The sequence below is a fragment of the Oncorhynchus clarkii genome, chromosome 4 (genome assembly GCF_045791955.1).
Source record: "Oncorhynchus clarkii lewisi isolate Uvic-CL-2024 chromosome 4, UVic_Ocla_1.0, whole genome shotgun sequence".
In the NCBI taxonomy this organism is placed as follows: domain Eukaryota; kingdom Metazoa; phylum Chordata; class Actinopteri; order Salmoniformes; family Salmonidae; genus Oncorhynchus; species Oncorhynchus clarkii.
The window spans coordinates 40037691-40181869 of record NC_092150.1 but is presented as its reverse complement, the minus strand read 5'-3'; the positions used below and the strand labels follow the sequence as shown (position 1 = coordinate 40181869).

The following is a 144179-nucleotide window of genomic DNA, read 5'->3' as shown; positions in this document are numbered from 1 at the left end:
TTCACTTCGATAAAGACGGATTTGTAAGCCTTGAGACAATTGAGACGTGGATTGTGGACGTGCGCCATTCGGAGGCTGAATGGGCAAGACACAAAATGTAGGTTCCTTTTGAACGGGGTACGGTAGCAGGTGCCAGGCGCGCCGGTATGTGTCAAGAACTGCAACGCTGCAGTGTTTTTCACGCTCAACAGTTTCAACAGTGTGTGTCGAGAATAATCCACCACCCACAGGACACCAGCTAATTTGACACGATTGTGGGAAGCGTTGGAGTCAACTTGGGCAGGTATCCCTGTGGAACGCTTTTCGACATCTTGTAGAGTCCACGCCCCAACGAATTGAGGCTATTCTGAGGGCAAAAGGGGAGTTGTGCAACTCAATATTAGGAAGGTGGTCCTAATGTGTGGTATACTCAGTGTATACACTCACATACAGACACACAGACAACCTGCAGTAGGAGTTACAGTATTAACGTTGTAGTATTTTGGGGGGATAGAGCACTGGAGCAAAACTGTCTGTGTTAAAATGGGTCAAGTGTCAAAAGTAGATGTCCTAACCGACTTGCCAAAACTACAGTGTGTTAACAAGAAACTTGTGGAGGGGTTGAGAAACGAGTTTTAAATGACTCCGACCTAAGTGCATGTAGACTTCCGAACTTCAACTGCATATGTCTGTCTGCTTGTGTGTTACACTGGGAAATGTGTATGCCTCCTTTCGTGGTGTGTGTGTGAGCGCGTGCGTGCAAGCATGTGCGGTGCACGCCCGTGTGTGTGTGTGTGTGTGTGTGTGTGTGTGTGTGTGTGCGTGCACAAGTGTGTGAGCGTTGTGTTTTGAGCCTTTGTTTTCCCCTTCTCATTCAGTGCATGCCAGTCGTGTCTCAGTGCCAGTAGAGTGGAGCTAATTAAAGTCTCTCGTTATTAAATAAAGAGCTCTACTAATAAAATATAAGTCAAAGAATGAAGCATACCAGGTCCTGAAGCTGAAAACAAAACAACTGGGTCTAAAATGAGGAAATATATGAATGAACTACTGCTGTGCTGCCTGCTGCAGAGTTAGCCGGCGTCCCAAATGGCACCCCGTTCCCTACATATTGGTCAAAAGTAGTGCACGACATGGGGAACAGGGTGCAATTTGAGACTCAGCTTTAGTTCCTCATGTACAGTATCTCCAAGGTGAAATATTTATCATAGTGCCACCTCTGCAGAATTGGTTTCAGGAAGATTTCGCTACCCTATTCTCTGTCTTGCTTTGACTCCTCTCTCTCTCTCTCTCTCTCTCTCTCTCTCTCTCTCTCGCACTCTGTCTCTCTCTCACTCGCTCTCTCTCTCTCTCTCTCTCTCGCACTCTGCCTCTCTCTCTCTCTCTCTCTCTCGCACTCTGTCTCTCTCTCTCTCTCTCTCTCTCTCTCTCTCTCTCTCTCTCTCTCTCTCTCTCTCTCGCACTCTCTCTCTTGCACTCTTTTCATAACCCAAAATGAAAGATCATTCAATACACCTACACTTCATTTTAAATGGTTATATTTTCATATCCTGTGAAAAGATCACGTTAATTTCTCAGGCATTTTTAAATGTACACATTTCAGAAAATACTTTTTATGCTGAACAAAAATATAAATGCAACATGTAAAGTGTTGGTCCCATGTTTCATGAACTGAAATAAAAGATCCCAGAAATGTTCCATACGCACAGAAATCTTATTTCTCTCAAATATTCAAATGCACAATTTTGTTTATATCCCTGTTAGGATATACATTTGGAAAAGATAATGCATCCACCTGACAGGTGTGGCGTATCAAGAATCGGATTAAACAGCATGATCATTACACAGGTGCACCTTGTGCTGGGGCACAATCAAAGGCCACTCTAAAAGGTGCAGTTTTGTCACACAACAAAATGCAACAGAAGTTTTGAGGGAGTGTGCAATTGGCATGAAGACTGCAGGAATGTCCACCAGAACTGGTAATTTCATGTTAATTTCTCTACCATAAGCTGCCAACCGCCCTCTCAACCGCAGACCACGTGTAAACACGTCAGCTCTGGACCTCCACATCCGGGCTTCTTCACCTGCGGGATCGTCTGAGACCAGCTACCTGAGACAGCTGATGAAACTGAGGAGTGTTACTGTCTGTAATAACACCCTTTTGTGGGGGAAAACTCATTCGGATTGGCCCGACCAATTTCCTTATATGAACTGTAACCCAATAAAATTGTTGGAATTGTTGCATGTTGCGTTTCATTTTTTTAGTTCAGTATATTTCCCCCTCAGCTTTTCTTTTTTTGTGTGAAACTGAACTTTGGAAGCTAGTTGAGTTTCTGTGAGAGCAAAGTATTGCGAGTTCTCTGCAGGGTTTGCAGCGTCCTCCTGTATAACAGCACACGTCCCATCGCTTATTATTGTCATCCTCTCCCATCTCCTCTTCAGAGTTGTATAATATAGGGAACACGAAAGCTCTTTCTCCAGTCCCTGGAAGCCCAGTTCAAAGAATGTCAAAGATGCTCAGTTTTAGACCTAGTGAGGTGTGTGTGCAGCCTTATAGGATGCGAAGGGGGTTGTTTTGTAACGTCGCTTTATAATATTCTAAAAAACGTTTTGCCGTGCTGCCACCTCCCGGTGTTCTTGAACTTGGGATTCTATTTGAAGTCATTGTTGTATAATGCGGGCGAGAGAGCCGCACCTGTTACCCACTTCACAATAATAAACATGTCTCGGGTGTTTCTTCTCCCTAGCTCCAGACAGCTGTAACATGGGCAGTCTACCTAACGGGGGCTGCCAGTACCTGTGTCTCAAAGCCCCACAGATCACAGACCACTCCCCCAAGTACACCTGCGCCTGCCCCGATGACATGGAGCTAGGGCCCGACATGAGGCGCTGTGTCACAGGTAAACTGTTTAAACCCTGTCGCACAACTTTTTCCTCCCCCACTTTACAGCTCTCCCGCATGCCAAACAGACGAAGATTCCATCTGCCAATCAAACTGTCCTCCTCTGGGAACACTGTTTATTTTCCTGTCCCCTTCTCTGAAGACTCTCTACGTCGAGAGAGAGAGAGAGAGAGAGAGAATACACACACACACACAGGCCACTGGGCAGCATAACTGTACTGCAGATACTCTCTCTGTACCAGAGAGAAACTAAATAAATACAAAATGGTGTATTCCCTATAATGTGTACTCGACAAGCATTTTCTGAGTTGTAAGTGCAGAGAAGGCAGTTTTGAGTAGTTCAGACCCATTTTTGTTGGTGTCTGTTCATGTAAACTGTACAGCTGTCTGTGTCTGTTTACGGTGAAACGCTTGTCTGTGCTATCAGCCGAGCTGCCAGCCTGATAACTCTCGGGTCTCTGTTTAATGTGCTCTTCCCCCCTGCAGTCAAACCCAAGACAACCACAGCAGCTCCTACCACAACCACCACTACTTCCACCCCAGCTCCGACTACAAGCACTACTACAACCACAGCTACTTCTACAACCACGACTCCAACCAGTACAACCACAGCTGCTCCTACAACCACCTCCACAACTGCGCGACCACATACGGCCAAAACCACACATCAGCCCAGCACCACGCGGTCGACCACAGCTTCTACAACGTCCCCCCCTCCTCCTCCCCCCAGGACCACAGCTTCATGGAGGACACCCCCCTCCACCTCCTCATCCACCACCACGTTGCCTGCAACCTCCACCCCTGGTCCCCGCTCCACCTCCACACACAGCCCCCCTCTACCCCCGAACAACATTCAGAGAGAGAACGCTAACCTCTCCCACCGCTGTAAGTGGCTTTCAGAAGTGTGTGTGTGTGTGTGTGTTTCCGTGCGGGCTTGTGTATACATGTATGAACAGATACAGATGTGTATCAACAACTACGTACTCTTGTCACAACGACGGAGCGGCTACTCTCCCACTAAATATTCCTCCCGAGCGCTCTTCCCTCTGTTCTCCACCTCTCTTCTCTTTACCTGTTACAGACAGTTTGAGTGTGTAATGACAGACTAGGCCACTCTCTACAGTGTATGAGAGAATCACTCAGTGCATCACGTCTGTCCACCCTGCCTCTCCTCTCCTCATCAGAGGGGTGTGGTTTACCTGTCAATCAATCAATCACATTGATTTTTCAAGCCCTTTTTTTACACCAGCAGTTGTCACGAAGTGCTCATGCAGAAAGCCAGCGCTAACTTACGCTTGCAGACCCGTTGTCCCTTCCCATTGTCCCTTCCCATTGTCCCCTTCCCTCATCTGTCATCTTGAGTCCTGCAAACCTGGGATCCCTTTCTTTTTCTTTCTTTCTCTCGCTCTGCCTGTCTCTCTCTCCCTCTCTCCAGGACTCATTCCCTTTTCCTTTTGTCGTCCTCCTTTCAATCAAGCTTTATTGGCAACGACAGCTTGAGAGCAACATACTGCATATGGAAAACAACGATGAAATGACAATGAAAATGACTTAAATTGCTTAAAATGTGTTTCCTATGCAATCTTTTTTAAGACAACAAAGTCCGTGATTATAGTTGTAACAACGGGAAACACATCCGCGGTGAGCTTGGTTAAAACTGTGTGCTGAACAGACAAATAGAAAATCAATGATTCAACTTACACCACTCTCATCGGGCTCTTTCAGCTTGCACTAGATGAAGACACTCAGCAAAACACACTGGATGACTCACCCGTACATACAGTTGAAGTCGGACGTTTACGTACACCTCAGCCAAATGCATTTAAACTCAGTTTTTCACCATTCCTGACCTTTAATCTGAATAAAAATGCCCTGTCTTAGGTCAGTTAGGATCACCACTTTTATTTTAAGAATGTGAAATGTCAGAATAATATTAGAGAGAATGATTTATTTCAGCTTTTATTTCTTTCATCACATTCTCAGTGGTTCAGAAGTTTACATACACTCAATTAGTATTTGGTATTATTGCCTTTAAATTGTTCAACTTGTTGACAAATGTTTTGGGTAGCCTTCCACAAGCTTCTCACAATAAGTTGAGTGAATTCTGGCCCATTCCTCTTGACAGAGCTGGTGTAACTGAGTCAGGTTGTAGGCCTGCTTGCTCGCACAGGCTTTTTCAGTTCTGCCCACAAAATGTCTATAGGATTGAGGTCGGGGCTTTGTGATGGCCACTCCAATACCTTGACTTTTTTGTCCTTAAGCCATTTTGCCACAACTTTGTAAGTATGCTTTGGGTCATTGTCCATTTGGAAGACCCATTTGCGACCTATTTTATTTATTTATTTATTTTATTTCACCTTTATTTAACCAGGTAGGCTAGTTGAGAACAAGTTCTCATTTGCAATTGCGACCTGGCCAAGATAAAGCGAAGCAATTTGACACATACAACAACACAGAGTTAAACATGGAATAAACAAAACATACAGTCAATAATACAGTAGAACAAAAGAAAACAAAAAGTCTATATACAGTGAGTGCAAATGAGGTAAGTTACGGAAATAAATAGGCCATGGTGGCTAAGTAATTACAATATAGCAATTAAACACTGGAATTTTAGATCGACAGAAGATGAATGTGCAGGTAGAGATACTGGGGTGCAAAGGAGCAAAATAAATAAATACTAGTATGGGGATGAGGTAGGTAGATAGATGGGCTGTTTACGGATAGGCTAAGTACAGGTGCAGCGATCTGTAAACTGCTCTGACAGCTGGTGCTTAAAGCTAGTGAGGGAGATGTGAGTCTTCAGCTTCAGAGATTGTTGCAATTTGTTCCAGTCATGGGCAGCAGAGAACTGGAAGGAAAGACGACCAAAGGAGGAATTGGCTTTGGGGGTGACCAGTGAAATATACCTGCTGGAGCGCGTGCTACGAGTGGGTGCTGCTATGGTGACCAGTGAGCTGAGATAAGGCGGGGCTTTACCTCGATAACCTGTAGCCAGTGGGTTTGGCGACGAGTATGAAGCGAGGGCCAACCAACGAGAGCGTACAGGTCATAATGGTGGGTAGTGTATGGGGCTTTGGTGACAAAACGGATGGCACTGTGATAGACTGCATCCAGTTTGTTGAGTAGAGTGTTGGAGGCTATTTTATAGATGACATCACCGAAGTCGAGGATCGGTAGGATGGTCAGTTTTACGAGGGTATGTTTGGCAGCATGAGTGAAGGATGCTTTTTTGCGATATAGGAAGCCGATTCTAGATTTAATTTTGGATTGGAGATGCTTAATGTGAGTCTGGAAGGAGAGTTTACAGTCTAACCAGACACCCAGGTATTTGTAGTTGTCCACGTATTCTAAGTCAGAGCCGTCCAGAGTAGTGATGCTGGACGGACGAGCAGGTGCGGGCAGCGATCGATTGAAAAGCATGCATTTAGTTTTACTTGCGTTTGGAGGCCACGGAAGGAGAGTTGTATGGCATTGAAGCTCGTCTGGAGGTTAGTTAACACAGTGTCCAAGGAGGGGCCAGAAGTATACAGAATGGTGTCGTCTGCGTAGAGGTGGATCAGAGAATCACCAGCAGCAAGAGCAACATCATTGATGTATACAGAAAAGAGAGTCGGCCCGAGAATTGAACCCTGTGGCACACCCATAGAGACTGTCAGAGGTCCAGACAACAGGCCCTCCGATTTGACACACTGAACTCTATCAGAGAAGTAGTTGGTAAACCAGGTGAGGAAATCATTTTAGAAACCAAGGCTGTCGAGTCTGCCAATAATAATGTTGTGATTGACAGAGTCGAAAGCCTTGGCCAGGTCGATGAATACGGCTGCACAGTAATGTCTCTTATCGATGGCGGTTATGATGTCATTTAGAACCTGGCTGAGGTGCACCCATCACCAGCTCTGAAACCAGATTGCATAGCGGAGAAGGTATGGTGGGATTCAAAATGGTCAGTAATCTGTTTGTTAACTTGGCTTTCGAAGACCTTAGAAAGACAGGGTAGGATAGATATAGGTCTGTAGCAGTTTGGGTCTAGAGTGTCACCCCCTTTGAAGAGGGGGATGACCGCGGCAGCTTTCCAATCTTTGGGAATCTCAGACGATACGAAAGAGAGGTTGAACAGGCTAGTAATAGGGGTTACAACAATTTCGGCAGATAATTTTAGAAAGAAAGGGTCCAGATTGTCTAGCCCGGCTGATTTGTAGGGGTCCAGATTTTGCAGCTCTTTCAGAACATCGGCTATCTGGATTTTGGTAAAGGAGAAATGGTGGGGGCTTTGACGGGTTGCTGTGGAGGATGCCGGGCAGTTGACCGGGGTAGGGGTAGCCATGCTGGCCAGCCGTAGGGAAATGCTTATTGAAATTCTCAATTATAGTGGATTTATCGGTGGTGACAGTGTTTCCTAGCCTCAGAGCAGTGGGCAGCTGGGAGGAGGTGCTCTTATTCTCCATGGACTTTACAGTGTTCCAGAACTTTTTTGAGTTAGTACTACAGGATGCAAATTTCTATTTGAAAAAGCTTGCCTTAGCTTTTCTAACTGCCTGTGTATATTTGTTCCTAACTTCCCTGAAAAGTTGCATATCACGGGAGCTATTTGATGCTAATACAGAACGCCACAGGATGTTTTTGTGCTGGTCAAGGGCAGACAGGTCTGGCGTGAACCAAGGACTATATCTATTCCTAGTTCTACATTTTTTGAGGGGGGCATGCTTATTTTAAGATGGTGAGGAAGGCACTTTTAAAGAATAGCCAAGCTTTAACTTCCTGACTGATGTCTTGAGATGTTGCTTCAATATATCCACATAATTTTCCTCCTCATGCTGCCATCTATTTTGTGATGTGCACCAGTCCCTCCTGCAGCAAAGCACCCCCGCAACATGATGCTGCCACCCCCGTACTTCACGGTTGGGATGGTGTTCTTTGGCTTGCAAGCCTCCCCCTTTTTCCTCCAAACAGTTTTCCTCATTATGACCAAACAGTTCTAGTTTTGTTTCATCAGACCTGAGGACATTTCTCCAAAGAGTAGGATCTTTGTCTCCATGTGCAGTTGCAAACTGTAGTCTGTCTTTTTTATGGCGGATTTGGAGCAGTGGCTTCTTCTTTGCTGAGGGGCCTTTCAGGTTGTGTCAATATCGACTTGTTTTACTGTGGATATAGATACTTTTGTATCTGTTTCCTCCAGCATCTTCACAAGGTCCTTTGATGTTGTTCTGGGATTGATTTGCACTTTTCGCACCAAAGTACGTTTATCTCTAGGAGACAGAACGTGTCTCCTTCCTGAGCGGTGTGACGGCTGCGTGGTCCCATGGTGTTTATACTTGCGTACTATTGTTTGTACAGATGTTCATGGTAACTTCAGGTGTTTGGAAATTGCTCCCAAAGATGAACCAGACTTGTGGAGGTCTACAATTATTTTTCTGAGGTCTTGGCTGATGTCTTTTGATTTTTCCATGATGTCAAGCAAAGAGGCACTGAGTTTGAGGTAGGCCTTGAAATACATCCACAGGTACACCTCCAATTGACTCAAATTATGTCAATTAGCCTATCAGAAGCTTCTAAAGCCATGACATAATTTTCTGGAATTTTCCAAGCTGTTTAAAGGCAGTCAACTTAGTGTATGTAAACTTCTGACGCACAGGAATTGTGATACAGTGAATTATAAGTGAAATAATCTGTCTGTAAACAAATATTGGAAAAATGACTTGTTACATGCACAAAGTAGATGTCCTAACTGACTTGCCAAAACTGTAGTTTGTTAACAAGAAATTTGTGGAGTGGTTGAAAAACGAGTTTTAATGACTCCAACCTAAGTGTATGTAAACTTCCGACTTCAACTGTGTATGTATATGTGTATACTTTCCCATATAACCCAGATGATAGAGCGCCACCGTCAGGCCAGAGTTTGTTACGACAGTCTCTGGGAAGTGTTCATATTGATTAGTGTGTGTAGTAGTTATTTATGAGGAGGAGCACAGCGAGAGTCGCTGGGTTTGTATTCATAAAAAGTAAGCAGCAGAACCACGCTAGGCTAAACTATGAATGTGGTGAGCCTGCTCTGGAGTCTGGACTATATAGGTTGAACTATTGCTGATCACTCTACAGACACGGTATAGTGAGATAGAGGGAGAGAGGCTGGGGGGCAGAGAGTTGAATAGAGAAGAGGGAGAGAGTAAGGAGATGGTTGGGATTTGGCAATGTGGTACAGAGAGGAGGGGGAAAGAAGGGATGAGAAAGGTATAGTTTAAAGTGATGGAGAGAGAGAGAGCCTAAGGGTGAGAGGAAGAGTTAGAGAGTAGAGGGCGGAGAGAACAGATGGGAGTTAAGAGGAGAGTTTAGTGAGCTGACAGAAAATGATGTATAGAGGAAGAAGAGGGAATGGGAGACAGAGGTTTAGGAAGATTTAGGAGGGGATGTTCCAGTAAGCAGTCTCTCTGTGGTCCCCTAACAAACCAGACTTCAGAAGCAAAATCATGTTCCAATGTTCTAAGAAGGAAACATGCTCCTACTACTGCACCGCAAACAGTCGTAGGGAGGGGGGCGGAGATGGACGGGGGAAAATGGGACACGACGAGCTGTTTTCCCGATTTCCCCAACCCACAGGTCGCGTGTGTTATTCCGAGTTGGTGCACAATGCACATCGGAGGGTTTTGCCGACATCAGCTGTTACACGTGCGTTGCATTACGCTGTTTGCGGCAGAGCGGAAAAGGCGCAGGCGCTGCAACTAAAAGATGAAAGCGAAACAGTGGATAGTGGGGTAGCAACAAAACACTAGTACAGCTCCCACGCACACCCACAGACACAGACACAGAGAGAGAGAGAGAGAGAGAGAGAGAGAGAGAGAGAGTAACCCTGCAGGTCAAAGTTCAGAGACAGTCAAAATGGATCACTTGTATGTTCTGTGCACTACTGTAAAATCCCTCCCCGATAATAATACTCCATAATGAAATTCACTCTTTTCAGCAACTTCAGTCCCCTCATTCCACAGTTCCCACCCTCCAGAGCCTCAGGGCCAGTTCTTTCATAACACATTTTAATATGATTTGATTAATCCCCTTTTGGAGTCTTAGAGCCTATTGGACGTCACTCATGCTTTGGGAACCACGTGACATTTCCTCCACTTTCGCTTAGTCAGAAACTACTGTACAATACCTCCAGTTTAGAGTATTAGACTCACTCACGCGTGTGTGTGTGTGTGTGTGTGTGTGTGTGTGTGTGTGTGTGTGTGTGTGTGTGTGTTTGTGTGTGATAGATTCATTCACTATCTGATTGTGTGGAGGCTATCATTATGCGGCTGTAGTCGTTATGATCTGCCCTGTTAATCTCCCAGGCTAGGCTCCATTATAGCTGGATAATTAGAGTGTTGCTAATGGCCCAACAGCCCTAATGGGGAGATGAGGCTGGATTTATTTCCTCGAGAAGGCCTGAGATCCACACAAACCTGGGTTAGAGGTGAAGGGGAGAGATGGGGGAGAGGGGGAGATGAGATGGTGGGACAAGGGACCATTAGACAAAACATGAGAGGTGTAGGGAAGAAGGGAGGGCACTGCCTCTATTTTATTAATTAATTTTTTATTTGACCTTTATTTAACCAGGTAGGCCAGTTGAGAACAAGTTCTCATTTACAACTGCGACCTGGCCAAGATAAAGCAAAGCAGTGTGACAAAAACAACAACACAGAGTTACACATAAACAAACGTACAGTCAATAACACAAAAGAAAAGAAAAATTGAAAAATCTATGTACAGTGTGTATAAATGCAGAAGAGTAGGGAGGTAGACAATAAATAGGCCATAGAGGCGAAAATAAATACAATTTAGCATTAATACTGGAGTTATAGATGTACAGATGATGATGTGCAAGTAGAGTTGCTGGGGTGCAAAAGAGCAAGAGGGTCAGTAATAATATGGGGATGAGGTAGTTGGGTGTGCTATTTACAGATTGGCTGTGTGCAGGTTGAGTGATCGGTAAGCTGCTCTGACAGCTGATGCTTAAAGTTATAGAGGGAGATATAAGACTCCAGCTTTGCAATTAGTTCCAATCATTGGCAGCAGAGAACTGGAAGGAACGGTGGCCAAAGGAAGTGTTGGCTTTGGGGATGACCAGTGCAATATACCTGCTGGAGTGCGTGCTATGGGCAGGTGTTGCTATGGTGACCAGTGAGCTGAGATAAGGCAGGGCTTTACCTAGCAAAGACTTATAGATGACCTGGAGCCAGTGGGTTTGGCGAAGGATATGTAGTGAGGGCCAGCCAACGAGAGCGTACAGGTCACAGTGTTGGGTAGTATATGGGGCTTTGGTGATAAAACGGATGGCAATGTGATAGACTACATCCAGTTTGCTGAGTAGAGTGTTGGGGGTTATTTTGTAAATGACATCGCCGAAGTCAAGGATTGGTAGAATAGTCAGTTTTACGAAGGAATGTTTGGCGGCATGAGGGAAGGAGGCTTTGTTGCCAAATAGGAAGCCAATTCCAGATTTAATTTTGGATTGGAGATGCTTAACTTCTTGGCGCACCCATCCCGTTAGCGGGATCATTTTCGTCAACATCCGCTGAATTGCAGAGCGCCAAATTCAAATGAAATTACAAAAAAAATATTTCATTTTCATGAAATCACAAGTGCAATATAGCAAAACACAGCGTAGCTTGTTGTTAATCCACCTGGCGTGTCAGATTTCAAAAAAGCTATCCAAGCGTTTATGTTAGGACATCTCTCTCAGCAGACAAAACATTACAAACAGCTAGCAGCAAAGTAGATTGGTCACGAAAGTCAGAAAAGCAATCAAATGATTTGCTTACCTTTGATGATATTCGGATGTTTGCACTCACGAGACTCCCAGTTACACAATAAATGTTCCTTTTGTTCGATAAATATTATTTTTATATCCAAAAACCTCCATTTGGTTGGCTCGTTTTGTTCAGAAATCCAGATTCTCGTGCAGGTCATGACGGGCAGACGAAAATTCCAAATAGTATCCGTAAAGTTTGTAGAAACATGTCAAACGTTTTTTATAATCAATCCTCAGGTTGTTTTTACAATAAATAATCGATAATATTTCAATCGGACCATAGCTTTTTCAATAGGAGAGAGAGAAAAAATGTCTGCTCCAAGCTGTTGCGCATGCAAAACTCTGCTGGCACCCAGCCATCCACTGACGCGATGTGATCATTCTCGCTCATTTTTCAGAATAAAAGCCTGAAACTATGTCTAAAGACTGTTCACACCATGTGGAAGCCATAGGGAAAGGAATCTGGTTGATATCCCTTTTAAATGGAGGGAAGGCATGCAATGGAACAGAGAGATTTGTTTCTCTTTGGCACTTCCTGTTTGGTCAGTTCTGTTATACTCACAGACAATATTTTGACAGTTTTGGAAACTTTAGAGTGGTTTCTATCCTAATCTGACAATTATATGCATATTCTAGATTTTGGGCCTGAGAAATAGGCGGTTTCATTTGGGTACGTTTTTTATCCAAACATCAAAATACTGCCCCCTACACTCAACAGGTTAATGTGAGTCTGGAAGGAGAGTTTACAGTCTAACCAGACACCCAGGTATTTATAGTTGTCCACATATTCCAGGTCAGAACCGTCCAGAGTAGTGATGCTAGTCGGGCGGGAGGGTGAGGGTGCTAGTTTTACTAGCATTTAAAAGCAGTTGGAGGCCACAGTAGGGGTGTTGTATGGCATTGAAGCTCATTTGGAGGTTTGTTAGCACAGTGGCCAAAGAAGGTGCAGATGTATACAGAATGGTGTCGTCTGCGTAGAGGTGGATCAGAGAATCACCAGCAGCAAGAGCGACATCATTGATATATACAGAGAAAAGAGTCGGCCTGAGAATTGAACCTTGTGGCACCCCCATAGAGACTGCCAGAGGTCCGGACAACAGGCCCTCCGATTTGACACACTGACCTCTATTTGAGAAGTCGTTGGTGAACCAGGCGAGGCAGTCATTTGAGAAGCCAAAGCCTGCCGATAAGAATGCGGTGATTGACAAGAGTCAAAAGCCTTGGCCAGGTCGATGAAGACGGCTGCACAGTACTGTCTTTTATCAATGGTGGTTATGATATCGTTTAGGACCTTGAACGTGGCTGAGGTGCACCCATGACCAGCTCGGAAAACAGATTGCATAGCGGAGAAGGTACGGCGGGATTCGAAATGGTCGGTGATCTGTTTATTAACTTCGAACTTTCAAATATTTTAGAAAGGAAGGGCAGGATGGATATAGGTCTATAACAGTTTGGGTCTAGACTGTCTCCCACTTTGAAAAGGGGGATGGATGACCACGGCAGATTTCCAATCTTTGGGGATCTCAGACGATACAAAAGAGAGGGTAGTAATAGGGGTTGCAACAATTTCTGCTGATAATTTTAGGAAGAGCGGGTCCAGATTGTCTAGCCCAGCTGATTTGTAGGGTTCCAGATTTTGCAGCTCTTTCAGAACATCAGCTGTCTGGATATGGATGAATGAGAAGCGGGGGGGGGGGGCAAAGTTGCTGCAGGGGGTGCTGAGATGTTGGCCCTGCTAGGGGTAGCCAGGTGGAAAGCATGGCCAGACGTGTTATTGATAAATAATAAATGCTTATTGAAATTTTCGATTATTGTAGATTTATCGGTGGTGACAGCGTTTCTTATCCTCAGTGCAGTGGGCAGCTGGGAGGAGGTGCTCTTATTCTCCATGGACTTTACAGTGTCCCAAAACTTTTTAGAATTAATGCTACAGGAAATTTCTGTTTGAAAAAGCTAGCCTTAGCTTTCCTAACTGACTTAGTATATTGGTTCCTGACTTCCCTGAAAAGTTGCATATCACGGGGGCTATTCGATGCTAATGCAAAACGCCACATTTTTTGAATGGGGCATACTTATTTAAGATGGAGAGGAAAGCATTTTTGAAGAGCAACCAGGCATCCTCTATATCCTTCTAGGATACCCGGGCCAGGCCGAAGCTGGAATTGTTTGAGCACAGACCTGGATAGTATGACAGAACTCTGCAGTAGATTGCAGCTCCGCCCCCTTTGGCAGTTCTATCTTGTCAGGAAATGTTATAGTTAAGGATGGAATTTCAAGAATTTTGGTGGCCTTCCTAAGCCAGGATTCAGACACGGCTAGGACATCCGGTTTGGCGGAGTGTGCTAAAGCAGTGAAAATAACAAACTTAGGGAGGAGGCTTCTAATGTTAACATGCATGAAACCAATGCTTTTACGGTTACAGAAGTCAACAAATAAGAGCACCCGGGGAATGGGAGTGATGCTGGGGGCTGCAGGGTCTGGGTTAACCTCTACATCACCAGAGGAACAAAGGAGGAGTAGGATTAGAGTACGGCTAAAGGCTAAAAGTTCTGGTCTTCTAGTGCGTTCGGAACAGAAAGTAAAAGGAGCAGGTTTCTGGGCGCAGAATAATAGATTCAAGGCATAATATACAGTATGGTAGGATGTGAGTACAGTTGAGGTAAGCCTAGGCGATGAGAGAGGTTTTGTCTCTAGAGCACCATTTAAGCCAGGTGCGGTCGCCGCATGTGTGGGGGGTGGAACAAAAAGGCATATTAAGTAGGGCTGGAGGCTCTACAGTGAAATAAGACAAAAATGACTTACCAGCAATAGACAAGGCATATTGACATTAGGGAGAGGCATGTGTAGCCGAGTGATATTAGGGTCCATTGAGTAGCTAGGCGAGCTGAAGGCACTGCGTTTCAGACAGCTAGCAGGCTTGGGCTAGCAGGCTAGCAGATGGGCCTCGGGGGATGTCGCAACGGGAGAGCCTGTTGAAACGTCGGCAGACCAGTCGTGATGGATCGGCGGGGCTCCGTGTCGGCAGACAAAGGGTCCAGGCCAATTGACAAAAGAGGTAATTGAAGCCCAGGAATTGCTTGATGTATCTCTTCGGCTAGCCGGGAGATGGGCCTAGCTCCAGGCTAGCTCCAGGCTAACTGGTGCTTGCTTCGGGACAGAGACGTTAGCCAGGAGTAGCCACTCGGATAGCAGCTAGCTAGCTGCGATGATCCGGAGTAAAGGTTCAGAGCTTGCGGCAGGAATCCGGAGATGTGGTAGAGAAAAAGAAGTCCGATGTGCTCTGGGTTGATATTGCGCTGTGCAGGCTGGCAGGAGTTGACTCTATCTATCTAGAGAGGATAGAAGGAGGAAGGAGAGGTGTTTTACTGTGCTTATCACTTGTTCTTCTAAACATTGTTCTTCTCTTTATGTTCCCTTTTATCATTCTTCTCTCTCTCCCTCTCTCTCTCTCTCTCTCTCTCTCTCTCTCTCTCTCTCTCTCTCTCTCTCTCTCTCTCTCTCTCTCTCTCCCTCTCTCTCTCTCTCTCTCTCTCTCTCTCTCTCTCTCTCGCGCTCTCGCTCTCTCTCAGCTGGGAATGAACACTACCTTCTGGGTAACAACATAACAGTGGCGATCCTGGGTATAGTGATCCCTGTAGGTGAGTACAAGTCTACTGTACCATGTGATGTTTGTCTGCTTCTCCCTGCTTCGTCCGTCCGTCTCCGCGTCTGCCTTGGTCACCCCTACAAATGACTTTGCCTGGCTGAAGAATGGGTGTGTATGTGTGTGAGCGTGTTTATTTTATTTTATCAGGAGCCCGTTTAGCTGTTGCACATGCAGCAGATATACTCTTCCTGGAGTCCCCAGAAAACATAAAATACATGACAGAGTACAGAACTGTTATGGACAAGAACAACACAAGATATTATTACAATACAATTACAATTCAAAGCAATATATTGTCAAGGCATCAAGAGGCAAAAAATACCTGAAAATACTATTTAGACACTATTCATATATACATATTCATATACTTATATAGAGTACAGTTCAATTAGACATTTAGAAAGAGGAGAGACGTGAGTGTGGTGTGAACGTATGTGTGAGTAAATCATGGCCACGTGTGAGTGTTTGTATGTGTGTGTTGACATGATATTTACTGGAGGTTATGAAATACAAAGCGATCTATCTATCCTTCATTGAGCCCATGTGGAAACGTAGAGCTCATCCAAATAACACCGTGCCTGAAGACCATAGGGCATCAGGGCTTAACCCCTCTTAAGTCAGATGTACATATTGCCCATGTTATCACATACTACAATATATAGCCCTTTGGCTTAAGATGGCCAGTACGGATACTCCAGGATGAACCTCTATTATGTCTGAAATGACTGGTGATCAGCTTAGTGTATAAATGACCTTGCTCTAGCATACATTATGTCTATAATTGACTCTTCAAAATGAGATATCCCAAACCCCGGCCCGTTAAAGACATCCGACTGTGTCTCTCACCCTCTCCTTCCTTCCCTCACTTCGTTCCCCCTCTCATATCTCTCAATGGTAAATGAAACGATTAATTCTCCCTCCATGTTTCTGGAGAGCTTCAGAGCTGAGCTATTGGGAGACAATAGGAATGTTTACATGAGAACAAAGGGGTTTCTTAGAATTCATGCTCAATCATGGAAGAGTCTCTAGTGCCCCCCACCCCCAACAATAGACCAATTAGACTGGGCCTTCCATGGGAATAATGCCATGCTCCTCCGCCTGATAAGGAAATTAGGACTGGGAACAGCAGCCAGACATGGCTTAGTCTTTTTCCCTATTCCCATTCCAACCACTACACCCCCTATTCCCTGTTCCTGGAATAACACTATACCCAGCCATGGATTAAATGGAATGCTATGTGTGTGGTCATATGTGTGTAGAATAGCCATGTGGGATTGTGCACGTGCAATGCTCCTTGCTAAGTGTGTTTGTGGTTGGGTTTGGGTGTGAATGCACGTTCATGTGTCTGTTCAAGGGTGTATTTGTTTCGTATTTGAACAGGTGTGTTTTCGAGAGACTGTGTGTGCATAGATTGATTGCTGTGTGTGTAAGAGCACATGTACCATATGTGGGTATGCAAAAGCTCCGCTCTGCCTCCCCTGGCTGTGTTAACGTGCCCGCCATGTGTGTGTCGCTGTGTGTGTGTGTGTCACACACGCAGTTCCTATCCTTGCCACAGTGGTCATCGGCCTGCTCTGCACCGCCGGCTTCCTGGTCTGGCGTAACTGGCGCCGGAAGAACACCAAGAGTATGAACTTCGACAACCCTGTCTACCGCAAGACCACGGAGGACGACGATGACGAGATTCACATCGGCCGTACGGGAGAGTCCATCGGTCACGTCTACCCCGCTGTGAGTGGCAGCGCCCACCAGCCATTCATAGCCCTGCCCCTGGGGGGCGGGATCACAGACAGCAACTCCCATTGGTACTCTGGGGCACCCGTGCACCCTGCTGGCAAATGAGTTGAGAGTGGGTGGGACTTGGAAGCAGATAGAGGGTTTTGGGTGTGTGGGTCGGCGAAAGTCTCCTTAGGTCTGTGGAAGAAAGGGAGAGGCTTACATCCTCACACACACATACACAGACACTTAAGTCACAAAATCATTCCAAACCCACCCTTGGTCAAAAACACTCACATTGACGTTGAGCCCTTCATCACCAGTCTACCACCACATTATCACTCCCTCCATTCACCACTTGACAGTGTGTGTTAGTGTGCTATCGTTGTGCGTTAGGGAAGCACAGCGCTCGGTGTTTTGAGCTTTATCTTCTCACCTCGGAAGACTTAGGCTGTATCCCAAGTGACACCCCATTCCCTATATAGTGCACTGCATTTGATCAGAGCCCTATGGGCCTATATAGGGAATAGGGTGCCATTTGAGATTCAGACTTAGTGAAGGGAGAATCCATTCCCTGGTTTTGTTCCTTTGGAGTGTAAATTAGGCACGAGGGGAACAAAAACCAGGACAGAAATTGCACCTTAGACGATGGGACAATCTTTAATCATATTAATTTATTCCAGATTATTCCGGTTTTATATGTATTTCTCTATGTAAATAAGTGTTTTGTTTTTCTAGCAATGTATTTGTAAGGTATCTTAGATACAGACGAGCTGGTAAACATGAACATGGACCAGAGCAGACAAAGACAAAGAGGTGGGATGGGTTAGCGCTAGGACCAGTTGGCATGGTGACACGTGTGGCTGTGGTGGCGCCGCGTGGTAGAGACAGCGGGAGATGGGCGTAGGTGACAGGTTATACACGCAGACACACACACACACAGTTGGTATGCTACAGTGTTGTGCTGAGAGGCCATGCTGAAAACCTGGTCCCCTTCAGAGTGCGTAGTGGGGAACAAGCTTCCACCTGTGCTTTTGCTCTTCTCCTCCACTGCTCCTCTCCTTTACCGTACTGTATGTTAGCTGGATGGTGTGTCAGTCAAATAGAGACGTCAAAGTGGCCTGAGGTGGATCAGGCGTCCTTCTCTGTAAGCGCATGCAGCTCTCCTCACGTCACGGCCAAATCAGTGTGCGGGGGATCGAGAGACGAGGAGGAAAAGGAGTGTGGGATCTGCAAGGAGAGCTTCTCTTCTCTCTCCTGCTCTGTCGCTCCTCAGATTTCTCTTTCCTCTGTTGCTCTTTTTTTCACCAACAAAAAAATTCCACTGCCTTTTCTTCTATTTAGCCTTCTGGCCTCTCACTCCTTTCTCTGTCTCTCTCTCTCTCTCTCTCCCTTTTTAGCTGACCTTTTCACACTCGCACCCCCAGACACACCCCCAGAAACACACCCAGACAGTGTGGTAACATTGTTTTATCTGCTCTCTGCAGCGCGTGGCGCTCAGTCTGGAGGATGACGGATTCCCCTGAGGGGCGCGCCATGTCCCCATCCACGTCCTCCCCCCTCCGTATCCCGGGGCGACCACACTGCAGAGGAGAGGGGCACAGAGAGAGAGAGAGAAAGAGAGTCTGCTCGTACCGTACCGTAGACCCCCCCATGGACAGGGGGGGGGGGTTATCTTTTACTTATACGTGTACCCCTCAACCCGTGTCACTAAAACACGTCCCTCTCTCTCTCTCTCTTACTCCTAACTAAAAATGAACTACTACATTACTACTACTACTACTAGCTACTACTGTGCTGTCCTCTGCCCTTCTCTCAGCCCCCATTAGTTAGTACGTTACTGTAGTTACCAGTAGTGGTGAATGCTGCTGTCTGTCTTAATGATGATTAACATCGTTGCCCATCAGAGCACATAAATAGATGCTGGCTGGACCTCCCTGAGCACCTTGCTGTAGTCTACTTTGCCAGGAACAGAGGAAAGGCCAGCTGTGTTTTAATTATTATTTTGTGTTTGAATTTTATTTATTGTTTGTGTTTTGCTGGTGTAAATATGATAAGCCGGACCAGGCCTGTGCCACTGAGGATAGGCTACGCGTGGGCAGAGCCAAGTTGGATGGTGGTGAGGGGGGGGGGGTTAAGGGAGTGGGATTTGTAGGGAGGGGCTGTTGTGCCAGAGGGCAGCGCCACAAGAAGAAGCAGCAGCAGGGCATAACTCGGGGGAGGGAGGATTATGGGTAATCCGCTCTGCTGGCATCAGAGACACACAAAAGTAACTAGATAATGAACAGGTGTACAGGGGACGGGTTGGGATGGGGGTTGGGGGCGGGAGACGAGAGAGGAGGGGGTATTTTTTGAAACTAGGAACTGTACAAGCCCTGCTGTTGTTGGACTCTGTCTGGGAGTAGGTAAGACTTTGGAAGAATCGTTGTGAGTGAGTCATTGTTCCAACGTCAAGCACTGGATTTAAATATAAGGGAAAATGGTCACATAATAATGCTAAAATTCTGAATATGAGGGACCAATGGAGATGCAGAACATGGCTGTCTGAGTTCTCCTGTGTTAGTCATTGCACTGTTGATGAGAAAAATGAGAACCTGCTCATTGAAGGTACTGAATTCAACTACTCCATCTGTTTTCTGCAAGAAAGCACATAGGCTTGAGCTGGTACACTAGACACATTCTAGTACATGCACACACAGACATAAAGAAAACACATTTCAGGCAACCCGATTCTGTAATTCTTTTCCCCCCACTAATTGGTCTTTTGACCAATCAGATCACTTCTGAAAAAGATCTGATATGATTGGTCAAAAGAAAAATTTGTGTGTGTGTGGGGGGGGGGGGGGGGGGGGGGTCTGAATTGGGCTACATGTCTAAACGCAGCCAAAGAAGCACACACATACAAACATAATTTGGCAGGGTGCATTTGTAGCGCTCACAGCACAGCTCACTGGTTGATTGGTTGATTAATGATAGCTATACATCATGGCTCCCTTTCTTCCAATAGAAATGTCTGCTTCCAGGGTCCCTACGGGGGGTGGGGGGGATGGGAGAAATACTGACAGGAACAGGAAGGGTCTTCCAGGATTAGATCTGCCCTCCCCTCCAGAATGGACCGCTCTGCTCCGGAACTCTGCTGAAGATGAATGGAAGTGATTTATCTCTGTAGAACGCTGCTGACATGGTGTCCTGTTAATCTGACACACACTTCCAACACAGCCTTCAGTAGGCAGTTACTATAGCATCGTTACACTAGCTGCTGTCTGCGGGTTTCAATAGGAAGTTAGTCTCTTTCCACTACTGTTGTGTGCCCATATACAGATCCATGCCATGTGTTACTCTACACATAAAAGTGGATTTGTGGTTATTGGAATTTATTTATATTGAGTGAACTGACCAACTTATGTGGAACCCAGAGCTTCCGGAACCCACAGTTGTCTCTGTGCTGCAGTGTTCAGAGGACTGTATTCTTCTCACGTTTTACTGAAGGAGACATTTTACTGAAGGACAGTCTAAAAATTGTACTATGTTCTTCTATCCTTCACGCCTCTCGCTATTCATCACACAAGGTTGTAGTTTGTGGACTCCATCAATTCTCAAAGGCAATACAAAGTAACAGTGCAGCGTTTACAGTGCACAGTGCCCTCTTGACTGAGCTTGGTTTATTTAATACATCTATACATAGACAGTTTGTTTATGGGTATCATTTAAGAGCAGCCGCTGGCGATCTGTATATTTACGGACGTGACGATTTAATCAATGGTTTTGCTCTCAGGCAAACCAGGTGATCTAGATACAAGAAAGTATTCACACCCCTTGACATTTTCCACATTTTTTTTTTATGTTACAGCCTGAGATTAAAATGGATTTAAATTTAGATTTTGTGTCACTGATCTACACACAATACCCCATAATGTCAAAGTGGAATTGTTTTTACAAATGTTTACAAATTTAAAAGAAAAAGCTGAAATTTCTTGAGAATAATTATTCAACTCCTTTGTTATGGCAAGCCTAAATAAATTCAGGAGTAAAAATGTGCTGACCAAGTCCCATAATAAGTTGCATGGACTGACTCTGTGTGCAATAATAGTGTTTAACATGACTTTTAAATGACTACCCCATCTCTGTACCCCACACCTACAGTTATCTGTAAGATTCCTCAGTCAAGCAGTGAATATCAAGCACAGATTCAACCACAAAGACCAGGGAGGCTTTCCAATGATTCGCAAAGGGCACCTATTGGTAGATCGTAATTTTGTTTTTAAAAAGCTGACAGTGAATATCCCTTTGAGCATGGTGAAGTTATTAATTACACTTTGGCTGGTGTATCAATACAGCCAGTTACTACAAACATACAGGTGTCCTTCCTAACTCAGTTGACGGAGAGTGAAAAGAAGGAAGCCTGTACAGAATAAAAATATTGCATCTTGTTTGCAATAAGGCACTAAAGTAATACTTCAAAAATATGTCAAAGCAATTTACTTTATATCCTGAATACAAAGTGTTATGTTTGGGGCAAATCCAATACAACACATTACTGAGTACCACTTTTCATATTTTCATTCATGATGTTGGCTGCATCAGGTTATGGGTTTGCTTGTCATCGGCAAGAAAGGATCAAAAGAAACGGAACTGAGCTAAGCACAGGCAATCTTAGAGGAAAACCTGGTTCAGTCTGCTTTCCAACAGACACTGGGAGACAAATTTACTTTTCTTCAGGACAATTACCTAAAACACAAGGCTAAATATACATTGGAGTTGCTTACCAAGATGACATTGAACATTCCTGAGTGGCCTAGTTACAGTTTTGACTTAAATTGGCTTGAAAATGTATGGCATGACTTGGAAATGGCTGTCTAGGAATGATCAATAACCAACTTGACAGAGTTTGAAGAATTTTTTAAAGAATAATGGGCAAATATTGTACAATCCAGATGTGCAAAGCTCTTAGAGAATTACCCAGAAATACTCACAGCTGTAATTGCTGCTAACATGTATTGACTCTGGTTGTTGAATACTTATCTAATAAAAATATATTAGTGTTTTATTTTTTACTTCAAATTTTTTTTTCCACTCTATTATAGACATTATAGTATTCTGTGTAGATCGTTGACAAAGAAAATGACAATTAAATCCATTTTAATTCCACTTTGTAACACAACAAAATGTGGGAAAAAGTTGGTGTGAATACTTTCTGAAGGCACTGTGTCCTGCACATGGTGCTCTGCCTGTCCGTTAACTGGCACCTTGTGTGTTTTGATTCTTCTTTCATTTCTGTGTGTATGTACTTTAGGATAACTCTCTTTGTTAGGATCTGGAACTCTACGCTACTTCGGCTGAGATGTATACATTACATTAGGAGCATTATATAGAGCATTGGTCTTTCTATGGATGTTTTAGTGTCTTTAACCCTAGTGGCCAGTATCCTTGGCAACCATGGCGTGTGTCCAGAGCCTTGAGGTGATCAACTCAACATGTAAGCATTCAGAAAACTCTTGATGCTTCAACATCTCTCCACTACTATATGCCGTTGAAGCACAGAGATATTTTTAAACACTGAAGGAGTCGCTCTTCGTTTCTGATGGACACTAACGGAACAGTGATTTCACGAGGCTCTGGATTCGTCACGGCTCCTAGGTCCACAAGTGGCACAAACCCTCAGTAGATGTGTTTGTTCTAGTTCTTTTTTTTAACCATCCTATCCTCTCCCATCCTTTTCTCTATGCATGTTCTAATGGCGGATCCTCACTCAAGGGAGCCAGGCCCATGCGGCTCCGTCATCAGACTGTATTGTGACTAACACCACTCGCATCATATCACCTCTCAATGCAACTCTCGCTCAATCTCTCTCGCCTCCTCTTGGCCATTAACACTTTTGTTTTCACAAGGGCTTATCTTTCTGGAAGGGTAGACTAAACACACTGGAAGAACAGGAGAAAAGGGAAACACTATGGACTGGAACACACCCACGAGCTCAAGAACCCTCGCCAACACTCCGGAAGTGGAACCCAGAGATGACCCCCAGTACAGTGTTTGTCTGTTGAAAGAAACATGATTCTGGAACCCTTAGTGATTCTCCTCCATGCGCCGTATGTTGTTATAGTTAATATAACCTAGTGACTCTCCTGCTTGGTTGGTTTCTCTCTGTGTGAATAAGACATGGTCATTGTCCCTCCTCAGTCCTCACAACAACACTAGTTGATGTTTTACTTCATGTGTAATACTTGAAGGATCATGCCTAGTTCAGAATCCTTCTTTTTTTTACCTGTTAGTGTTGTAAAATGGGTGCGGTGGCTTATGAGGAGGCTTTTGGGGGTTTCAGAGGGCAGTGTTTGGGAAGGAAAGGGAGGGAGAGAGGTGTTCATAAGGAAATGTAAAATGTTCTCGGTCAAACCTTCATTCCACAGCCATATCATACCGGATACATTTTGTACGTTGTTTGTTGCACAAACTTTTCAAGAAGCCTTCTGCACTGTGTAAAGGGCACATAGGAGGGGAGGGGTGATCGTTACAGTTCGGTACAGTTTTGAATCATAACTTGTAAATACGTTTTTATACAACAAAACTTTTGATAATGTTTTAAACATACAGTGCCTTGTAAAAATATTCAGACCTCTTGGATTTCTTCACATTTTGCTGTGTTTACAAAGTGGGTTTAAAATGGATTTAATAGGCATTTTTTGTCAACAATCTACATAAAATACTCTGTAACGTCAAAGTGGAACAAAAATTCTAACCTATTTTTTAAGATGAATAAGAAAGAAATAACTAAAATATAGTCCTTACATACATATTCAGCTCCCTGAGTCAGTACATGTTAGAAACATATTTGGCATTGATTACAGCCAGGCACATGCACAGATACGGCTCTACCTGTGCAGAGCACATGCCACTTTGCCCTTCCAGTCTCCAAAGTGCCGTTTTCGGCGGTAGCAGATTTTTTTGGGGGGGGGATACATTTTGTGTCCATTTGGTGTCCGTTCTGAATATACTGGCAGCAAGTCATCGTCAAAAAGAGAGTAGGGCAGGCCTACGTTTATATTATCCATATAAAATAGTTTTGAAATCAACTACGGAGGCATCTTTGCCAGAACAATAATAGGCTACCTGGTGATTTGGTTGATCATTTTCCCGTCTGTTAGTTTCGGTGGCTACTGGCTATACAGTATGTATAAAGATAAGCAGCTGTAACATCGTACTTACTTCAATATTATGGGATGAAGATGTAACATATTCTGGCAAATTTATGACGATATTTAATTATTAGATTATAAAAATATAATATTTTGGAAAATCTTCTATTTTGAGTGGAACATGTATTACAGTTGTAAGTACTTTTACCCAAAACTTTACTGATCAGATTGTGCAACTTTCCCCTCTTGTAATAATAGGAGTCTGTGACCAGGGATGCGGAAAATATTTGCCCGTTATTCTTTGCTAAATTCTTCAAGCTCTGTCAAGATGTTGGAGGTCATGGCTAGACAGCAAATGTCAAGTCTTGCCATAGATTTTCAAGCACATTTATGTCAAATCTGTAACTTGGTCACTCAGGGACATTTACTGTTTTCTTGGGAAGAAACTCCAGTGTAAATGTGGCCTTGTGTTGTAGGTTATTGTCCTTCTGAAAGGTAAATTCCTCTCCCAGTATCTGGTGTAAAACAGACTGAAGCAAGTTTCCTCTAGAATTTTTCACGTGTGCTAAGCTCCGTCCTGTTTTTTTTTTATCCAGTATTTGCTGATGTCAAGCATACCCATAACATGATGCAGCCACCACCATGCTTGAAAATAAGGAGGCAGTAACTGAGTGATGTGTTGTGTTGGATTTGCAGCAAACATAAGGCTTTGCATTTAGGCCAAAAATGTCTTTGCTGTATTACTTTAGTGCCTTGTTGCATACAATATGCATGTTTTGGAATATTTGTATTCTGTATATTTGTATTCTTCTTTTCACTGTCATTTAGGTCATTATTGTGGAGTCTCTACAATGTTATGACTCAACCTCAGTTTTCTCCCATCACAGCCATTGAACTCAGTAGCTGTTTTAAAATCACCAATGGCCTTATCGTAACATCACTGAGCAGTTTCATTCCTGTCCTGCAGCTCAGTTCAGAAGGACGACTGTATCTTTGATGTGTCTGGGTGATTTAATACATCATCCACAGCATAATTATTAACTTGACCATGCTTTAAGAGATAGTCAATGTCTGATTTGTTTTTGTTACCCATCTACCAATCCAGGCTGTATCATAACTGGCCGTGATTGGGAGTCCCATAGGGTGGCGCACAATTGGCCCAGAGTCGTGCGGGTTTGGCCGGTGTAGGCCGTCATTGTAGAATTTGTTCTTAACTGACTTGCCTAGTTAAATAAATAAATAAAATACCAATACACTGCCCTTCTTTGAGGCTTTCGAAAAGCTCTCTGGTTCTGTAGTTGAATCTGTGCTTGATATTCAATACTTGACTGAGGGACCATACAGATGTTGTATGTTTGGGGGACTGAGGAAGGGTTAGTCATAAAAATCATGTAACTTATTATGTGATGTGTTACGCCAAATGGTTACTACTGAACTAATTTAGGCTGGCCTCTACAAAGTGGCTGAAAACGTATATTTTATTTGTGACGTTTTTTATCTTCAAAGATATTGCATTTTTCCTCCACTTTGACAGTACGGAGTATTTTCGGTAGATTGTTGACAAAAAAATGTCAAATCTATTTTAATCCCACTTTGTAACACAATACAATGTGATGAAATCCAAGGGGTCTGTATACTTTCGCAAGGCACCGTATCTGTACAAAAAAAAAAGTATAAACATCAGGCTCCAGGTTTAAAAAGGAGTGTAGACCATATGAATTTATTTGTACACAAGAGCACTGGGTTTCTTTACTACTTGATTGTAACTAAAAATTAATAATCTGCCAAAGTGTTTACTCTTTTTTCCCTCTCTGTTTTTAATTTTGTTTTGCTTTTTAACAGTAAAGCATTGCAGAATTTAGGTTGTTTACACTGTATTTAATTCTGTTAGACAGGTTTTGTTGTTTCGTATTTTTAAATGAGGGGTTATCATTTAATTTATTGGTGCCTTGTTTTGTGCTCCTGTATATTTTACTTGGTTCTTTCTGTTTTGGTGTTTTGTGTCTGTGGGAGGGGAAGGGGGTTGTGGGGGAGGGGGAGTTAAACTTAGAAACTTCTGTACTTACATGGAATATCTGTACTGTATGCCAAAATGGTCTCACTCACGTTTCTATGAAATCAAGCTGTTGATAAATATCTCTATATATTGATATATTAAATTTATAAAAATCGCCCAACTCTTGTTTGTGTTGCGTCGTTATTAGTACTTTGGTACCTTGGTTCTCTCTGATTTCCCAGGTAACCATAAAGCCTCTATCAGTTGTCAAGGTTGATGGTAGGAACTGAGGTAAAGTATCTCTTTGTTGGTTAATGGCTGATAAAGATGAGTTACCCCCGTGCAAACTGTCAGCCGGTGTTTTCCCTGCTTCTATATTGAGTGGTGTTCTCTGGAAATAGAGAAGGAGAGAGAAGCGAGTTGAGGGAAAGAGAGAGGCGAGTGGAGCGGGGAATAGAATAAGGTACCCCAGTGGAAGGAGAATGACAGCTCGCTGGGGGTTTAATGGATGTGAGAGCGGAGAGATGGCAGTGGATATCACGGCTCAGAGGGTGGGATGGCCGTTGTTGCAGGGTTCCTCTTCACTGAACATGCTTCCTCATGCCCTCTTCTGTCATATATGTCTCCTAGATACCAGAAGGCCACTAAATCTATTGCAAATTTTAATCATTTCATTGGAGATTAACGACAGACACAAAGCCACACTCTCCCCTCCATGTCACCTCAGATGCTCCCTACAGCCATGCCCAAGAAAGACAGCTGGTGAGGGTTAGGAACAAGGTGGTTCCCCTCTGCATTGCTACATGGCATTTCCACAGCAGTTTTCAGCAGTCAGGGATAGGGTTGAGACTGGGGTTAGGGTTGAAACTAGGGTCAGGTTCGAGGGTTATGGTTGAGACTAGGGTTATGGTTAAGGTTAGGGTTAAGACTAGAGTTCAGGTTGAACCCCATCTATCAGCCTCATTTATTATCCTGTATCCCAATGGCCAGAGGCGCTCACTGCCATCGTAAAAATAAATGGGAGCAGAGCAGTAGGAAACCTCAAACACCATATTAATCTGACTGGCACCCTCTTCCATGAAACATTAATCCACTGTTTGTTTCCAAGGACCAATCCTCCCAAGCCTCGCTGTCACTGGCGATGGGAATGGGAACTGGAAAGGGATTGTGGGCTGGATGTGAGTACAGCCATGGGGGTTTCTCTCTTCTCTCTGTTTTCCTCATTCCTCAGCAGCGAAATGGATGACATTTTCTATTATTTCCTAGAGTGTTAAAAATCAGGGGAGTGGGGAGAGTGGGGGGGAGTTGACGGACTGAAAGTAATTACGAGTTATTTACTCTTGAAAGTCTTCACGGTAACAAGCCTGCCTCATCATGCTGTCAGATGGAGCGCCACATACAGGGCAGTGAAGGAATCTTTAATTCAGATTAGGAGTGTGTGTGTGTGTATGGGGGGGGGGGGGATGAGAAGTAGGGGGATTTATATCAAAATGTAGTGTCTTAGCATTTTGCATATTACGTGTGTGCGCGTGCACATTTTTAGTTCAGCTGGAGGCCATACTGTTTCCTTCTTTCCTCTGCTGGGTTTATATCCTTCCTAGCTGCTGTATATGGAACTATAACTTTTAGAGAGAGAGAGCGACTACCCCTCTGTCTGTCTGCTGTGCCTCTCTTCTCTGGAAGTCCTTGTTAGGAGTAGGGTTGATGCTGTTATGGCACTGTAGGTGGCGGAGAGCCTATCGTTCGCTCATTATCCTACTGCAGGGGTATGCTCTGTGTGTAGTGTGGTGTTTGTGTGGAAGACCAATAGAGAAAAGCAATTTTTAGCACACAGTATGAAAAGGTTGGGTGTGCAAGACTGCCTTAGTATTCAGACCCCTTGACTTTTTCCACATTTTGTTACCTTACAGCCTTATTTAAAACTTCTTGACGCACCCATCCCGTTAGCGGGATCATTTTCGTCAACATCCGCTGAATTGCAGAGCGCCAAATTCAAATTAAATTACTAAAAATATTACATTTTCATGAAATCACAAGTGCAACATAGCAAAACACAGCTTAGCTTAATCCACCTGGCGTGTCAGATTTCAAAAAAGCTTTTCGGCGAAAGCATACCAAGCGTTTATGTAAGGACATCGCTCTCAGCAGACAAAACATTACAGCTAGCAGCCAAGTAGATTGGTTACGAAAGTCAGAAAAGCAACAAAATGAATCGCTCACCTTTGATGATCTTCGGATGTTTGCACTCATGAGACTCCCAATTATACAATAAATGTTCCTTTTGTTCCATAAAGATTATTTTTATATCCAAAATACCTCCATTTGGTTGGCGCGTTATGTTCAGAAATCCACAGGCTCGAGCGGTCACGACGGGGCAGACAAAAATTCGTAGAAACATGTCAAACGTTTTTTATAATCAATCCTTAGGTTGTTTTTACAATATATAATCGATAATATTTCAACCGGACTGCTTCTTCAATAGGAGAGAGAGAGAGAAAATGTCTGCTCCACTCTGTTGGCGCATGCAAAACGCTGCTGGCACCCAGCCATCCAATGTGATCTTTCTCGCTCATTTTTTCAAAATCAAATCCTGAAACTATATCTAAAGACTGTTCACACCATGTGGAAGCCGTAGGGAAAGGAATCTGGTTGATATCCCTTTAAATGGAGGGACTGCATGCAATGGAACAGAGAGCTGTCAGGAAAAACAGCACCTCCGGGTTGGATTTTCCTCAGGTTTTCGCCTGCAATATCAGTTCTGTTTTACTCACAGACACTATTTTGACAGTTTTGGAAACTTTAGAGTGTTTTCTATCCTAATCTGACAATTACATGCATATTCTAGATTCTGGGCCTGAGAAATAGGCAGTTTCCTTTGGGTACGTTTTTCATCCGAACATCAAAATATTGCCCCCTACACTCAAGAGGTTAAAAATGGATTAAATACATTGTTTTCCCTCATCAATCTACACACAATACCCCATAATTACAAAACAAAAACAGGTTTTTAGAAATGTTTGCACATTGATTGGGTATGATTTGGAAATGCACACACCTGTCTATATAAGGTCCCACAGTTGACAGTGCATGTCAGAGCAAAAACCAAGCCATGAGATCGAAGGAATTATCTGTTGAGCGCCGAGACAGGATTGTGTCGAGGCACGGATCTGGGGAAGGGTAGTAAAAAATGTCCGCAGCATTAAGGTCTCCAAGAAAACAGTGGCCTCCAACATTCTTAAATGGAAGAAGTTTGGAATCACCAAGACTCTTCCTAGACCTGGCCTCCTTGCCAAACTGAGCAATCGGGAGAAGGTCCTTGGTCAGGGCGGTGAGCAAGAACCTGATGGTCACGCTGAAAGAGCTCCAGAGTTCCTCTGTGGAGATGGGAGAACCTTCCACAAGGACAAGCATCCCTGCAGCACTCCACCAATCAGGCCTTTATGCTAGAGTGGCCAGACAGAAACCACTCCTCAGTAAAAGGCACATGACAGCCCGCTTGGAGTTTGCCATAAGGCAACTAAAGACTCTCAGACCATGAGAAACAAGATTCTCTGGTCTGATGAAACCAAGATGGCACAGAGAGATCCTTGATGAAAGCCTGCTCCAGAGTGCTCGGGACCTCAGACTTGGGGCGAAGCTTCACCTTCCAACAAGACACAGCCAAGACAATGCAGGAGGGGCTTCAGGACAAGTCACTGAATATTCTTGAGTGGCCCAGCCGGAGCCCGGACTTGAAATCGATCTAACATCTCTGGAGAGACCTAAAAATAGCTGTGCAGCCACACTACCCATCCAACCTGTCAGAGCTTGAGAGGATCTGCAGAGAAGAATGTGAGAAACTCCCCAAATACAGGTGTGCCAAGCTTGTAGCATCATAGCCAAGAAGACTCGAGGCTGTACTCGCTGCTTCAACAAAGTACTGAGTAAAGGATCTGAATACTTATGTAAATGTGATATTTCAGTTTTATATGTAATATGTTTGCTAAAAATGTCTAAAATCCTGTTTTTGTTTTGTCGTTATGGAGTACTGTGTGTAGATTGATGAGGTACATGTTTGGGGTAAAAAGTCAAGGGGTCTGAATACTTTCTGAATGCACTGTATGGGTCTTTCTGCAAATAATGCGGCCAAACATTGGAATCAACATTTTAAAAAATGGTTTGAAACAAAAATATAAAAATATTTTGATGCAGTTCCAGGTGTATTTAGAGGAATGTTTGCAACGGAACACAGTGTCGTGTCTTTGGCTATGCTGGATTAATTGCTATGACATATTCATCAATAAAATAATTTCTCCGTAATTAATATCACCTGATTGAGCTAATCATGTAAATGTAATTAACTAGAGAGTCGGGCACCACAAAATAATATTTATAGAGCTGTTATCTTCCGAATAAACCCTTAAAGATTTAGTAATATTTTACATCAATAGTAGTCAACATTAATCGTCATCTTACTTCAGTCTCATAATCTGAAAGTTGTAAATTCTTGGTTATCTGCAAGAATCCTGGCTAACAAGTTGAATCAGCAATACAAAAATTGGGTTTAATTATCTATTTACTAAATACCTAACTAATCACACAGAATCACACTTCCACATAATTAAATTATAACTTGATTACAAATTGCCGTCATAAAGGAAAACCTCCCTAGCGGGCGGAACAGATATGACAGCTTGTTACACAAAGGAAAAGGGGCTGGGTTTGAGCGAAAGAGCGGGAGACTAGAACAAAGGCTGTGCTATCGTAAATACAGTATCTTATGCATTCTAAATTACCGCCCATTTGGAAAAGGAAAATGCAATAAATATTTATATATACGTTGTTGTGTGGTAGATGGGATACTCTGTCTGTTCCTTCCTAACCTGCGTTTGCAGCTGCGGTCGCTAACTCAACGGCTAGGAGGTATCACTTCTGTCGTGAATAATAGCTCAAAGTTCATACCATTCGCAACCAAAGCTCATGCTGATGTTGGCCTCGTTCTGTAGTTTTATCTGAACCATTCTGACATGGGATCATCACCCTCATATCCGCGGAACAGATAGTTATGTTGTCGTCAAGAGCTTATATAGGAAGGAAGAGAAGGGGTGTGTGTCATAGTTTACAACCTCCATCTCTTCACGTGGGCAGGCCACTGAGTGAGCAGCCCTAATTTATGAAAACCCACATCTCACATTTTAGAAGCTAAAATCACATTTCATCCCATCACAAATAATTTCATATTCAAACATTTAAATTGAACAACAATTCCATGTGAATCCGATAACTCTGATGTGTAGACTTTACACTGTAGAGTTTATGTCATCTTATCATTGATGAGAATGTCTCAGATAACAACCGAACTGACATCATATTCATTAAGTACCACTGCATATGTTCAATTGGTCGGATTACCAGAATATAGTTCATTTCCCCCCACATTCTGACGTTCCCAGAATCTCTACGTTAACCAAGGGGTTTTGCAAATGTAACCTTAGTAGGACAGAGAGAGGGAAAAGGGGGGAAGAGGTATTTATGACTGTCATAAACCAACCCCCAGACCAACGTCATGACAACAGGCACAACTGTCTTCGCCGGCATAATGAATTAGACACCAAAATATTTGGTACATTCCTGGAGAACCGCCTTTTTTTCCAGCACTTGGCTGTTGTTGTAATGCATGTGCTATCACAACAGCTGTACATCACTTGACTGTCAATCCGACAATTCCTTCCTGGATGTGTGAGAATATCACAGCTAAAACTAAATCAGCTGGACACCATATGTGCATCCAACAAGTATTATGAATAATTATTGAAGAACCATGTTAATGTCAGTATCGATTTAGGTAAGGTGACTCTTTGCGTGAGAAGCTTTCGGTTTTGCGATTGCATACATCATTTTGAATTTGTGTGCCCACGAAAACTATACCAAAAACTGTCGGACAGCTAGATACATGATTCTTACACGGTTCAAGTTCAATGTCTAAGTTAACTGATTAATGGTTAACATACAGTATGACATAACAACAACACTGACATAAATCCAAGGACAGAAAATGTATGTATTATGTCACATGATTTTGGACAAATCTGTCAAGACACAAGGCATGATAAAGGGTTAAACATAGGTTTTAAATCAACTGGTGAATTATCAGATTATTATCATCCAACAGCTGTAAGAAGATGTCCAGCGTTGGAAATCATCACTTCTACCCTAGTTTATCGAAGGACTCCCGATGTATTTCATGGTTTCAGAGTCAACATCATCATTTGCCCATCATTTTCTTTCATGATCTCCTATTTGAGGAACACAAATGCTTTGCAAGTGTTTGTTCTGTATACTCTGTGTGTGTGCGTGTGTGTGTGTTTATGTGCTCGTTCATGTGCACACGTTTGGGGGACTGCATGTATGTGAGAGAAGGAGAGAAAGCAAGTTTTGAGTGAAGGTGTGTTATATCATGTGGGGTCGTCCTACTGTACGCACCTTCATTTTCTATTATCTCCTGTATTAGGAAGCATATAGTTATTTACAGTATATACGGTGTGTGTGCAGGCTTGGTTGTGTGTAGCTGTGTTTGCTTATTTTTTATGTTTATGTGTGTGTTTAGAAACCGCGGGGGGTTGCTAATGAGAGTTCTCCTTGGGGAGCTTTTACAATGGTTTCTTCAGTGGCTTTAGAGTGAATGAGGCCGAATGTTTCTGCTGCGGTGCTAAAACCTCACCATTGCACCTTCCAATATGGGAAAACCATCTATTTCAATCTATTTAAGCTTATTTAAGCTTGTTGTGTGCAACAGGGAGGGGCAATTCACCCCCCCCCCCCCCCCCCCCCCCCCCCCCCCAAAAAAGGATAGTTGAACATTTCTAGCCTGTCTATGATGATTGACGGACGTGTTACGATCAACCCGCTCAGTTTTTCACAACAAAACACCAGAGAATTATTTGACTATTAGATGTTCATTGTTCAACGTTTCACAATATTAAAATGAGAGTTCAGTTCACGTAACAGGGCTGATCTTAAAATGAGGGACAGACATAAACGAATCACTAACCACGTGAAATAAATAATCATCTTCAGACATGACTTTGTCAAAGCAACAAAACAACTAGGGCTGTACAATGATAGTGAAAACACTGAGTATATTAGGGGGTTAGTGGGTTAAAATCTTCCTAGATGTCACAGAGGGACATGTCAAAATGCTGAATTTAGGCACTTTAGCAAATGCTTATTCACATGGAAAATCTGATTTATTGAATTACCCGTGTGGTCTGTATTAAAGGGCACTTCATTTCACTTAACAGGCTTTTAGAATGCAATATTGGCGCATCATTTCTACTTAACATATCAAAGGGACGCAAGAGGCACTTATTTCGTGGAATGATCCAGTATGAGTTACTTTCTGCCCATTTGACGTTGGTTGCAATGCTTTCGTCAAGTTTGTTTGTTATATGGCACATGAAAGACATGGAGTCACTAAATGACCGATAATGTATCATGTTTGAACCCATTTTATTTTCTACATTTGAATGCATGTTAGTGCTTTTGTTGTGTTTTTGTGCCAAATATAATAAAAATGCAAGATTTTGTATGACTATTACAAGACTTGGAGGCATGACTTGTTGGGTGCCTGGATTAGTCTTTTTTGGCCTCCCAGGAGACGGATTGTCATGCCAGTTATGTGTTCTGTTGTGTTCTGTTTTTAAAGGTTAGGCTTGTACACTGCCTGTTCTGCAGTCTTAATGATACTGACATGAGTGCATGTGATGCCAATTAACAGTTGCCATTTTGTTACAATATGATTTGGCCAGTTTTTATATTTGCCTTACATTTGAATTTAAAATATTTTTTTCACAAATACATTACAAATACGTGTTGGAATATGTTTGACAAAACATTTTCAAATATTTTTTTTTTTATATTTACCAAAAATATTGATTAATACATGTGAAAATATATTCTAAAATACGTTCTCCAGAAGTTTTCTTCAGAATTTTTTAAGAAATATACTGAATGCATTTAACATACACTGAGTAAACCAAACATTAGGAACACCTGCCTAATATTGCATTGCACCCCACTCTTTTACCATAAGAAAAGTCTCAGTTCATCGGGGGTGTCAAAAGTGTCATGACTGTCCTGTGAGGATCCAAATAGGTCAGATCAGCTTGGCAATGGATGACAGTAACCAGACCCTCTCTCACCCACAGAAGGGGGAGGAGGGAGCTGGTGGGGGGTTGACACCGCACGCCCTGTTGTAAATGAAAGGAGAGGAGATTCAGGGTCACAACGGAATGTGCTTTGTCTCCCAAGACTTTTTCCAGCCGAAACTCTAACACGTTCTAAAGCGAATACTGGAACAATATTTCTAATGTAGAATGTGGGGAATGGTCAGAGACGATCTAAAGAATAATGATGTAATTTTGGTTGTTATTTTGTGACGTCAATAAAATTGTTATAAAGGAAATACTGTAACTTGAAAAGTATACCCACTACATGTACAAAATCTCCATCCTCTCCGTTGTGCATGAAATATGAACAATTATTAAAGTAGTTTTGTTAAAATAAGGAACTATCAGAGATATTTAGTTTTTTCTATAAACTTTGCACAGTAAGTAGCCACACCCCGAGTGAGGTCAGAGAGCGTGTCAGCCTGACAGAACCGTCCCTTTCGACCAGAGTGGATAAAAGGATTGGTAAAAAATGTAACATTTAGATCAGAGAGTCGTGTAGCTGCAGCTCACGCCCAAAGTGGTTTGAACTCTGAAATCTAAACACGAGGTAGAGACGATAGTGTCACCTCCCGGACAATAACTGGTACGGCCGATTAGCTGTCCTATGTAAAGTATCTAGAAAAGGGAATTTAAGTAGGAAGATTCTCCTCCTTTTAAGAGAGAGAGAGAGCGTGAGCGACCTCGTCTCCTGTCTGACGGGTCGAGCCCTGGAGTGGGCCAACGCAGTGTGGAATGGCCCAGATTCGGCGAGGGATCACTACCCCGAGTTCACCCGCCGGTTCCGGGCCGTGTTCGACCACCCACCTGAGGGCCGAGCGGCGGGTGAACGGCTGTTCCACCTGCGACAGGAGACGAGGAGCGCGCAGGACTTTGCACTGGAGTTCTGGACCTTGGCCCCAGGGCCTTGATGGACCACTATCGTTGTAGCCTCCGGGAGGACGTCCGCAGGGGCTAGCGTGTCGGGACACCACCCTCTCCCTCGAAGAACTAATCGACCTGTCCATTCGACTGGACAACCTGCTGGCTGCCCCCGGGTGTCCAGAATGGGCCCTCCTGATTCCACCTCCAGGCCCTCCCATCTCTCTGGAGTTAGGGGGGGCCGCATCGAGTGGGACCGGAGGAGGAGGTTCCTCCTGCACCGGGTGTGGTCGGAGAGGACACACTGCCAATTGGTGCTGGAGGAGCTCGTCTGGGAGTCGGGACGGCAAGCAGAGCACTCCTCATTCACCCCAGGTGAGTCAGCACCAGACTCACCCAGAGCTTCCTGTTGGCCATATGTTTTTGTTAATTTATTTTCCTGGTTTTTCTCCCTCTCTACAGCATAAGGCCCTAGTCGATTCAGGCGCAGCTGGGAACTTCATGGATCGTGGGCTCGCTAGGGATTCCCCTGGTGTCGATTGACCAACCTTTCCCCGTGCACGCCTTAGATAGCCGATCATTAGGGTCAGGGCTGGTCAGGGAGGCCACGGTTCCATTGGACATGGTAACGCAAGGGAATCATAAGGAGCGGATTAGTCTCTTCCTTATTGATTCAGCTGCGTTTCCACTGGTGCTGGGGAAACCCTGGCTGGCTCATCACAATCCGGTGATTTCATGGAGACAGGGGGCTCTTCGGGGGTGGGTAGAGGAGTGTTCAGGCAGGTGCATAAGAGTTTCCATCGGTGCGACAACGGTGGAGAGTCTAGCCAGGTCTCCACTGTGCGCATTCCCTCTGAATATGGCGATTTGGCTATCGCCTTCTGTAAGAAGAAGGCGACCCAATTACCACCCCATCGGGGACTGCACAATAAACCTCCTGGAGAGCGCTGCACTTCCAAGGAGTCACCTGTACCCATTGTCCCAGGAGGAGACAGTGGCTATGGAGACATACGTCACCGAATCTCTGGGACAGGGGTACATTCAGCCCTCCATGTCACCCGTCTCCTCAAGCTTATTTTTTTGTGAAGAAGAAGGAGGGAGGTCTGCGTCCGTGCATTAATTATAGAGGTCTAAATTCAATCATAGTGGGATTTAGTTATCCGCTACCTCTCATTGCCACGGCGGTGGAATCACTTCACGGGGCGCGTTTCTTCACAAAACTGGACCTGAGGAGTGCGTATAACCTGGTGCGTATCCGTGGGGAGATGAGTGGAAGACCGCATTTAGTATCATATCGGGCCATTATCAGTACCTCGTCATGTCGTATGGGTTGAAGAATGCTCCAGCCGTTTTCCAATCTTTCGTAGATGAGATTTTCAGAGACCTGCACGGGCAGGGAGTGGTAGTGTACATCGATGACATACTGATCTATTCTGCCACACCGCGCATGTGTCTCTGGTGCGTAAGGTACTTGGGCGACTGCTGGAGCATGACCTGTACTTCAAGGCTGAGAAATGTGTGTTCTCCAAACAAGCCGTTTTTCTTCCTGGGTTATCGCATTTCCACCTCTGGGGTGGTGGTGGAGTGTGACCGCGTTACAGCCGTGCGTAATTGGCCGACTCCGACCATGGTAAAGGAGGTGCTGCGTTTTTTAGGGTTTGCCAATTACTACTGGAGGTTTATCCGGGGTTTTGGTCAGGTGACTGCTCCCATTACTTCAGCAGAGGCAGGCAGAGCTTTCAGTCGTCTGAAGGACCTGTTCACTAACGCACTCGGGCCCCTCTTTGGTGTTCATAGTGGAGGTGGACGCGTCCGAGGCTGGGGTGGCAGTGCTATAACAGCCCTCGGGCACGCCACCAAAGTTCCGCTCTTGCGCTTTTTTCCCCGAAGAAGCTCGGTACGGCGGAGGGTAACTATGACGTGGGTGACTGGGAGTTGTTAGCTGTAGTCAAGGCTCTGAAGGTGTGGAAACATTGGCTTGAGGGGGCTAAGCACCCTTTCCTCATCTGGACTGACCATCGTAATCTCGAGTATATCCGGGCAGCGAGGAGATTGAATCCGCGTCAGGCTAGGTGGGCCATGTTCTTTACCCGTTTTCGTTTCACGATTTCATATCGGCCAAGCTCCCAAAATACGAAGGCCGACTTGCTGTCCCGCCTCTATGATACCGAGGAGCGGTCCAGACTCCCAGGTGGACGCGGATATCGAGCTGGCGTCACGGCCAGAACCTGCACCCTCTCAGTGTCCAGCAGGGGTTCAGTACGTGCCGTGTAGTGTCCGTGATAGGTTGATTCAATGGGCCCATACACTACCCTCCTCGGGTCATCCTGGCATCGAGAGGACAGTGCGAAGTCTTAGGGGGAGGTACTGGTGGTCCACGTTGGCTAAGGGCGTGAGGTTTTATGTCTCCTCCTGCTCGGTGTACGCTCAGAGCAAGGCTCCTCGACACCTGCCTAGAAGGAATTTACAGCCCCTCCCCGTTCCACAACGGCAGTGGTCGCACTTGTCGGGTGGACTTTCTCACCGACCTCCCCCATCTTAGGGAAGTACTACGATCCTGGTCGTTGTGGATCTGTTTTCGAAATCCTGCCGTCTCATCCCGTTGCCTGGTCTCCCTACGGCCCTGCAGACTGCGGAGGCTCTGTTTACCCATGTCTTCCGGCACTACGGGGTGCCTGAGGACATTGTTCCTGATCAGGGTCCCCAGTTCACGTCCAGAGTTTAGAGGGCGTTCATGGAACAGCTGGGGATCTCTGTCAGCCTGACCTCGGGTTTCCACCCCGAGAGTAATGGGCAGGGGGAGAGAATAAACCAGGATGTGGGTAGGTTTCTGCGGTCGTATTGCCGGGACCGGCCTGGTGAGTGGGCGAGGTACGTCCCATGGGCGGAGCTCGCTCAGAACTCCCTTTGGCACTCCTCTACTAACATGTCTCCCTTCCAGTGCGTGTTGGGCTACCAGCCGGTCCCGGCGCAATGGCATCAGAGCCAGACCGAGGCTCCTGCAGTGGAGGAATCGGTGCAGCGCTCGAAGGATACCTGGAGAGCCGTCCAGGAATCTTTAAGACAGGCTAGTAGACGGCAGAAGAAGAGCGCTGACCAGCACCGCAGTGAGGCCCCCGTGTTCGCACCGGGGGACCGGGTCTGGCTCTCGACCCGAAACCTGCCCCTCCGCCTGCCCTGCCGGAAGCTGGGACCGCAGTGTGTAGGGCCATTTAAAGTCCTGAGGAGGATAAATGAGGTGTGTTATAGGTTACAGCATCCTACTTATTATCGTATTAACCCCTCGTTTCATGTGTCTCTCCTCAGGCCGGTGGGGGCTGGTCCCCTGCAAGAAGGTGAGGTGCCTGAGGTCCCTCCGCCCCCTCTGGACATCGAGGGGTCCCCGGCGTACACAGTACGTGCCATTCTGGACTCGAGACACCGGGTGAGGTGCCTACAGTACCTCATAGACTGGGAGGGGTACGGTCCAGAGGAGAGGTGCTGGGTACTGGTGGAGGACATTTTGGACCCTTCACTTCTGAGGGACTTCCACCGCCTCCACCCGGATCCTCCGGCGCCTCGTCCTCCGGGTCGCCCTCGAGGCCGGTTGCGGCGCGCTGCCTGTTCGGGCGGTGCTTGGCGGTCGTCGTCGCCGGTCTACTAGCCGCCAGCGATCCCTTTTCCCTTTTCTGTTGGTTTAGTCTTATTAGTTGCACCTGTTTCTTTTGTGTTTCTTGATTTCTGGTCTATTTAAGCCTGTTAAGCTCGTTTAGGTTTGTGCGGGATTATTTTGTGTTCGCTGTCGGTTGTGGATGTATTTTTGTTCTCCGGATCGTTTTGCCCTGTGTGTTTGGGCTGGTCAGTGCTTCTACGCCCTGTGTTTGGCGTGACCGTTTTGTGCCGGAGAAATAAATCATCTGTTATTTAACCCTCTGCTATCTGCGCCTGACTCCTGCCTTCCGCTCCTAGTAACTCGTGACAGATAGGAGAAAACTGAGGATGGATCAACAACATTGTAGTTACTTTATAATACCATCCTAATTGACAGAGCGAAAAGAATGTACAGAATAAAAGTGTTCTAACACATGCATCCGGTTTGCAACAAGGCAATAAAGTAATACTGCAAAAAATATGGCAAAGTGTTATGTTTGTGGCAAATCCAATACACCACATTACTGAGAACCACTCTCCATATTTTCAAGCATAGTGGTGGCTGCATCATGATATGGAAATGCTTGTGATTCAGGCCTGGGAAGTTTTTCAGGGTAAACATTTTACTGAATGGAGCGAAGCACAGGCAAAATTCTAGAGGAAAACCTGGTTCAGTCTGCTTTCCACCAGACACTGGTGGAAAATAAATAACCTAAAGCACAAGGCCTAAATAACCTAAAACACAAGGCCTAAATAACCTAAAACACAAGGCCAAATCTACACTGGAGTTGCTTACCAAGAAGACAGTGAATGAGTGACCGAGTTAGAGCTTTGAGTTAAATATGCTTGAAAATATATGGCAAAACCTGAAAATGGTTTTCTAGCAATGATCAACAAACAATTTGACAGAGCTTAAAGAATTTTGAAAAATATAATGGGCAAATGTTGCACAATTCAGGTGTGGAAAGCTCTTAGAAACATACCCAGAAAGACAAAGCAGTAATTGCTGTCAAAGGTGACTCTAACATGTGTTGACTCAGGGGGTTGAATACTTGTCTAATCAAGATATACAAGTGTTTCATTTTTCATGAATACAAATGTTAGAGTGTTTTGTGTAGATTGTTGACCCCCCCCCCCCCAAAAAAAAAAATCATAATTAAATTAAATCAATTTGAATCCTACTTTGTAACACAAACAAAATATGGAAAAAGTCATTGGGTTTGAATACTTTCTGAAGCCACTGTACTGCTGGCATTCTGAGGATGCAGAGACACCCCTCACTCTTGTCTTTATCCTGGGGTAACATTACCATCTGCTGGCGCAAACTAGTTTTACACACACACACAAACTACACACTTGCACACGCATGCACGCGCACACACACTAGTGGGTGCCACATGGCATTTTATTTCCTCTGTGATGTCCCTGGGGTGAGTGGTCTGTCTGACAGAGTGAAATTGGCTCAGTGAAGGTATTTGACAGGTAGACAGCTGCCTGTGAGGTCAGTATAAAACAATGCATTTGGAAAGTATTCAGACCCCTTGACTTTTTCCACATTTTGTTACATTACAGCCTTATTCTAAAATTGATTAAATTGTCCCCCCCTCATCAATCTACACACAATACCCCATAATGACAAAGCAAAAACAGTTTTTTTGACATTTACTCTAAATACTCAGTGTTTTGTTGAAGCACCATTAGCAGAGTTTACAGCCTTGAGTCTTCTTGGGTATGACGCTATAAGCTTGGCACACCTGTATTTGAAGAGTTTCTCCCATTCTTCTCTGCTGATCCGCTCAAGCTCTGTCAGGTTTAATGTGGAGCATGGCTGCACAGCTATTTTCAGGTCTCTCCAGAGATGTTAGATCGGGTTCAAGTCTGGGCTCTGGCTCAAGGACTTGTCCCGAAGCCACTACTGCGCTGTCTTGTCTATGTGCTTAGGGTCGTTGTCCTGTTGGAAGGTGAACCTTCGCCCCAGTCTGAGGTCCTGAGCGCTCTGGGGCATGTTTTCATCAAGGATCTCACTGCACATTGCTCCGTTCAACTTCCCTTGATCCTGACTCGTCTCCCAGTCCCTGCGGATAAAAGACAACCCCAAATCATGGGTGCTGCCACCACCATGCTTCACAGTAGGGATGGTGCCAGGTTTCCTCCAGACGTGACGCTTGGCATTCAGGCCAAAGATTTCAATCTTAGTTTAATCAGACCAGAAAATCTTGTTTCTCATGGTCTGAGAGTTTTTAGGTGCCTTTTGGAAAACTCCAAGCGGGCTGCCGTGTGCCTTTTATTGAGGAGTGGCTTCCTTCTGGCCACTCTACCATAATGGACTGTTTGGTGTAGTGCTGCAGAGACGCTTGTCCTTCTGGAAGGTTCTCCCATCTCCACAAAGAAACTCTTGAGCTATAGCAGAGTGACCATTGGGTTCTTGGTCACCTCCCTGACCATGGCCCTTCTCCTCCGATTGCTCAGTTTGGCCGTGAACTCAGCTCTAGGAAGAGTCTTGGGGATTCCATTCTTCTTCCATTTAAGATTGATGGAGGCCACTGTGTTCTTGGGGATCTTCAATGCTGCAGACATTTTTTACTACCCTTCCCCAGATCTGTGCCTCGACACAATCCTGTCTCGGCGCTCTACGGACAATTCCTTCAACCTCATGGCTTGGTTTTTGCTCTGACATGCACTGTCAACTGTGGGACCTTATATAGACAGGTGTGTGCCTTTTCAAATAATGTCCAATCAATTGAATTTACCACAGGTGGACTCCAATCAAGTTGTAGAAACATCTCAAGGATAATCAATGGAAACAGGATGCACCTGATCTCAATTTCGAGTGTCATAGCAAAGGGTCTGAATCCTTATGTAAATACGTTTTTATTAGATTTTTTAACATTTTTTGGTTTGTCAGTATGAGCTATTGTGTGTAGATTGGCGAGGGAAAAAAAACGTGTTTAATCAATTTTTTAATAACGCAGTAGCGTAACAAAATGTGGGAAAAAAATCAAGAGGTCTGAATACTTTCCGAAGGCACTGTAGATGGTCAGAAGGGGAAAGAAGGGGAAAAAAATAAGTGTGCACCTATTCAGACATCCTTCAGAGGCTAATGCACCTTAGATGCTAATATCCATTGGATCATCACATTATATACTTCTACCCAATAGTTTCATTTTTATTTAGAAGCAATTCTCTGATTTGCAAATGGTTAACATTCAGGCCAATTTGATAGTAGGAATATTACAGGCAGGTACAGCTGTTTACATCTGATTGTGAGTATTACAACAGTCAGTCCTATTGACACAGTACAGTACACAGCCTTGTCCAATAAGAGACGAGCATGAACCACCCAACCAATTAACAGTCACATTGCTTTTTAGAGTAGACCAATCAGCTTATATATACCATCCAGAAGAACCAATACATTCACATATTAAATTCCAACATGTTCATTGGACTATTGGCCCATGCATATACTGTATATTGTAAAAATATAGCATTTTGAATAAATACTAAACATAGCAAATGTCAGACAATACCAGATATATTTTTCACAATACTGTATCTTTAGGTATTTATACTTCTTGAACCAGTAGAGGTCAGTCTTCAGCTCCTAAGCCTGGTTTCTGATGAACAGGCGAGAAAGACAGCACCACTCCACCTTGTGAGTACAGTCCCTTTTTCTTTAGGATTGGGTTCTTAAAAGACCGGGTATGAAAAATCACATTGCGCCACACACCTCTTCATTTTCTGATAGGCAAGCTAGGATATTCTCATCATGCCATTACTTCACACCAGTGTCCTACACTAAGCCGTCGTTCAATACAGAGAAGAGGTGGGTGTGGAAGAGAGAGGCGCAATCAACCTAAAAAAACAACCGTTCCACTTTTCTAGCAGTGAAAGCAGCCTGTGTGTGTCCGTACGGGACAAGGGGTTGTAACATTACTGATTACTGACTGAAACGTTACAGAAAATGTTACAACCCCTATTACGTTATGGCCAGTGATGGATAATAGTCTACTGCAAGGCTTCCTGTGCTCGGTGGTGTGATGTTGTACCATAGTATGAATAACACTGTATCTGGAATGTAAAATTGCCTGACATCCTTTGTGCATTTTGTAGCAATTTGTGTGCATACATCATTTAATTTGTAGTCTAAAAGCAGGCAGACAGAGGAAGGGATGCATTACAGTGGAGTGAGCGAGAGAGTGTGTGTGCGTGAGGTGTGTGAGCGACTAAGAGAGAGATAGAGCGGGAAAGTAAATTGTTCAGTCGAGTATACAGTTGCTGCAACATACTGCAGTGTAGTAGCCTGTGTAGCTTCTGCGAGGGTTGTTATATTACTGCGTGCTGCATCCTACTGTACAACCTTCATTTTGGAAGACGTCTGAGTGAGTCAGTCGTCAGGCCGTACTGACGAAAACCAAGCTTGGGTATGTACAGCGTGTGTCAAACAGAGTAAAACAAATTCCATTGCAAAATAAATATACTGTATACTTATGAGTTAAATAAATGGCTCATGTCCAAATATAAAAGAATAGTGATGTCATTAATAAACACGTTTCCATCCAGTTTTCATGTGAGTAAAGTCAGACCTTATAAAAAAAAATCACAACAGCTGTGATGCAAACAGGACATATCGTAACAATTTTATAAATGGCAACAGAGAATTTGTTCGTTAGACATGTTGGGATATTTTTGTGTCGGTAAAATTTATTTTGCGTGAAATGCCGCTGGAAACACCTTTATGCGCAAATACTGATATAACTCGGGAAACCGTACAGTTTATTATGCTACATATTAAGTCAATTATGATGAACTTCACAGGGTGTTAAAAGTGCGCGCTGTGAACTTGATGTTCTGTTGAAAGTGCGCGCTGTGAACTTGATGTTCTGTTGAAAGTGCGCGCTGTGAACTTGATGTTCTGTTCGAATAAATATCGAGGGTCTTATTCTGGTGTCATGATGATCGATGCTTGACTGCCATTTGACAAATGCAAATATTCTTATCCATAATATTCTCACTGTGTAGATTAGCCTACCCGCAGTGTATCTGCGAGCTGTTGGCAAAACCATAGTAGGTATATTTGATATTTAACGGCAACAGTTTTTGTGTCAAAACTAGTGTAAAATGCGATGGAAACACATTGATTTAGGTCAATGAACGTTTGAACATCTTGAAGAACAATCTGGCTTTAATGGCCATGTGCTCTTATAATCTCCAACTGGCACAGCCAGAAGAAGACTGGCCAGCCTTCAGGGACTGGTACTCTATATTTTCTTCTAGGTTCCGGTCTTTCTAGGGAGTTTTTCCCTTATGCATCTGCATCGCTTCCTGTTTGGGGTTTTAGGCTGGGTTTCTGTATAACACTTTGTGACATCTGACGGAGAAAGGTATTTATAAATACATTTGATTGATTGCTTAATTGATTGATTGAACTTTTGGCTCCCAACTGGCGCAGCGGTCTAAGGCACTGCATCTCTGTGCAAGAGGAGTCACTACATTCCCTGGTTCGAATCCAGGCTGTATCACATCTGGTTGTGATTCGGTGGTGCACAATTGGCCCAGGTTTGGCTGGGGGTAGGCTGTCATTGTTAATAAGAATTTGTTCTTAACTGACTTGCCTAGTTAAATAAAGGTTAAACATATATTCTTTTGAAACACACAACAACAAAAAACGTTTGAATTTATGCGAAAAATAAAATGTTCAAACGTTTTAAAATGTTCCTGCAACAAGTCAGTTTGCTTGAAACACACCGCCGGAGGGAAAATGTGCATATTTTCATTATGCGGATTTTAAAATATTCACATGAAAATCTGTTGCCGATTGGATGGAAACTTAGATACAGGTATAAAAAGGAAAAACATAGTGTTAATAATAAAATGACCAATTGTTAAGGTAGATCATGTGTTTAAGATGATTTTGGCCTGAATAGCTTGTTTTATATTATAAAGCAGCAAACCATCATCCTTCTGTTGTCCTTCTGCCCTCTTCCTGGATCACCTGTCAATCACCACTGTCGCCACTGCTACTGGGTTTTTGAGCGTCACATTGGCTGGCTGCCAAACAGTTGACACATTATTCCCACTCCCTAAATGGGGCTCCGGTCCAATAGGCCTATCTGTGAGCTGAGCTCTGGTCCGTGGGGCTCCGGTCCAATAGGCCTATCTGTGAGCTGAGCTCTGGTCGGTGGGGAGATATAGGCAGTGGTGGTGAATACAGCCTTTGTCTGTCCTCCAGACAGTCTGGAAAAGAGTATGGTCCATGACAGTGGAGGCTGGTGGGAGGAGCTATAGGAGGACGGGCTCATTGTAATGGCTGCATTTGAATGAATGGAATGGAGTCAAACATGTGGTTTCCATATGATTGATCAGTTTGACACCGTTCCATTTATTCCACTCCAGCCATTACAATGAGCCCGTCCTCTTATACCTCCACCCACCAGCCTCCTCTGGTCCAGGGAAAGGGATTCGGGGTATAGTGGGTCCAGGGTGGGATTGGGTCCGGGGCTGGGGTAGGGTAGGGGTTAGAGAGGGGCTACTGGAGGGGGCTCAGAGGAGAGAGGCTGTGGTGGTGGTGATGATGGTGGCAGAGGTGGTGGTAGAGGGGTTGGAGGCCTGGGTGGTGGTGGAATCTGAGTGGCTCTTGAGTAGTTCAACTATCTCAGCGTGGGAGGACGCTACCGCCACCGACAGAGCCCTCTGACCATCCTAGAGAGAGCGAGAGAGAGAGAGAGAGGCAACGGCGGAGAGAGAGAGAGAGAGAATGTTGATTCACTTTTAGAGAAAACAAAAACAGTGTGGGTCAATCATGTTTGAACAGTGAACACTGTCCTCTCCACTAGCCAGAGAATGTGTGCTTTTGACCCCTCCCTCGCTCCCTCCCCTTCCCACAGTAGGACCAACAGGAGAAACAGGAGACCTGGGTAATGAGCGTACAGGCAAAACCTACACCCCAAAAAAAGGTTATCGTCACAATGGGCCAGTGGTGCAATGGATAATGCGTCGGAATCGTAAGATTCTCAGTTCGATTCCTGGCTGGCTTGTGGGAAGAGAGTGAGAGCAAGATAATACCATGTCAGGACCATTGGAAAGGAAGAGATAGAGAGAGTGATAATTGCAGCCTGTCTGCCACAGCACCACACCCACACAGCAATGTCTGAGGTTCCAGGGTCTACTTTGCCCTGGAGGCCTCGCACAAGGTCTGATTCCAGCCATAGCCGCCACGCAATTCGCATACAGACACCTCTACACATCCTGTACAGTGTAATACCTTCTAGGAGGGATTAGTGTGTCAAACCCAGAGAGACATCACTACAAACCAGTCATTAACCTAGAAGCTGGATGCCCATGCTGCTATCACTCGGTGGAGGTAAAATAGGATAGTGTGTTTCTGGTCAATTCCCCGCAGCTCAAAGGTTAGGGGATTTGACATCCTCTGCGGGTCTCTGTACTCGTTCAATTAAATGAACATGATGCACTTCACAGTTTTAGCCATGTGGTGGCACTGTTGTGTTGTTTTGAAATATTGGGAAGTCCAAAAGTAACTGTACTCTATGTATCACAGGGGGCTGCTGAGGGGAGAACAGCTCATAATACGGAACAGAAGCAAATGGAAACCACGTGTTTGATATATTCAATTCCATTGAATCTGCTCCAGACATTACCATGAGTCAATTCTCCCCAATTAAGGTGCCACCAATCTCCTGTGGTATGTATGTGTTCATGTTTGTGTGTATGCCCTGATGTGTGTATGTGTACAGCATGTGTGTGCGTGCGTTCCTACCTTGTCTGTGAGGCTGGTGTCACAGTGGCCAGACTCCAGTAGCACCCGAGCGATCTCGGTGTGACCGTGCTCACACGCGCACATGAGTGCGGTCGAACCGTCTTTGTCCTGAATGTTGAGGTCAGCTTGGCAGCTCAGCAGCAACCGCACCATGGCTGTACGACCATGGCTGACCGATAGCATCAGAGCCGTCTGCCCTGCCTTAGAGACCAGGAGAGAGAGAAGTAAGAGAAAAGAAAAGAGCACAGGAAGGAAACGATACAGTATATGTTTGTGGTAGGAAGAATGAGTGTGAGGAAGAGAGTCCAGTACACTGGTCCTGAGTGACTGGGTGAGTAGGTTTGTATTGAGTATAGGTATTTTTTGTTAAATATATAAACTTTTTTGGGGCACACAAGAAAATACAAAACAAAATGATGAAGGTTTAAAAGGTGAACAACTAACTTGTGCAGGAGAGGTAAAAATAAAAGGACTTGTAGGTGCAGGTGTTTCATTGTCTATAGAATGGCTTGTACAGGAGATAGCTGAGTGAATATACAGTCTGTGACTGCCTGAGTGCAGGTGAGTGTGACTATACAGTGGCTCAGTGTTAATGTGTGTCTGTGAGTGTACAATATGTTTTGTGTACCTGGCTAGCGCGGGCATTGACATCTCCCTGTCTCAGTAGCTGCAGAGCCACCTCCATGTCCTCTGATCCATCAGCAGCTGTTAGGGAGGCCAGCATCACGGCTGTGTAGCCCGCCTTGTTCAGGATGTCCACCTCACACAGACCTAACACACACACACACACACACACACACACACACACACACACACACACACACACACACACATACAGTACACAAAACCAAAAGCATGCGTACATGAACACACACACAGACATACAGTACGTACGCGTGCTCAGGCGTGCCACGGGCACATACAAACTCACACACAGGCCATTTCAAGTCAATAGCTAAGGGCTCGATGAGGGAAAAGGGGGTATGGAGGGGGGAAAAAAGGTGCACTAGAGAGACTGAGAAGGGGTGAGAGAGAATTGAATTGATAGATGAGAGTGAGGGTGTTGGAGAGAGGTGTATGATTGTCCCGTACCGGTGTCCAGCAGCAGTTTGACCACAGGGAAATTGGAGTGGGACACGCTGTAGTGGAGCGCTGTGTTGCCGTTGCCGTCGGCCAGGTTCACGATGTAACGCAGGAGGGTCGGCGTGGCGATGCCCACCTCTCTCAGGTAGAGGGTGACAGTGTCAGCCAGAGAGTCCTTCTGACTGGACACACGGAACCACTCCTGGTATAACACCATCAGGACATGTCTCTGACAGAGGGAGAGAACACACACACACTATGACACACACACTCTCCTGGTACAACACCATCAGGACATGTCTCTGACAGAGGGAGAGAACATACACACACACACACACACACAGTGTTGTACTGGGATGTGAACATGAAGCTAGGGTTAGGGTTGTGGTTGAGGCTAGGGTTAGGGTTGTACTGGGATGTGGACATGAAGCTAGGGTTAGGGTTATGTGTGGGTTTAGGGTTTAGCCGAGGTGTGGAATTCAAGGTAGGGTTAGGGTTCACGTTTGATAGCACTTGTACTTGTACCCAGTTTTTATTGAAAGCGGTACAAAAATTAGGTACATAGTCGGGCTGTGATTAAAATCACATGGTGTTTATGGATCGCATACAGTAACCAGTCAAAAGTTTGGACACCTACTCATTCAAGGGTTTTTCTTTATTTTGACTATTTTCTACATTGTGGAATAATAATAAGACATCAAAACTGTGAAATAACACATATGGAATCATGTAGTAACCCAAAAGTGTTAAACAAATCAATATATATTTCAGATTCTTCAAAGTAGCCACTCCTAGCCTTGATGACAGCTTTGCACACTCTTGGCGTTCTCTCAACCAGCTTCATGAGGAATGCTTTTCCAACAGTCTTGCAGGAGTTCCCACATATGTATGCTGAGCACTTGTTGGCTGCTTTTCGTTCACTCTGCGGTCCAGCTCATCCCAAACCATCTCAATTGGGTTGAGGTCGGGTGATTGTGGAGGCCAGGTCATCTGATGCAACACTCCATCACTCTCCTTCTTGGTTAAATAGCCCTTACACAGCCTGGAGGTGTGTTTTGGGTCATTGTCCTGTTGAAAAACAAATGATAGTCCCACAAGGCGCAATCCAGATGAGATGGCGTATCGCTGCAGAATGCTGTGGTAGCTATTCTGGTTAAGTGTGCCTTGAATTCTAATTAAATCACTGACAGTATCACCAGCAAAGCACCCCCACACCATAACACCTCCTCCATGCTTCACGGTGGGAACCACACATGCAGAGATCATCCGTTCACCTACTCTGCATCTCACAAAGACACTGTGGTTGGAATCAAAATTTTCAAATTTGGACTCACCAAAGGACAGATTTCCACCGGTCTAATGTCCATTGCTCCTGTTTCTTGGCCCAAGCAAGTCTCTTCTTATTATTGGTGTCCTTTAATAGTGGTTTCTTTGCAGCAATTTGACCATGAAGGCCTGATTCACACAGTCTCCTCTAAACAGTTGATGTTGAGATGTGTCTGTTACTTGAACTCTGTGAAGCATTTATTTGGGCTGCAATCTGAGGTGCAGTTAACTCTAATGAACTTATCCTCTGCAGCAGAGGTAACTCTGGGTCTTCCTTTCCTGTGGCGGTCCTCATGAGAGCCAGTTTCAATTATAGCGCTTGATGGTTTATGTGACTGCACTTGAAGAAACCTTCAAAGTTGTTGAAATGTTCCTTCTTGACTGACCTTCATGTCTTAAAGTAATGGTGGACTGTTGTTTCTCTTTGCTTATTTAAGCTTTTCTTGCCATAATATGGACTTGGTCTTTTACCAAATAGGGCCATCTTCTGTCTACCAATCCTACCTTGTCACAACACAACTGATTGGTTAAGAAAGAAAGAAATCCCACAAATTACTTTCAACAAGGCACACCTGTTTGTTGAAATGTGTTTCAGGTGACTACCTCATGAAGCTGGTTGAGAGAATGCCAAGGGTGAGTGTGTAAAGTTGTCATCAAGGCAATGGGTGGCTACTTTGAAGAATCTCAAATATAAAATATATTTTGATTTGTTAAATTTGTTTAACATTTTTGTTGGCTACTACATGATTCCATATGTGTTACTTCATAGTTTTGATGTAGTAAAAATAGTAAAATAGTACAAATAAAGATACTCCCTTGAATGAGTAGGTGTGTCCAAACTTTTGACTGGCACTGTATGTGAAGAGGGTGTCGGCCTTAACCACGATTAACCTCAGGCACAACAGTGTGAAGGGAACCGTTCTTACCATTTCTTTATCGGGGGCCACCACCTCTGCCATACGACCCTCAATGTAGTCACACGCTTCCATGAAGCCCTTATCGATCGTCTCCCTGTGTGAACATGGCAGAACTTTAAGTTATCTTTCATAGCAATTCATATTGACAGACAGACATATGTGGTGGTGAAATGGTCTGGATTAGATTAGAATGAACCGGAGTAGGGAAATCGAGTCCCTCAAAACATGCCAGGCCTAATCATACAAAAAAAGCAGATACATAAAGCAAAAAGCAGATACATAAATCCAACGGTAGCATAATGTAAAGCACATTACCTTATGAAACATGATCGCTTACATCGCTTGGACACTACGTTTACCGAGACTATAAATAAAGATAAAGATACACTTGTGTGACAATGACTCATCGAAAGCAATACACGCGCAACTGCACTTTTCTCTTCACTGTGGCACTTTATTCACTGTGGTAATATATAATCATGGCATGTCTGTTTTCTCATCACGCTGCTGCAGGTAATGATGTCAACGACAACGTAGAGCCCACATGATGTCACGCCTGCTCCTTCCTGACTAACACAGACAGAACAATAGCGCAACCCCTGAGGGCTTTTCTGAGACAGAGCCCAAAGGTCAACATATGCAACACATCCTCCATGGAACTGAATCACACTTGAGTGTGTGTGTGTTTTGTGTGTATTTGTGTGTGTGCATACATGTGTGTATATGTCTGGTATGTCAGCAGCGGAAGGGGCCGGGCCCCATCAGTGGGGTGGACGGCTGATATATTAAAGCCTGACTCAGCACCTGTCTCATTGTGGCCTAATTGGGCCCTGCAGGCTCTATACTGTAGGTTCCAGGCTTTACTCAGCTGGGCCTCACCTGAAGAAAGCCCTGGATCAAGGTTGTCCCTAATTAATGTAAGAGGTGTGCTGTGCCATCTTGTGGACTGGTTGCAGCACTATGTAAAAAAAAAAAGATGGCAGGAAATGGCAGTTGCAGGTGTTAAAAAATGTAAATATCTGGTATTACCACTCTCTGGCCTTTCCTTGGAAATCTGTCAATTTGTTGATTGAAAAGTTATTGTAAATATTGTAGGCAATTTCTACGTTTTTTTGCTCCCTTATAATTATCCGTGTTTTCATTTTTTATCTGTTTTTGTGAGAGATGCGCCCACTTTCTTTTGTTTCCCAGCGCATCAATTGAAGGGTGTTGCTCTACTCTGTTGCGGCAAAACCGCGTGCGGTTCTCATTTCAGAAGTCATCCTCTGGATGATATTTAATGAAACGATGTGGGTAAAGAACCTTGGTCAACAACTGCCTGGTGGCTGGCCCACTGTGGGAGTCAAACAACACATGTTCTGGTCACCAACGTCTCTATCTCACTACTTAAATAATCATATATTTTTTGATAATCCATTTCCCCGCACATCCACACTCTCCTTCTATCTCCCTACACACCCTGATGCTGCAGCTGGCTGCTCCTCCAGGAGTGCCTGGCTGTTCTCTGGGTCCTGAGAGTCTTCATGGCCCTCTGTCTCCCCAGCCTGGGCCCCTGCTCCCTGGGCCTCGTCCTCTGTAGCTGTGGCCTCACCCTGGCCCTGAGCTGCTCCAGCTCCCTCCTCCTTCTCCCGCTCCTCCTCAGGCTCAGAGCTGTCCACCTCCTCCTCCTCTACCTCCCCCTTCTCCTCCTCACTGGATTCCTCCTCACTTGAGGTAGTCTCATACCTGGACATTAACAACAGCACAAACAGCATCAGTGAGAGTACAGATGTTGGAAGAGCATTGAAATGATAAAATAAGTCCATTCAACCCCATGTGGGCTGGCCATTGGCCTAACATAACATTTTTGTGTAACATCTTGGAATCACTAACATCTGTGAACAGTGAGAGCATGGCTTGGTCAGGTGTAGATGGTTCATGGAAAGGCGCATATTTAGATGGTAGTTCATGAAAAGGTATGTGTGTTTGTAAGTTTTTGTCACTGTCAAGGAACTTCTATAGGGCCCTTGATCAGAAAGACTAAGGTCAGATAGGCTAAGGTCTGGCATAGAATAGTGTTCCTTCATGGATGTTTGTGGACCTTTTGTTCAGGGGCCACAGAATTCCAGAAGGAGAAGGGCAAATAGAGGCAGTGTAAGGAGAGGTCATGGGATCAGGGTCTGAAGGAGGGAGGTCTGTGCTATGTTCTCATGGCAATGTGTGTGTGTGTGTGTGGGTGTTCTTAAAGTTGGGTTGTGATGAGGGACAAGGAGGGTATGGATGGAGAAAACATCTGAACAGAGGTATACAGCATGCACTTCCTGGTATGGGTCAAAGGTTAGGGGCAACCATAACCAGGCTATTACATTTTTTATATGACACAGTGAACCCTTTAAAAAATGTGAGAATTTTCCATTCACAGAACAGCTAATGAGCAATAATATACAGTTGAAGTGAGAAGTTTACATACATTTAGGTTGGACAAATTAATACTTGTTTTTCAACAACTCCACAAATTTCTTATTAACAAACTATAGTTTTGGCAAGTCGGTTAGGACATCTACTTTGTGCATGAAACAAGTAATTTTTCCAACAATTGCTTACAGACAGATTATTTCACTTATAATTCATTGTATCACAATTCCAGTGGGTCAGAAGTCTACATACACTAAGTTTACTGTGCCCACACATTTTCTATAGGATTGAGGTCAGAGCTTTGTGATGGCCACTCCAATAACTTGACTTTGCTGTCCTTAAGCCATTTTGCCACAACTTTGGAAATATGTTTGGAGTCATTGTCCATTTGGAAGACCCATTTGTGACCAAGCTTTAACTTCCTGACTGATGTCTTGAGATGTTGTTTCAATATTTCCACATAATTTTCCTCCCTCATGATGCCATCTATTTTGTAAAGTGCACCAGTCCCTCCTGCAGCAAAGCACCCCCACAACATGATGCTGCCACCCCCGTGCTTCACCCCGTGCTCCACCTTTTTCCTCCAAACATAACGATGGTCATTACGGCCAAACAGTTCTAGTTTTGTTTCATCAGACCAGAGGACTCCAAAAAGTACGATCTTTGTCCCCATCTGCAGCAAACCGTAGTCTGGCTTTTTTATGGCAGTTTTGGAGCAGTGGCTTCTTCCTTGCTGAGTGGCCTTTCAGGTTGTGTCGATATAGGACTTGTTTTACTGTGGAAATAGATACTTTTGTACCTGTTTCCTCCAGCATCTTCACAGGGTCCTTTGCTGTGGTTCTGGGTTTGATTTGCACTTTTCGCACCAAAGTACTTTCATCTCTAGGAGACAGATTGCGTCTCCTTCCTGAGCGGTATGACGGCTGCGTGGTCCCATGGTGTGTATACTTGCGTACCATTGTTTGTACAGATGCGCGTGGTACCTTCAGGTGTTTGGAAATTGCTCCCAATGATGAACCAGACTTGTGGAGGTCTACATTTTTTTCTGAGGTCTTGGCTGATTTATTTTGATTTTCCCCTGATGTCAAGCAAAGAGGCACTGAGTTTTAAGGTAGGCCTTGAAATACATCCACAGGTACACCTCAAATTCACTCAAATGATGTCAATTAGCCTATCAGAAGCTTCTAAAGACATGACATCCTTCTCTGGAATTTTCCAAGCTGTTTAAAAGCACTGTCTACCTAGTGTATGTAAGCTTCTGACCCACTGGAATTGTGATACAGTGAATTATAAGTGAAATAATCTGTCTGTAAACAATTGTTGCGAAAATTACTTGTGTCATGCACAAAGTAGATGTCCTAACTGACTTGCCAAAACTATAGTTTGTTAACAAAAAATTTGTGGAATGGTTAAAAAACAAGTTTTAATGACTCCAACCTAAGTGTATGTAAACTTCCAACTTCAACTGTATTTATAAAAAATATAAATGGGGGATTGGAAATCATGCACACAATTACATTGATAGAATCCACAAACTATTTGCAATATTAAAGATGTTCCACCCCCTAAATTTAAAAAAAATAAATAAAAAAAACATCTCCAGAAATGTTAATTTTGATCAGCTTACACAATTATTATAGTTTGTTGCATCATGATACGAGTCTCACCTTTGAGCTGTTATCTGAATGAACCTCATCAGGTAAGAAATCAAAGAATCAGTACATCAGTAGATCCATTCTGATTGTGTTGTCTGTTATAGTTTTGATGAGAGGGGCGGACTGCTGTCTGGTGTCACGCCCAGCAATGTGTTATGGCCAGGCTATAGTAATTATGTGTGTGCTGGTGGGAGGGCCAGTCAGCAGGTAGTGTATTTGTAGCACATGTGAATGTGTGAAACTTACTCCTCAGCCTGAAGTGTCCCCATTTGTGCCAGCAAATAGCTAGCTTTTTGCGTGGCAGTGACTGGTAAGAAGCTTCAGGAGGATGGTCACATGTGCTAGCAAGGCAGAGGTCCTGGGTTTGAGCCTTGGTGTGAGCTGAATCAGGAGGAAGCAGTACTGGCTAAGTCCTTTACTTATACTAACTATAGCACTAATGTTAAGTTGTTTACTTATACTAACTATAGCACTAATGTTAAGTCCTTTACTTATACTAACTATAGCACTAATGCTAAGTCCTTTACTTATACTAACTATAGCAATAATGCTAAGTCCTTTACTTATACTAACTATAGCACTAACGCTAGGCCAGCCTGTTCTAATCACACAGACAGGAGAGAGGCCTTTGACAATCAGAACACAGCTGAGTCAGAGAGCATCACACACATACACACAAGCATGCACACACACCCACACAGTGTCAGAGTGAGGGCAATGTGTCTATGGGACAGACAGGATGAAAGATGGAGCAGATAGACAAACAGAGAAAGAGTGAGCAGAAGGCCAGAACACCACAGGCTGTGTGAGGAGTGTGAAGAAATACAGATGCCATATCTTAATTTGATCATTCCATTGCAGGAATTTTCCTGCACATTTCAGTCTTGATTTGCCCTAATGAAAATTAAGATTAAGATTCAAATAACTTTATTGGTCAATTGCACACAAGGTCTAACCGAAATATTACTTCCGCTTTTAACCCACCCCTCTGAAAGACACACACATATAGACATACAGTTTATTTGGATGGGCTGTCACAATGGGCGCCCGGGGAGCTGTTGTTGTGGGGGGTTAAAAGGGAAAGGGGGATACTTAGTCAGTTGTCCGACTGAATGTAACTGAAATGTGTCTTCCGCATTTAACCCAACCCCTCTGAATCAGTTAAGTGCCTTGCTCATGGTTTCTGGCTCGCCTCTCTAACTGCAAGGCTACCTTACAGAAAATGTCCATTAAAACAACATAACAATACATTTCCCTGCTGTGTGAAACTGGCTAAAATTAAGATATGGCATCTGTAGTGTTCTACAATGGGCTGGTCAAAACAAGCCTTGTGATTGATTACCTGTGCCTATGTTTGTCCTGTACAACCGTGGTCCTTCCGCGGGTGCTGAAATTCATACTTTTAATGCAAACTTGTAACAAATACAACCAACTTTTTTCAGATTTGTGTGGCTCAATTCTGCGTGAATGCACGTGTGCCAACTGAATCATAGTTTACATGCAAATTAGAAAAAAGTGGTTGTATTCAATAAAAGTTTGAATTAAAAGTCTGAATTTCAGCACCCCGTGGAAGGTCCACGGTTGTACAGGACAAACATAGGTACAGGTAAGCATTTTCAGAATTGATTAGTATTGATTTAAGGTGACTCAATGTTGTTGCTAGAAAATCATGTGGCCATTTATCAAAACTCAAAACTCTGCCTCGATATAAGAGAATGGAGTTGACCGTTTCTCAGCTAGGAGTTCCCTTCCCTCAGAACAGCTTCAATTTGTCAGGGCATGGACTCTACAAGGGGTTCCAAAAGCGTTCCAAAAGGATGCTGGCCCATGTTGACTCCAATGCTTCCTACAGTTGTGTCAAGTTGGCTGGATGTCCTTTGGGTGGTGGACCATTCTTGATACACACGGGAAACTGTTGAACATGAAAAACCAAGCAGAGTTATAGTTCTTGTCACAAACCGGTGTGCCTGGCACCTACTACCATACCTCGTTCAAAGTCACTTAAATATTTTGTCTTGTCCATTCACCCTTTGAAACGTACACATACACAATCCATGTCTTAATTGTCTCAAGGCTTAAAAATCCTTCTTTAACCTGTCTCCTCCCCTTCATCTACACTGATTGCAATGGATTTACAAGTGTGGGATGATAGCTTTCACCTGGATTCACCTGGTCAGTCTATGTCATGGAAAGAGAAGATGTTCTTCATGTATACTCAGTGTATATTAGCAAGCTCCTGCAAGACACTCCAGCCTTCTACCTGCATCTCAAGCGGGTGGTCTCTGTAGTGTGTGGTACAGTCGGGAGCCAGTCAGAGTTAACACTGCGGAGTTCCATGCTGCGCCAACTGTGCAAGGTTTGTTGTGGAAATAAATAGTCTACATATTTTGATATTAGAGCTAATGGACCCCTTCCCAGGACAGCAGGAAAAGATGGAACAACATCCTGACAAGGTCCGACTTCAAGAACCACCCGCCAGTTCCGGCTAAACGGCTGACTAGGCCCCATTAGATGCATACTTCAAAGGCTGCACAATGAATGGCAAAGTGCACATTAATGTTTACAACCAATAGTGGATGATGGAAATAAATACATCGTGTCAGTTTTATGATTACAATAATTCCCTTTTCTGTAAAATGGTCCGGCAGTAGGCTACAAGTGTTGGTATTTCTGCTTGATGAGAGTGATTATTGATGCGCTAAATTCAGCACGGCGGACAGCGCCATCACTGTCAGCAGCACTAGCAGTGCCTGCCCATAGCAATGATGCAAATTGAATGAACGACCAGTAGGTTTGAATGATAACGACGCCAATCGACCAGCTGGCTTGGCCTGCAACCATAGATTTGTGTCGAAACTATATTTTTGTGGAGGGATGAAATAGTAGCCTATGAATACATTTATCAAACTAGCGTTATTTATTTAATTAGTAAATAAATTGTACACTCAGGGTTGTGCTCAGCTCCGCCTCGTACTTACAACCGCAACACAGCCATGCTAAAAAAGTCATTAAGCACGCCCTCTTGTGTACAATTGCTTTAGTCAACGTAAATACTATAGAACCATATAGTATTGTATGCCGAATTCATTATGCTATACGTACTATAGCATAAATAACATATGCTAAACATAGTTCTGTAATGCATAATGTATACAGTATAATAAAAAAAATGCAACTAACAGTACATGTATATAGGCTACACCTACATACAGCACTGTACGAGCTTTACCCTCCGTTGACTCCCACAAACTTTAGGTTCTTCTTGGCTCCTCCTCTGTTCCCCTGTTTGTCAGCAGCATCGTTCTTCTTCATGATGGATTTCAGACCTAGAGAACGAGAGAGAGTCAGAGAGAGATCGAGAGAGACAGAGAGAGAGAGACAGAGAGAGAGAGACAGAGCGAGGCAGATATAGATACAGAGAGGGAGGGAGAGAGAGAGAGAGATAGAGAGAGAGGGAGAGAGAGAGAGAGAGATATAGATACAGAGAGAGAGTTGTCAGGCCTCTGGGAAATAGGGTAGTGTGTGCTTTCCATCTTCAGCACGTACAGGGTCTCTTGTGTCCACACACACACACACACACACACCATATGGATACACTAATCACCTACTCTATATAAATCTGAAACAGATGTGCACTTTCTGCTGGGTCAAACAAGAAGATTCTAACAGCATCAAGGAGGATAACAACATGACATTACAACACCTGCTCCAGTCACTACTCAGTAAACAAAAGGGTACAGTAAGGGTACAGTATTGTTCCCTGTAGTACAAAACGATCAAAATACACAATGTACCAGAGATATGATCTCTTATGGTACCTTTTATGGTACACATGTGCGGATAATCTAGTATAATGGTACATTTTTGTACCCAATATTTTGAATATAAAGGTGCAATCATTGGAGGCGTGGCTTTCAGTTAGTTATTTTTGGCCACCTGTGAGTGGAAGTGTTTGCGTGGCCTATGGTTAAGTTAATTAAAGTACGAGCATGTCCGCTGCCAGTTCTGAAGTCTTTAGAAAGGCTCACATAAGAGCGTGTGACAATAGAGAGCTGTAATTAATATTGTAGTGACCTTAACCCAACACTGAACAACCTTGCAAAGAGGTACAGATCACTTGGTGTAATGGCTAAGGTGTTGGCTTAACAGTCACTGGAAACAGGTTCCAGTCCTGGTTGCGATTACCACCTGAATGGTGGCAGGTACCCTAGTGGTTAAGAGTGTTGGGCCTGTAACAGAAAGGTTGCTGGTTTGAATCCACACGCTAACCAGGTGAAAAATATGTTGAAATACTCTTGAGCAAGGCACTTAACCCTAATTGCTCAAGGGTCACTATCAATAATGTCTGATCCTTGACCCCAGGGTGAGTGGGATATACCAAAATACGAAAAACACATTTCCAGTTCATAATAAGATAAATAATAAATAAGACGAACGTTAGCACCCACCTAATTATTATATAATTTGTTACATTGGTGTCAGAAGTGGGATGGCGGAGAGGCATGGGTTTTGACTAATGGTTTACGGCTTATGTCAGAATTTACTTTTTGTAGCAGGTTCTGAGAATTTACACAGCAGGTTAGGATAATTAACATAACAGGTTAAGAGAATTAGGTTAAGGTTAGGAAAAGGGTTAGAGTTAGCTAAAATGCAAACATGTTAAACTTTTGACATAAGATGTAAACCATCTAGACATGACTAGAGGCTCGTACATGTAAGGGACTTGGCATAGAGAATTTTAAAAATAAATGTAACCTTTATTTTTACTAGGCAAGAAAGTTAAGAACAAATTCTTATTTACAATGACGGCCTACCGGGGAATAGTGAGTTAACTACCTTGATCAGGGGCAGAACAACAGATTTTTAACTTTGCCAGCTTGGGGATTTGGTCCACAAATATCTAATGATACACTGGATGTACCTTATAGGGTAGTGTTTGTTGAAATGGCATTTTTGCATCTACCTATCAATTTTGAGATTTGTTTATATTTTGGTCCAAAAGTAATATTATAAAATAACTAATAAACATTCAAATGTCAGAAACTTGATGAAAAAAAATATATATACTACAGTCATAAACATTTGAATGATTTAAAAAAAAAATACAACGTACATATTTTCAAAGCTCACTGTAGCACTTTTCATAGAGAATGTTACAAACTGGACTGTATTTAGTAACCTATTTTGAAGAGATGGTAATGGGGTCTAAATAAGCAGAGTGTCCTGTCCTTTGGTCTGATATGTGTGTTTGGAAACATGCGAATGCAAGACCAAGTCAAGCTTCACTGCTTGATCAAGACGGTGGGAAGGATAATTGGTATAAATCAAGAATCAGCCACAAAAACCCATCCTCCTAAGACTTGAAAGCATTTTACAGGTCAGTACTCATCTCCTACACTCAAAACTCAGTTACAACAGCAGGACAATGAGAAAGAGGCTTCTTCAAAATAAAATCAAAACAGATAGATATGGGGAGTCTTTCATTTCAACAGACATTAGGCTGTGTAATAGATAGTCTGTTGGTCCCTCCAGTATACAGCATATTGCACTTTCACTTTAAACGTGCACTTTGAATGAATTCTATTGTCTTTTCTGTGTTTTCATGTTTTATGTACTGTCTTTTTAAGCACATGACCAAATTAATTTCCCCCTGGTGGGATAATGAAGTTGATCTGGATCTGAATCTGAATCTGTTTGGTGGTCTAAATCCAGTGTACATGTCTTTGACTGCCAATTTAAGCCAGACCTTTTCTCAAATGTCAATGGCGCTCTCCAGAACAATCAATAGCTGAACGCACAGCGCAGAGGGGTGGATGGGGGGGGGGGGGGGGGGGGGTGACAATCAAAGGTCACGCTGTTGTGTATGCTCTCCCCACTGACATTCACATAAGCTACAGTATGTGTGCTCTAGCTTCTGGGCCAAAACACAACAAGGAGAAGAAGAGAGGTGAGAGGGGGAAGAAGGAGGGAACGGGGGGGAAAAAGGTGAGAGGGAGAAGAAACTGCATATTTGATCTGTTCTTGGAGGTCATCCAACAACGTCATTTAGCCTGCTCCGTTACATGTGTTCCACCACTAGCCCTCACAATCAATAGCCATCACAAACACATGGAGGCCCCTGGCCTATCAGAGTCAATGGAGGATTCCTCTGACCTGAACCACTGTAGAGAGAGACAGGCCATGGGCTCTTTGTGCCAAGACAGGAGACAGCTCAGTATCATGGAGATGAAGCTATCGAAGAGGCGTGACCTCATGGTACACAACGCCTGAGCATGTTGGAGAAGAGGGTTTGAAAGTGTATCCACATGTGACTGGGGAACGTTAGAATCTAATCAAATTTCATTTGTCACATGCTTCGTAAACAACCGGCGTAGGCTAACAGCGAAATGCTTACTTAGGCCCATTCTGAGATGAAAGTGGGACATACATGTACAGCGGATTTGATTCCAGCCTGGACCACATATGTACTTACTATGTTAACTACATTGATACTGTACAAAAACATTGACCTACCTTGTTGTTTGCTGGCAGCTGCCTTCTGTCCAGGGGAGTAGAAGGCAGACAGGGCACTGAGGGAGCTGACCAGCTGGCTCTGGATGGAGCTCATCTTAGACAGACCTGACTTCCCCGTTGCCTTCCCCGCTAAAGGCTTCCCTGCAGCGGGCGTACCCTGCCCTTCTGCAGGCTTCTGGGCACTCGGGCTGGTGGTCTCCTGCTTGTCTGGCTTGTCCTGGCTGCTACCTAGCTGGGCCCACTGCTCATTGATCAGCCCTGTGAGGCGCGTCACCACCTGGCCCAGGGCTGGGTTAGACTCCTGGCGAGGGGCCTGGGCCAACACTGGGTTGGACCCCCGACGAGAGTCCTGTGACTGGGACTGGGCCTGCTCCGACTCCTTCCGACCCATCTGGGTCTGGCTGGAAGAAGGAGTGGGTGCTACTTCTGGGCTCTCTGGGGCTGGAGATTCTATGACCTCACTTCCTGTGACCGTACTCTCTGTAACTGTGTTTTTTACAACCTCACTCTCAGTTGCCAAGTTCTCTGTGGCTGCACTCTCTACGACGGTACTCTCTGTGGTCATACTCTGTGTAACAACACTTTCAGTCAATGTAATTTGTTCAACGACAGTCTCCTCTACTACCACTACTTGTCTCTTCACCATACTTCCCGTGACTACATTCTCTGTGACCACATTCTCTGGGACCACATTCGCTGTGACCCCATTCTCTTTGCCCACACTTTCTATAACCACAAAACGTACTGCACTCTCAGCGATCTCACCCTCTTTAACCACACTGCGTGAGACTACACGTTCTGCTTCCACAATTTCTGTGACCGCACTTTCTATGGCCGCACTTACTATGGCCGCACTCTCAATCTCTATTTCCCTATGGTGGTTATTGGTCGTCTCAACTCTGTCTCCCTCTGTCTCTGTCTGCTGATATGTACTCTGTGCTACCACTGTCTCTGTCACCTGGTCAACTGTACCCACTCTTTCTGTCTCTGTCCCCCTGTCCACACTGTTAGCCCTATGTCTCGCTGGTCTCACTGGACGTACAGGTGCTGTCTGTGTTTGTGTCTCTGTCACCTGGTCTACACGGACTCCTGTCTGTGTCTCTGTCACTGTCACCTGGTTCACAGTATCCACTGTCTGTGTCTCTGTTCCCCGGTCCACACTGTTAGCCGTATGTCTCGCTGGTCTCACTGGACGTACAGGTACTGTCTCTGTCGACTGATCTACACTGACGACTGTCTGCGTCTCTGTCTCTGTCACCTGGTCTAAGCTGTCTCCGGGCAGTGTCTCTGTCACCTGGTCCACTGTGTCCACTCTCTCTGTCTCTGTTCCCCGATCCACACTATTAGCCCGCAGTCTGACTGGACATACAATGACCATCTCTGTCTCTGTCACCTGGTCTTGAGTGTCAAACCGCTCCGTCTCCGTCCCCTGTTCCACACCACCAGCCCCCTCTCCGGTTAAACAGATGACTATCCTTTCTGTATCCGTGCCCTGCTCCACCATATCCGCCCTCTCTGTCTCTGTCTCCTGACTTGCACTTCCCACTCTCTCCGTTTCGGTCTGCTGGTCCACACTGGTCCTCCTACTTGTCTGTCTCTGCCTGGACACCTCCTCCGCGCCTCCTGTCCCTCCCACGCTCAGCTGCAGTATCCTCTCTTCCTTCATCATGTTCTCCTCTACCTGTTGTTTCAGGAGACTGTTCGTTCTCTCCAGGTCTTCGCTAGCCTGACTTAGCTTAGCCTCTAGCGCTACTAGCTTAGCCTGGAGCTGTTCGACACTGAGATGGTGCTCCTCACCACAGACACTGACTCCCTCTGTGACTTGCACAAACACTCTGCTGTCTAAAGGTTCTGGTGCTTTCGGTGTTGCAACATTCTCTGGTTGCTCTGTTTGCCTTTCCTCTGCGCGCACTAATGGATTCAGAAATACTGTTTGTCTATCTGGTCCCTCTGCTGTCTGTGCTTGTCTCTCTGGTTCCTGTGCTGCTAAAAGCCTATCTGGTTCTTCTTCTTGCGCGCTACTCTTTAAGGATTCCTGTTGCGTTTCTGCCTCTGACACGGTGCTCTCTGCTCTGCCGGGATCCACTGCTGCTTCAGCCCCCGGCGGCTGAGAGGCTGGCGCGGGATCAGTGCTTGGGGCTGGGGAGGGCGAGGCACTTTGTGGGTGGGCTGGAGGCTGTGGCTTGGTTTGGACCTGCAGCCTGAGGATTAGCTGCTCTCTCTCACCCCTCAGTGAGCAGATCTGGGACTTGAGCTCTGGGATGGTCCTCACCATGTCCTCCAGCTCTCTGACCCTCTTCAGGGCTGCGGTGATCTGCTGGTGCAGCCCTGACCGGTCCTGGGGAACAGCGCGGACCACGTTCTCAGATGAGACGTTCTCCGTTCTTTCGTCCCCGGACTCAGAGGCCTTCCTGTGCGGGATGGTGACTGGCATGCTGGACGTCCGAAGGAGGTTGGGCCTCCCCAGGGGCTGTTCGCCTAACACCCAAGGCCCAGCACCTGCCTCCTCCCTGGGCCTGGCAGAGGCAAAACTACTCCCTTGCACCCTGCTGTTCTGGCTAAGAATACCCGATGTGCCACCGTCACTGGGTCTAAAATCCAAGATCTGCTGGACATCAGTAATTCTGCCCCGGTGCTTGGGCCCTAGGGTGGAGGACCAGGTGTCCTTAGGGGCCGGCCTGGCTCCATGCCCTAGCAGGCTGAAGTTCCTGGGCAGGGTGCTGAACTTAGGAGGGCCTCTGGCCTTGCGCTGGATGTGCACCCTCTTGATGGTGTTGCCTTTCTCGATATCGTCCACATACTTGAGGAAATCAAGGTCCAGGTGGAAGCCGTAGGGGGTCTCTACGGAGTAGGGCAGCTGCTTCCTCTGACCCCCACCTCCACTCTCTCCTCCGGATCTAGGGTAGCCATTTTCTGCAACATGAAGAGAGAGTTTTTAGTATTCACAGTCATCCCCATGCATTCAGGAACATGCTGTACAGTACTGTCCGACCTTGGGTAAAACACAAAGCCCATCAGCGATGATGTTTTGGGGGATGCAGATTTTTTGGTGGGGCTTTCGCTGAAGACATCTATTTTTGGTCTACTGATACAGTACTAGTGAAAGCCCAGTGAACTACTTTTGTGAAAGAATGCAAACTAAAAGTTTTTGTGTGTTTACCAGCATTTGTAACTTGAGTGTGATAATTATCCGTACAAAACAGTTACTCTGATAATACTTGTGGAATATAAAATACTTGCTTGATATGTTTTCCAGTTTCTTAAATGAAAGTGAAACGGTCTATTCATTCATTTTCAGTAGACTCTCTTATGGAGAGTGACTTACAGTAGTGAGGGCACACATGTTCTTACTTGTCCCCCTTGGGAATCAAACCCACAACCCTGCCGTTGTAAGCACCATGCTCTACCAACTGAGCTTACATGGGACCTTGGTACAAACCCAGACGAGCAGCCTACAATATAGTAAGGTAAATTTACATGAAGCGGTTTGTAAGGATGCTAAATTAATACTGCACATCAAGTGGTTGTTTTCCATGTGATTTGATGTGAATGTTTGAGGACAGGGTTTTGTTCTTTCTGGATACCATTAGAATTTCAATCACAGAGAAAGGGGCAGGGCAACATCTCTTACAATTCCAACTACTGAATCCTGTAAAATACTGTTCTTAATGATACAACTCAATGAAAGAAAAGCTGAAAAAATAAAGTCTATATCGGTCTGCTAATACTAGTAAATGCCCAGTGCACTACTTTTCAAGGGATGCTGCAGCACCCTCAGCACCCTCAGCACCCTCAGCACCCCTACTTCCCCTACTATGGGTGAAATACAGTGAGCTCAGAAAGTTTTGGGACAGTGGCACAGATTTGTTGTTTTGGCTCTGTACTCCAGCACTTTGGGGTTAAAGTGTAGACTGTCAGCTTTCGTTTGAGGGTATTTTCACCCATATTGCGTGATCCTTTTAGTATTTACAGTACTTTTTGTACATAGTCCGCCCCATTTTAGGGGACCAAAAGGATTGGGACAAATTCACTTATATGTGTATTAAAGTAATAAAAGCTAATTATTTGGTCCCATATTCCTAGCACGCAACGACTACATTAAACGTTTGACTGTATAAACTTGTTGGATGCATTTGCTGTTTGTTTTGGTTGTGTTTCAGAGTATTTTGTGCCCAATATAAATGAATGGTCAATAATGTATTGTGTCATTTTGGAGTCAGGTTTATTGCAAATAAGAATAGAATATGTTTCGAAATACTTCTACATGAATGTGGATGCTACCATGATTATGGATAATTCTGAATGAATCCTGAATAATGATAAGTGGGGGAGTAACAGATGCATAAATACCATACCAACACACGGAAAGACGAGATTCTCATGAACACAATGGTGACTTGTCTGAAGGTAACACGTTACCAGAAAACAAAAGATTATAGTAACCTAGGCAGCCGATACAGTCGCGTTACCCGTGGACCAACTCTTACATAAAGCATCCTCCATTCAGGCTCAAAGGCATAAATCTCCTCCTTAACTAGTTATTAATTATTAAACACCATTTTCCACTATCCTTTTTGTATTTGTTTGGCCAACATCCTAAGTTGTCCTTAATAAGGAGTAACGGTAGGCTCCTTAAGAGTACATCTCGGGCTGGTCAAAGAGGATCGTTTCATGTACCTAGCATTTTTATGATTGTCAGAGTAGAGCAAGCCACTATCTGAGTATGTGTATTTGATGGTCTAATGATTGCTGATTATTTATTTATACTGGTAAAACCAAAAGGAACTGGCAGTTTAAAAAAATATATATTTGTTCACAATTCCCTGCTCGATGACGTGGATGTGGGGGAGGGTATTCGTGACCCATCTCTATGGCAAGGTACGGGCAGGTTCGAGGGTGCCTCCTTTCAATCTGGTTCCTTCACCAAGACAAAGCTGAGTAGTTGAGCAGGGCAAACAACTCTCACAAACCATAACATTGAAATGTAAAATACAGACGTTTTTATCTCACAGCAGAGGATAAGAAGAGGACTCCCTCCTCATTGATTGTTTTGTACAGGTGATATTGTTCGCTAGTGGCTGTGAAATGCTAACGGCTCAGTCAAACAGACATTTTGAGTCCCTTGATCTGTTCTCTTGGTACTTGTAGTGTTAATAGACACGGTAATAAATGTTATGCTTTTTGTGCATTGCCTTGGTTATGCTAACTACAGTAGGTGCTTTATTGCTAAGCTCCCTACTTCTGTTAGTTGTTTTGTTTGCTTGCTATGCTATGTAGACATTGATAAATTAGCCTGCTATATCTTCATCTTACCATGCTGCATGCTATTGCACCCCCCTTTCTGGCTAACTGCTGCTATATTTATGCACAACGCATTTTTATGCTTAATTCATTTGCATATTGCCATTGATTAACAGACAATCGAATGATGTATATTCATTGCTGTTATTGCCCATTATTATTCGCACCATGGTCTCCTTTTAGATAAACCTTATTCCATACAATGCCTACCAAGTCTCAATTCAATACAAGTCCCATGTCAGCGACTGTAAATCATTCCCTGCCATGTATCATCTCCATTACCTGAATCTATAAAGACTCTTAAACGGAACTACATCTCTGCCTCCGCCAGCTCTTTAACTGGAGTCCCACAGTAGGTGGGCATCACCACAACCCTCACCTAACCTCAACCAGTCACAATCATGTAACTGAAGAATATTGTGAACGTTTTATTAGGGGAGGACATGCAGGAAATGTATTAAAGCACCGTGTGTGTGTGTGTGTGTGTGTGTGTGTGTGTGTAACCATTTTGTGACATGCTGTCTTGAAGAAATGTTTGGGATGTGGTCAATTGTTCTGAATGGTATGTGTTGAGTCTGCCCAGGGCACTTATTTACGTGTCAATATTCAATATGTTCATTATGTAAAGCCATTGCAATGTACTTTTGTTTTCAATTGGTTTGTTTGGAGAGGCTTTGCTGGTTTGAGGTCCAGACAGTTATTGGCAGCACCCTCCAAAAAGGGGACTGTCTTTAAGTAAAGTCCATTTGTATTTCTAAAATCTATTGTTCGTGTAAAGGCAGTGTAGCTGTTATTTGTTTTCTACCATCGGAAGTACAGTATTGCTTGTCACTTTTTGGTAATCTCACGAAGTTGGTTCGCTGAATCTCTGTGAAAGCACCATTTCAGAAGGCTAGTGGAAGTAGCATCCAAGTCATTTTGGTGTACTCTTGTTAATGTGTTACTCATGTGTCATTAAACATTAACTGGGGTATGTTATACTAGTTATGTCCATGAAAACACTAGTGTATACTACAGTAAATATGCACAAAAAAAACTAGTGAACACTATGGTATGCTACGGTATTTAGACCATAGTATACTGTACTATTTTCATGTGGGTTAGCTGTAAATGGATAACAGGTTTGATGTTTGAACTAGGACCACAATGGAAATACGTTTGACACTTTTTTAGTGTTATGCTTCACAAATGTCTAAATGCATTATATCAACATTTAAATAGTCCAAATCAATTAAGGGTATACTCGTGTGGAGTATAGTATTCTACCGTATACTACAACATTCTATAGTTAGCACCACACGATTGAGGGGGAACCTCAGAGGAAATCCACGGCATGAGCTCCCCAAGGACAGCAAGTTGAAATCAAAACGGCATCGACAAAAGCTAACTTGTGGTCTAATCGATCAAACACTACGTGATCGAGGGATACTACAGTAGTAGGATTCTACACCGTATACAAAATAATTATCCCGAAGTCTGGCAGATGGCGACATTATCGTTTCATCTTACTGTCCAAAATATGCTTACTTTGAAACACCCTTTCCCACCACCATACTAGTGGCTAATGCAACTTCCTGATGTTGCGCCCCCACGTTCAGCCAGAGGTAGACAACAGACTGCTGCAACCTTATTGGCTGAACGTGATACACAACCCCCGGGACTAGCATTCCTAGGCATTAGCCACTCTAGCATGGTGGCTAATTGTCAGCCTGAATGGACAATGTTTTAGGAATGAACTGATCCATGGGTGATACGAGTGTATTTTCTGCTGTATACACCGCCTCTGGACGGTAAGATGTTGTGTTGTCACGATACCAGATTTTTGACGTGGAAACCAATACCAGGTTAAGGATCATAATACTCTATACCGAAACGATACTCGATACCGAAACGATACTCGATACCAAAACGATACTCATATACTGAAACGATACTCAAATACTGAAACGATACTCATATACTGAAACGATACCATGGCAACATATTTTTTTAAATGTATTAGCTAAAGTCACAGAATAACCACTGGGCTTAATAAAAAAAAAAACATTGAACAATGTTAACTGGTAGAACAAATACAATGTCTTCTATTCTATAATCAATTTCTTGCAACAACAAAAAATGAACACCATACTAAATCAGAATACCTCCAATTTTCCATATGTAAAACCATAGTGAAGTATGTACAAATAATTGTACAAATACATTTAAACTGTTTCAAAAATGTAATTTGATACATATCAGGGTTCATTTGCTAATCTATGGCCATAATATTGGGTCAAATGACATTAGACCTCTAATTCATGACAGCTAACTCATTTAATGTATTAAATTCATAGTTTAGTTCCAAAACTACATACTTTGAAGCTCATTTCTGAAACTTCTATATTGCAGTCTACCATAAAAATACAATAGAATTTACACAGCATTCAATGATTCTAAGAGTGCATTCACTTCCCAGGATGCCCAGGGCTGCTGGCTGGTGCTAGTGGCTACTGCTAGCAAGCCCAGACAAATGCGAAGTATTGCTGTCAACTTCTGGTTTGTGTAATCATATACCGAAAATAAGTCTAATCTATGGATTTCACATGAATGTCAGGGGTGTAGCCATGGGTGGGCCTTGGAGGGCCTAGGCCAACCCACTGGGGAGCTAGGACCTGGCAATCAGAATGATTTCCCCCCCCCCCACAAAAGGGCTTTAATACAGACAGAAATACTCATCAGCAAACTTTTGCTTCGTTTTTTTGGTAGGCTAGCCCTCATCTGATCTGTAATCAAAGTTTTCCCATAGTTCACTTCTGGAGCCAGTTTTGTCAAGCTGCGGGCGTGGAGGTATGTTTTCGTTAGAAGCCATGCTGTCTGCATTTTCTATGCTCTTGCTTGCGTCTCAAACGTGTCCTGCGCAGTGTCCCTCGATCGTGTAGTACGCACTAGTACGCTCATTCATCCTCTCCCCTGTAACTCTTCTCCAGGTTGAGAATGTGTTCTCAGTCAACTTACCTTGATAAATAAAAACTACGGAATTCTATAGTAATCTGGTATTTTTATGTGGCTTTAACTTACCACTTTTCTTGTCCATCGCTGTAGTAGTTCAGGGTCATGGACTTACTTCTCTCTAGTCAGAGTTGACAACCTGGAAACGAGAATAGAAGTCTGTGAGCCACTGAAATAACACTGAATATCGACACTGGCCAACTGGTTTTAATACAACCTCTGTATAGTCTTAAACATATTTGTGTTGGAAAGAGATAAGAACGTAGCGTAGCCTGTGAAACGACTGTTTCTCATTGTGTTCTACCAGTGACCCGTGATAACTATTTGTTGGTAATGACAACCTCTCCCCTGTGTTATTGTCTAACGGAGAGGGAGAGATCCTCGGTGGCCATATAAAACCACCACAAACACTCACAGGGGCTACAGTTTCATCCAGCTAAGTAGGAAAATGTTCCATCTGGGTGCCATTTTGTGCTGTTTGTTCCAGTTGGAGCTGCCAAGAAACCAGAGCCCCTGTTTTTTTTTACGAGGGCTTTGGGTGAGGCAACAGGGATGGGAAAACAACTGAGATTTCAAAACTTTTAGGGGCTTATGCAAAGATTTTAAATGTAATATCCAATCATACGAATAACACACAGCCCAGGCTAGAACGCTCCCACAGCCTTAAGTGGGCTTTCCATATTGAACCCATTTTAAATAGCTACGTTAACTCGACAGCAAAACATAAATGCCAAAGCAATTTAGCAAATAAGCACACATTCACACAATTGCCATGCTAATTTGTTCTGGTTACAAAATATCTGCTCCTTAGGAGGATACAGTTACTAGCCGGGAGCATTGATTTAATGAGAGTTTGAGTGTGGTCTTGAACCCGGCAGGCGGGAATCAATTTCAGTGCAATATAAACTACGGTTAGATAAAGAAAAACATGGACGCTACCTGTATCAATCCTTATGATTGCTTTGTCATTTTAAATGTGTTATCATGGAAAACTGTAGGTTCCAAAGCACTTTCATTGTCATCTCTTAGTCCCTTTCCTACCATCACAAATCCCTTAATTATTCACACTTTTGAGTCTATGAACAAATGGCAAGTGGCAATCTTCCCTTTGCACATTCTGCTTTGATGACTGTGGAGAGAACAGAGGAAGCATCTTTTTGCCCGGCAACAAATGTCCTGTGTCTGTAAGAAGTACACACTGGGACGATGGTGCTGGGCAAAGACTGTGTGCTTAGATTAGAGGTAGGCTGTTTGCCATCAGAGTGTATCACAGGAATACACAACAGCACACAGACACCGCGCTGGATGGCAAGGCCATCAATTCAAATGACAGCCAATCCACACAGGAACCTGATCATGTATCCATAACAACCAGCTGGAGCACTCCATAAATAATCCCCAAACACTGACAATAAAGCAATGTGGGATCGAGAGCAGATGTGTTTCTATCCACCGGTGTCTCTATCTTGTACAGTCATGGTTTTATCCACAGCCATCGGCCCTACTTGCCTCCAGTTCAGCTGTGAGACAGAGACTTGCGGGGAGTGAGCTGTGACACATTGTACGACTGTCATCTGAAACACGGGATCCGACTGACAGTGTACTCCCCTACCACACAGACAGCTACTGTAGCTAGTCCCCGGGATGTCGCCATGGGAGCAGGGGCATCCCTGTCCCTGACACTCCAAATCCTTAATGTGACGGCTGGGCAATCCGCATTCTGCTCGCTGACCTGGAGGCCTAAATGGCTCATTTGCGAGCGGAAGAATGCCGTTGATAATCACTGAGTAAAGTGTGAGGCTACGGACCCTACAGGCAATTACACACAGATCCTTACTAAAAACACAGGGACAGAAATTAAATAGAGAGAAGGGGAGGGGGGAGAGGGGGGGGGGGGGGGTTGGGGCGCAGGGAAGATGAGAAACAGAGGCTGGCCAGACCTGGACGAAGATACTTAGTGAGTCTCTCTCTCCAGCTGAACTTCCACCAACCTCCTTTTGAGGAATCTAAGAGCCTTTAATGGCGACAGTAAAGTCACTTTAAAGGTGCCCCTCTCTGACGAGGGCCTTTGAGCTAAGTGAGAGCAGCTCACTGTGACGTGATGTTCAAAGGCGTGATGCAAATGCGCATCACTGCTGGGTGACACGTAGAACATCACTTCGATATGCACATAGGCAGGCACAGAGGAAACTGGGCCAGAGTGGGGGACCCATCACCTCACAACAGTAAATAAGACTAACAAGGCCACGAGTACCGGACAGGTTGAGGTCTGTTTCCGTGGGTCCCACGTCAAAACCGCACACGTGAGCTTCTTCATAACAATGACAAGAAAACACACACTATTTCCATGACGCTCAACGAGATGAGTGATCTACATTCTACAAACACCATGTTTTAAAACCAGTGAAGCATGACTGGGCCTGATGATATGAAGACTGACATGCGCTATAGTAACGCCTGGCCGGAAATGATGGATGTTACATCACCATAGCAGTTACAGTAAATAACCTCCTACTGACAGCCTTTTAATAAATGCCAGCTGATCCCGCAAACCACAGGGGGGCGAAGCCTTAATTGAACGTCATGGGTCGTTATGAGTCCCTTTGCTACACTGCAGATTGAATTACATTAATACAATAACACACGCCAGAGAGGAAGAGAAGAGACGGGGAAATTAGATGGGAGAGATGAGTCTAGAGGTGGGTGAGAGAGAAAGAGGGAGAGGACAGCTGCGCCGTCATATCACTAAACAAACCCACTGAACAAGCGGCAAGAAATTGCAAACGGCAGCCGACCGAATGGCTGAGCGAGACAACAACACAACATCTGGGAGTTTCTCATGGGTTGGTACCAGGTGCACAGCTCTAGAACGTCTTTGATCAGCTCCCTCACATATCCACTATCTGTGTTTACCTCGACTTAACCCTGAGAAAGTGGACATAGCTGGTCACCCCCAAAAACACACACACACACACACGCATGTACACACACACGCACAAAACATACACACACAAACGTACATACACACAGTACACACACACACACATCCAGGAGTCAGGGGGTCTTTACTCAACATTTCTCATTGGAACGTTCTTGTTGCTTGTTGTTAAGAATCGTCTGCAACTTAAGCAGGAAATAGAGGGTTGGGCATGTGGACAGCCCAATTAGTTTCTTCTAATAAGCTGCCAGAGTTGGAGTTCTCCCTCCAGATGACACAACACAGAACACATCGACTCCACAGAGAGACCAGACAAAATCTCCACCTCTCTGTCTGGAATGGAGTAATACATTATACTGTGTGTGTGTTGTGCGAGACCAGCCACCCACTTTCATTAGAGATAAAGAACAACACAAACATCAATTATTTATTCACCCATCCCCATGGCTACCCTATCCCAGCCTAGCAGACTTAGCATAATGGCTAACCCTTAGCGTACCTCCCCATCAGAGGGAAATGGGGGTTTCTGAGGGAAAAGCTACCTCTAATTAGCGCGCCACGGGGCTAGCCCTACAGTATATGTTGAAATCGTCGGCCTGTTAGAGCTGGCTTCCTAGGCAAAGAGATGAGGGGGAAGGGATGGAGGGAACGGGGGAGGAAGAGAGAGAAGGAAAGAGGGGAAGGGACTGCTGTCAGGAGAGATGACAAAGTTGGGTTGTGTGTGGAGAAAAGAGACAGAATCTAATTGTATTTGGCACATGCTTCGTAGGCAACAGGTATAGACTAACAGTGACTTACTTACAGGTCCTTTTACAATAAGGCGGAGAGAAAGATAAAGAAGGGAGAGAGGGATGGCGAGAGATGGAGGGAGAGGAGGAAGGGCTGGGCACATGTCACATTAGACTGGATCAATTACAGCACTGTCAAATTATATCAGATCCCCTGCACTCCCCTCTGCACATAAAAAACAACACACATGAATGCACGCATCACATTTACAAACAGAAGCAAACACAAGCATTCACATATGCACAAACACATTTTCAAGCACACAGACGTGCACACACGCAGATTACATGCCACACACACACACACACACACACACACACACACACACACACACACACACACACACACACACACACACACACACACACACACACACACACACACACACACACACACACACACACACACACACACACACACACAAAAGCCAGCAGACCCCAGGTAGTAAAAGTCTGCATGGTAACAGTCAGCAGCACTGATGTAGTGTGGAGCAGAGCAGGCACCTCCATTTGAATAAGGAGGGAGTCAACACTCTCTAAATTCACACACTATTGATTGTATTACTATGACAGCTACAGAGCCATGTTTCCGCACACATACTTACACCTACATGCACACACACACATATACACACAAACATAGGGGCACACTCTCATACGCACACACAAATGCAGGCAAATTAGTTGGCTGGTTACCAGTAAGGGTAAACCGACTGCATGTTAATTAGTGTATTAGTGTATGTGAGCTCAGCCCAGAAACATGAGCTCAGAGGCTGCCTGTTCCTCCTGCAATGCAGCAGCAGCAACGGCTAACAGGAACAGCAGAAACACACTAAAACGAGCCACCCCTCTCTGCTATCATAGCAGCCTGACTTGACACAGAGCAAACCGGAAACACACATGCAGACGATCCCTCGCGCACACAGGCATGTGGAAGAGTCAGACACTCCACAGCCTGACACACACATCTCTCACCTGCGCTGCTCCGAGCATCGCGTCCCCGCGTACCCCGCAGAGGGAGAAGAGGAGGGGGTGGAGAAAGAAGGGTACAGAGAAAAAGGAAGGAAAGAGGGGGACTGAGAGCGTACATAGAGTGGAGAGAGAGAGACATCGACAGGACTGTCAAAGGGAAGAGGGAGAAAATAGACTGAAACAGAGATAAAAGGAGGTGAGTCACAGGGAATAACGGAGAGCGAGGGGACTCCTCTCACCTGCTATGCAGCCAGCTCCTCTGTTCCTCTCTTCCTCAACTCCTTTCCTCTCTGCCGTCTGTACACACTACCGATGCCTTCCCTCCCTCACAACTTCAACCCAACACCCACCCACCCGAAAAAAAAAGAAGTGAGGAAAAGGAAGGTGTTGGTTGGGGTCTGAGAGGAAAGGAGAGAGAGGCGATAGTCAGGCAGCAGCTCTGTGTAGGATTGATCACCCTCTGCCTGCCTACAGCGATGAGCTGGCCCAGGAAAATAAGACCAGGAAAGAATAATACCCAGGAACACAGAAGCCAAACAACACCGTTACAGTGCGTGTGTTTGTGAGCTGTTCTGCTGTAAAGGAATGTATCCCCCCCCCCTCCCCTCCCCTCCCCTCCCCTGGAAAGAGAATTGGCCCACACACTCTCTTACCGTCTCCCCATCATCTCGCTGTCTGGTCTTGAGAAGTATGGCCGCCCCACCACTCACCGGTCTAATCATTACTGTAAGGCCAGGAGTCAATGTTTAAGCGCTATCTGTTAAGCACAGCCCTATCACTCACACGCTCACACACACAGACACACTAGGGTTGGGCGATACTTGGGGATACCTCTTCTACGATATGCTACAGCAAATATGTGATATCCGATATAATCTTTTTGTGCCGTTAATGACTGAATCATACCAGACCGCCATTTTTTTTTGCTTATTTAAAATATTATCGTCACATTCTCATTAAATCATTTTTGTGTGGTGACAAGATAATGCTTAGTTAATTCATTTAGACTTCATTTTCAACATATTGATAGAGTCTAACTAATAAAACTGGAGAGTATTGATTTGTAAAGTTTTAAGAAATTATTGTTTTTTACTTCAAAATATATTGTTTATGTCAAATATCCCAATATTACATTTAATCATATCGGCCCAACCCTAACACACACACACACACACACACACACACACACACACACACACACACACAAATGCACACACACACACTGCCGTTTAAACAAGGCTCTATTAAACAGGCTCTATTAAACAGGAATACAGTATCTCTTATCTTCCCCCTGCATAAATTCTTCAGGCGGGATGTGAGCAAATCTTAAAGACAATTCCCAAGCCACCTTTATTATAAAGGGCGTTGTGCACAGAGAGGGACGCACGCACTCATGTGCGCAAACAGGCGCACACACACAAGTACACACACCCACACCCAAAACGCATGCGTGCATGCACTCGATGCTGCTCACGCAGGATGTTTTCATAAAACTGGCAATAGCAGGAGAAATAAGGCGATTTAGGATATAATTAAATTCCCATAAACAAGTCACAGACATGGATCATGTCAATATCGACACACTTCCATATTTACACAGCACATTTTCTAAGCTGTTTACTGTACTGTACTCTCAGCTAAAAAAACAACAACCTGTGGTTGGATTGGACTATTTTTCATTCTATCCTTCTAATTCTTAATTGCAATAAACCTTTAAGCCTATAAGCAAATCCATCTGGACAGAACCATTTCCCTGCTCCCATTTTGATTTAGAGGTCTGGCCATGGTTTGTCTAATCACAGAAGTGAGAACCATATATCAGGCAGCTCTGCCTGTGTCAGACCTGGCCGAGGCTGTTTTTCACAACTAAACTCTGGTACACTAAACTGAAGTAGGCAATGAACTTACTTCAGGATTACTTGGAAACACCCTACGTAACAATACTGCCCGACACACGCACGCGCACACACACGCACGCACACACACACACACACACACACACACACACACACACACACACACACACACACACACACACACACACACACACACACACACACACACACACACACACACACACACACACACACAGCTACCGGTAGAACTGTGAATCATTGGCAGTTTTCTCCCTCTCAGTTTCTCCTCTGTAATGGGAATCGAGAGCAGGCCCCCCCATGCCCAGCAGACAGACAGACAGTCTGGATCACGTCCTACAGTTTCTCCTCTGTAATGGGAATCGAGAGCAGGCCCCCCCATGCCCAGCAGACAGACAGACAGTCTGGATCACGTCCTACAGGGCACAGACGTCAGTTCAATGTCTAGTTTCGATTTACATTTGGTTGAGTTGTTAGGTAAAGTTAAAAAGAAAATGAAAGAAACAAGGGATTTAGGTTCAAATGTGGGTGTAAAAAAAGACTAAATTCCCGGACGTTGATGACTGTTTTCAAATCCAATCAGTGTTTCACGTTGATTCAACGCCATCACATTGAATCATTTTGTTGAAATGACATGGAAACAACGTTGATTCAACCAGTTTTTGCCCAGTGGGATCGCTGGAGCACACACACACACCAATACAAACACGTGTAAAACACCCACACCCACCACACACACGTTAACAAGTTTCCCTCTTTCTGTCTCACAGGCTCACCAGATATACTATCACAGTCCCCAGACTCCTCATTAATACATACATACACACACAAAAACACACACACATAATGTACCAGCCAGGCCACCCGTGGTATAAGTCAGTATCCAACGTCCATTCATGTCTGAGGATGTGAAAACCTGCCACTAGGCGCAACTGTGAGCGCTGTTGTGGGCACTGCGGATGGGCGTAAGCATCTGCTTCTGATTCCAAAGGTTGCAAGTTCGACTCCAGCGATAGAGAGTTATTTTTAAGCCTATCCCAAACCTTAACTCTTACCTTAACCATTCGGAGTTAATGCCTAACCTTAAGATTGCAAGAGTTAATGCCTGAACTTAACCTTAAACACCTTGATATTTGACGCTTGAGAAGCATGGATGAATGTCTAATTGTGATGTGAGACTGGGAGAGCTAGTTCTGCATACATGCACACGCACACGCACGCGCAGAGGGCCCGTTTCCTTTTGGGGAGAACATGGGGTTGCAATTTATCAGTGGATTGTTCCTGAAAATGGGTCACACAGACATAGATGCAGCAGGCAGAACCATAAAGGCGCGCTGGGAGTCTACGCTGTGAGATGGTCCTCTGTACAGAGATGTGAACGTTGTGCCCGTATCTGTTGATGCATGTAATGCAGTAAGACATCAAGTCTGCTTTCAAAACATGCACATATGTAGTATATATTGTAGCCGTGTATGGACACAGCATCGGGTTATGCTATCTTTAGACTTTCACCCACTGGCAAAAACAGAGTACCCATGATCTACAGACTGTATGTACATGTACAAGGACTGTATGGACTCTATAGATACGCGTTCCTTACTGACTGTACCTAAACCCCATGCTGTGCGGTAGGTAGCCTACAATAGCAAACCCTACTGTGTAGCCCACAGTGCAGCACAGAAGCCTCAGAAAAATACATTGAAACCAAGAAAACATTGGAGTCATTGTGTATGAAAAAAAAAAAACGACATATGACTAACCTTTATAACAGCTTTATAAAACAGCTTTATAAAAATGTTGAAATAACACGTGGCTGTGAGGGATGCTGCCACGTATCTAAAAAAGGTTTTAAGTGGCAGACTCACAGCCCATTGACACACACATAGTACAGTTCACCACAGCTCAGCAGCAGAAGCCCAATGCACACTGCACTAGACCTGCGTTCAGATACTAGAAAACCATGTCAAATACTTTTAGCGGTGCTTTATTGAGTTTGCCTGTACACAACGGAACCAATGACAAATGCCCAGCAATGCAAACTCACCCACCTGGCACTCCAGGCAGGCTAAAGCAAACGCTCCAAGTATTTGAGATCGAAGTCTCCACTGCACTTAGTCTAACACTCACGTGTGTGTGCTTCACTGGTCCAGCATGCCCAACGTATTGTAAACCATTCACCCTGGTGAGCTGAAAAACATCTCATCACCATATATAGGCAACCCAGTGCATGATTCTTTTTATCAGTTTCAGCTCGTGCGGATGGAATGCTTGTTGTCTCTTTTTCCATTCTCATGTTTTCTTTTCTTTACCCCGTTCCTATCAGATACACGTGTAGTAAATGCACGCACGCACGCATGCATGCACACACACACACACACACACACACACACACACACACACACACACACACACACACACACACACACACACACACACACACTCTTTCTCTCACTTTCTGTCTCACACACACACACACACACACACACACACACACACACACACACACACACTCTTTCTCTCACTTTCTGTCTCACACACACACACACACACACACACACACACACACACACACACACACACACACACACACACACTCTTTCTCTCACTTTCTGTCTCACACACACACACACACACACACACACACACACACACACACACACACACACACACACACACACACACACACACCAGATATTGCTTGCAGATTCTCCTGGGTCTCCACAGTGAAGTAATAACAGGCTCTAGTGGTACTCGCTACACCGACTATCAGTAGGTCCACAAAAAGTGAAATGGAAGCAAGCCTAAATACCTTACATTTAGTGATAATTCAAAGCAAAATTATCTAACACCATTGGCAGTTAATTTGGCTTATTTTAACCTAAAAAGAGGCTTAATACAAGTCATTTATCTTATTTCAAAATATTGTTCTAGATATTTTACCTTAATATGACGATTAAGGTCAAATATGTTGAAATAAGATAAATAATGTGCTTTTTGCAGTGCATATACAGGCTTCATGTAACTATAGGATACATGAACTAGAGTAATACTACTAGTACTACTAGTACTACTCACCTGACACAACATTAACATCATCTCAGTTATATGTCCACATACAAAATATTGCTGCATTGTTCTGGGCGGACCGAGTGAAGAGCCAGGGCGCCATTTAGACAGAGGAGACTTCAAAGACTGGTAGAGTATGATTGAAAATGGCCAGGACAAAAGAAAAGCAACAATATTTATATTAACTGCTGAGGTACTGTTAAACACAGTACATGTCGTGGGACGGCAAACTGTTTGTGTGTGTGTGTGTGTGTGTGTGCTCACATGTGCGTGTGTGAGCGTACGTGCTTGAGTGTGTATAAAGAGGGCTGAAATTAAAGCACCGGCGGCTATAGTGAGGTAGGAAAGAGCAGAGTGGTGGGTGGGACTGTGATTGGGCCGAGTCGGGCCCTGCGTGGACAGACATCCTGAGGAAGAGCAGAGTGTGAGGAGCTGATAAGACCAGCGGAGGGAAAGGACTGTTTACGTTGTAACGGACGCCTTTGAGTCGCACTGCTCCTGAGACACACAGGCTAATGGAAACACTGAACTAAAGAGAGAGAGAGAGAAAGGGAGAGGGGGGAGATGGAGAAAGAGAGACAGAGTCGAAGGGGGACAGATAGAGAGATACCCTTGTTGACCCATGACTGACAGGCATAAGAACATGACACAAACACAAACTAGCCTTCTGTTGTCCTGCCAAATGGTTATCTTGTCTGTCTGTCTACCCCCTCCAGTACTGTCTGTCTACCCCCTCCAGTACTACTGTCTGTCTACCCCCTGTAGTACTACTTTCTGTCCATCTACCCCCTCCAGTACTGTCTGTCTACCCCCACCAGTACTGTCTGTCTACCCCCTCCAGTACTACTGTCTGTCTACTCCCTCTAGTACTACTGTTGCCTATCTACCCCCTCCAGTACTACTGTTGTCTATCTACCCCCTCCAGTACTCTCTGTCTACCCCCTCCAGTACTACTGTCTGTCTACCCCCTCCAGTACTACTGTCTGTCTACCACCTCCAAGACTGTCTGTCTACCCCCTCCAGTACTGTCTGTCTACTCCCTCCAATACTGTCTGCCTACACCCTCCAGTACTGTCTGCCTACACCCTCCAGTACTGTCTGTCTTCCCCCTCCAGTACTACTGTCAGTCTACTCCCTCCAGTACTACTGTCTATCTACCCCCTCCAGTACTAGTGTGTGTCTACCCCCTCCAGTACTAGCGTCTGTCTACCCCCTCCAGTACTGTCTGTCTACCCCCTCCAGTACTACTGTTGTCTGTCTACCCCCTCTAGTACTGTCTGTCTACCCTCTCCAGTACTACTGTCTGTCTACCCCCTCCAGTACTGTCTGCCTACACCCTCCAGTACTGTCTGTCTTCCCCCTCCAGTACTACTGTCAGTCTACTCCCTCCAGTACTACTGTCTATCTACCCCCTCCAGTACTAGTGTGTGTCTAACCCCTCCAGTACTAGCGTCTGTCTACCCCCTCCAGTACTGTCTGTCTACCCCCTCCAGTACTACTGTTGTCTGTCTACCCTCTCCAGTACTACTGTCTGTCTACTCCCTCTAGTACTACTGTTGTCTATCTACCCCCTCCAGTACTGTCTGTCTACTCCCTCTAGTACTACTGTTGTCTGTCTACCCCCCTCTAGTACTACTGTTCTCTGTCTACTCCCTCTAGTACTACTGTTGTCTATCTACCCCCTCCAGTACTGTCTGTCTACTCCCTCTAGTACTACTGTTGTCTATCTACCCCCTCCAGTACTGTCTGTCTACTCCCTCTAGTACTACTGTTGTCTGTCTACCCCCCTCTAGTACTACTGTTCTCTGTCTACCCCCTCTAATACTACTGTTGTCTGTCTACCCCCTCCAGTACTGTCTGTCTACCCCCTCCAGTACTACTGTTGTCTGTCTACCCTCTCCAGTACTACTGTCTGTCTACTCCCTCTAGTACTACTGTTGTCTATCTACCCCCTCCAGTACTGTCTGTCTACTCCCTCTAGTACTACTGTTGCCTGTCTACCCCCCTCTAGTACTACTGTTCTCTGTCTACCCCCTCTAATACTACTGTTGTCTGTCTACCCCCTCCAGTACTGTCTGTCTACCCCCTCCAGTACTACTGTTGTCTATCTACCCCCTCTAGTACTACTGTTGTCTATCTACCCCCTCCAGTACTGTCTGTCTACTCCCTCTAGTACTACTGTTGTCTGTCTACCCCCCTCTAGTACTACTGTTCTCTGTCTACCCCCTCTAATACTACTGTTGTCTGTCTACCCCCTCCAGTACTGTCTGTCTACCCTCTCCAGTACTACTGTCTGTCTACCCCCTCCAGTACTGTCTGCCTACACCCTCCAGTACTGTCTGTCTTCCCCCTCCAGTACTACTGTCAGTCTACTCCCTCCAGTACTACTGTCTATCTACCCCCTCCAGTACTAGTGTGTGTCTAACCCCTCCAGTACTAGCGTCTGTCTACCCCCTCCAGTACTGTCTGTCTACCCCCTCCAGTACTACTGTTGTCTGTCTACCCTCTCCAGTACTACTGTCTGTCTACTCCCTCTAGTACTACTGTTGTCTATCTACCCCCTCCAGTACTGTCTGTCTACTCCCTCTAGTACTACTGTTGTCTGTCTACCCCCCTCTAGTACTACTGTTCTCTGTCTACTCCCTCTAGTACTACTGTTGTCTATCTACCCCCTCCAGTACTGTCTGTCTACTCCCTCTAGTACTACTGTTGTCTATCTACCCCCTCCAGTACTGTCTGTCTACTCCCTCTAGTACTACTGTTGTCTGTCTACCCCCCTCTAGTACTACTGTTCTCTGTCTACCCCCTCTAATACTACTGTTGTCTGTCTACCCCCTCCAGTACTGTCTGTCTACCCCCTCCAGTACTACTGTTGTCTGTCTACCCTCTCCAGTACTACTGTCTGTCTACTCCCTCTAGTACTACTGTTGTCTATCTACCCCCTCCAGTACTGTCTGTCTACTCCCTCTAGTACTACTGTTGCCTGTCTACCCCCCTCTAGTACTACTGTTCTCTGTCTACCCCCTCTAATACTACTGTTGTCTGTCTACCCCCTCCAGTACTGTCTGTCTACCCCCTCCAGTACTACTGTTGTCTATCTACCCCCTCTAGTACTACTGTTGTCTATCTACCCCCTCCAGTACTGTCTGTCTACTCCCTCTAGTACTACTGTTGTCTGTCTACCCCCCTCTAGTACTACTGTTCTCTGTCTACCCCCTCTAATACTACTGTTGTCTGTCTACCCCCTCCAGTACTGTCTGTCTACCCCCTCCAGTACTACTGTTGTCTATCTACCCCCTCCAGTACTTCTGTCTGTCTACCCCCTCCAGTACTGTCTGTCTACCCCCTCCAGTACTGTCTATCTAGCCCCTCCAGTACTGTATGTCTACCCCCTTCAGACCTACTGTCTGTCTACCCCCTCCAGTACTAGTGTCTGTCTACCCTCACCAGTACTACTGTCTGTCTACTCCCTCTAGTACTACTGCTGTCTGTCTACCCCCTCTAGTACTACTGTTGTCTATCTACCCCCTCCAGTACTGTCTGTCTACCTGCTCCAGTACTGTCTGTCTAATCCCTCTAGTACTACTGTTGTCTGTCTATCCCCTCCAGTACTGTCTGTCTACCCCCTCCAGTACTAGTGTCTGTCTACCCTCTCCAGTACTGTCTGTCTACCCCCTCCAGTACCCCCTCCAGTACTGTCTGTCTACCCCCACCAGTACTGTCTGTCTACCCCCTCCAGTACTGTCTGTCTACCCCCTCCAGTACTACTGTCTGTCTACCCCCTCCAGTACTTCTGTCTGTCTACCCCCTCCAGTGTTTTTGTTCAGTCCGTGTTTCTCCCGAGACTCCGGGACAATAATAATCATTTTCATCCTAAGGAATTCAAACTGTTCTCTCTCTCCTCCTGTGTCTGTCTTCAACATACTGTGCAGGCAAGAAGGGAAGCAGGGAAGCCCTCTAGTTAAAATGGAACAGAACAGTTATGACAGGAAACAGAGAGAGCGGGAAGGATTTTTTCTCTGTTCTTTTCAATCCCCTTTTCTCTTATGCACACGTCCTTGTTGTCATTCACTTTTTCTGTCGATTTTCCCACATTTAGTTCTCTCTCAATGCCTTTCTTATAAACAGAATGTAGGCCTGGATCTATTCACTTAATTTCTCACTCCCTCCCTTCCTCCATCTGTCCTCTGTCTGTTTCTCACATTCTGTCTACTCCCTCTAGTACTACTGTTGTCTGTCTACCCCCCTCTAGTACTACTGTTCTCTGTCTACCCCCTCTAATACTACTGTTTCATCCTGTTTCCTCCACAGCCCTTCTCCCATCCTACCAGTCTTCAGCAGTGTCAGTGTAGGGCATGTGTCTGATGACAAAGTGCTCCAGACAGCCATGATGCCATTGATTTAGTCAGCGTGGGTTGTTGCTGGGTGATTGTGGATCTCTGCTTTAGTCTGCCCATCCATGTGTCTCTCTCTCTCTCGGTCTGTCTGTCTGGGGCTCATAGCTTTGGCTCTTGCAACACCAGGATAGTGGGTTTGATTCCCAGGTCCAGCCATATGTCAAATGTATGAACACATGACTGTAAGTCACTTTGGATAAAAGTGTCTGCTGAAATTACATATATTATATTATTCTCTCTTTGGATCTCTCGCTCTCTCTCTCTCTCTGTCTCCCCACCCTCTCCCCCTCTGTTTCCTTCACTCTGTCTAGGCGGGAGACTAAACAGCCTCTGCTGTCGCTAATCGCAAAAGCCAGAAGCCAGAGTCATGGCCAGCAGACACACAGATCACTGGAGGAGGACAGTAAAGCCTGGGTAGAGGGCCTGTGGCATGTAGAATGTAGCTCAGCTCATTATCATATCAAGATGACTGTGTAACCTGAGGGGTACTGTTCACGTTCGTGAAGGGGCATCATGCTACAGTAGGTTCAAGCCCCTGACGAAAGCAGTTAACCTTGCCTCAGCAAATAATGAGCTCAACAAATGGGCAATTTTTCAGCCATACTCTACATTATTGTCAACATAATCAGCCATTCTAGACCTCTGTCTCCTGGCATGGGTTAGGAAAAGGAAGTTACTCGCTCTCGTGTGTGTGTGTGTGTGTGTGTGTGTGTGTGTGTGTGTGTGTGTGTGTGTGTGTGTGTGTGTGTGTGTGTGTGTGTGTGTGTGTGTGTGTTGCCCGTGTGGGCAATTTGTTGAGTCTGACAGGAAGTAACTGAGGGTCACGACCCTGGAAATATTTCCCAGGAATCTCTACTTACATAACAACTAAGAAAAATGTACAGCATAATGGATAGAGGAAGCAGGGATGTCGAGAAGGTTCATTTGGTTTCTGCTACTTACGATGCAATCCAATTATATAATAATGCTCGCTGCTCACGTTTTACAATTTGACAGAAATCTGTATCTGTCATGGTAGGATTAGTGTTGTGTCACAGGGCCATATGGTTTTACAGGCCAGATCTCACTGCCTTACTGCAGCAGAGTATCTTCTGTTGTAGATTATAAGACGTGCTTACAGAACAACAAGAGCTGCCTTTATCTGCCCAAAGGGAGTCCGAGCTGTGTTTGCGTAAGGTTTTTTTCACCAAAAAAACAACAACCGCCAGGACATACATCTTTGTCATGCACACCAACAGATGAAAAGCACCGCTTTTAAACTCTACCACATTGAGAAAGACTCGGGGGATTTGCCTAATTGCTGATAACAATGAAAATAGCTTTGTAAGTAAATAAACTGTTCGTCTTGGGAACGTTTGGGTAGTTTACTTTGGTACAAATCCAGCGCCTTCTAAACTAGAAGAATGTAACCTATGATCCGTTACTCCTATAGAGTTTGTCTGATTGCCTCTCTTGGCTCTCCCTTCACCTCTGGTTTGTAGAGGAGAGGAGAGTATCCCTGACTGTTTCTCAAGGCCTGAGGCTGTCATGTGGACAAGGTCTGGTCTGCAGACAGTCACTCTACTGGACGTCTGAATGACATACTGTATTCCCCAGCGCCCGACTCTCCTACCCCCTCTAGCCACTCCTGCCTCTCTACCCTACCTCACCAGCCACTAATCCTGCCTCTCCGTGCCTCTCATCCTACGTGGATTTGTAGTCAGGCCCCTGATCCACTCCCTCAACGCGCGTAGGGAGTGCGCTAAGCACAGTGAAACACAAAGCGCATCGCAGGATATTGGATAGGCGTGAAGAATGGGGCGGGCGAGCTGGGAAGATAAAGTTGCCCACCACAGTCTGTTGTTTATGTGTGATGTATTCCACAGGGTCACACAGAGAGAAGTGGGAGGCTGAACATGCCCCTCGACACAAAGAGGAAAGGAGGAGTGGGGGAGGAAAAAAGGGGAGAGAAGACTCAATCTAAGGAAAGGAAAAGAGCACAATAGAGGAGAGAGGAAAGGAGCAAAGAATGAAAAAGAGGAGGGGAGAAAACAGAAGAGGAAAAGGGGGTAGAATAATAAGAGAAATAGAGGGAGGAGAGAAGTTGGACCATCCCCTATGGGCTTGTATGAGTCAGTCATAATCACATTCACTAGGAGTAGGGTGGTTTGGCTCCCCTAGATGATGGTCCGTCAGTTAGTCAGCTACGTTCTGAGAACCATATGTTTCTTAGAGCGTGGTTGTCCTATGGTTATTTTGCATACAACCTTATCACAACTTTCTGGGAATGGTGCAGGATAGTTGCTTCCCACTGGGCACAAACTGGTTGAATCACATTGTTTCCATGTCATTTCAATTCAATTGCGTTGATTTGAAGTCTGTGCCCAGTAGGTTGGCTTTGGAACATTCTTAGTACAACATTTTTTTCTTTGTATTTTATTATTTTAACAGAACGCCCATTAACATCGATGGGACTCTAGTGGAGCGAGTCGAGAGTTTCAAGTTCCTTGGTGTCCAAATCACCAACAAACTATCATGGTCCAAACATACCAAGACAGTCGTGACGAGGGCACGACAAAACCTTTTCCCCCTCAAGAGACTGAAAAGATTTGGCATGGGCCCGCAGATCCTCAAAAGGTTCTACAGCTGCACCATTGAGAGGATCCTTATCGGGTTGCATCACCGCCTGGTATGGCAACTGTTCGGCATCTGACCGTAAGGCGCTACAGAGGGTAGTGCGAACGTCCCATTACATCACTGGGGCCAAGCTTCCTGCCAGGACCCAGGACCTATTTAATAGGCGGTGTCAGAGGAAAGCCCATAAAATTGTCAGAGACTCCAGGACCCCAAGTTATAGACTGTTTTCTCTGCTACTGCATGGCAAGCGGTACCGAAGCACCAAGTCTAGGACCAAAAGGCTCCTCAACAGCTTCCACTCCCAAGCCATTAGACTCGAGGTGGAGAGCATCTGTAAAGCCTACAGGGGAGCGAACATGTATAGAAAACACACATACAGTAGTTGCCAAAGCTACAAAATGAGATCTAAAAATAACTAGGTAAGATAGTAAAGTGAGAGAGCGGTGTGGAGCCTTTCTCGCTTTCCTTCCACAAATAACTCGACAGAATGGTCTTTGCTCCGGTGACAGTATTAGTTTTGCCGAGGTGATCACCACTAACACGACAGCCACTTACAGCTGCCACTGAGAAACCAGGGATGACTGAAGTACTAACACTAATTGCTATTTGCCTCTCAGAGGTGAAGAGCACATCTCCCTGTACTAATTGCTGATTGCCAAGGAGAGGAGAAACCACTCCACCTCCAAAACAGCCACCAAAACATGTGTCATGACTGACCACGAGAATCCAAATAGGTCAGATCACGTGTGCAATGAATAACTTCAATCAGACCCCCATTCACCTGAAGGTAGAAGATCCAGACCTGTGCTCTCAAAATTCATCAAATCAATGTGCTTTTTCCCGCTGAAACTCTAACACTTTCAAAAGCGAATACTGGAACGATATTTCGAACGTAGAACGTGGGTAATGGTCAGAGGCAATCTATAGAACACTAATGTCATTTTGTTTGTTATTTTGTGATGTCATTAAAAATGTTATTAACAGAAACACTTTCATAATTTTTCATATTACATGCTCAACTCATAGTATGAAAACCTTAGCTATGTTAGTGTGTGTACTTTCCAAGTTACAGTATTTCCTTAAGGAAGGGATGCGATTTGAGAAGCTATAAGAGATAATTGTTTTCCATAACTTTGCACAGTGAGTAATCACCGCCCCAAAGTGAGGTCAGGGAGCGTGCCAGCCATCCGGAACCGCCCCTTTTGAGCAAAAGGTATAAATCATGGGTTACGAATTAACACATGGAACCAGAAAAAGTGTGAAGTGGCAGCTACATGTTTAAAGTGGTTTGAACTTTGAATCTCAATCCAAGGTGGAGATGATAAAATCACCTCCCGGACGATCACTGGTACGGCAAATTAGCTGTCTTAAGTAAGGTGGCTTTGAAAGCGAATTTAAGTAGGACCATCCTGTTGCTCTGCTCAAAGCATCGTATTTTGCTACTCTTATCACCCCACTGGGGAACCATCAATATGACTGGCTAGCCTATCTTCAAAGAAGCATCTTCAAGAGCGAATGGAAGAAAAATAAACTATGTAGTTCTGTTCAGGACTACACAACAAGTCACCTGATACCAGACAATGACGAAGAAGGACAACAGTAGAAGAATTGTTGTAACCATTTCGGACAATCAGAGCCTTACACCCGTGCCGCGAAAAGGCCCAACCCCCTTTCCAAGGCTGCCCCTTCACCGAGAGATCCCCAGCGAACCCAGGCATTTCACGCAAATCCATTCACGATTTCTTGCTCAAACAGGCGGAGGTATATGGAGTATATGGTTATTGTAGGTGAGAGTAATTTCTGAAAGTGGCAATGTTGTGTCCCTGTTCCTATCGCTCCCTCTCCATCTCTTCTTTAACAAGCATCCATGTTGTTGTCATTCCTCTAGGGACATGCTTTCAGCGTATCACGTCTCCTGTCAATAACCGGTGCAGTGTGTGTGTGTTTATCCTGTGTTCCCATTTAATTAGTTAGTAAATAAACAATTAAACCAATTTGTGTAGTACTGAATCATAAGTAAGGCTCAGGTTTTTGCAGACGCAAGGAGGTTACGACTGTTCAGAATGATGATATGATACGAGGTTATGATTAATAGGTTGACTGTTTATAGATGTGATAGGTAAATACCTTTTAGAGTTTAAGATGGTAACTCTTTAAAGAACCGCTCTCGTGGTTCCCCAGATCCTAGAGTTAAGTGTTGCATGATTAATTTAATGGGGTAACAATTACACATAGTTAGTTGATTCAATAAATAACAGTCTTCAGATTCATGTCAAAGTCAAGTCACGACACAAGTCACAAATTGCCCTGCCCCTTGATCCTGTTTTATGCGTCAACAATCAGCTGCAAGTTATGAGCAGTCAGAAGTTCACACACCAAGTAGGCTTCTGGAAAGACAGGCAGCTCTTAAAGTAGATGGCCCTAGCTGGCAAAAATACTATTAGACAGTCAAAACTAAAGACAAAAAATATACTTATCACTCCTGGAGATATCAGGAATCCTCTAGCTATATAATGATGCTAGCTTGCCAACTGTACTGCTGCTAAGAGAAATTTAATCAGCTAGTTAACTTCATATTAGCTTGTTATCTTGATGTGGGCCTACTTATCATTGTAAATGAAAAACTCGTGCTCCAAATGCATTTGTAGATAACAGCAATGGAAGGCAGTGAAAGGATTTTATGCTCCAGCTGTCAGAAAAGGGAGTAGGTGTACTAGTTAGATGGGGAAGGTTGTGGGATGACATTATGCAAATATTCTCCAGTTTTAGTCCCTAGAGAGAAACACTATGAAGAGAGACAGACATAATAGTCAGGGCTGTCTAACTAATAAAATGAAGCCCGTTTCTTTGTGATGTCTGTCCTCAGATATGGAGAGCTGTGAAAGCCTGTCTGCAGCTGGTTTCGGTCCCAGTGAAGGTCCCAAAAGACTGCTGGCACAACCTTGTATGCCACGGGTTGTATGTGTTCTTACACTACATGGCCAAAAGTATGTGAACGGCCCTTGAAATTAGTGGATTCGGCTATTTCACCCACCCGTTGCTGACAGGTGTATAAAATCGAGCACACACCTATGCAATATCCATAGACAAACCTTGGCAGTAGAATGGCCTGTATTGAATAGCTCAGTGACTTTCAACATGGTACATGGTACCGTCAACATGGTACTGCCCGGTCAACTGTAAAAGTGTTGCTATTGTGAAGTGGAAACATTTAGGAGCAACAACGGTTCAGCCGCGAAGTGGTAAGTCACACAAGCTCACAGCCGAGTGCTGAAGCGCGTAGCGCGTAGCGCATAACAATCGTCTGTCCTTGGTTATAACACTCTCTACCGAGTTCCAAACTGCCTCTGGAAGCAACATCAGCACAAGAAGTGTTCGTCAGCAACTTCCTGAAATGGGTTTCCATGGCCGAGCAGCCGCACACGAGCCTAAGATCACCATGCACAATGCCAAGCGTCAGCTGGATTGGTGTAAAGCTTGCTGCCATTGGACTCTGGAGCAGTGAAAACGCGTTCTCTGGAGTGATGAATCACGCTTCAATCGAATCTTGGTTTGGCGGATGCCAGGAGAACGCTACCTGCCCCAATGCATAGCACCAACTGTAAAGATTGGTGGAGGAGGAATAATGGTCTTGGGCTGTTTTCATGATTCGGGCTAGGCCCCTTAGTTCCAGTGGATGGAAAATCTTAAAGTTACAGCACACAGTGACATTCAAAACTTTGTGGCAACAGTTTGGGGGAGTTTCAGCACGACAATGCCCCTGTGCACAAAGTGAGGTCCATACAAAAATGGTTTGTCGAGATTTGTGTGGAAGAACTTGACTGGCCTGCACAGAGCCTCGACCTTAATTACCCAATCAAACACCTTTGGGATGAATTGGAACGACGACTGCAAGCCAGGCCTAATCTCCCAACATCAGTGCCCGACCTCACTAATGCTCTTGTGGCTGGATGGAAGCAGGTCCCTGCAGCAATGTTCCAACATTTAGTGGAAAGCCTTCCCAGAAAAATAAAGGCTGTTATAGCAGCAAAGGGGGGACCAACTCCATATTAATACCCATGATTTGAGATGTTCGACGAGCAGGTGATGCCGAAACATTGGCAAATACCCATTAAATTGCTGGGAGTGTGCGACTTCCTTTATTTTGATAGTTTATAGTTTATTCGCCGTTAGTCAGCACCTCCACCCAAACTATTATTCTGGGTATGCGCCAGCTCATGTTTTTTTTATCGACGAGCAGGTGTCCACATACTTTTGGTCATGTGTATTTTAGCAAATGTTGTACACAACAGCACAGTTAAGTCACACAATGTAGGCTACAAACGTATTACAACTGTATCATGCCAATCCTTCTCCTGGAGGGATGCTGGGTGTGCAGGCTTCTGTTCCAGCCCAGCACTAACACACCTGATTCAACTTATCAAACCTAATGAGTTGATAATACTGTGTATTATTGCTGGTCTGGAATAGAAGTGTGCTCACCAAGTAGATCAGGGAGGGGAGCAAGGTTGGTCACCTCTGGTATGGACTTTTTTGTTCACCCAAAATGATGCTTTGGTAATAATAGCCTTCTTACTAAGATGTCTAAGATTCACAAACAAGTTCATTATTTGTACATTTGGAAATTATTTTTGGATTCATTCAATGTTGATTCATTGAAGTGAAGTGTTTAAGCTTGTTTTAATTGTTAACTTAAAAACATTTCAAGATGAACTAGGGTCAATGTTCATTCACCACAGATCACAACCCTGCAATAAAAAGACGCAAAGGGGGATCTGTCTCTAATTTGTCTGTGGTTTCTGTGTTGCTTTCTCAAGGGAACATTACATTTTTGTCCAGTTGTGAGCTCTCCAATCGGTTTTATTTGATTGTCACTCTGTCTCAGGGTATCAGCCATGTGGACCCAGTTTGCAGCTTATCAAAATGGTATGCATCACCAATGTGGCCATAGTCCTACAGTATGAAGATGTAACTGGCCTGATGGGCATGTGCAATCAATGTGCCCCTTGTCATTGTACATCTGCAGCAGAAAATAGCTAAACTCACACATCCTTTGCATGTTGATGCTAGCTATATGTTCTCATTTAAAATTATACCAGTAGATAATGTATATGAGGCTAACCATCAGACATTTTCAACATGCTTTTTCTGACATTGTTTTGTGCAAATCCAACCCTTGTGTTCTAGGTACAGTACCATACATGAAAACAAGGAGCTGGCAATTTGTAGGCTAATTAAAAAGTATATTAAAAAGGGAAATAATGTGGCATGGGAGCCTCGTTTATTTGCTGAGAATATTTTAGAATACAGAGACAAAAACTAATTTTAGAATACAGAGACAAAAACAGGTCAATTGCATGGAGGAGGATTGCAGAGATGTTGGTGTTGATTATGGGTAAAAGGAGATTTGCACAACAATGTTTGCAAGTCAAAGCCACAATTTCCTTTACCCGTTCATGTGCATGTAGGCCAATGTATTTTGCAGGGAGTGAGCTATAATCATCAATGTCATGACACCAGTATAATGAAAGAGCCATAAGCTATAATATATGAAAATCATAATGTTAAGATACCATCATCCAATTGGTAGCATATTACATGGGAAAGGCATGCTTAGTGTATCATTTACAATGTTATAATTAGTGTTACTGGTGATTTCTAATCCTTTGTTGACTTTGATCATAGTTTTGAGGTCTAGGTTGCTTGATGTTCACAGCTAGCTAGCAGCACAAGCAAACTTGTTCTCTCTTCACCCGCCATCAACGCCAACAATCTCTGCAATCCTCCTCCATGCCACTAAGCTGATGTATCCTAGCAAAGCAAAATCATAACGATTTGGAAAACCAGACACAGCGATGATTGGTTTTAAACTCCATCTTCTTGTTCGACGAGGTTTAATGGTGATTGGCATCCAATAAATGTTGCATTACCGTCACCTACTAGACTGGGGTACAACTCCCTTATACTTTGCTTGAAAAAAATAAAATAAACAAATACCCTACCATCTAACACTACACTCACAATTTTTTTTATTTTATAATAATAAAAAATAACACCAACCTACTCCACTATTTAAATCTATTTAGTCCTTTCAGGCTGTAGGCCTGGTGGTGGGACACCACCACTTAACACACCCTGTAACTCTTCTGATGTCAAGTCTCTCACACCCAAATACCTCTCTACAGCTGCCGCCACAACCTCAATTTTCAGCGACTTACCTTCCATCCCTGCAGTACAGTTGATAACCATTGCTATAAATCCAATCTTACTGAAACATATATCACTTGTTGGCCTATCCCTCTGTACTGGTACAGATCTACTACTCACACCCCTCCTCTCAGGATCCCTCCCCCTTGATCCTTCTCCTTCTACTTTCTTCACTGCCTCAGCATATGACAACTTCTCTGACCCTGGAAACCTCAACCTGCCTCTCTCGCACGGGACATTTCTGATTCCCAGTCACATGGGCACCCCTACAATTAACACATTCCACTACTTTCCCCAATGCTACACATTCCTTTGTCTCATGCCCTTCTGCACACTTCTCACACCTAGGAATCTCCTGCCACATAAGTTTAACACATGTAGCAACGTAATGTATTTGGCACAAAAGCTCATACACGATAACTTATATATCAGAACATCACTTTGTCGGGCAAAGACTCAACATCAAAATTCAAAAGAACAGACAACGACTCTTCTGTTTCATCACTCACGCCACCCTGTCTGCGTCAATTATCACACGACCACTTCTGGATACCCTCACCGATTCCACTGCACCCAACTCTGTTTTCACCCACCCTGAAACCACAAATGGATCAGCCAAAAGGCAAGGGTCCACTTTTCTCAAAAACTTCACTCCTACTGTCACAGACTCATCTTTATCCTGAACCTCGGTGCAAGCCTCGGGCTCCCGAGAACTTCACCACACCTACCACCTCCAACACTTCACCCTCATTCACTTCCATTTATCCTCCTGTCTTCAGCTCACTCTGCTCACACTTTCTACCATTCTTCTTTAACAAACCATCTCCCTTTTCCCGCCATTTTTAACCGACTCAAGTTCACCCTCTTCCTCCCTCTCTCTCTCTAAGACCTCCTCTGCCTCCCCTTTCCCTCCATTCCTCCTCTGTATTCCAAGTATACGTCTCCTTGCGATAATACTGCACTTCTCCTGACATACATCTTGTTCTTGCCTTCTCAAGGGACCCCATTTAACCGGCTGTCAGAATCTCGTAAAATCAGCAGGAACCCCTTGGGACACAGCTCAACAGTGCATCCCACTTCTAAAGCAGCTGCTTCGCCTCTATGTTCTTCTTTGTCAGTAGCTACCGCAAAGCTTTTCCACTTTTCCATCGTTCTTCTTGAGCTCACTTCCAGCTCTTGGCTCCATGTTTTTTTGGAACTATGTTTCACGAACGGAAGATTTTCAAGTAAATATTTGCTCCTCACCTGATTGGACAACGACAGCGGTGGGCGCGTGCAATTTGCGTAAGCTCTACTTTATCGCCCCGCTAGCAGGGTTCGCACCACTCACCTTTCCACAATCCCCTGTGCATTACTCCTCCTCATGCTCCCGTTGAAAACGAATGTGGGCCGAACTTCGTCTGGGGGATTCAGAAGTGGCGGAGTATGTCATTGTCAAGTTCATAGAACTTCGGCGATACATTGATCCATGAAAGACAGACAATGTGATTCTTCACTAGCTCCACCTTCGTGTCCACGTTCCAGGAGTCAACAGACCACAACAGTTGAGCCTCACTGAAGTTTGCCCAGAATGCAGGTTTCACATTAATTTGAGTAGTTTATTGTAAAGGTAGGCCTACGTCACTGTAAATAACATCATCACACACACAAGCCCTCCTTCCCTCTCTCTCTCTCTCTCTCTCTCTCTCTCTCTCTCTCTCTCTCTCTCTCTCAAAACAAATGCTAATCAGGTCACCATGCGTGGTTGTCCAACCCTGATAAAATCTCTACACCACCTAGGTGAAGTAGAGTAGAGTTAGGAACACAATCGTGGGTGGCTTGACCGGGCTGTTCACAGTGGGTAGTAACCCGACAGCAAAATGAGAACAGCAAAATGTGTCATGTATGGACCAGAGCCATGGCGGACATAATGACAATTTAACAACCTACTTATGCATTTCACGTGTTTTGCAGGACTGAGGACTCCCGTGCTGTGCAATGCAGACCAAGGACAGAGGACTGAGCAAGCAGCAATATTGTAATACTGAAATAAAGTGAGGATGTGGATGAAATTGTAAATAGATATATCGCAGCATGGGTCCATGTCCTGTTTTGGTTATCATTCAATGCCTTTTTTTGGGGGGGGGGGGGATAATGTTTACTTAACCAACTACAGTTACAAACTGAGCAAACAATGGAATGGAAAATACATGATTACAATGTACGGGAAGCCCACGTGTTCATTATAGTCTACTCCTGCGTACGAGGTCCTGTCACACATATACTGAGGGTTCCCGATGTTAAAATGTTTGAGGGGAGCCACATTGACATTTCAATTGTTAATGGGGGTCGTCATGAGCACCACTGAAATTCGAACCATGTCTGTGCTCTAACAAGCCGCCACTAACTCCTCTCTTGGCTATAACCTATAATACAGTATACACATTCTGGTACAGGAACACTGGTGTTATTGTTCAGAGAACACAAGCTAACTAGTAATGTTGCACTCCATACACGTCAGCAGTGTAATATCTGGGTGAAGTTTGATAGTACTAATAGGCTAGTGGCAAGTCCACCCCAAAAATATTTCGATACCCCTACTTGAGATATTACAAAGCGCGACCATGTTTTTACATATCTCTAAGGTTTCCGTTCTATATGAAATGGATGGTTGTGTACTGATATTTGACCGCAAACGTGGTTAAATGTATAGATATTGTGACACACCCCCTTCACGCAAACAGTGCAGAACAATGCCCTCTTATTAACAGCTGAAATGTTAATGTGCCCCCCCGCAAACATTGGGAACCCTCAGTAGTCAATGTGTGATACAGTAGGACCCTCAGGCCAGGCGGGAAGCAAAAGTCATTCCACTCCCTAAGAATAGTAAAGCCCCCTTTACTGACTCAGAGCCGACCAATCAGCCTGTTACCAACCCTTAGTAAACATTTGGGGAAAAATGTGTTTTACTTGATACAATGCTGTTTTACAGTAAACAAATTGACAACGGATGTTCAGCACGCTTATAGGGAAGGACATTCAACAAGCACAGCACTTACACGGGGGCTGTTTTGTTAGACTTCAGTGCGGCTTTTGACATTATCGATCAGTCTGCTGCTGGAAAAACATATGTGTTATGGCTTTACACCCACTGCTATACTGTGGATAAAGAAAATGACCCGTCTAACAGAACACAGAGTTTGTTCTTTAATGGAAGCCTCTCCAATGTAATCCAGGTAGAACCAGGTATTCCCCAGGGCCCCTTACTTTTTAAAACTTTAGTAACGACATGCCAATGGCTTTGAGTAATGCCAGTGTGTCTATCATGTTTCAAGGTAAGACCCAGGTGCAGACAGTATTGAAGTAACAAACGTTTATTAAATCGAACAAGGGCAGGCAAAGGTACACAGGCAGGCTCAGGGTCAGGGTCAGGCAGAGGTCGGTAATCCAGAGTAGTGGGGCAAAGGTACACAGGCAGGCTCAGGGTCAGGTCAGGGCAGGCAGAGGTCGGTAATCCAGAGTAGTGGGGCAAAGGTACAGGACGGCAGGCTCAGGGTCAGGGCAGGCAGAGGTCGGTAATCCAGAGTAGTGGGGCAAAGGTACAGGACGGGAGGCAGGCTCAGGGTCAGGGCAGGCAGAGGTCGGTAATCCAGAGTAGTGGGGCAAAGGTACAGGACGGCAGGCAGGCTCAGGGTCAGGGCAGGCAGAGGTCGGTAATCCAGAGTAGTGGGGCAAAGGTACAGGACGGCAGGCAGGCTCAGGGTCAGGTCAGGCAGAGATCAAAACCAGAAAACCTAGAAAAACAGGAACTATAGACAAGACAGGCGCAAGGCAAAAAACGCTGGTAGGTTTGATGAACAAAACTAACTGGCAACAGACAAGTAGAGAACACAGGTATAAATACACAGGGAATAATTGGGAAGATGGGCGACACCTGGAGGGGGGTGGAGACAAGCACAAAGACAGGTGAAACAGATCAGGGCGTGACAGTGTCTATGTATGCGGATGACTTAACACTTTCAGAATGGGTGGCAAGGAATAAGTTAGTCCTAAATATAAAAAAAAAAACTAAAAGCATTGTATTCGGGACAAATCATTCACTAAACCCTAAACCTCAACTAAAGCCTGTAATGAATAATGTGGAAATTGAGCAAGCTGCTTGGAGTAAACACGGACTATAAACTGTAATGGTCAAAACATATTGATACACCAGTAGCTAAAATGGGGAGACGTCTGTCCATTATAATGCAGCACTATCAACAAGGCAGGTCCCACAGGCCTTAGTTTTGTCACACCTGTACTAATGTTCAGTCTTGTGGAGGGACTTGGGAAAATTGCAATTGGCTCAGAACAGGGTGGCACAGCTGGCCCTTGGATGTACACAGAGAGATAACATTGATCATATGCATGTCAATCTCTCCTGGCTCAAAGTGGAGGCGAGATTGACTTCATCACTACTTGTATTTGTGAGAGGTATTGACATGTTGAATGCACCAAGCTGCCTGTTTGAACTACTGGCACACAGCTCGGACATCCATGCAAACCCAACATGACATGCCACCAGAGGTCTCTTCACAGTCCCCAAGTCCAGAACAGACTATGGGATGCACACAGTACTACATAGAGCCATGACTACTAGGAACTCTATTCCACATTATGTAACTCATGCAAGTAGTAAAATTAGATTTAAAAATACACCTTATGGAACAGTGGAGACAGTGAAGAGACACAAAAACAGGGACAGACACATGCATACACACACTACAACATACGCACTATACACACACATACACATGGATTTTGTGTTGTAGATATGTGGTATTAGAGTAGTGGCCTGAGGGCACACATTTAACGTGTTGTGAAATCTGTTGTGAAATTTGTTGTGAACGTATTGTAATGTTTTCAAAATTGTATAACTGCCTTCATTTAGCTGGACCCCAGGAAGAGTAGCTGCTGCCTTGGCAGAAGCTTATGGGGATCCATAATAAATACAAAATACAAATGACTGGCTGGAGAGGAGGTGGGCCACACATGGGTCATATAACCACATTTTTCATTATAGGTTCTGAACCATCAGTTAACGTTTCAATCAACTCTAGATATAACTTGGCAATCAACTCCTTTGGCGTAACAGCTTCTTTCAGTATTTTGTCTATGCTAGGTGCCTTACGTTCATCCAAATTCTGTTGGTAATTGAATGCGATTTCCGAGTTTTAGGAACTTCAAGAAATCGGTCTTGGATAATCCAAATCTTTCTTGTAGTTGATTGAATGATAATAAATATCCATTATAGTACACATGTTCAAAATTCATGACGCCACGTTGGAACCAGGACTTGAAGGTGTCATCATTAACCTTTCCACGCATGAGTTCTAAATATCTCTTAACAGTCATCTGCATACAATGATATCACATGTTGATCACCAATCTCTATGCCCCAGATTGAGCTATGAATTATTGATTCTAGGGGTTCCGCGGCTAAAGAAAATAAATAACCAGACAAAGTGCATCCCTGTCGCGTCCCTCTTGATAACTTGAATGATTCAGAGATCTGTCCATTTGTTCGTAAAGATGCTTTGGAGGGTTTGTATAATAGCTCAATCCAGGAAATAAAAACCGGACCAAAAACAAACATTTTTAAGACAGCCACCGAATATGCCCATTCCACTCAGCATGTATTGATACTGCCACTTTTGGAGCGTTCAAGTCCTTGGTATGATGGTCTATACTCTTTTCTGAGTACATCACCAGATTTTCAGGCTCCAACTCATCTCAGCCCCCCGCACATTGACACATTGACTCTGTACCGGTACCCCCTGTATATAGCCCCGCTATTATTATTTACTGCTGCTCTTTAATTATTTGTTATTCTTATCTCTTACTTTTTTTTGAGGGATTTTCTTAACTGCATTGTTGGTTAAGGGCTTGTAACTATGCATTTCTCTGTTGTAACTAAGGTCTACACCTTAACGCATGTGACAAATACAATTTTATTTGAGTGTGCTTCATTCTATGGCTACAGGACTCCTGATATCTCCAGGAGTGTTGTATTTGTCTGTTTTCTGTCTGTTTTCTTTTTGCTAGACAGGGCCATCTACTTTAAGTCCTGCCTGTCTTCCCAGTAGCCTATTTGGTTTGTGAAATGCTGACTGCTATGAACTTGCAGATGATTGTTCACACATCAACCAGGATTAAGGGGCAGGGCAGTTTGTGATTGTTGTTGTTTTGGTAATCAGTGGCTGTCTTGGAGGGGGAGTGGTTTCTCTTCTCCTAGGCAATTAGTACTGGGAGGTGTGCTCCTCACCTTTGCAAGGCAATGAGCAATTAGTGTTAGTACTTCTGTCTCCCCGGTTTTCTCAGAGGCCGCTGTAAGCGGCGGTCTCGTGACAAAAATAAAACCGTCGCAGAAACAAAGACGGTTCCACCGAGTTATTTGAGGAAGGAAAGAGAGGAAGGCTCTTCACCATTCTCTCACTTAAGTATCTTACCTAATTATTTTTAGATCTCATTTTGCTCTTTTGTAACTTTGGCAACTATGTCTTTGTTTTCTATACCTGTTCGTTCCTCTCCCTGTAGGCTTTGCAGATGCTCCCCACCCCTTGCTGCAACCCTCCTAATTTAGTGTACCCTGCGCGCACACACCCATGTGAAATTCCTGGTCTCTGGCAGCTGGGAACTGCCGATCTGCGGTAAAGAATGCAGAGTTCACCTCAGCCTATGCTGCCCTTCAGTCCATTGACTTTTTGGCCATGACGGAGACATGGATCACACCCAGAGAACACTGCTACTCCAGCTGCTCCCTCTTCATCTGACTCTGAGTGAAGATGTCAGGTGCTGAAATCTTTGATCCGACTTTCACGGGCTCTAACAGCTGCCAAGCCACATTACCTGTCCATGGTGCTGATATGTCTATGCGTCCTTGGGGACACACTTTGTGATGGCATTTGTGTACCTTCGGGTTTATCCCAATGAAGTTGCAACACTCATGGCACTGATGGCCGAACATTTGTTGTAGGAAAGGTATGCAGCTCGCTTGAGCGCACACACGCTTGCATGAACGCCATAAATTGTCAGCACCCCCTATGCGTCGACCAAGCTACGCCCTTTAGCTCCTCCAGAGAAAACCTCCTAGCACCACCACTGAGTCTAGTATACCAGCATGATATTATTTTGGCTATAAAATATTACACTAATGACTTATAACACATTTCCACTCACCCTTACAGCCTCTTCCTCCCCTCCCCTCTCTTCCCGCACCCTCTTCCTCATTAATGAGTAGAATATGTTTGGCAACAGTCTTTCCCACTGAGAACCATTATCTCTGCCATGGCTTTGAAGTTCTTTCTCCTCTTTCTTTGCTTCCCTTTTTAAACTGATCAGCCCTTTCTGACTCGCCCTCAGCCAAACTGATCTGAAACTAACAACCGCTTTGGTCTTTATTGCATCACATTGCTGCTGAAGTGGAATATGTTAATGTAGGAAGGAAGAAAAATGAACGGTTTCTCTGAGGAAAATAGATTGTCAACTCTTTTGCTGGTGGGAGTAATCCATCACATAGTAATATCACTGGGGTGTCTTTTTTGGTAAATGGTGCAATGAGGTACTGATGGAATGAACTCCTGATTGGCCTGGCTGAGGCGAAGGCCGATGTATAAATACGACACATTCATCTGTAAGTGCCAGCAGGCCTGACAAATGAACGGCTGCTTTATGACATTACCCAAACAATGTTTAGTTTTAGCATGAATTGCTCAATGTATTAACAACCCTTTCCAGGAAGGGGACATGAAATTCCAACGTTTACAAAGTGATTGATAGGGAGGTCAAGCCATGAAACGATTTTAAAAGTTGTAAATGTTTTTAATGAACACAACTCAAGTCTCTTTTTTTAAAACATTTTTTATCTCTGTCTCTGTGAATACATGTAGACACGGGGTCATCAGTTTGATTGCATCTGCTTCACGGAGAAGACGTTTTTCTCTGGTTAAGCACAGTGTTTGAAGAAGACTTCAACATAGCAACATGTAGGACTACTCTCACCATTACGGAACCATTTCATTTTGTTAGTGCTGCCGCTGGTCTCCGCCAATTTGTAACACTACACAGAGACGTCTCAGTCTAAACCATTAGACAAACACATACAGTACATCTGCGGTAGGTCTCCAGTAGGTCATGTCATTTCTGTATCATGAGAGTCTATATGTGTGAACCCCTAGGCTAATGACTTCTCCAAAAGCTATTTGGAGTCAGGAGTCAGCTAACCTGGAGCAGTCAATGAGACGAGATTGGAGATGTTGGTTAGAGATGCCTTGCCCTATAAAAAACACTCACAAAATGTGAGTTTGCTATTCACAAGAAGCATTGCCTGATGTGAACCATGCCTCGAACAAAAGAGATCTCAGAAGACCTACGATTAAGAATTGTTGACTTGCATAAAGCTGGAAAGGGTTACAAAAGTATCTCTAAAAGGCTTGATGTTCATCAGTCCACAGATAGACAAATTGTCTGTAGATGGAGAAAGTTCAGCACTGTTGCTACTCTCCCTAGGAGTGGCCGTCCTGCAAAGATGACCGCAAGAGTACAGCGCAGAAAGCTAAAGACTTTCAGAAATCTCTGGAACATGCTAACATCTCTGTTTACAAGTCTACGATACGTAAAACACTAAACAAGAATGGTGTTCATGGGAGGACACCGCGGAATAATCCACTGCTGTCGGAAAAAAATATTGCTGCACGTCTGAATCATGGTTTGGGGCTGCTTTGCTGCCTCAGGGCCTGGACAGCTTGCTATCGTCGCCGGAAAAATTAAGTCCCAAGTTTATCAAGACGTTTTGCAGGAGAATGTTAGGCTATCTGTCCGCCAATTGAAGCTCAACAGAAGTAGGGTGATGCAACAGGACAACGACCCAAAACACAGAAGTAAATCAACAACAGAATGGCTTCAACAGAAGAAAATGCCTTCTGGAGTGGCACAGTCAGAGTCCTGACCTCAACCCGATTGAGATGCTGTGGCATGACCTCAAGAGAGCAGTTCACACCAGACATCCCAAGAATATAGCTGAACTGAAGCAATTTTGTAAAGAGGAATGGTCCAAAATTCCTCATGACCGTTGTGCAGGTCTGATCCGCAACTACAGAAAATGTTTGGTTGAGGTTATTGCTGCCAAAGGAGGGTCAAACAGTTATTAAATCCAAGTGTTCACATACTTTTCCCACCCTGCACTGTGAATGTATACACAGTGTGTTCATTAAAGACATGACGTATAATTGTTTGTGTGTTATTAGTTTAAGCAGACTGTGTTTGTCTATTGTTGTGACCTAGATGAAGTTCAGATCACATTTTATGACCAATTCATGCAGAAATCCAGGCATTTCCAAAGGGTTTGCATACTTTTTCTTGCAACTGTATGTTACATGATGTGAAGCTGCTCAGGGAATACATGAGTGATGAGGTCTGGCGCTGTCACCTGCAGAGTACTCTGTCACCCTTCCCTTCTGTTCTCTCTCACAGTCACATACATTCCCTCTGACCCACTGCTAGCACACTGTCTTTCTGGCAACCTCCCCTCTCTTTCCCTGGCAAAGGGACAGTACTTTTTGTTGTCTGTCTATCTGTCTGTCTGTCTGTCTCTCTCTCTCTCTCTCTCTCTCTCTCTCTCTCTCTCTCTCTCTCTCTCTCTCTCTCTCTCTCTCTCACTCTCTCACTCTCTCCCTACTGTTTGCTCTGCCTTGTGTTTTATCGTGGCTCCTCTTTCCCAGCATTGAGTGCCACTACCCAACACCACTACACAGCCTCTACGGTTCCTCTCAACACTACAGAGACAGATACAATTTGTACAGCTGGGGAGAGTTTAGACTGGCCCTGAATCAGCCAACATCTCCTGGACTCATTATAACAGGGAAGTGTTTCTGGCAACAATTTGCATGCTGCTTTATCTGCACTATGTAGAGAGATACTCTACGACTGTAGTGGCTGCTACTTTAGATGTAAGTACTCACACGCACGTGTCAATCGCAGGCATGCTGCACAAACGCACACACACACACACACACACACACACTCAACAACATACTCAAACACAGTGGCGACCCGTCATTTAGGGCAATTAAATAAGGCCTATTTTGCATGTAATTCTGGCATTCATTCCTGTCACATATCAGTTTAGCAAACAATGTAAAAAATAAACGATTCCTTGAATTAATAAAGCAGCGTACAAAATTGGTCTATTTCTTTGAGTAAGGCGGCTCTGAAATGCAGCTGTTTCGGTGTTTTAGCTCAGTGGTTTCTGTGATGGAGGGGCAGCCAGCGAAAGCACAGAGCAAAGGCATTGTTCATCTTCTCTGGTTGTGCCATGACTGACTCTGTTCTGTCACTCATGGGGACACTACTTCACCGCAGAATCTACGAGTGAAGGTTAAATGGTCATTGGCCGCAGATAAAAATGACTTCAAATCACGTTATATCTCCCGTAGCTTTGATTGGACTCATCATGTCAACAACATATTTTCAAATTCTTAGCTAGCTAGTTAGATTAGCAGTCATCATCCTGAATCATGTCAGTAATCTACTGGCAAATCCTTTTCAACCCTTGTCATATGAAGATGAATTAGAGATAAAACGTCTTGGTGCTCAATCGCCCTTGGACATAAACCTTTACACAAGTCAGAAATCGCAAATTCAACAATGAGTGGTTTGGAAGAAATCAGTGGCTGACCGTGAGTGTCGCCAAGCAATCCCTATTTGCTACGCCTGCCTGCAATTTGGTGGAGAGGGGTGTGGTCCAAATCTGGGTTTAAGGATTTGAAAACATCTGTCTGTAAGGGTCTCAAAACATGGGAATTGTGCTGTTAAACTCGGATTACTGGGAAAATCAAACATGGTGGCTCAGCTAGACATGGCAAATAGACGAGCCGTCGACCATCACAACCAAAAAAAGATGGAGAAGAATAGGCCGGTTCTCGGCAGAATTATAGCATGCGTTAAATTGTGTGGCTGAACGAATAGCTAGGCATACAAACTACGTCCGTCTCAGCTCGCTCATGTCTTCATGGAAATTACAGCTGGCCTCTTATCCTCTCATCGTTCCCTCATGCCATAGTTTGTAGGCTACATCTCCGGTATTATATTTCTCATACAGGTCTATCTCATTAGTATCTTATTTATCATTTCAGGCAATGTTAGAATGATTCGTGTCACTGTTTTTCTTACTCTGTGTTTTTATAGTTAGCGTTTGTGCTTTTCTCCACGAAGAGGGGATACTATATGATGTTGTTGGGTCTGTAACCACGTTTGTCAGTGACAGTCTCTTCCCATTCAAATATTTTTGTCCAACAAAATGTTCAGTAATAGGCCGATGTCATTTCAGTTCATATCGCAAGAGATGTTTTTGTTTGTGCAAAAAAAAGAGCCTTTTGTGCGTCGATATGTTGTCTATAAAAGTGAATCCGTGTGATTGTATTTCCCGACCGCATGATGAAAATACTTCTAATGGTAGGCTAAGTGCTGAGTCCGCCTCTCTCTCTCTCTCTCTCTCTCTCTCTCTCTCTCTCTCTCTCTCTCTCTCTCTGTCTGTGGTGACTTAAAGAAGAGTAAAGTTAAGGCCTCAACATCTTGCTGAATTTATCTGAACTAACATCTATCTGAATATCCGCCGCTGTCCATTTCAAAAGTGCTGAACGAACAAGCCTACCTCGTCACAGCTCTTTTGCTTGCACTTGCTAATACTTAGAGCTACATGTTTACTGACATAAGAACAAATATTATGAATTTACTGAACATAAAATGTAATAATGTTTGTGTATGGTTCAAAAGTCAACACTCATCATGTCAGCATTCATTGTTATTGAAGGACAATGCGGTGCTAATCGAGTTACAGAAATCCACAAGGAGTCCGTAAAAAAACAAACATATTTATTTAAGCAAGTCAGCCATATCAGCTATGGTTTGTAAATGAGGCAGAAAGAAACTGTTTGGCTGCCAGACAAGGCTCCGCTGATAGCCAGGTGTAGCGGTGGTAAGGATTCACTCCGTGGTGCTGAAAGGAAAGCAACGCTGTCGGAACAGCTTTATGTGGACCCTAACAGTTTTTTGTAGGCACCGTTATAGTACATTTGATGTATTGTTTCGTTGTGTTGTGGCTTCGCTGGCATGCATTAAAAGGAATGATTGAGTTTTAGATTGACATGCTAAAATCGCCACTGCTAACACTACAAGAGTGTGGTTGTTTTTCTGTTAGAATGATGGTAGTGTGGGAGGATGGGGGCAAATGTTCAAACATTATGCCTTTATTGTGATTCTGATTGACTATACAGTTTAAGTGATACACTGTGAAAAATGTAAATGGTGCAGTATGGGTGGACAGATGGAAGTGTGATGCCATTATTCTCAAGGACAGTTCACATTATCTCTCTCTGATTCTGCAAGGGGAAGAAAGGCAGATACTGAGGCAAAGGAAGAGTATTCCCAGTGCAGGGGAGAGATATCTCTCTCTCTCTCTTCTCCTCCACCTCACTCTTTTCTCCTCTCCTGGAAGAAATTACACACAACCCAAGGGTTCACACACACACACACACACACACACACAGCACAGTCAGTCCCTGGGGAGTGTGTGGTTAGACACCGGGTCCTCTGGTGAGGGTGTCTGTTAATTATCTACTGCAGGGTGGTCACATGACCAGACAGCCTCTCTCTCTCTCTCCCCCCACAGATGGGTCTCCTCTGAGCTGCTTACGTTACACACAAAACACAGGCAGACACACTGGGAAACACACACACACGCACGCACGCACACACACACACACACACACACACACACACACACACACACACACACACACACACACACACACACACACACACACACACACACACACACACACACACACACACACACACACACACACACATAGAGAAGTGGGTGGGCACATACAGTACACAGCTATAAGCACACATTCAAAGACACACACAACTTATGCACATTTATATTCACTCACTCATATTCTCATACACATCAACTGACTGCACACAAACACACACAGAAATACACATAGAACAAAATCCCCACCCACCCACCACACACACATTTAACCATGACACCGAGAGCATTAGAAGTTCAGCGGGACCTCCCGAGGGTTGCTCCACTGTAATTGGTGTATTTTAGGAGGCGCCCTGTGGCTTCAGAGGCCACTCATTACGTCCGAACACAAAGGTTGTGCTGAAGCTGCTGAGTGCTGTAATTCTGTTCCTGCCGTAGAGGCAAATTACCCGATGTCCTTTCACTCCTCTGTTCCTCCCCAGACCTCTCCTTTACTCTTTGAATTGGTTCTCTCTGTCTCCCTTTCTGTCTCTCTCACTCTCTCTCTCGGAGTCTCTGTCTCTCTCTCTCTGACTTTCTCTGTCACTGTCTCTATCTCTCTTTCTCTCTCTCTCTCTCTCTCCTGGACCCTTGGTCTGTCAATTAGAAATACAAAAATATGAAAGGGGAGTGGAATTCAACTGTCAACGCAGCAGCAACAACAACAAACAAAGTCACAGTGAGAGGTCAAGAAGAAAAATGGAGGGAGAACATGCTTTGGCTTGAAGGGGATCAATTTAGGGTGAGTTTCATTCGACTGAAGCCAAAAGAGAGGGCTTAAACAAAAAGGCCAAACCAATGCATTTTCCTCTGCACTTCATGACATGTTTTGGGTTTGGGTATTTAGGGAGGGGAGGAAAGGTAGTGTGTGCTAGATGTTGAAGGATTCGCTGTGTGTTCATGGTCACGGAGGGGGTTCAGCGAGAGGACGTCCAACAGGAAGCTAGTGAGTCTGGGAGGGAGTAGTTCACCCCACTTAGGCCCCTCTGGCTCCCCCTTGCTCTTCAAAGGGCTGGATGCTGCCTAGGCTTCTTTAAAGACACGCACGCACACATACACACACACACACACGCACATGCACGCGCACAAACACACACACACACATACAGGTTAATTTCCTGTACATCTCTTATCACCGCTGCTTGGTTAAGTACAAATTTGGCCCTGTTCTCTCCAACCCATCTGTTTTATTAACATTAAAAACACTCTCCTAGAATTCCTCACCGCCGCCACAAATAATATCTGAAAACCTTGACAGACTCAAGCTGCTGCTGCATTCCCATAGAAACAGTAGATCGGCCGTGGACTGCATCCTCGCACGCGAGCACACACACACACACACACACACACACACACACACACACACACACACCCACCCACAAACACACACACACACACGCACAAAAACGGTGTTCTATTTCTCATTGGGGTAAAGCGTGAGAGTAGTTTAGGACACTGGAAGAACTCGCCGAAGGTAAACATTGAAAGAGCAGTTGGTCCTGCAGTACAGTTGACTGAAGAGGATGTTCTGTGGAAGAGAGAGAGATTCAGGGCACTATAACAGTTTGGACATTTAAAAAATATATATATATTCTCTCACCGCATGCCTGGTAGAAAACAGAGGAAACCTTATTTTTGAACTCCTCTCTATCCTTCACTCTCTCTCTCATTCTCTCTGTCCCCTTTCTCTCCCCCCATCCCCTTTCTCCCCCCCCCCCCTTTCTCTCCCCCCTCTATAGGCCATAGGCCATACATGTTGGGTTAAGAATACCACTAATCCTCTGTTTCACCCTGTCTATTCTTTTCCCAGATCTGTTCCCAAACCCCCGGCCAAACACACAGCGACCACACAAACCTCTGCTTCCATGCTAACAGTCCTGGGACTATAACCCCAGAGAGCACTGGACCACTTTTCCACTCTCGTTTCAGAGGAATAAGAGATTCCCATGAATCGCAACCCAAGCGCTGCATGGAGAAATGGACAGTTTGTCCCTCCAAAAGGATCCAATGTGTGCGTCAGAGGTTACCACCACTCACGTGTCACCTCCCTTCAAGGTCCTGCAGTCTGTTGAGAAAGAAGGAGAGCGAGAACGATCGAGAAATCGAAAGAGCGAGAAAGAGCGACTGGGATAGTGTCGGCGATAGCCGGCCACGCATTTATAATCACACAGGCTTATCCAGCTGGATTAGTTTCTAATCAATCTAAGCAGTGGTCCATCCTGCCTGACATGGTAATCCTATGGAAAGAAGGGTCTTTCTCTCCCTCTCTTCTTTCTCCCTTACCTCCCTCCCTTTTTCTCTCCCCCTCCCTCCCTCTTGCTCTCTCTCTCTCCCTGTTTTTCTCTCCCTGTCTTTCTCTCCCTGTTTGACGGCGTATTCTCCCCATATTAACATGCAGCTGGGCCGCTTGCATCATACTGAAATGTAAACGTCAGACAGCTTTAGCGTGAGGACATGTGGCCCTCCTCGGAGCTTCACATTCAATCACACTCAGCAGCTTTGATTAGGACAAATACGCTGCCTGGTGCAAACTGCAACACTAAAGTCACAGCATCAGCTAAAGCTCCAGGTATACATACTGTAGATAGTACGACTGCAGACACAGCCATATGATATGAGACATTTCACAATGATTAGGTGTGTGAAACCTAAGGTGTATAAGAATCTAGGATTTCACCGATTCCTCAAGCTCACTAAGGGTAGATCTGATATGTAGGGTTGTTTCCCTGTGTACATTAGCGATAGTCATTAGTAGTTTTGGGGGTGGGGGGGGCTACAATTTTTTTTTCAGAGGTGGGAGAGAGGGATACAGAATTATTATTTTTTTTGCCCACGCTGGAGACATCTGTATCGGTCTACTAATACAGGACTAGTGAAAGCCCAGTGAACTACTTTTGTGAAAAAAATGCAAACTAAACGTTTTTGTGTGTTTACCAGCATTTGTAACTTGAGTGTGATAATTATCCGTACAAAACAGTTACTCTGATAATACTTGTGGAATATAAAATACTTGCTTGATATGTTTTCCAGTTTCTTAAATGAAAGTGAAACGGTCTATTCATTCATTTTCAGTAGACTCTCTTATGGAGAGTGACTTACAGTAGTGAGGGCACACATGTTCTTACTTGTCCCCCTTGGGAATCAAACCCACAACCCTGCCGTTGTAAGCACCATGCTCTACCAACTGGGCTTACATGGGACCTTGGTACAAACCCAGACGAGCAGCCTACAATATAGTAAGGTAAATTTACATGAAGCGGTTTGTAAGGATGCTAAATTAATACTGCACATCAAGTGGTTGTTTTCCATGTGATTTGATGTGAATGTTTGAGGACAGGGTTTTGTTCTTTCTGGATACCATTAGAATTTCAATCGCAGAGAAAGGGGCAGGGCAACATCTCTTACAATTCCAACTACTGAATCCTGTAAAATACTGTTCTTAATGATACAACTCACTTTTTTGCCAAAGTGGAGGAGCTGAAAAATAAAGTCTATATCGGTCTGCTAATACTAGTAAATGCCCAGTGCACTACTTTTCAAGGGATGCTGCAGCACCCTCAGCACCCTCAGCACCCTCAGCACCCTCAGCACCCCTACTTCCCCTACTATGGGTGAAATAAAGTGAGCTCCAAAAGTACTGGGAGAGTGGCACAGATTGGTTGTTTTGGCTCTGTACAAAACAGTTAATCTGATAATACTTGTGGAATATTTTTTTTAAACTTGCTTGATATATGCTTTCCAGGTTCTTGAAATACTTATTTCTACGTGAAAAACTGAAATGGTCTATTCATTCCTTTTCCACACTAGTAGATGCTCTTATCCAGAGCGACTTACAGTAGTGAGTGCATACATTTTCGTACTGGTCCCCTGTGGGAATCGATCCCACAACCCTGGCATCACAAGCGTTACACTCTACCAACTGAGCCACATCATCACAAACTGGATGATGTCTCGATGTACTCAATTACTCTATTGTGCATTGTTTTTCTTCATGGTGATGGTAAATCTACAGGTACAAACCTACATGACCAGCCTATGTACAATACAATAATGTACATGTATATTAAGTGGTTTGTAAAGTGGTTGCTTTCCATGTTATTTGATCAAGAAAAATATTTAATTTGATGTGGATGTTGATAGTATATTTTTCAAAAAAATTATAAAATAATAATAATAATATTTAGAGGTTCAGAATTAGAGGGAAAAGTAGAGGCTCAGAATTAGAAGGAAAAGTAGAGGTTTAGAATTAGAAGGAAAAAGTAGAGGTTCAGAATTAGAAGGAAAAAGTAGAGGTTCAGAATTAGAAGGAAAAAGTAGAGGTTCAGAATTAGAAGGAAAAAGTAGAGGTTAAGAATCAGAAGGAAAAAGTAGAGCTTCAGAATTAGAAGGAAAAAGTAGAGGTTCAGAATCAGAAGGAAAAAGTAGAGCTTCAGAATTAGAGGGGAAAAGTAGAGCTTCAGAATTAGAAGGAAAAGTAGAGGTTCAGAATCAGAAGGAAAAAGTAGAGCTTCAGAATTAGAGGGGAAAAGTAGAGCTTCAGAATTAGAAGGAAAAGTAGAGGTTCAGAATTAGAAGGAAAAGTAGAGGTTTAGAATTAGAAGGAAAAAGGGAGACAAGAGTGCATTTAAGACCAAAATAACCTCCTGTTAACGCAGTGAAGAGAAAGTGCCTCATTGAAGAACACCATTTCTCACAACCCATTTACTGCCCATCTGTTAGCGTCAGTGTTGGTGTGAGGCCCGCTTGGTGAGGCATTCCTGGTCGATGATTACAGCTCAAACCTTTAAATCCACAGCAGCAGAATCACAGAGAACGCTGGCTGATAGAATGATACGACTCCGGAAGATACATTTGCTCTAGGTATCTGTTTACGATACAGAACTGGACGGCCATGATGGAGCATTGGTCACAGTCGAAAAACAACAAATAAATATCAAACTGTAGCATCCCATTGAGGCAATTCATGCTGTGAGGATTGGCAACAACACCTCCTCCACACTGACCCTTAACACAGGGGATCCCGGGGTGTTTCTTCCCCAGCCCTCTGCTGTACTCCCTGTTCACCCACAGCTGCACGACACCAACTCCATCGCCAACTTTGAAGACGACACCACATTTGTAGGCCTGATAACCAACAACAACCATTCAGCCCATAGGGAGGAGGTAAGTTAACTGCAGTAAAGGTTTCAGTGAAACCGATAAAGATGGGTCATGTCTCCAGATGTAGAAGTCAAAGGAACCAAACTGGCACAATGAGACAATAATCAGTAGCCATCTGCTCCACTGTTCAGCCGACAAATTGGGTTGTTATGCACTTCATATTCGCTGACAGTCCAGAGCAATATGATTTGGACATAATCTGTATTTGTGGCCGACAGCCAGACTGATCATCCATAGAGAGAGAAAGACTGAAGAGGCGTATAGCCAGCCAGCCACAGTAGGCAATGCAGAGGATTGCTAAATCATCTGTAACAACAACAGCAACTGAGCATTAGTGACCACTTTCATATCTGTGCCACAACACAATGCTGTACTGCTGGCAGTGTGGATCAGGTTATCCAACCCTCAGGAGAGACAGGTTTAGGGTTAGGTCCAAATGGTGCGGGGCTCAGGTATGGTTGGGAGTAATGATAATGAGTTTGGATGTGATTGAACATCTATAGGACCCATAACTGACCTCTGACCCCTCAAAACAGCCAACAACAGGGCTGGGTTACCATGGGGCATCAGTGTGAGGAAGAGTTTTCATTATCATTTACGTTTCACTCTCTATCTTTCTCTCCGCACACTGACCTCTGCCACCATATACCCAGATGCAATATTTCTCTCTCTCTCGCTCTCTCTCTCTCTCTCTCTCCCTCTCTCCCTCCCTCCTTTTTATCTCTTCCTGTCTCTCTCCGCTCTCTCTCTATATATATATATACACATACATATATCTCTTTGTGTCCCTCTGTCCCACTCTCTTTCTCTGAGATCTCATATTGGCTGCGTATGATCCTATCTACCAGTAGCCCCTCCCACCTCTTCCCTCTATCGCTGTATCTGGGGAGAACAGAGACAGAGCAACACACACCAATATTTGGATTAATAAATAGCTACATGAAAACACCACTCCATGGAGCTTCTTATAAATACAACGTTGTCTATTGTGACCATAAAGAGACAATTTATGCATACCTATATTGTGTATGTGGTCTCTCTCTGCAACGGATATGAAATAAGGAGAGCACAAATTGCTCGATTGAATGTTCACTCACTATTTTAACAGCTTGAAGAGGTCGAAACAGAGCTCTTAAAATGATTCACACACGCACGCATACACATAGACACTTAACGGCTTGCGGGAGAGAGAAATGTTAGAGACAGGGAGAGTGCAGGCCTCAATAAATAGACGTAAGTGCAGGGCAAACACACACTCTGACTAATGCACACACACACTCTGACTAATGCACACACACACTCTGACTAATGCACACACACACTCTGACTAATGCACACACACACTCTGACTAATGCACACACACACTCTGACTAATGCACACACACACTCTGACTAATGCACACACACGCATGCACACACACACAAACCAGCCAGTCCCGTGGAGCTGAGGTGTGGCAGCAGGACAGGTGTACACACTCGCGCACACACATCGACCAGTCACTCTCGCAGGCCATAATGTCTCTCCCGTCCACACCACACTGTGCTTCAGTTGGTTTAGTCATGCTGCAGCAGTGTTGTTACTCAGGGAGCTGACTGTGGTATGATGCGGAAGTCCTGCTTAAGCTATAGAACACCTGTACTGCTGTTGCTCTCAGCTCCACGGGACTGTGTGTGTGTGTGTGTGTGTGTGTGTGTGTGTGTGTGTTTGGAACACCTATGTATGAATGATGTTCATTGACTACAGTCCAGCATTCAACACTATTGTTCCCCCTCAAGTCCCGTCACCAAGCTCAGAGCCCTGGGTCCGCACACTACCCTCTGCAACTGGATCCTGGACTTCCTGACAGACAGACCACAGGCTGTGAGGATTGGCGACAACACCTCTACACCGACTCTTAACACAGGGGCCCCTCAGGTGTGTTTCTCAGCCGTCTTCTGTGCTCCCTGTTTACCCGTGATTGCGTGGCTTTGCCACGACACCAACCCCATCATCAAGTTTGTTCCCTCCCTTACCGTGGGGCAGACGGTATCAGCGCATGAGGTCTGATACGAACAGGCTCTACAAGCCATCAGACTGCTCAACATTTGAATGAGACTGACCACCTGCACTGACTCTTCGCACTTACGCGCATGCGTACACACACACAAAATCAAATCAAATCAAATTTTATTTGTCACATACACATGGTTAGCAGATGTTAATGCGAGTGTAGCGAAATGCTTGTGCTTCTAGTTCCGACAATGCAGTAATAACCAACAAGTAATCTAACTAACAATTCCAAAACTACTGTCTTGTACACAGTGTAAGGGGATAAAGAATATGTACATAAGGATATATGAATGAGTGATGGTACAGAGCAGCATAGGCAAGATACAGTAGATGGTATCGAGTACAGTATATACATATGAGATGAGTATGTAAACAAAGTGGCACTCAGTGGTGGCTGTTTAACAGTCTGATGGCCTTGAGATAGAAGCTGTTTTTCAGTCTCTCGGTCCCAGCTTTGATGCACCTGTACTGACCTCGCCTTCTGGATGATAGCGGGGTGAACAGGCAGTGGCTCGGGTGGTTGATGTCCTTGATGATCTTTATGGCCTTCCTGTGACATCGGGTGGTGTAGGTGTCCTGGAGGGCAGGTAGTTTGCCCCCGGTGATGCGTTGTGTAGACCTCACTACCCTCTGGAGAGCCTTACGGTTGAGGGCGGAGCAGTTGCCGTACCAGGCGGTGATACAGCCCGCCAGGATGCTCTCGATTGTGCATCTGTAGAAGTTTGTGAGTGCTTTTGGTGACAAGCCAAATTTCTTCAGCCTCCTGAGGTTGAAGAGGCGCTGCTGCGCCTTCTTCACAATGCTGTCTGTGTGAGTGGACCAATTCAGTTTATCTGTGATGTGTATGCCGAGGAACTTAAAACTTGCTACCCTCTCCACTACTGTTCCATCGATGTGGATAGGGGGGTGTTCCCTCTGCTGTTTCCTGAAGTCCACAATCATCTCCTTAGTTTTGTTGACGTTGAGTGTGAGGTTATTTTCCTGACACCACACTCCGAGGGCCCTCACCTCCTCCCTGTAGGCCGTCTCGTCGTTGTTGGTAATCAAGCCTACCACTGTTGTGTCGTCCGCAAACTTGATGATTGAGTTGGAGGCGTGCGTGGCCACGCAGTCGTGGGTGAACAGGGAGTACAGGAGAGGGCTCAGAACGCACCCTTGTGGGGCCCCAGTGTTGAGGATCAGCGGGGAGGAGATGTTGTTGCCTACCCTCACCACCTGGGGGCGGCCCGTCAGGAAGTCCAGTACCCAGTTGCACAGGGCGGGGTCTCGAGCTTGGGTCTCGAGCTTGATGACGAGCTTGGAGGGTACTATGGTGTTGAATGCCAAGCTGTAGTCAATGAACAGCATTCTCACATAGGTATTCCTCTTGTCCAGATGGGTTAGGGCGGTGTGCAGTGTGGTTGAGATTGCATCGTCTGTGGACCTATTTGGGCGGTAAGCAAATTGGAGTGGGTCTAGGGTGTCAGGTAGGGTGGAGGTGATATGGTCCTTGACTAGTCTCTCAAAGCACTTCATGATGACTCAAAGCGGGCAAAAAAGTTATTTAGTCTGCCTGGGAGCAGGACATCCTGGTCCGTGACTGGGCTGGATTTCTTCCTGTAGTCCGTGATTGACTGTAGACCCTGCCACATGCCTCTTGTGTCTGAGCCGTTGAATTGAGATTCTACTTTGTCTCTGTACTGACGCTTAGCTTGTTTGATAGCCTTGCGGAGGGAATAGCTGCACTGTTTGTATTCGGTCATGTTACCAGACACCTTGCCCTGATTAAAAGCAGTGGTTCGCGCTTTCAGTTTCACGCGAATGCTGCCATCAATCCACAGTTTCTGGTTGGGGAATGTTTTAATCGTTGCTATGGGAACGACATCTTCAACGCACGTTCTAATGAACTCGCACACCGAATCAGCGTATTCGTCAATGTTGTTGTCTGACGCAATACGAAACATGTCCCAGTCCACGTGGTGGAAGCAGTCTTGGAGTGTGGAGTCAGCTTGGTCGGACCAGCGTTGGACAGACCTCAACGTGGGAGCCTCTTGTTTTAGTTTCTGTCTGTAGGCAGGGATCAACAAAATGGAGTCGTGGTCAGCTTTTCCGAAAGGGGGGCGGGGCAGGGCCTTTTATGCGTCGCGGAAGTTAGAGTAACAATGATCCAAGGTCTTTCTACCCCTGGTTGCGCAATCGATATGCTGATAAAATTTAGGTAGTCTTGTTTTCAGATTAGGCTTGTTAAAATCCCCAGCTACAATGAATGCAGCCTCCGGATAAATGGTTTCCAGTTTGCAAAGAGTCAAATAAAGTTCATTCAGAGCCATCGATGTGTCTGCTTGGGGGGGGATATATACGGCTGTGATTATAATCGAAGAGAATTCTCTTGGTAGATAATGCGGTCTACATTTGATTGTGAGGAATTCTAAATCAGGTGAACAGAAGGATTTGAGTTCCTGTATGTTTCTTTCATCACACCATGTCACGTTAGTCATAAGGCATACGCCCCCGCCACACACACACACACACAACGAGATGGCGCCGATAGACACGTTCACTGTGTTTCCAGCTCCTAGCCAACTTTGCAGTATTTTTGTGTGTGTGTGTGTGTTATTTATGACATTATTTGCCCAGAACGATTCTTGTATTATTACGTACAGACGAAAATTACTTTTGGACATTAGATCTGTGGTCACTCACCAGACATTCCAGCAGAAATTTGAATTCCCTGACCTGGATCAACATGCCAACACCGGAGAAGAAGAAGAAGTGGGGCCCTAGTCAGACTAGGCGTGCATACCATCCACTGCTTCCATGTACATTACATTCAGTCCCCGGAGAATAAAGTAGATGAGCTCCGGGCAAGAATCTCCTTACAGAGAGACATCAGCGACTAACATACTCTGTTTTACAGAGTCATGTCTCTCTCTGGATATATTGTCCCCATCCATTCAGCCAGCAGGGTTCTCCCTCCCTGGGGCGGCAGGGTAGCCTAGTGGTTAGAGCGTTGGACTAGTGACCGGAAGGTTGCAAGTTCAAACCCCTGAGCTGACAAGGTACAATTCTGTCGTTCTGCCCCTGAACAGGACCCACTGTTCCTAGGCCGTCATTGAAAATAAGAATTTGTTCTTAACTGACTTGCCAGGTAAAATAAAAAAATAAATACAAATCAGGTGGACATGGTTTGATTGTGGTACAGGAACTCACATCCTTTTGCTCTCTTGATCTGGAATACCTCACCATCAAATACCGACTGCAATACCTCCCGAGATCATTTTCTTCGGTCATAGTCACTGCCGTATATACATCCCCCCCAAGCCGACAACGTGGCGGCTCTCGAGGATCTACATTGGACTATGTCCAAACTGGAAACCGCATATCCTGAGTCCACATTTATTGTAGCTGGGGAACGCTAACAAAATTCTATCAATACATCTCCTGTGCTACACGCACATCACGAACTCTGGATCATTGTTACTCCCCCTTCCGGGACGGCTACAAGGTCATACCCCACCCTCCCTTCTGCAAATCAGATCACGCCTCAATTCTGCTCCTCCCCACCTATAGGCAGACACTTAAACAGGAGGTACCCGTGGTAAGGACTGTTCAATGTTGGTCTAACTCATCAGAATCTATTCTTCAAGATTGTTTTTATCACGCGAACTGGGGAATGTTCCGGGTTGCCTCTGAGAATTGCATTGACCTATACACTGACTGGGTGCATCAGGAAGTGCATAGAGGATGCTGTTCCCACTCTGTTGATTAGAACTTATCCAAACCAAAACCTGTGGACAGATGGCAACATTTGCGCAAAACTGAAAGCACAAACCACTGTATTTAATCATGGCAAGGTGACTGGGAACATGGACGTGTACAAAAAGACCAGCTTTGACCTCCGTAGGGAAATCAAATACACAAATATACCAGTACAGGGACAAAGTGGAGTCACAATTCAATGGCTTAGACAAAAGATGTATGTGGCAGGGACTCCAGACAATAACGTATTATAAAGGGATAGTGAACCAAGTCATGGACACCGATTGCTTGCTGCCGGATAAGCTAAATACCTTATTTTCCCGCTTCGAGGAAATCAACATCAAGCCGCTGACGCAGGCCCCCAGCTCATGAGGACTGTGTGCTCTCATTCTCAATGGCCAACATGAGTAAGTAATTTAAGCATGTTTACCCTCGCAAGGCTGCCGGCTGAGACGGCATCCCAAGTCGCATTCTCAGAGCATGTGCAGACCAGCTGGCTGGAGTGTTTACAGATATACATGTATTCAATCTCTCCACATCCCAGTCTCTTGTTCCCACTTGCTTCAAGATGTCCACCATTGTTCCTGTACCCAAGAAAGCAAAGGTAACTGAACTAAAAGACTATCGCCCCGTAGCACTCACTTCTGTCATCATGAAGTGTTTTGAAAGGCTATTTAAAGACCATATCACCTCCACCGTACCCATCAACCTAGGGAATTCGCATACCACCCCAACAGATCCACGGATGACGCAATCAAACTTTCTCTGCTCACTCCCCTCTCCCATCTGGACAAGAGAAATTCCTATGTAAGAATGCTGTTCATCGACTGCAGCTCAGCCTTCAACACCATAGTTCTCTTCAAGCTCATCACTAAGCTCAGGGCCCTGGTTCTGAATCTCTCCATGTGCAACTAGGTCCTGGACTTCCTGACGGGCCGATCCCAAGAGGGGAAAGTAGGCAACAACACGTGGGCCCCACAGGGGTGCGTGCTCAGCCCCCTTCCTGTACTCTCTGTTCACCCGTGACTGGTTGGCCACGCACGTCTCCAACCTAATCATCAAGTTTGCTGACGACACAACGGTGGTAGGCCTGCTTACCAACAATGACGAGACAGCCTACAGAGTAGAGGTGAGAGCTCTGGTGAAGTGGTGCCAGGAAAATAACCTCTCCCTCAACTTCAACAAAACAAAGGAGCTGATAATGGACTACAGGAGACAGCAGGGAGAGCACGCCCCCATCCACATTGACGGGGAGTGGAGAGGGTCTAAAGCTTCAAGTTCTTTGGCATGCATGTCACTGATGATCTGAAATGGTCCCTTATCACAGACAGTGTAGTGACGAAGGTGCAACAGCGCCTCTTCAACCTCAGGAGGCTGAAGAAATGTGGCTTGGCCCTGAAATTCTACAGATGCACCATTGAGAGCATCCTGTCGGGCTGTATCTCCACCTGGTATGGCAATTGCACCGTTCGCAACTGCAAGGCTCTCCAGAATGTAGTATGGTCAGCCCAATGCATCATCGGGGGCATACTGCCTGCCCTCCAGGACATCTACAGCACCGGGAGTCACAGAAAGGCCAAGAAGATCATCAAGGACCACCTGACCTACGGCCTGCTCGCTCCACTACCATCTAGAAGGCTGATGCAGTGCAGGTGCATCAAAGCTGGTACCAAGAGATTGATAAACAGCTTCTATCTCCAGGTCATCAGACTGTTAAACAGTCACCACTAGCCAGCCCCGCCCAGTGCCCTGCCCTGAACCTTTGTCACTGTTAAAAAAATCTAAATGTGTTTTATATTTGAGATTCTTCAAAGTAGCCACCCTTTGCCTTGATGACAGCTTTGCACACTGTTGGCATTCTCTCAACCAGCTTCATGAGGAATGATTTTCCAACAGTCTTGAAGGTGTTCCCACATATGCTGAACACTTGTTGGCTGCTTTTTCTTCACTATGCAGTCCAACCCATCCCATACCATCTCAATTGGGTTGCGGTCGGGTTATTGTGGAGGCCAGGTCATTCTGATATATCTCGTTCTGATATTTCACAATTTAGTTTATTTTCATTTGTGCGTATTGTATTTCTAGGTATTATTACTGCACTGTTGGAGCTGGAAGCACAATCCATGCTACACACACATTACAATTCCTGCTACCAGAATATGATTTATTATTGCTAATACTGCACAATTTGCCCCTCAATCCCCCTTTTTCTGATACATGTGTAAATATTGGACTATAAATTGAGCCTTCCTGTATTAGACTCATGCTAAAACGTTCATTCTATTCTACTGAGCCATTTACTTTAAGCTCATATTCTAATCTTTCTTGTTTTTTATTGTTGTTGCATTGTTGAGAAGGAACCTGCGAGTAAACATTTAATTGTACAGTGTATACCATGTATGTATGACTAATAACAATTCAAACTTGTGTGTGTGGTCTGGTCTGGTCTACTCCCAACTGGATTCACTCTCCTTTTTCCATGGCTCGCTGTGCCTGTGTGTACACTACATCACTACATTCAGTACATAGTATACCAACTGAGTGACTGGCTATCCTCCATGCCTGGGTCCGGCTGGCTTGCCTTCACACACAGAGAGAGAGAGAGGACCTGATATATGGCAGCCAAACACGGCCCCATCTGTTGATCTACTGCCCAGCTTCAGCTTATCCACATTCTAGCAATCTGCTCCCTACGAACCGTTTGCAGTGTCTTCGCAGAGTGGGAGAATTTGAAAGATGGTAAATAGTTAAACCCCACCAGTTTCTCTCTTTCATCTTCTCCCTTCCCTCTCCCCCTCTTTCTCTGCTCAAGTCCTACTCTATCTCTGCTCATCTCCGTCTCCTCTCACATCTCTCATTGGATTCTCAGAGGATTGGTAGGCATATGTTTAGGCCCTCAGAACACAATTATCACCCAAAGCCACTGCAGAGGACGCATGAGAGAAAGGGCAATAAACTCAAGTTTCCTCTATAGTTGCGGATGGGAGAGATAAAACTTTTATTAGTTAGCAAGTCATCAGATTAGAAATGCATGTGCACGGTTCTGTTGTCCCGAGAGAACAGCAGAAGTAGTGAAGTGGAGCATGTTATGTTTTACAGCTTTAATTACCCGAAGACATCAACACTATCCCTCACCACAAGGACATTACAGGGGCCTCCACATACCCCTTTGACCTACTGCGATAGAGTAGAGGTGGAGGAGGGAAGGGAACAGAGGGGGGGGGGAGATCAGTGAGACAGAGAGACAAAGGGAGAAGGAGTGATACCCAGAAGAATGACTGAATGAAATCCAAAACGACTGAATGTAAGAAAGTGGAAAACAAGCATACACCCAGCCAAACTACTCAAACACACTATTGTCTTAAAAAGCCACAGTGGTAAATATAGCCTCTTCTACTCTCTCACATAGCTGTGGTCGACAGTTTCCCATAGGGGCGCAACTTTCACTGGAGACGGGGACATGTCCCCCCACATTCTGAAATATGTATTTATGTCCCTCCCAGTTGTATCATTGGAATGTGATACAAAACAAGGCAAAAGTGTGATTTAAGACCATGCAGACACCTCCGAGGCTGTTTGGAGTGTTTATAAGACTGGATTTAGGACAACGCGGACACCACAGAGCGGACTGACAGGTTGTGTGAAGGCAAAGCTTCTGGAAGGCTGGCTGGACCAGCACGGGAGAGTTGAGCATAGTTCAGTGTACGCGTTGCACTCTTTCACCGAGTTGTAAAAGGAACAGAAACTGGCTACTCTTTAGTTGATTGATGTAGCTGGCAAGGTAACTGCTGTTTAACTTAACAGAAAAAAACAAGTGTTTATTTGCAGTGCTGAGCTAGTATTGTAACTGACATGTAATGTTAGCTAATGTTTCATCTCCTCTCGACTGAGGTATATTTATAAGCTTTGCTAGTGAGTAACTACCACAACCAGGTCAGCTCTAGCCTCTAGTTATCTGTCAGGTAGCGATATAAGGTGGCTATTATTACTATCTAATAGCAGTTGTTTGTATGGACTTAGTTTTGTCACGTTTCAGAAGTAAATGAACTTGGCAAGCTTTCGCCAGTTGATGTACCGTTAGAGATAGAGAGCTGGCCAAAAGTTGGCTTATATTAGCTATTATTTTTGCCTCAATCAAACTAGACCTGAATCAAACGATGAAACCATCGGTCAAACGATTGAAGATTGATATTCTGATGTTTTTTCAGCGCAATGTGAGTTATATTAGTCAGTATGTCACGCTATTGATCTGTTTCCCTAGCTAATTCCCTACTTTTCACATACAGTAATACTGTAATAAACAGTAATAAACAGTAATAAACAGCTCTAAAGTTACAGGCTTCAGTGTCATGGTGCACAGTAGAGGTCTGCCCCCTGCCCCAACCGATTTCTTCATTCCGCTCGCCCACATCTGCTGGTTTTCAATCCGACTCCCACCCGGTACCGCAAGAACTGGTCCCAAGAGATTCTCACATGGCCCTTACATTGTATCACAGGTCCATATCAATCAATATGCTGAATGTAGTTTGAAGAGAGCAGAGTTGGAGAAACTTGCACTTTCTCTTGAGCTATTTTTATAGCCTATCTTTTAGGAGTGGGAAGATTTTCAGATGGAGAAATATGGGTGACCAATATTTAGGCCTATTTCTAGGCAATGTAGTAAACTATAGTCTAATCATAGGCCTATTTAGGAAGTACATTTCCTTTCAAATATAAGTGTCCCATGCTTCTCTACATAGGCTATAGCCTACTCTATTTAACTGAGACCACATGCACACCTGATCTCACAGGTATGGCTACTGAACTGGAAACAGCACGAATTATGACAGTGACACTTGCTACGTTTTGCATAGTCCTATAGGATATAGCCTAGTTTTTAGGAGGATGATTGGCAGCCAGAGACAACTGGCTTCAATACTAATTGAAAATGAAAAGGCACAACGCTCGCTCACCCTAGTAGCCTAACCTATGGTCACCATAGTAGCCTAACCTATGTGCGCTAACCTAACCTTGTGCCTTTTCCTATTCAATCATGATTAAAACATGTTTTTTAACTTAGACTCAAGTTGGTTGAGCGCCCTCCGCTTCTTTTCACTATCAATATTTATTTACAGACACTGTAGTAAACTACAGTCTAATCATATTTAAGTTAATTTCATATTCAAGTTAACTACCATGTGATTCTCCGCCCATTTAGGCAGCCTACTCTATTTCAGTGAGACCACACACACTAGGCGCACTTGAACTCGCATGCCCAACCAGGAGAGGTAGGCTACTGAAGTTGAAGCAGCGAATTCTGAGTGTGTGAATAATGTGAACAAATGTGTGATTTAAATACAATAGGTAGGCTAACACACACAAAGCAGAAAGAAGACCGTTTCAAAATAATCTGTGGTGACCGCGCCGCAATGATCTGTCCGGACCTGCAGGTCTCGCAGGCATCCCGTGGGATGCAGTCAGTACACAACAATATGCTCATCCTATCTTAGCAGGATCCGATGGTGACATGGGTCCCAGCAGGGTCAAACAGCCAGGAAAGACCAGTCTTCAATAAAGTCCATCATTTATGTCCAAATACCTCCTTTTTGTTTGCGTGTTTAGCCCAGTAATCCAGATGCATAATGCGCGAGCGTTTAGTTTAGACGAAAAGTCAAAAAAGTTATATTAGTTCCTAGAAACATGTCAAACGATGTATAGAATCAATCTTTAGGATGGTTTTATCATAAATCTTCCATAATGTTTCAACCAGACAATTCCTTGTCTGGAACGCAGCTCCAGTTTGGGGTCGGGCGTGAAGGCGGCTCGGGTTGGCAACACTATATTGATTATTGAATTACCATGGACCTAGTTCCGTTTTATCACTTAAACATATTTAATAATCTCTTACCTAGCTTAATGATTGTGGGCATTTTTGCTTACATTTTGCTGTTCTAAATAGAGACTAGAAAGGCCATATTAGATTGTGTAGGAAAATGTGCTTTAGATGCCCGCCAGACAAGTTATGTTCCCCTCTGCAAATAGCACTGCTGGGTGATTTAAAAAGTCATAGTCAATCGATCAATAATATAATAATACAATACAATACAATATTTACAATACGTAGAATCAATAAGAATAGAAAGGTTCAGAACTTTTGTAACACATCACAGCGCAGTTGGAAAAATATGTGACGAATAGAAATCAAAAATGGATGGTGTACAGAGACAGATGGGAGGGGTTGAGTGGAGCTGAAGGATGGGACTAATAACAAACCAAAGACAACTATTGTAAAATATACTGTGTCCGTAAAGGGGAATATACATTTGAAGTCAGAATTTTACATACACTTAGGTTGGAGTCATTAAAATGTGTTTTTCAACCACTCCACAAATGTCTTGTTAACAAACTATAGTTATGGCAAGTCGAATAGGATATCTACTTTGTGCATGACAAGTCATTTTTCCAACAATTGCTTATAGACAGATAATTTCACTTATAACTCACTGTATCACAATTCCAGCGGGTCAGAAGTTTACATACACTAAGTTGACTGTGCCTTCAAACAGCTAGGAACATTTTTTTAAAATGATGTCATGGCTTTAGAAGCTTCTGTTAGGCTAATTGACATCATTTGATTCAATTGAAGGTGTACCTGTGGATGTATTTCAAGGCCTACCTTCAAACTCAGTGCCTCTTTGCTTGACATCATGGGAAAATCAAAAGAAACCTACAAACAATTGAAGAACTCCACAAGTCTGGTTCATCCTTGGGAGCAATTTACAAATGCCTGAAGGTACCACGTTCGTCTGTACATTCAATAGTACGCAACTATAAACACCATAGGACCATGCAGCCATTATACCGCTCAGGAAGGAAACATATTCTGTCTCTTAGAGATGAGTGCAAATCAATCCTAGAACAACAGCAAAGGACCTTGTGAAGATGCTGGAGGAAACAGGTACAAAATTATCTATATCCACAGTAAAACGAGTCCTATATTGACATAACCTGAAAGGCTGCTCAGCAAGCAAGAAACCACTGCTCCAGAACCGCCATAAAAAGCCATAATGGTTTGCAACTACACTTGGGGACAAAGATCATACTTTTTGGAGAAATGTCCTCTGGTCGGATGAAACAAAAGTAGAATTGTTTGGCCATAATGATCATCGTTATGTTTGGAGGAAAAAGGGGGAGGCTTGCAATCCGAAGAACACCATCCCAACCATGAAGCACGGGGGTGGCAGCATCATGTTGTGGGGGTGCTTTGCTGCAGGATGGACTGGTGCACTTCACAAAATAGATGGCATCATGAGGTAGGAAAATTATGTGGATATATTAAAACAGCATCTCAAGACATCAGTCAGGAAGTTAAAGCTTGGTCGCAAATGTGTCTTCCAAATGGACAATGACCCAAAGCATACTTCCAAAGTTGTGGTAAAATGGCTTAAAACCTCTTAGTGATCCCTTCAGGTGCCAAGATTTGACAACATCCAGTGAAAATGCAGTGGGCCAAATTCGAACAACAAAAATATCAATATTCAACATTCACGAAAATATAAGTGTAATACATCAAAATAAAGCTTAACGTCTTGTTAATCCAGCCGCTGTGTCAGATATAAAAAAAGGCTTTACGGCGGAAGCACACCATGCGATTATCTGAGACCTGCGTACAAACACATGAAAATCATTTTTCAACCAGGCAGGTGCGACACAAACGGCAGAAATAACAATATAATAAATGCCTTACCTTTGAAGATCTTCTTCTTTTTGCGATCCCAAATGTCTCAGTGACATAAAGAATGGTTGTTTTGTTTGATAAATTCCTTCTTTTTATCCCCAAAATCCCCAATTTGGCGCGTTTGATTCAGAAATATACAGGTTCCAACTCGCCCAACATGACTACGGGAGGGTAGGGTAGCCTAGTGGTTAGAGCGTTGGACTAGTAACCGGAAGGTTGCGAGTTCAAACCCCCGAGCTGACAAGGTACAAATCTGTCGTTCTGCCCCTGAACAGGCAGTTAACCCACTGTTCCCAGGCTGTCATTGAAAATAAGAATTTGCTCTTAACTGACTTGCCTGGTTAAATAAAGGTAAAAAATAAACTACAAAGTATCTAATAAGTTACCTGTAAACTTGGTTGAAACATTTCAAACAACGTTCCTAATCCAACCTCAGGTATTCCAAAATGTAAATAATCAATCAAATGTAAGACGGGATGATCTGTTTCCAATACCGAAGAAAAATAACACGGATCACGCTCCTGTTCACACGCAACAAAAGACTAGGGACCTTCAGAGTGACACATACAAAGAACAGCACTACTTCTTCATCTCTCAAAAGAAAAACATTGACCAATTTCTAATGATTGGTGACATCTAGTGGAAGCCCTAGGAACTGCAACCAGGTTCCTAATAAATTGGCTTTCCCTGGGTGGTTTGTACTCGGGGTTTCACCTGTCAAATCAGTTATGTTATACTCACAGACATTATTTTAACAGTTTTAGAAACTTTAGAGTGTTTTCCATCCATATCTACCAATTACATGTAGATGTCCTAGCTTCTGGGCCTGAGTAACAGGCAGTTTACTTTGGGCACGCTTTTCATCCGGACGTCAAAATACTGCCCCTTATCATTAATACGTTTTAAGGACAACAAAGTCAAGGTATTGGAGTGGCCATCACAAAGCCCTGACCTCAATCTTATAGAACATTTGCGGGCAGAACTGAAAAAGAGTGTGCGAGCAAGGAGGCCTACAACCTGACTCAGTTCCACCAGCTCTGTCAGGAGGAATGGGCCAGAATTCACTCAACTTATTGTGGGAAGCATGTGGAAGGCTACCCGAAACGTTTGACCCAAGTTAAACAATTTAAAGGCAATGCTAAATGGTAATTGAGAAATTGTAAACTTCTGACCAACTGGGAATTTGATGAAAGAAATAAAAGCTTAAATAAATAATTCTCTCTACTATTATTCTGACATTTCACATTCTTAAAATAAAGTGGTGATCCTAACTGACCTAAGACAGGGAATTTTTACTAAGATTAAATGTCAGGAATTGTGAAAAACTGAGTTTAAATGTATTTGGCTAAGGTGTATGTAAACTTCCAACTTCAAGTGTATATAACAAAATATGCAGTACAAATCAAAAGTTGAAATACATACTCATTCAAGGGTTTTTCTTTATTTTTACTATTTTCTACATTGTAAAATAATAGTGAAGACATCACAACTTTGAAATCATGTATTAACTAAAAATGGGTTCATTTTTTAGATTATTCAAAGTAGCCACCCTTTGCCTTGATGACAGCTTTGCACACTCTTGGCATTCTCTCAACAAGCTTCATGAGGAATGATTTTCCAACAGTCTTGAAGGAGTTCCCACATATGCTGAGCACCTGTTGGCTGCTTTTCATTCACTCTGCGGTCCAACTCATCCCAAACCAATTGGGTAGAGGTCAGGCGATTGTTGTAATCTGATGCAGCACTCCATCACTCTCCTTCTTGGTCAAATAGTCCTTGCACAGCCTGGAGGTGTGTTTTGGGTGATTGTTGTGCTGAAAAACAAATGATAGTCCTACTAAGCAAAAAACAGATGAGCTGGCCTATCGCTGCAGAATGCTGTGGTAGCCATGCTGGTTAAGTGTGCCTTGAATTCTAAATAAATCGCAGACAGTGTCATCAGCAAAGCACCACCACACCTCCTCTTCCATGCTTCACAGTGAGAACTACACATACGGAGATCATCCGTTCACCTACTTTGCGTCTCACAAAGACACGGCGGTTGGAACCAAAAATCTCAAATTTGGACTCATCAGACCAAAGGTCTAATGTCCATTGCTTGTATTTATTGGCCCAAGCAAGTCCATTCTTCTAATTGGTGTCCTTTAGTAGTGGTTTCTTTGCAGCAATTTGATCATGAAGGCCTGATTCACGTAGCCTCCACTGAGCAGTTGATGTTGAGATGGGTCTGTTACTTGAACTCTGAAGCATTTATTTGGGCTGCAATCTGAGGTGCAGTTAATAGCTTATTCTGAGGCTGGTAACTCTAATGAACTTATCCTCTGCAGCAGAGGTAACTCTAGGTCTTCCTTTCCTGTGGTGGTCCTCATGAGAGCCAGTTTCATCATAGCACTTGATGGTTTTGCGACTGCACTTTAAGAAACTTTCAAAGTTCTTGAAAGTAATGATGGACTGTCATTTATCTATGCTTATTTGAGCTGTTCTTGCCAACTAGGGCTATCTTCTGTATACCACCCCTACCTTGTCACAACACAGGTGATTGGCTCAAATGCATTAAGAAGGAAAGAAATTCCAAAAATGTACTTTTATTAACGAGGCACACCTAATAATTGAAATTAATTCCAGGAGACTACCTCATGAAGTTGGTTGAGAGAATGCCAAGAGTGTGCAAAGCTGTCATCAAGGCAAAGGGTGGCTACTTTGAAGAATCTCAAATATAAAATATATTTTGATTTGTTTAACACTTTTTTGGTTACTACATGTTTCCATATGTGTTTTTTTTTGTAGTTTTGATGTCTTCACTATTATTCTACAATGTAGAAAATAGTAAAAATAAAGAAAAAACCCTTGAATGAGTAGCTGTGTCCAAACTTTTGACTGGTACTGTATATTTACAAATATATACAGTAACTTTCAAAAGTTTGGTGTCACTTAGAAATGTACTTGTTTTTGAATAAAAAGCTATTCTTTTGTCCATTAAAATATCATCAAATTGATCAGAAATACAGTGTAGACATTGTTAATGTTGTAAATGACTATTGTAGCTGGAATCCAATTTTTATGGCATACAGAGGCATACAGAGCCACCATCACTCCTGTGTTCCAATGTCACGTTGTGTTAGCTAATCCAAATTCATTATTTTAAAAGGCTAATTGATCATTTTGCAACTATGTTAGCACAGCTGAAAACTGTTGTGCGGATTAAAGAGGGAATAAAACTGGCCTTCTTTAGACTAGTTGAGTATCTGGAGCATCAGCATTTGTGGGTTCGATTACAGGCTCAAAATGGCCAGAAACAAATAACTTTCTTCTGAAACTCGTCAGTCTATTCTTGTTCTGAGAAATGAAGGCTATTCCATGCGAGAAATTGCTAAGAAACTGAAGATCTTGTACAACGCAACCCTTCACAGAACAGCGCAAACTGGCTCTGACCAGAATAGAAAGAGGAGTGGGAGGCCCCGGTGGTAAAGTACATTAGAGTGTCTAGTTTGAGAAACAGACGCCTCACAAGTCCTCAACTGGCAGCTTCATTAAATAGTATCCGCAAAACACCAGTCTCAACGTCAACAGTGAAGAGGCGACTCTGCAACTCTGTCTAGAAGCCCAGCATCCCAAAGAAAAAGCCATATCTCAGACTGGCCAATAAAAATAAAAGATTAAGATGGGCAAGAAAACACAGACACTGGACATAGAAATGTGTTTTTCTTTCAAAAACAAGGACATTTATAAGTGACCCCAAACTTTTGAAGGTTAGTGTATATGGGGGATTGGAAATTGTTTTATTGTATTGTGCCCCCATAGGATCAGTGCTTCTGGCAGCAGGTCTTTCCGGGGAGAGGAACACCTCTCCTCTGAACACCTCACACTCCAGTCAACTGTCAGGGCAGACCCCGGGTCCCAAGGGACTATAGTCGCACAGCCAAATGCACACACAAGTGCTCAGACACACACTGGACCCTTCAAACACAATACACACTTAACACTGTCCTAGTGGCTACAGCTGCAGGGAGTGGTCTCCTCCAGCTCCAACAGGAGATTCCAACAGGAAGTTGGTCTTGGAGGGTTCCACTAAGAAAATCACAGTCCCATGGCCATTCCGCAGTCCTCTCACGGCTTGTTTTTTCCTGTCCGCTAATAGGAACCAATTATAGATCAGTATTAAGACTCTGGGGGCCAACTTTAAAGTGAGCTCATCCATTGTTCCTCAGCCCACTCTCTGAGAAATTTCCTACCCAGGCAGGAAACAAAGGACAAGCAATCACCCGCATGGCCTCGTCCATTCGTCCATCCCTCATTTCCCCCTGGAAATGCTTTAACCCTTGCCAAACTACGGTGACCCTTGCCCAGCTGACATTTCCAACTCACACACCCACTATGGAGCCTGTCCACAAAGAATATATACAGTGCATTCGGAAATTATTCCTTGACTTTTTTCACACTTTGTTATGTTACAGCCTTATTTTAAAATTTATTAAATTGTTTCCCCCCCCTCATCATTCTACACACAATACCTCATGACGAAGAAAAACAGGTTGTGACATTTTTGCTCATTTATAAAAAAGAAAAGAAAACATCACATTTACATAAGTAATCAGACCCTTTACTCAGTTGTTTCTTGAATAACTTTTGGCAGCGATTACAGCCCGAGTCTTCTTGGGTATGATGCTACAAGCTTGGCACACGTGTTTCTCCCATTCTTCTTTGCAGATCCTCTCAAGCTCTGTCAGGTTGGAACGGGAGCGTTGCTGTACAGCTATTTTCAGGTCTCTCCAGAGATGATCGATCGAGTTCAAGTCCGGGCTCTGGCTGGGCCCCTCAAGGACATTCAGAGACTTGCCTCAAAGTCACTCCTGCATTGTCTTGGCTGTGTGCTTAGGGTCGTTGTCCTGTTGGAAGGTGAACCTTCGCCCCCAGTCTGAGGTCCTGAGTGCGCTAGAGCAGGTTTTCAACAAGGATCTCCCTGTACTTTGCTCCCATTCATCTTTCCCTACATCCTGACTAGTCTCCCAGTCCCTGCTGCTGAAAAACATCCACACAGCATGATGCTTCCACCACAATGCTTCACCGTAGGGATGGTAAACAGGTTTCCTCCAGACGTGACGCTTGGCATTCAGGTCAAAAAGTTCAATATTGGTTTCATCAGACCAGAGAATCTTGTTTCTCATGGTCTGAGAGTCTTTAGGTGCCTTTTGGCAAACGCCAAGCGGGCCGTCATGTGTCTTTTACTGAGGAGTGGCTTCCATCTTACCACTCTACCATAAAGGCCTGATTGGTGGAGTGCTGCAGAGATGGTTGTCCTTCTGGAAGTTTCTCCCATCTCCACAGAGAAACTCTGGAGCTCTGTTAGAGTGACAATCGGGTTCTTGGTCAACTCCCTGACCAAGGCCCTTCTCCCCCGATTTCTCAGTTTGGCTGGCCAGCCAGCTCTAGGAAGAATCTTGGTGATTCCAAACTTCTTCCATTTAAGAATGATGGAAGCCACTGTGTTTATGGGGACCTCCAATGCTGCAGGAATGTTTTGGTACCTTTCCCCAGATCTGTGCCTCGACACAATCCTGTCTCGGAGCTCTATGGACAATTCCTTCGACCTCGTGCCTTGGTTTTTGCTCTGACATGCACTGTCAACTGTGGGACCTTATATAGACAGATGTGTGCCTTTCCAAATCATGTCCAATCAATTTAATTTGTCACAGGTGGACTCCAATCAAGTTGTAGAAACATCTCAAGGAGGATCAATGGAAACTGCACCTGAGCTCCATTTCGAGTCTCATAGCAAAGAGTCTGAATACTTATGTAAATAAAGAATTTCTGTTTTATTTTTTTAATACATTTGCACAAATTTCTAAAAAACTGTTTTTGCTTTGTCTTTTACGGGGTATTTATTGTGTGTAGATTGATGATGAAAACATTACATTTTAGAATAAGGCTGTATTGTAACAAAATTTAGAAAAAGTCAATGGGTCTGAATACTTTCCGAATGCACTGTACAGCTAAATCAAATCAAATCACATTTTATTTGTCACATGCCCCGAATACAACAAGTGTAGACTTCACAGTGAAATGCTTACTTACAAGCCCTTAACCAACAGTGCAGTTCAAGAAGAAGAACATTGACCAAGGAGACTAAAATAAAATGTAATAATAAAAGTAACACAATAAGAATAACAATAACGAGGCTATATACAGGGGGCACCGGTACCTTGTCAGTGTGTGGGGGTACAGGCTAGTTGAGGTAATCTGTACATGTAGGTGGGGCCGAAGTGACTATGCATAGGTAACAAACAAACAGCGAGTGTACAAAAGGGTGAGGGGGGGTCAATGTAAATTGTCCGGTGGCGATTTTATGAATTGTTCAGCAGTCTTATGGCTTGGGGGTAGAAGCTGTTGAGGAGCCTTTCGGTCCTAGATTTAGCGATCCGGTACCGCTTGCCGTGTAGTAGCTGAGAAAACAGTCTATAACTTGGAGTCCTGGAGTCGCTGACAATTTTATGGGCTTTCCTCTGACACCGCCTATTATATAGGTCCTGGATGGCAGGAAGCTTGGCCCCGTTCGCACTACCCTCTGTAGCGCCTTACGGTCAGATACCGAGCAGTTGCCATACCGGTCAGGATGCTCTCGATGGTGCAGCTGTAGAAACTTTTGAGGATCTGTGGAACCATGCCAAATCTTTTCAGTCTCCTGAGAGGGAAATGTACTGGTACTAGAGCGCTGTGTTGCTATTGTTGCTCCAGTGACAATGTTGGGCTGCTAATCTCTATTATTAGAGTATAGTGCACACTGCAAGGCAAGCTAGTGACAATGTAGCCTTGCAATGCTATTCTACATTGGTAGAGTACAGTCCACTGCGAGGCAGGGCTAAAATCCCTCTAGCAGATGTGCCTGGGGTGAGTGCCTCAGAGCAGAGCAGAGCACGGAAAGTATGATTCCCAGACTTACTATAAAGGAACATAATAGAGGACAGCTAGAACCGTGAGCTCAGCCGGACAACAGCCCTGATGGAGCACAACCCCACTGCCTCCAACAATGACAGGAGGAACATAGCGTGCCATCAGGAATTAGGACCAAGTCATGTCATGTGGTCAGGAAAACTCCAGGCCCAAAGGTGTTCACAGTTCGATACATGGTCAGTAACAACTTTGGGGCTTATCGGAAGAACACCAGCACAATAACATGATACAAAGCCACAACAACATCTAAGGACGTCTATATGAAGTCGTTCTATCCCATTATTAACCCATTACTATCCCAAGGCATTTTTTCTTAGTTATGATCTGTACTTTCTCTGAAATTCCTGGGAGGCTTTTTCTCTGCCTCTCTCCCTGCCTGCCTGTCTGCCTGCCTTGATGACTGACGCCCAGGGGTTTTGGGCTGCTTGACTCCCCGAAGCGAGACAAGCAGGCATTAAGAGGCATTCAATCTCCTTAGCCCTACTGGAGCTAGTAAGTGAAAGGAGAGAAAATTGGCTTTTTTCTAGTCATCCTGTGAAGATAAAACAATTTGAAATCCCTACACACACACACACATACCATGCTACAGGTTGATATATGTCTCAGTGGGAGCTACAGTAATATTCAGCGGGAGCCAGAGTCTGGAGAATGTGAACCATCTGGAGGTGTTAGGCGCTTGGCCAACAGTGATAGGGCACACACAGGCAACCATGCACCTCCACAAGTCCAGGTGTGTGTAAGATAGGAATGTTATAGGACAAACACAAGCACCATGTATACGAAGCTTCCCACCAAGGGTGCGGTAAAATAAAATGAGGCCCACGCTACAGACGGCTATATCTGTCCACTAATACAGGGCTGGCAAAGGTGTTCTACTAGTGTTTGACTATTTATTTTCCTGTATTTAATTTACTGTTGATACGTTATTAAGTAAATTGCAATGCGGGATGACGTCCCAGTAGGCACGGACGTTCAACATCTAGTTTTGACTTACATTTGGTTGGAGTTGTCAGCTAATGTGAATTTTAAAGCGAAATCAACAAAAGAATTCATCATGCATTGGGATTTATGTTAAAAGTTGGGTGGGAAAAAAATACGCAAGGCCCTTTTACGTTGATGGATTTTTGCAAATCCAACCAGTTTTCCTTACTGATTCAACGTCATCCCATATATTTTTTTCTTAAACTGAAATTGAATGAAGTCGTTTTCACTTGTTCGTCTACAATGATCTGTGTTGACTATGTACTGATGGTCCTATGTTGACCTGTTTAACTGCCAGCATCAAATGTCTGCCAGTGTTGAAGGTTATGGTTAAAGATTTTGACTCCAGACTGGATTTGAGGACACTGATCATGTATCTGTGACACTGTGATTCTGCAACAGCTGTAATTGTGGCTTCCTATACAAGCCTCCCGTGCTGGCATTTACAGAACCTTCGGTGCCGTGTGATTAATATACTGTATAAGAGACTTCTCATTTTCTTGGCTTCTGGTGCTGAAGGTGTCTCCACCGTTGCAACTTGTAATTAAACCAAAATGATTTTTGATTGATGTTATCCACGACTGCTCTCCTTTCTGTCAACCTGGAAGTTCCTGTTACAAGCAGTGAGTTCTACGAACAGAGCTTTCCTGTCGGTGACCACACAAAGAAAAACATTAACACAGACACACACACTGGTAAACTACAATAAAAACCATACTCGCGCAAACAAACAGAAATGCAAAACGCATTCTACATACAGTGGAGAGAAAATGTGTGTGAACCCTTTGGAATTACCTGGATTTCTGCATAAATAGGATCTGGTCTTCATCTAAGTCACAATAATAGACAAACATAGTGTGTTTAAACAAATAACACAAAAATGATCGTATTCTTTCTTGTCTATATTGAATACATAATTTAAACATTCACAGTGTAGGTTGGAAAAAGAAGGTGAATCCCTTGGCTAATGAGTTCTCCGAAAACGAATTGGAGTCAGGAGTCAGCTAACCTGGAGTCCAATCACTGAGACGAGATTGGAGATGTTGGTTAGAGCTGCCTTGCCCTATAAAAAACACTCGCAAAATTTAAGTTTCCTATTCACAAGAAGCATTGCCTGATGTGAACCATGCCTCGAACAAAAGAGATCCCAGAAGACCTAAGATTAAGAATCGTTGACTTGCATAAAGCTGGAAAGAGTTACAAAAGTATCTCTAAAAGCCTTGATGTTCATCCGTCCATGGTAAGACAAATTGTCTATAAATGGAGAAAGTTCAGCACTGTTGCTACTCTCACTAGGACTGGCCGTCCTGCAAAGATGACTGCAAGAGCACTGCACAGAAGACTCCTAGAGTGTCAGCTAAAGACTTACAGAAGTCTCTGGAATATGCTAACATCTCTGTTGACGAGTCAACAATGCATAAAACACTAAACAAGAATGGTGTTCATGGGAGGACACCACGGAAGAATCCACTGCTGTTGAAAAATAAACATTTCAGCACGTGTAAAGTTTGCAAAAGTGCACCTGGATGACCCATAGTGCTACAAGCAAAATATTCTGTGGACAGATGAAACTACAGTTGAGTTGTTTGGGAAGGTACACACAGCATACCAACATCAAAACCTCATCCCAACTGTAAAGTATGGTGGAGGAAGCATCATGGTTTGGGGCTGCTTTGCTGCCTCAGGGCCTGGACAGCTTGCTATCATTGACAGAAAAATGAATTCCCAAGTTTATCAAGACATGGGACTCAACAGAAGTTGGGTGATGCTTCAGGACAACGACCCAAAACATCGACAACAGAATGGCCTAGTCATAGTCCTGACCTCAACTCAATTGAGATTCTGTGGCATGACCTCAAGAGAGCAGTTCACGCCAGACACCCCAAGAATATTGCTGAACTGACAGTTTTGTAAAGAGGAATGGTCTAAAATTCCTCTTGACCATTGTGCAGGTCTGATCCTCAACTACAGAAAACGTTTGGTTGAGGTTATTGCTGCCAAAGGAGGGTCAACCAGTTATTAAATCCAAGGTTTCACATATAGTACTTTTCCACCCTGCACTGTGAATGTTTACACGGTGTGTTCAATAAAGACATGAAAACGTATAATTGTTTGTGTGTTATTAGTTTTAGCAGACTGTGTTTGTCTATTGTTGTGACCTAGATGAAGATCAGATCAAATTTTATGACCAATTTATGCAGAAATCCAGGTATTTCCAAAGGGTTTGCATACTTTTTCTTACCACTGCACACATAAACCAAAACAACCTTACAGACAAAGATAAATAGGCCTACAGACACAAACACATACGAACACACGGACCAAAATAGCACATACACAGAAACAACAACAGTAGGGCAATTCCACGGCAACAGAGTGATGCTGAGATTTTTCACTTTAAAATGTATGTCAAACACAAAATCAGCATCACTCTGCCATTCGAGGTAGCCCGTGCCGAGAGCAGATAGAATGTAAACGTTTTGCCTTGAACGTTCCTTGCCTGAGAAGATGACAATGGACGATGCATTCACTCACTCACAGACTCACTAACCAGACAGGAGGAAAGAGCCTTGCTGTGTGAATAAATGCAGGTTATAAAAGGGCAGCCAAGCAAAGGATGCACTCAAGATAAAGCCCAGCCTAGTGCAATGCTCTCTCTATCTTTTTCTCCATCTCTTTCCCTCGCTTTCTCTCTTTCCATTCACCTACCTACCTCTCTCCATCTCCATTTCTCTCTCTCGCCCCCCCCCCCCCCCATCTCTTTTTCCCTCTCCCACTCCATCCCCACTGCCCTGTATGGCTACATGTGTGACTGTGTCAGGCTGGTTGGCTGAGAGAAGGGCCAGCTGTAAGACATTAGCCAGCCCAGCAGGACTGTAAACTATAACATAGCGCGGCCAACCGCCAAACGGGATAGAATATGGAATACAACGACGGTAAAAATCTCTAATAGACCATAAAGACAGACCATACTAGTTACACGGCGTGCAGTCAATCTCTCGCTGTGTGTGTGTGTGTGTGTGTGTGTGTGTGTGTGTGTGTGTGTGTGTGGCGGCATCCTATTACCACATTCAGAAAGTCTGAAAACCCCAAGGAGAGAATAAAACACGATATCAGAGAACCGGAAGAAAGGAGAGTGGGGGGGGACCAGAGATAGAAACAATGCGAGGAGAAAAGAAGAAGAGAGGAATGAGGGGACTGAGATAGTAGCAGTTAAGGAAACAGACCGAGACCAGCAGAAGAGAGGAAAGAAGAGGGGTGGGAGAAGGAGATGAATGAAGCAAGGAATCTCTCCAATATTCTTACCTCCAAGGCAGGTTCTTATTTTCCCAGCTGTCCGCTTCAGAAGTGTTGATGGGAACTCAAGTCCAAGTCCAGCACATTGCTTCAGTCAGTCTCTCCTCTCCCTGTGTGTGTCTCTCTCTCTGTGCCTTTCTCTCACGCTTACCTGTAGCGTCTGGAGCAGAGGCATAGGAATGATTGAATTGAATGTAGAGGACTGAATGTACAGGAAGGGAAAGTACTTCACAACACCAGCACTGCTGCTCTGACGGGGTCAGATTAGCTTGTGTGGACACACCCACTTCCTCAGCGCCGGTCCAATGAGAGTGCTGAGGTTCTGATCTCACACACACACACGCACAGCTGTGTGTCTGTTAGATACAGACTTCAGCTGGACTGCAAAGAGCCAGTGTGGCGTGGCTGCTTTAAGACTGAAAGGGTACTAAACCCACTGATGAAAAAGCAAAACAACGAGGGGGATTTAAAAAGCAGGGCAGCTTGACCCTGTAGCCTACATGGCTCCTACTCTTGTGAGGGTATGATTGAGCACTCACTGTAGCACATGTGTGTGTCTGATGGGAAAGGAGGGGGGGGGGGGGGGGGTAATGCTAAGCCCCACTGCCCACTGTAATTAGAAAAACAGTACTGGGGGTTTCATTTCGGCGGCTTCAGGACATACTTGTCATTCTTGGAGTGCACTACCCTATCGTTCTATCGCTCTATCCCTCTCTCCCTGTCTCCCTCTGCATGCATTTCCCCTAATGATGCTACCCTGGGGAGCCATGTCGGAGCTCTGAGCTGCTGTACCACCCACCCACCTACACAGACCTGACCTGGAATCAGCAAGCATGCTATATCTCCTTCAATAGCATACATTGCCCACCATCAGACTAGGTTTACGATCATAGAATTATAATAAATAGAATAATTATAGTTATATAGTGTACAACATCATGCCTTATATTAAATACTCTTATATCGTGGTGAATTATTGCACAACAGTGTCAAAATCACGTGCTATCTGGGCCAGTAACCAAAAAGTTTACCGGTTTGAATCCCTGAGACGACTAGGTGAAACATCTGTCAATGTGCCCTTGAGCAAAGCACTTAACCCCTAATTGCTCCTGTACGACGACGCTCTGGATAAGAGCGTCTGCTAAATGACTGGAATACCTAATGTAATATTTGTTTGAACTTATCCGTTAATGTTTTATGTAGGCTAGTCTACAGGAGCATAGGATAAATTAACGCATGAATAATCGAATCAATCCGGTTACGTACCGGAGCCTGGGTCTACGGTATGCGTATACTATGGTGCATCACATCACTCCGTATCGCTCAGCTCAGCCTCGACCAGAATGGATTCTCCAAGAACACAGCTTAGCTCCATCGAAACGTCGGCTTGCTGACCAAGCAAGGAACCACAGCAGCAGCTCTATCTGCTCCGTATTGACAAATGCACTGGCTCCGTGCTCCATGTATATCTTGGCCAGATGATATCCTACATTAAACAAGAAGATGGATAGTCGTTTGGGTCCTGGCTGCTTATTTAGATAGTATCTGTTCGTTTGACTGAATCAATCATTTGCCTTGAATGCAGTGGTATGGAATATTTTTCAAATTCTTGCTCATTAAGAATCTGCACTGATCAACACATGCTTCTCTTTGTACATTTGCATATAATATGATGCTACCTTTTGCTGCAGTGGGTCACACAGAGTGTTTCTTGGTAGCCTTAATCAAGTATACTTTTGTTTCAAAGTAGATACATCAGACACATGGTCCTGGGCCTAAACAAAAGAAGACACCTGTACGCACGTCAGATATAGAATTGAAATGTGTTACATTTTGAGTTTGCATCCCAATATTACACGTTATATACATCACAGAAGACTGAATATATAACTAAACCGTTTGACATAGAAAACATACAAAATATGAATACAATTCCACCCACTAGGTCATTTGACTGCAGAAAAAGGGCTACTGGGGCAATCCACAGTGAAACAAAAACAAAGGGTTCTTCCCGCCCCCGTTTCGGTAAACAGCTTAGGGATGGGTGTGGAGAAATGTTACCACTCTCAAATTCATAGAGGTATGGATACAAGGGTATGGATGCAAGACGTATGGATGCAAGGACTGACCCGCCATGATATCAACATGATCGTTTTAACCATGTCTTGAGGCTGTAGGACCACGGTGTTTTGTTCATTACATTTACTTTGGTTACAAACGTTGGAGTAAAACAAACGTATATGTTGGGTTCTAATGGGGGTACAGTTAATAAGCTACGATCCATTTATAAGATATATTTTTCAAGAATCAATGTGTCGGCCCACATATCATTCATTGCAACAGAGACGTGAGGAGCTTTGTCTGAAACTTGGTCTCAAGCTGCAGAGGTCGAAAAAAAAATGTATCCAGCTGACCTACAAGGGATCAGAGATCCAGAGTAAGGACAAGGGAGTGTGGGCAACTACGGGAAAACAGTCAACAGAATATATATATTTTTTAATTATTTGGCAGATGTTCTTATTCAGAGCTTACAGGAGTAATTAGAGTTAACTGACTTGTTCAAGGGCACATAGACAGATTTTTCATCTAGTCAGCTCGGGGATTCGAAACGGCAATCTTTCGGTTACTGGCCCAACGCTCTGAACCGCTAGCCTACCATTAGTCCAAAAAGTTGCGTTTTGCACCTAAAACTAGAGTTTCTATTGGACAAATTCAGGTAGGTCCCTCCCCGTTTAGTTTCATTTGCTTCCGTTTAAGAAAGGTTTTGAGACAGAATCTGCATAGTGAATAAATAAAAGATTTAACACTGAACGCTACAGAAAAAGTCCAATACCGTCATTAGTTGTGCTTTTAAACTGACACTAGACGGGCTAGTTGTTCAGATTGAAATGTTTTTGTTTATCTTACGTAAGCTGCACTGCAATTCAGTGTTCTCTATTGTAAACCGTCAAAGTGCTCCATTGTGGAACATGTATTTGTGTAAATTAAACCTACCCATTTATGAGTCCAAAAATGGATGTAGCAACTGCAGATTGCCCTATACTGGAATAAATGAAAAATACATTTTTGTCTGGAAATAAAATATACTTCTCTCAACTTGTGTTACCCACGCTTCCAGCGTGACATATAATCCAATGGACAACCACCCATCGTGACACAACAACAATTTGGCTACAGTTCAAACATGTTGATTTTTACGGCAGGATACATTCCGAGAATTTCAGATTAGTCCCTTGTATCGGGTCGTGCTGGGGCTGACCCACTTAAATAGCTGCCGCTGCACTACTTCCACCGCATGTCTTTTTCGTAGATCACAGACAAAGAGGATTGGAGTGATCCAATAGCTCAGATAACTGTGGTTACATACAGTGCCTTGCGAAAGTATTCGGCCCCCTTGAACTTTGCGACCTTTTGCCACATTTCAGGCTTCAAACATAAAGATATAAAACTGTATTTTTCTGTGAAGAATCAACAACAAGTGGGACACAATCATGAAGTGGAACGACATTTATTGGATATTTCAAACTTTTTTAACAAATCAAAAACTGAAAAATAGGGCGTGCAAAATTATTCAGCCCCCTTAAGTTAATACTTTGTAGCGCACTGTACATAGCCTTCGTTATGTAACACTATATTGGATCCTTCCAATGTGGTATCACAATACCAGATTCATCTGTGAACTAGATAAGGGCCAGTTAGAGAGCAAAGTCCCGTCGGACTGAGCTCAGGGCAGTCATAGATGCAATGTCCCTCCGTCCCCACTCAGGGTAGCGGAAGCAGCACCCAGCACAGCCGTTCCGACCTCAGTGGCGGGGGCAACAATGACCTGATAGTACCTAGAAAAAGGTGTTAAACAATGCCCAACTGGCCATTGAGGGGAACTCCTTGGAGAAGTGCCTACGATATAGCTACTCCTCTAGAAGAATGCGCCTCTACAGCAGACGGCAGAGACCGGCTTGCCAGCCGATATGCTGTAGTAATAGTGTCCACAATCCAATGTGAGAGTCTTTGTATCAATAGGATCTGACCCAGAACTCTCTCACCATAGCAAACAAATAGCCGATTAGACTGTTGTATTGCCTCTGTCTGTTTAATATAAGTGTCCAAGGCCCTGACCTGGCACAGCACACCTGGGGAAAAATACACCCAGCTCACTCAGAGCTGCAGAAGGAGCATGTAAGGGACGGTTCCCATGTCTGTCAAACAGGACCCATGGCAACAATGAGGGGTTAAGACCTTAGTCTGGACAGTCCTCTCGTGTGGTCCCATTCGGAAAAACATTCAGTGCTCACTGAAAAAACATGAAGTTCACTCATCCTCTTTAGTGGAGGTAATAGCCAACAGGAATGCCACCTTTGTGGATAGGTGCTTCAAAGTCATCGACACTCGGAGCTTGAGGGCAGCTTGGCAAGCGCTCACAGCACAACGCCAATGTTCAAGTATGGCACCCAGCGAACCATTGCAGGACACAGACATCGAACTGCCTTCATAAATTTGGAGAGCAACGGGTAGCCAGCCATGGGTCCCTCTTGGCCTTCGCCATGGCATGGCGAGATAGCGGCAAAATACACTCTCATTGTGGATGCCACTCGGCCCACAGTGACTGTGAAAACCGGAAAACCGGAAAACCGTTGGCACATGTGGCTTTCACACCAGGTACAGAATATGCCCCACCACATTTAATATGACTCATTGGTGGAAGAAGCCATGGCACTCTGCAACGTGTTCACCACATTGTCCTGAAGACCTACACTGGTCCACCAATGCCAAGCCTGAAGCTGGAGGCAGCGGGGGTCCAGATGCCACAGTGCCCCCCACCCTCCCCAGCCTGGAGAGAAGGTCGGGCCTCAGGGGCAGCTGCCATGGGGTCCCCGAGAGGAGAGAAAACAGAAGGCTGAACCATGGTGGTATTGGCCTGCATGGAGCAATCAAGAGCAGCTGGTGGCCAATCATAAGGACCCTGTCTAGCATAGCTGTGATCAGGGGAAATGGTGGGAAAACGTAAAGAGTTGTTGCTGGGCACGTCGTGAGCAAGGGCATCCAGACTCGTAAGGGTCCGACATCATGAACCAGCGATAAGTGTTCTCCTGAAATGTGCTCTCCCGAACCTGTCCCGAACCTGTCCCAAAGCTGTAACACCACCTGAGGGTGTAGACTCCAGTCCCCCCCCCCCCCCCGCCCGGTGGGCAATCTCTAGAGAGCATGTCCACTGCATTGTTCAGGACCCCGGGGATATGTGCTGCTCACAGAGATACCAAGTGGGTCTGGGCCCAAGGCAAGAGCTCCTGAGCCATTGGATCAGGAAATGCTGTCCTACCAGGTAGGGCTGGAACTGTTGAAGAGCTAGGCGAACCACACTGAGCTCCTGCACATGTGTTGAACACTCGATGGGGGGCTCCAACGGCCTCTGGCCACCATGCCTCTGAACATGGCACCTCAACCCGTCAGAGAAACTTCAGTGCACACCAGTTCTCTGCGGTGGACTCTGATCAGGCTCACCCCCTTTAAGAGGAAGGAGCGGGATAGCCACTTCGATAAGGTCCTCAAACATGCACTCATGACCAACAGTTGATTGTGTCTGTGTTGTTTGGGGTGTCAGCCGTGGAGGTTGAACCATTAGCCTGATGGAGAATGCCCAGCTGAACCAACAGTGAAGCCACCGACAGTTGGCACTTTAACACCGACATGGCTCGTCCGAGCCGGCAACAGTTGAGGTAGAATATGATTTTGTTACTCTCACCTGAGGGAGACGTGACCTCATGAGAGTAGAGTCTATGAACATCCCGAGGTAGATCACTTTCCGTGAGGGGGTCAGGTGACACTTCCCCTCGTTTAGGGTGTGGCCCAGAACTCAAATGTAGTTCAAGATGGTCCTCATGTCCATTGTGGCCTGTTCCCTGGATGGGGCAGACTATCCAATCGTACAGGTAAGGCAGTTCCTCCACCAGTAGAATGTTCCACCACAGTAAAGGCAAAGGACGGCGGGCCAGTCGAAATGCTGCAGTAACTGTGTCCACAATGCATTGTGAGAGTCTGGTCGGATAGGCTAGGGCCCAGAACTCTCTCACCATAGTAAACAAACAATGATAAAGCTTTCGTATTGCCTGCGTCTGTGAAAAGTAAGTGTCCATTGCCCTAGCCGGGCACAACACACTGGGGGAAGCACCTAGTTCATCCGCAACAGCGAGTGGGGCGTATGTGGACAACTGTAATGGCCGGTTAACGTGTGTGTCAGACAGAACCCTTGGCCAGAATGAGGGGTTAGGATGTAGGTTGACACTCCTTCATCTGAACTCATTCGGAAACAGGGCTTCAACACAACCAGGGCTTCAACACTAGAAGACCCTGAGATATTTGAGGCGCCAAACCTATAACGGTGGCTGGCATTGTAATTGGAGTTTGTAGCCTTCCATCACTATATTCAGTGCTCACGGGAACTCCACATACTTCTCATTTTGGCCTTTGGGCCTCGCATTTCTCAAGGTGAAAATACCTACTGGAAATGGTAGTTTCTCTTTGTGGGAAGAAGAGATGGGTAGTGTATACCCTGCAGTGTAACAAAATAATATGCCAACCCCAGCTACACACTGCTAAGATCCACAGTGTAATCTAGTTACTGTCTGTGCTGTAAAGTAATATAACAGAACTATAGTAAACTCAGCTATATGCTGAAACCCTCGGTGTAATAGAGCTGAGTTGCGAGTTTCCAAGGGAAACTAGCTAGGGTGGTTACTGTATGTACTGTAAAGTAGTGTAACAGAAAAATGATTGAGCACCAACCCAGCTACGCACTGTGTGAAAAACAGCAGTGTAATGGAGCAGTAATGTGAGTTTCCAGGGGAAACTAGGATAGTTACTTAACTGTGAGTACAAAAGAAAACTAGCAACCCCAGCTTCACACTGTGCAAGACCGCAGTGTAATAGCTGAAAAGTGAGTTTCCAAGGGAAACTAGGATACTCACTGGAAACTACACTAAACAAAAATATAAACGCAACATGTAAAGTGTTGCTTCCATGTTTCATGAGCTGAAGTAAAAGATCCCAGAAATGTTCCATACGCACAAAAAGCTTATTTATCTCAAATTTTGTGCACAAATTTGTTTACATCCCTTTCTCGTTTGCCAAGATAACCCATCCACCTGACAGGTGTGGCATATCAAGAAGCTGATTAAACAGCATGATCATTACACAGGTGCACCTTTTGCTGGGGGCAATAAAAGGCCACTCTAAAATGTGCAGTTTTGTCACACAACACAATGGTCACAGATGTCTCAAGTTTTGAGGGAGTGAGCAATTGGCATGCTGACTGCAGGAATGTCCACCAGATCTGTTGCCAGAGAATGTAATGTTAATTTCTCTACCATAAGCTGCCTCCAACATTGTTTTAGAGAATTTGACAGTACATCCAACCAACCTCACAACTGCAGACCACATGTATGGTGTCGTGTGGGTGAGTGGTTTTCTGATCCATGCCCCTTTCTTTTTAAAGATATCTGTGACCAACAGACGCATATCTGTGTTCCCAGTTCATGTGAAATCCATAAATTAGGGCGTAATGAATGAATTTCAATTGACTGATTTCCTTATGAACTGTAACTCAGTAAAATCTAAGAAACTGTTGCATGTTGTGTTTATATTTTTGTTCAGTATAGCATAGTTACTGTATGTAGCCTACTGTAAGTAGTGCAACAGAAAAACTATAGTAAACCTGGCTGCACACTGTGATTTATTTTAATGTGTAATAGAGCTGTCAGTTTCCAATTAAGGGATAGTTACTGTCGGTATTGTAAAGTAGGGCAACAGAACTATAGTAAACACAGCTATACACTGAAACCCTCAGTGTAATAGAGCTGAGACGTGAGTTTCCATGGGAAACAGAACATGGCCAAGATGTTAAAATGTTCATAAATGACCAGCTTGGTCAAATAATAGATCTGGGACAGGTAGCACGTCCGGTGAACAGGTCAGGATTCCATAGCCGCAGGCAGAACAGTTGAAACTGGAGCAGCAGCACGGCCATCATGCCAGGTAGTCCTGAGGCATGGTCCAAGGGGTCAGGTCCTCAGAGAGAGAGAAAGAAAGAGAGAAAGAGAGAGAGAATTAGAGAGAGCATACTTAAATTCACACAGGACACCGGACAAGAGAGGAGAAGTACTCCAGATATAACAAACTGACCCTAGCCCCCTGACACATAAACTAAAATAATATAATAAAACTATTGTGACTAAGAAAACTCAGCCTGGAATACTGGAAAAAGAAGGCAACAGTGTAATATTACTGTGTCTATGGTATACACTGTGCAATACTGTATGATAGTATAGAATGGGACCTACAGTATCAGCCTTGATCTCATACACTATCTGAAGGAGAAGAAACGTGAATGAATGTACTTTTTCCTTGTGGAAAAATTATTAAGCCAACATATACCCTATCAATGGTAAACATTGTGCAATACTGTATAATAGTGTAATGAAACAGGCAGGGAGCAGGTCTCGAACCCTCGACCTTCGAGCCCGAGGTCCGGCGCGCTATCTACTGTGCCGCAAAAGCATGCGACAGGGTAGATTTCCACGCTTATAAACAATACGGTACAATACTAAAGATTACTACAGACCCAGTATCAGCCTTTGTCTCATACACCATCTGAATGAAGGAGAGGAGACATGAATGCAATATATATATATATTTTTTAAATCTATCCGCATTGCAATGATTTGAAATGCGGGTTTTTATTTTGAAGGTTTCCTCGTTACCATACACCCGTGACGTCATCTTTGTAGAACACTAGTCTCCTCCACCTCGGTAGCTTCCTAGCCAAAATAGCCGAAAGATTCAAGCTCTTTAGACTCTTCCTGAGTACATTAGACACTGTGTTTTGAACACAGTTGTCTCGTATCTACTAGTTACCCCATTTAATTTCATATTTACGTTGTTGTTAGTCAGCTTGCTGGCTCGTTAAATTAGCACTGGCTAATAATAGCTAGCTGACATTCCCGACCATGAGCTCATTAAGCTACTCCCCTCCTGTTAAATAAGAAAGCTTCTGGACAGAGAAAGGGGGTATGTGGCTCAACATTGTCGTGAAGGAAGAGAATAATGTCACAGTGAAGAAAGAGGTAGAAGGTGATGCTGTTACAATGAAAGAAGAAGATTAACGACGTTCCTGTGAAAGAAGAGGAAGACGCGTTCATAATGAAAGAGGCTGTTACCGTCTTAGAAGAGAATGAGGCGCATATAGTTTTTGGAGTGAAGGAAGGGGAGATGACTGTATCATTTGAAGAGGAGATTGGAGATCTGATTATGACTAGTGAGTACTGTCTTGAAAAAAAAACGGGACACAACCCCTGCAGTTATAGAACTTGTGTGTGGTTTTAAAGGGGCAATCCGGGATTCATTACAACAACAAAATGACTGCCTTGACACTTTTGGTAAACAGCTGGGGGATGGAGAAACATAACCACTCTCAAATTCATATGGTCACAGCACTCTATGTAAACACACACACACACACACACACACACACACACAAAGGTGAAAAAAGTACCCAATTGTCATACTTGAGTAAAGGTAAAGATTCCTTTATAGAAAATGACTCAAGTAAAAGTGAAAGTCACCCAGTAAAAAACTACTTAAGTAAAAGTCTAAAAGTATTTGGTTTTAAATATACTTAAGTATCAAAAGTAAATGTAATTGCTAAAATATACTTAAGTAAAAGTATAAATGATTTCACATTCATTATATTTAGCAAACCAGATGGCACAATCTCTTGTTTTTTTTTATTTTATGGA

General features: G+C 44.3%; 2 protein-coding genes across 3 annotated transcripts in view; one reads left to right on the top strand and one right to left on the bottom strand.

The window, feature by feature from the left end:
• LOC139406809 (low-density lipoprotein receptor-related protein 8-like) overlaps positions 1 to 17626 on the top strand; it is a 250373-nt gene extending 232747 nt beyond the window's left edge. Inside the window, exons 16-19 of the mRNA XM_071149860.1 lie at positions 2724 to 2876; positions 3365 to 3763; positions 15233 to 15301; positions 16850 to 17626. Coding sequence (XP_071005961.1) covers positions 2724 to 2876; positions 3365 to 3763; positions 15233 to 15301; positions 16850 to 17151 — 923 coding nt within the window. The 3' untranslated portion in view covers positions 17152 to 17626. The remainder of the gene's footprint in view (positions 1 to 2723; positions 2877 to 3364; positions 3764 to 15232; positions 15302 to 16849) is intronic.
• A 27035-nt stretch (positions 17627 to 44661) lies between these two features.
• LOC139406808 (KN motif and ankyrin repeat domain-containing protein 4-like) lies at positions 44662 to 134570 on the bottom strand. Of its 2 annotated transcripts, none has more exons than XM_071149858.1 (10): positions 134401 to 134570; positions 68879 to 68948; positions 60518 to 63430; positions 57234 to 57330; positions 51414 to 51680; positions 49965 to 50049; positions 47722 to 47941; positions 47258 to 47400; positions 46630 to 46830; positions 44662 to 45554 (listed from the first exon to the last, which is right to left on the bottom strand). In XM_071149858.1, exons 2-10 carry the CDS (start codon positions 68892 to 68894, stop codon positions 45396 to 45398), a joined length of 4101 nt encoding a protein of 1366 aa, XP_071005959.1. In that variant the 5' UTR covers positions 68895 to 68948; positions 134401 to 134570; the 3' UTR covers positions 44662 to 45395. The 2 variants fall into 2 exon arrangements, with proteins under 2 accessions (XP_071005959.1, XP_071005960.1); XM_071149859.1 differs by lacking the exon at positions 134401 to 134570 and adding an exon at positions 73747 to 73822.
• Between the last annotated feature and the right edge of the window lie 9609 nt (positions 134571 to 144179).

Excerpts from the sequence above, each read along its gene's own strand:
- LOC139406808 (XM_071149858.1), bottom strand. Across the intron at positions 57,331-60,517 it reads AGCTGCCAGCAAACAACAAG|GTCTGAAATCCATCATGAAG; the intron begins GTAGGTCAATGT and ends CTCGTTCTCTAG. Across the intron at positions 47,942-49,964 it reads TGGCCCCCGATAAAGAAATG|AGACATGTCCTGATGGTGTT; the intron begins GTAAGAACGGTT and ends TCCCTCTGTCAG.